Source organism: Eulemur rufifrons, chromosome 25 (assembly GCF_041146395.1).
Source record: "Eulemur rufifrons isolate Redbay chromosome 25, OSU_ERuf_1, whole genome shotgun sequence".
Lineage (NCBI taxonomy): Eukaryota > Metazoa > Chordata > Mammalia > Primates > Lemuridae > Eulemur > Eulemur rufifrons.
Genome location: NC_091007.1, coordinates 5,521,826 through 5,666,004, shown reverse-complemented (window position 1 = coordinate 5,666,004; position 144,179 = coordinate 5,521,826). Strand labels below are relative to the sequence as shown.

The 144,179-nt window shown below is 41.5% G+C and overlaps 3 protein-coding genes across 3 annotated transcripts; 2 read left to right on the top strand and 1 right to left on the bottom strand.

The window, feature by feature from the left end:
• Positions 1-56,994: 56,994 nt before the first annotated feature.
• On the top strand, positions 56,995-99,526 carry ITGB1 (integrin subunit beta 1). The gene is made up of 16 exons (XM_069458650.1): positions 56,995-57,117; positions 73,187-73,253; positions 73,753-73,838; positions 76,646-76,868; positions 78,484-78,654; positions 79,922-80,160; positions 82,560-82,715; positions 83,849-83,944; positions 84,254-84,343; positions 85,827-85,967; positions 86,144-86,343; positions 87,913-88,151; positions 88,373-88,595; positions 89,262-89,494; positions 91,575-91,741; positions 98,196-99,526. Exons 2-16 carry the CDS (start codon positions 73,187-73,189, stop codon positions 98,259-98,261), a joined length of 2,397 nt encoding a protein of 798 aa, XP_069314751.1. The 5' UTR covers positions 56,995-57,117; the 3' UTR covers positions 98,262-99,526.
• A 7,442-nt stretch (positions 99,527-106,968) lies between these two features.
• On the bottom strand, positions 106,969-143,907 carry DHTKD1 (dehydrogenase E1 and transketolase domain containing 1). The gene is made up of 17 exons (XM_069458893.1): positions 143,635-143,907; positions 137,664-137,819; positions 134,165-134,376; positions 132,496-132,690; positions 131,389-131,658; positions 127,787-127,958; positions 123,618-123,816; positions 120,955-121,267; positions 119,670-119,754; positions 118,683-118,822; positions 116,738-116,888; positions 115,741-115,847; positions 113,344-113,508; positions 111,400-111,482; positions 110,886-111,055; positions 109,357-109,442; positions 106,969-108,542 (listed from the first exon to the last, which is right to left on the bottom strand). Exons 1-17 carry the CDS (start codon positions 143,789-143,791, stop codon positions 108,441-108,443), a joined length of 2,763 nt encoding a protein of 920 aa, XP_069314994.1. The 5' UTR covers positions 143,792-143,907; the 3' UTR covers positions 106,969-108,440.
• Positions 124,599-125,240, top strand: LOC138375340 (acyl-protein thioesterase 1-like). Its single transcript, XM_069458840.1, has one exon. The coding sequence runs from the start codon at positions 124,610-124,612 to the stop codon at positions 125,237-125,239; it is 630 nt and encodes a 209-aa protein (XP_069314941.1). The 5' UTR covers positions 124,599-124,609; the 3' UTR covers position 125,240.
• Positions 143,908-144,179: the final 272 nt, after the last annotated feature.

Below are 144,179 nucleotides of genomic sequence, written 5' to 3'. Positions count from 1 at the left end.
GTGGAAAGTACTGGCTTGAACATGGCACAGACCAAATTAGGCTGGAGCATCAACTCTGATAAATGATATCATTAATGAATAAATGACCTAGAAGGTACTGACATCAAACCATGATGTTCCATGATGTGATTCTCCTGCTGGGAACATAGAGCAAAGTCACACACCCTGTGTGTAGGAGTGGGTTCCCCCTTGGAAGTGGGCACTTCTCTTGTTAATTACTGAGGGAAGAGGTAATTTCTGGGAGGAACCGAGGACTCGGCTGTGGGACTTAGACTAGGCTACTGGCAAAACATATCTTCTCTCCCTTCCCCTGGCATGCGGCACACAGGACATGATAGCCTGGCATCAACTGTCCTATGGATCACAGAAGAGGATCTCTTCTGAAGCCACAGTGGAGGTAGCATAGATAGAAGCAGTGAAGAATCGCTCTACCCAGAGCGATGGTCAGTAGTAACAGCCAGCAGTACAACGGCTCAGAAAAAAAGTGCTGCCTAAGAACACGAGGATCCATTTGAGAGCACACATCAGACAGCACCAGGGCAATGTCGTGGGAGGGTTAAACATCCTTCATGAATAAGGGGAGGTTCAAGCCAACATTGAGTATTAAAGAAAATCTAACCACCCAAATCATATAGTCATGGACTGCTTAGGCCTTAATATTTTTGTTTACACATGAATCATTTCCCTAACTGTGCTTATCTCAATTGATCTAATGAAAATAGTTTCCAAACCAATAATTCTAAAGTGCAAAAGCTGAACAGAGTGGAACCCTTCTGTACCTGATCACCAAAACCAGGTATCCCGTATCAGCATACCCTGATACAGGTGAGCTGAGCACAACCTGGAGTTTTCGAACTTGCTTTCAAAAGATTATCTTCTCTGCATTCTGCCTTTTAGCACAAAGAAAGAAAGAAAGAAAAAAGACGTGTAGAGACTAGTCTAGCCATCCTATTTATCCACCAGATATGAATTATTTCTTCATTATAAATTCAGTCCTGAATGATCCTTCAGTAGTAACACTGGCTTTGTGTTTTACGCACAGAGGAAGACGGTGCAAGCTTCCAACATCAGCTCAGTTGGAAAGGACACTTTTGTGAGGCTCTTTGACGTTTGCCTGATCACATTTCCAGACACCGCCGCAGCAAATTAAGTGGAGGATAAAATCACTTAGAAGCGTGTCTAATACACAGGACAAACATGAGCTACTGGAAAGAAGTATAGGATCAGTAACAAGGAGGGGGGACGGGAAAAGGAAGAAAGCACAGCCCAGTGGAACAGAGGAAAGGAATCACACACCACTCAACAGGGGAAATCGCGGCGTTTCACCCAGGCAGGTGCACTGGGCATGCTTGTGTATTAAATCATTACCGCGATTGAAAGAGCCTATGTAAGAAGGCAATGTTACAGATTGATTCGCATGCTATTTATAATTCCTTAACAGTGTTTGATGTTCTGCAGTCAGAAAAATTAGATCATGGGAATAGTTCGCTGAAAAAAAAAATTAAGCATCCGGCGTTTATTCCTCCCTGCTGAATGAAGTGGCGCAACCACCATTTATATTTTTTCCAATGCCGTAAAAATGTCTTTGCTGTTAAGCGTAACACTATATAAAACATGGCGCAAAGAAGATGCTTGCTTACCCAGACACAGGAAAGACGACACAGCCCGAGAGAGGGTAATCAAGACTCCTACAAACCAAGTTCTGAGGTCCTGTCCAAGCATCTGAGAGGAAGACCAGGATAATGAGCCTAAAAGCCTTTGGTCCCACCCTTAGCAGAGACTGCGAAGGAGAGAGATGCTCCACGTGCCCTGAGACTTTGTTTCTGGAGAGCTGGGAAGGGCAGCAGGGTGGAAAGGATGGGGTGCCCTTCCTGTGTGCCCTTGAACCCCCACTCAGGAGACCAGAACCACTGGCTCTGGCTCTAGTCCCCTTTGGCAGGAGTTTCTGTCCTTTCATGGGAGTTCACCTGGGACAGGACCCTCTATGATTTCATAGACAAAGTGCTTTCATTTTCTTGCCACAGCTTTGGAGGGTTTGTTGGAGCTCTGCACCATTGAGGCAATAGCTAAGTTTTCCCGTAACTTCTGAAGAGAGTTAAAGAGGCCCTGCAGGGCTAAATAACCCTCAGCTTGAGGAGAGGAAAGGATGCTGAAAGAATCCAAAAAACTGTACTTCTTTGACTTATTTCAAGATGGCTGTTCAGAAGGGCTGGAAATAGAAGGATGGCTAAGAAGCTGTCTTTTGCAGGGGGGAAGATTTGCATCTGTAAAGAAAATCTGCATAGATGCAACCATGCTTTCTCAGAGGGCCTTCCTTGTCCAGATCTAGGAAAGATTCACTGAGAGTCTGACATCTTGAAAGTCTGAAAAAACATTTACCACATATTCTCTGGGAGGGCTGCTACCTGTGAGATTTCGTTTACATAAATAACAAGACTACATTTGCTAGCCAAGCCTCTTCTTCTCTCCTTCCCGTAGCCTGTCTTGCCACCATAACCTGATTTACCACCATAATCTTTTAGGGTCATGCTCTGAGCCCACCTTCTTTCTCTAACCTCAAGACAGTATATAACTTTCTGAATCTCATTAGGGGTTTGGGCAACCACTTTGTGGTTCTCCCTCGTGCATGTTAATAACTTTATATGCCGTTTCTCTTATTAAGCTACCTTTGGTCAGTTGATTTTTTCAGCAAACCTTCAGAGAGCAAAGGAGAAGTTGTCCCTTGGTCTCTACACCGCCTGCCATCCAGAAGTAGGCCTTGGGGAAAGGGTGTGCTCCGAGTCACCAAGAACCATCATGGACACCTTCAGTCCCCTTACCGAGGCCTCGCTGCTGCATTTGACACTGGGGACCCACCATAGCAGAACAATTTCCTCAACACTGGGTAAACCTAAGGGAAGAAGACTTAACCTATGTCCTCATTGCACAGATTATAAAATAAATAGTAAGCATTGTGATATTAAATAATTCAAACTTAAAGCTGTTGGAACTTTAAATTATTCTGAGCCTTGAGAGGAATGTGGCTATGTGGCCTGGGTCACGTGATATGCAGTTGTAACTTCTGCTCTTTATTTCCTGTAAGTAATTAGGAAGACCCAGCAGCAACAAAGACCCCCTCAGAAGCCCCTCACAGAGCAGTAATCTTCCTTGGAATGTAGTGTTACCAGTAACCTAATTCAGAAATATATTTGGAAATAGCTGGGGGTTTACCTTTATGTAGCTAATCACTGTTGGCTGAATTTTTCATAGAATGCCTTCAAATATTTCATCTCCTCCATTTGCTTTTCCATTATTTTTTGGTCTCTTTTTACATGGATGTTGATACTTCTGTTGCTACTTCCCTACAGTTTAGCTTGTCTCTCAATCTTTTTATCCCTTCCTGATGCTTCTAGAATTTTTCAATCCAATCTTTCATCTTATTTATTCTTCAGCTTTATCAATTCTGCTATGCCGTCATCCATGAAATCCCTTATTTCAACAATTATCTTTCCAAAGTCAATATTTCACATTACTTCTTCTTTATACCTGTTTGTTCTTATGGTATTTTTTTTCCAATAGTTTCCCTTATTTCTCTAGTGATGTTAATTATACTTATTTTATCTTCTCGATCTGTTTTAGTTTTGATTCTGCTTCCTCTCGTGGAGTTCTGCCTTTCTTTCATTATGCTTGAACTCCTCAGATGCCTGGCAATCTCCCTCACGTCTTAGGACTAACAATTGCTTTCGCTAGTAACGTCTGAGAAGGGGATGACAACCTAGGATTGAGTTTCCATCCTGTAGAGAATAGACTCAGGCCACAGAGCTCCTAGAATTGTAATCTGGGCTCAAACATTCCCTGTTCTTCCAGGCATCCCCCTCCCCAGGGAACCTCACAGTTAATCAAGGCTGCTCCATGCAGCACTGATTTGCAGGTGCAATCTTCTGACTTTGCATGATGACTTTGCCCCTGGGGAAGTTCTCAGGCCTGCCAATCCCTTCTTCTCATCTATTGACTTCCCATCCCAGCTGGGCTTCTGAGCTGCACTGAGTTTGCCTAACCTTGCAGCTTTAGGCTGGCTTTCTTGCCACGTGGTAGCAATGAGGGTGACAATGGTCCCTCCAAAGGGAAGAGGCCACTACCAGGAAGTTCTTCCCAGCCTCTCTCCCACTCCTAGCCCATAGCCCTCTCCTACTCCAGGCAACATTCACCCAACTGCTGTTCTTCTCATGCTAGGACTCTACCACCATTTGTCTCTCCGGGTTTCAGGAGAGTTTGGTCACTTTCCAATTTGCACTGTCTGGTAGTTGTGTCCATTTAATTCACTCTTTCCTTTCTTTCCTGTGGCATCTCCAGGATTAAGTTCAGAGGCAGGGATGAGCAATTTGTGCCAACTCTCCATCCTATCCTTGAAGCAGAGAACGCAGATAGTCCACTGGCCCACAGCATAACTTGTGTTGCGAGACCTTGGATACATATTAAGTCTCCAGCTCCATGAATGAGAACTATGCAAAAAACAAGTCTTGAATTGTTGCTGCACCTCCTGGTGGAGTTCCTTGTCCCCAGGTGCAAGCTCCTGTCACCTTTTCACACCTGAGATGACCAGCTCAGCCACTCTGATGCATCACCTTCAGCTGAGTATCTGCCCCTCAAAAATTGCTGGTGAGAAAAAAAACTGCTGGTGGCACTTTGTCATGAACTGCAGATTTTTCAGCCTGTCATTTCAATCCCTCTGCAAATGAGTTTATCCTTATATCCCAGGTTTTTATTTCTCTGTATGAACCTTCTCTCTAATCCCCCAACACAAACTCACGTAATTTCTCTTCTATTGTAGATTTCCTCTTCAGGACTATTTCTTATTTCTACCTCTTATGTGCATGCCAACCAGCCTAGTTCAATGCTGTCCATAAATGGTTACCTGAATCTCCTCAGCTGGGATTCCTCTTTTCCGCACTTGAGGTCCTAAAGATTTGAACACCATTGATTTGGGACATATCATTGACTTCTCTCTAATATTTTGAAATGTCTTCAATTAGCTTATGGATTCCTTAAGGGTACAAGTTTTTTCTTATTATCATGTTTACCTCCCATAGCCTTGAATGTGATGTTATGCACACCCAAAGAATCAACACTTATTTATTGTTTATTTTGATTGATGCCTTCAACTAATTCCACAAGTCACATTGTTTGGAAGCCCCTGAGCCAGATGGAGATCAGTTTACTGATTTTCTTTCTACTCTCTCAGCACTGTGCCTGGCACCAAGATATGTGAAACACTAAATAGTTCTTTTTTTTTCTTTTTTCTTTTTTTTTTTTTTTTTCTTTTTCTTGGACAGGCTCTCACTCTGTCACCCAGGCTAGAGTGCTGTGGCATCATCATAGCTCACTGCAACCTCAAAGTCCTGGGCTCAAAGGACCCTCCTATCTCAGCCTCCTGAGTAGCCAGGACTACAGACTCGTCCCAGCTAATTTTTGTACTTTTCTTGTAGAGATGGCGTCTCACTTGTGCTCAGGATGATCTCATTCACTTGTGCCCCATGCAAAAGAAAGCAATGCCCTTCTGGAAGGTCTATGTGTCTTTCAAAAAAACTAGGCTGAACATAGTGACCTTGACTTATCCAAATTACTGGCCAGAAAGCAAACAGGATTCATCCCAGATGGGACTAAGTTTGTCATTGTTGCTCAGGACTAGATAAACTCATGAACAAATCTAATCACTTGCTATCGAAACTGCCAGCTTCAATAGGTCACCCTCCATTCCTTGGAAGCATCTTAAATTTACAAGACAATTGGAAGTGCTGAAGTCCTGAACATCATGATTACTCACAAAATACTTCATTACAGGAAGTTTACTCCTGAGTAACTTGAACTTTTTCTATACTCGGTTCTGAACACTGCAGTTGCAAAGCAGAAATAGAACATTTGTAACAATATAGCCCTCAAAGGCCAGTACTTTGAACCACAGATTTGACCTTAAAATTACACACATGAAAGTCAAAAATATTGTTTACTTAAAAAAATCATAAACACTACAACACAGCTGCATCAGCCCTTTCTCAGACCTCTGTTATATTAAGCTTTCTCAAATACAAAAGAGACAAAGTTGGGGAAATTTTCATCAGTGGTATGTGATGGAAAAGAATATGGGCCCATGTTAAAATCTTGTTATGACGGTTTTCTAGCTGTTTAATGTGGGCCACATGCTTGAACTCTCATAGACCCATTTTCCTCATCTGTAAAATGTGGATAATAATACCTATCTCACAGGATAGCTGTGAGAGGTGAATAGTTAATAGAGGTTGAAATGATTAAATAGACCACTTCATACACCAGAAATTATTGCACGTACATTGGTCATCGTCATCACTTTTCTTCATTTAAAAAATCATAGTGCCAACGTATACATGGTCCTAAATTAGTTACCCTAAGAGATCAGGAAAGAATCCTATTAAAAAACATTGTACTTTAATTAACATATTTTATAATTCACTGGAGCACTATCTCTAATACTCAAGGGCACTAGTTTTACATTGACTAATATACTTCAAACATTCAAAGCACTTAGCTCCCAAGGATACTGTCTAGAAATCTTGACATGATCACCTAAGAATAATTAAATGAGTGTGCAACAGTAGCTGCAACAAGAGTTTTGCTAATGTTGCCAGCGGCAGGCAGTTTGATGTGTAAATTTACCCTGGGCTTTCCTTGTTTGTTTCATTTATACTTAGAGAAAGACCTCCTACTCTATGCAGAAACCACTTTTAAATCATCTAAGAGGCCGGGCGCGGTGGCTCACGCCTGTAATTCTAGCGCTCTGGGAGGCCGAGGCAGGCGGATCGTTTGAGCTTAGGAGTTCGAGACCAGCCTGAGCAAGAGCAAGACCCCGTGTCTACTAAAAATAGAAAGAAATTAGCTGGCCAACTAAAAATATATATAGAAAAAATTAGCTGGGCATGGTGGCGCATGCCTGTAGTCCCAGCTACTCAGGAGGCTGAGGCAGGAGGATCGCTTGAGCCCAGGAGTTTGAGGTTGCTGTGAGCTAGGCTCACGCCACAGCACTCTAGCCAGGGCAACAGAGTGAGACTGTCTCAAAAAAAATAAATAAATAAAATCATCTCAGATGAGAATGGCATATATTTTTTCAAGAAAATAAATTTTACGCCGGGCGCGGTGGCTCACGCCTGTAATCCTAGCACTCTGGGAGGCCGAGGTGGGCGGATCGTTTGAGCTCAGGAGTTCGAGACCAGCCTGAGCAAGAGCGAGACCCCACCTCTACTAAAAATAGAAAGAAATTATATGGACAGCTAAAAATATATATAGAAAAAATTAGCCGGGCATGGTGGCGTATGCCTGTAGTCCCAGCTACTCGGGAGGCTGAGACAGGAGGATCGCTTGAGCTCAGGAGTTTGAGGTTGCTGTGAGCTAGGCTGACGCCACGGCACTCACTCTAGCCTGGGCAACAGAGTGAGACTCTGTCTCAAAAAAATAAAAATAAAAAAAAAATAAAAATAATAAAAAAAAAAAAAAAAGAAAATAAATTTTACATCTTCATTTATTGTGCATATCAAGACTAAGCAACCCAAACGTTTTTAAGGAATCTACTTTGTAAAACTTCTTTAAGAAAGAGGGTCCTATGGTGGAAGAAAAACAAACTGTATCTCAAAGAAGATGGATAAAGGGATAAAACCTACGTATTCAGTGTTTTGAGTAATTTTAAAAGCAGAAACCTCGGAATAATTTTTATTACCTTTATGTATTTTTAGTTATTTGGACTGCTCTCATGAGCTAAATGATGTCTTTCTAAAGTTATATAAGCAGAATTTTTTTAAAAAGTGTATTTTCCCCTATCTCGCTTGATGGAAAAAGAGAAAGAAAGCAAATCATAGACACACGGTAAAATTATGGATTAAGGTTAAATATCTCTAATGGTCTGATGGGTTATTCCAATGCATATTTTATTTAATTCTATTGGTTATTATTGGGTTGTGAAAAATCAGTATTTTGTGTTAAATTGTGTTTATGTGTTCACCATCACAGTTCAAGTAATAGTAATTAATAGTAAGAGTTACCATGTATCATTTACAATGGGTCAGGCACTATATTAACATCTTTACATATATTATATTCTTAAATCCTCAAAACAGCCTTTGAAGTGGACACCATTCCTATTTGTACTTTGTAGTATGGAAAATTAGCTGATTTCAAGGTCACACATCCAATAAGTAGAAGGTTCCAGATCATGTTGGTAGTAATACAAATGACCTGCCAACATGTATGGCTGCTGCTATGCATGTAGAAAGTGCTTATCAGATATTAGTTGATTATAGTTTTGATAGAATATGAAAATATATTTATAAAAAGCCATCTGCCACATGACTGTATTTTTGTAGACTTTGTTTGAAAACCTGCCAAAGTTTACACTACATTGCATGTATTTTATTTGATTACATAGTTTCAGATAGCCGAAGTAAACCTAGAATAGGAAAATTGTCCCTCGATCTATCTCTCATAAGTAATCTGTTTTCCAAGATCATTTTACTTTTGAATGGCTCAATTACACAGAAGACTGGCATCTGAGACAAGGTACTAAAGAGAATCTCCCCAATGTTTAACACCCAATGATTAAATGGTGAAATGGCCCTAACCTTGCATTCTCCCACAGGTTTAGGTTATGCTCTGAACATTACGTTTATGCTATAATTTTGTTTCATTTTGGTTTAAAGAAAGAAACTCTTATGGGCAATGCCTTATTGAGCAGCTGTGGTCAAATATTTATTAAAAAGAACATATTGATTTGCAGATTAAAACTTGACCACATATGAACTCTTCCTCCCAGTGACATTCTTATTTAAGGTATTGATTAAAGACTTTTTATGCAGAAAGCATTTTTCTTGTCAGTTCAGTTATGCTGGCTTTTGTAATAAGCTAATTTGATTTCCTTTTTTAACCTTTGTTTGATTAGGGTAACAGACATTTGCATTAAAATTCAAGGGAGATGAAGTCTATCATCGATCTTGACTTCCTCATGGACCTCTTGTACTCAGCGAAAGATGATTTACAGGAATGTCAAGAGTCTTGGAACAACCATAATGAGAGAGGGAAAAAAAATCACTTCAGACTTATAAACCAGGAAGGGCTTATTTGACAGAAAGGGCAATTGCGTTTGCTGGATATGTTTTAGAGAAATCAAACCCAGGAAGTTTAATTTTGTCCTTAGGCCAAGTCATTAAAAGATCTATAAGATAAACTGCCATTAATACAGTACTTGCAGTTAAACCAAAACATTTCAAAACATCCAAAGAGGTTAAACAAAACACATACATTATTACTTGTCACAAAGGGAGACCAAAAGTAAATTCTAATATTTCTCTTTTTTTTAATTCTATTTTTATTTTTAGAGATAGGGTCTTACTATGTTGCCCAGGCTGGTCTCAAAACTCCTGGCTTCCAGTGATCCTCCTGCCTTAGCCTCCCAAAGTGCTGGGATTACAGGCATAAACCACCACACTCTAATATTTGTAAACATGTTCCTGGGTCAAACACTAACCTCAGACAAGTTTGTGATTTAATCCTCTGTTGTTTTCTCTGGTAATTCTGGGGCTAAATCCCATATTAGTCCAACTCTTCCATGAGTGTACCCCAGCATTAATCCTCTTTTACAATAGGACTCAAAGCTACTTGCAAATTCCAATAGTTGCCCTGGCCTCTGTATTGTTTTCCTAGACAGAGACCAATGTATTTTGTGGTTTCAATAGCTTAGATCCATTGCTCATTCCTGTAATCTTCATTTGGGCCTTTTCTGGAAATGGAGGCTCCTTCCATTTTTCTGAGCTGTTCCATTGGAACTGGGATTTTTTTTTTTTTTTTTTTTTTTTTCCGAGACAGAGTGTCGCTTTGTTGCCCAGGCTAGAGTGAGTGCCGTGGCGTCAGCCTAGCTCACAGCAACCTCAAACTCCTGGGCTTAAGCAATCCTCCTGCCTCAGCCTCCCGAGTAGCTGGGACTACAGGCATGCGCCACCATGCCCGGCTAATTTTTTCTATATATATATTTTCGTTGGCCAGATAATTTCTATTTTTAGTAGAGACAGGGTCTCGCTCTTGCTCAGGCTGGTCTCGAACTCCTGACCTTGAGCGATCCACCCGCCTCGGCCTCCCAGAGTGCTAGGATTACAGGCGTGAGCCACCATGCCCGGCTGGAACTGGGATTTTTAATCCAAGAGCAATTGAGCACCTGCAATGAACTTCATGACGTATTAAATATTTGGGGGGATGCATAAAAAGTACAGCAGATGGGTCCACCCATTCTTTTTGCTGTAGCTGCTCAAAACATTTCTCAGGTGACACGATGTGGCAGTTCGAAAAACCGAAACACAGGAAAAGGGAACAACTTGGTTAAATTCTCTCAAATAATTGGTTGCAAAATTTCTGGTTCCCAGGATCACTGGGCTATTTCTCCCAAATCAAATGAATGAATTCTCATAATTCTAGGTTACTTGGAAGAATTTCTAAAGCAGCAGGCCATGGCTAATTTCTTTCTTTCTCTGGAAAAGTTGTTGAATATATTTACTGAAAGTAACTTTCCATTATCCATTGTTCCGACAGACATGGCTCCTCTTCAGTCTCGAGTTTCTAGGTTTCACAAGTTATAGTTGTGGTTTGATCATCTTTTATATTAACTATTTTAGTTTATGAAAATTATTGCACGTTTCCCTTAAGTTGACAGAAGATAAGATTCTAGGAAACTAACTTTCTAAAAACACAATTAAATCTGAAAGAAGATATTTATCATGTGACATTAGGTAAATCTGGTGTTTCTTTGCTTCTGTGGTTAATACTATAAAATTACATATATATTTTAAGGACAGCAGATAAAATGAGATTGTGCATACGTGAAAATATTTTTAAATTACAAAAAATAACGCAGCTGAAAATACTTTGAAATGACACGAAGTTAGGCTCTTTCACAGTAAAGATGGGACTCTTTCATGTCTAACAAATAATTGAAAAAAATATTCCATTTATAGTAGTAACAAGTCTCCCTACTGTTAGTGGTATGGAAGTAGAATATCCATAAAACATGGTTGAAGAATTTAAGAGAAGTATTTTCATGTGTCCCATATGGACAAAACATTATCTGTTCATTTATGTCATGAATCCAAAAGTACCTATATTATGTTTTATATTGTGTTAAAATCTATATAATGCAATATAAAATTCATCCAGAGGGTAACATATTTATGTATTCCTAAGGCAATTTTAGTTGAGACATTTATTTGGACTTTAATTTTGAAAAAATAATGTTGCTAAGCTTCTACCCACATTGTTCCTCCAGTTTCACGGCAGAGGAAGCAGCCCTAGCACCTGGGAAATCCATCAGTTCCTTCCACCAGAGCTTTCCAGGGCAGACACACCGTTTTGTCAGGCTTCCCTTGCCCTTCAAATCCAGTAAACAGAATTCCTTATCTCATCACACCGAGATTTTACTAGAGTATTTTGTGTGTCATTTATCAGAACAGCTGCCAAGATGTTCAAATTTGTTTTAGAAAGACAGGAGCTTTGTAGCAGACAGGCTGGAGGTTTACAAACCTGATTTTGCATGCTCTTCATTTTTCCCCGTGGTCTCTGAACTTTAGTTTATTGGGAACTGCCACGTTGCTGCTCCTGTCTCAACTGGCTCCTCGTTACTCAAAGCCGGTAATAATTGCTAAATATGACTAATATCACATGGAAGGTCGCCGAGTTCACTGCTAACCTTCATTCCAGCTCAAAATGTTTTCAAGGTTAATAGATTGATTTTGAGCAGAGATATGATGCACTTATAAAATGGAAGAAAATGAAAAATTTGGCATCACCCGTATGCAGATAGTTTTAAATGATTCATTTGTTACATTTGGATTGTAGCCATGAAATTCATTTGATATATATCACACAGTTATATTCTAACCTAGACACTGGCAAATAAATTAATGATACCTTTTAACATTAGACAATTTTACACACACACACACACACACACACACACACTCCAGGATGAGAATTAAGGCATTGTGATTTTATTGAACATTCTAGCTCAAGGATACCACATATGTAAAATAGAGCTTAGCTGTTTTCAAAGACTGAAATGATGTAAAACACAGGTAAGTTAAAACTGTAATTCCAAGAGGATGATTGTTGATTTTGTCCCTTGATGTCCTTGTCTAAAGTGCGGACAAATAAAATCCCTGACTCGTCTCGGTTCTGTGCTCCCTAGACTTTTGGGGTCCTTCGTGCCATTCTACAGAGCTCTCTCCTGTTTTGCCCACACCCTTGATTGGACTTGAGGAGGACTTTAGGATCCCAGAGAGATCTCTACCACCATACTTCCTGATCCTGCCCAATGTCTGCTTCTGGGCTCATTTCTGCAACCAGTTTCTCAGCTGGACTTTCGATTCCAGTCTAGTGAACTGGGAATCCCTGGACCGTGGTGCTGGCCTGGACATACTGCGTGGCCCAGCTATGCCAGAACCTGCCTAACAGACAGCAGGCAGCATTTCCTTGGAGAGTTTTCCAAGTCCTATCAGGCTTGTGGTCCTGACTAAACACACATTACCAAGGCCTGTAGTTTCTTCCTGTCCGATGTTGTTCCGTTCACCCTTCCTCCACATCCCATAATGCCTGGATTACTAATTTTACCCTCTGGCTAGATTTCCTTTATATTTAGGCTCTTCCTTTCTCACTTCCTAATTAATTAGCCTTACCACAATGGATATTGTTAGTCTTCTCCCAAAAATATCTCCAGTGACTTCTCTGGAACTTTACACAAACCCTTGGGCGCAGCTTTTGAGGTGTCTGCCTATCCTACCACATCCCTGTTCCTTCTCTTGCCCTGTCCCCGCTGTTCTCAGGGGACAGATCTGCCATCTGCCCTTAACTCAGCTCTCCCATCCCTAACTGCATGAACTTGGGCAGGTCACTTACTATGAATCTCCAATTTTCACCTCTGTACAATGGTGAAAAAATAAACTCTTCCCCTTACAAGTTATTGTGAGGATTAGCCACACAGGGTGGAAAATTCCTTGCATGGTCCCTGGCATGTGGCAAGGGGCCCACAGCTCCTACCACTTCCAGAAGACTCTGCACCTACCCAAATCCCACGCACTCACTATCTCAGGCCATGTCAGAGACCACCTCCATCTCAAAGACCACTGTGATTAGGCTGAATACAATCCAAAAAGCAGTTTAGTGCTTGATCACATCCTAGATTTTTATCATTGCCAAGTTTTTCAGGGGGGATAGTCTTGCCTTCCCAACTAGGGTATAAGATCCAAGAGGCCAAAGTAAAATGTTCTCCTGTCTCTAAAATGTTGGTTCTCCCTGCCCTCACCTGTTCCCTGCACTCGGTCCCTCCTTGCCCTGAGCATGCCTAGGGGTCTTCAGGATGTGTCTACAAGGTTCATTACCATTTCCCTTTGGCCGGGTCCAACCTCTACAGAGCACTGTAACACCACTGAGGATGCCTCGTTGACAGGTTCCCATACTGCCTCCACGAAGCATCTCCCCGGAAGGGGCTGCCTCCACCCCAGAAAGCACACTTGTCACTCTCCCTGAAGGCTGTCGCGTGCACTGACTGTCATCTCACTGGATGGAGCCTCTCAGTTCTATTGCTTGTGCTCCCAATGTCTTATGAGAGTTTTTAGGAAAACAGTTCTTATTTACAGAAACATTTTTCCTGGGATATGACTTCATTGGAAAGGCAGCCAGCAAAAAAAAATCAGAGCGACAGATTCAACTTGCAAGGAAGGCTTCATCACTGGGGTAAGTCTGTGGACCCGGCTGCCTCTCTCTTCAGGCTGGGTTTGCTGCCAGGAGCCCTCAGGACCCCAAGCAAGCAGGTATCTAACACGAGCCCTACCCACCTCGCCAGCCTCATCTCATTTCCAGTGCTAGCACCGGCCTTGTAGCAGGCTGGATCTCTCTTCGCATTCTTTAACCCCGCTGGACACACAAAGAAACCAGCCAAAGAGCAGCAGACCAATGATCCCAGTCCAGTAGCACAAATGAAGGTCATTCAGGGCATTAGGTTCAACTTGTACCAGGGAATTTTATTTTTTTTTAATTCCTGTTCTGAAACTGTTTCTCTGATATTTGTCTCTGCTATAGAAGTAGAACTAAAAGGAAAATAATGCCTGTTACTTGAACCACACATAGAGGGGAATTTATAGCACCTCTAAGTTCAAACAACCAGGTTGGGGAAGAGTTAGCTTTGGAAAAGAACTGATTTTGCATATGACACTTGAGATGGCAAACTCCGAAATGCTTCAAAACTCGAGGAGGAGGCGGCAGAATCAAAGAACCTTGTTCAGGGTAACTTCTGAAGGCCTCAAGTAGTCTACTGGCCTGAAAACGCAAAACTGTTCACTGGCCACATCTTGGTGTCCTACCCTGCTGCCCCTGGGTCTGGCGCACGCCCGTTCCCGTGTGACTGCACCAAACCCTCCCCGAGAGGACCAAGGCAACCCCCCCAGCATCCGCAGGGCTGGCCTTCCAGGTTTCGGTCTCCTAAACACATGGCTTTACTTGGTTGCTTTACGGTTTTGAAATCTGAATATAACACCCTAGACAGACACGTGCCCCACACAAAGGCACACACACATCCTCGCAGACTCTTTCAAAATTGAAAACACGGAGAAAAGCCAGCCAGGGACGCATGTCACCGTTGTCGCCATATTCCAGCGATGTAAGTTGGGGACAGTAACTCTACAGAATTGATTTTCCAGATGACATGATATACGGACTACAAAACGGCATGCACAGATCATTAGAACTAGACGTGCTCTTGGAGGTCATCTAATTCAATTTCCTCACTTTGCAGATGAAGGAACTGAGATCTCAAGAAATGATCATTTGTTCAAAGTCAGCCAGATGGTCAAGGTTAGAGCTGACATTAGGACCCGGGTCTCTTTAAAATACCAGTCTGTCCACTAGAACAGCTGTCCTCATTTGCCCAGGTTGGGGCTTGAAACTGAAGTTGTCCCCTTACCCTCATGTCTGTACCAGGGTGTTTGCAAACCACGAGCTCGCTCAGGTGTAAACATGCTTTGTGGTTTCCACACCTCCTGTGCTAAACATGTTGCCCAGTGGCCGGAAGATTTAAAAGGAATTTAATTAATACCTTCCTTAGTTCTAGTACTCGGTATTTTTACTTTAGGATGCTTTCTGTTTCTTGCCTTGCTCCACGTTTTGTTAAAAGGTCATTTCTGAAGCTCGAAGTTTCAGTAATTTTAAGCTATTGTCAGAAAGCACATGAAAAGGCGAGGGAGGAACCCCATCTCCAAAATTCAAATGAAACTACAGATTGATGTCACTGCCTGCTAGTCCTGTTAAATTACAGGCCTGTTGCTTTCTGCTGTTTAATTTTACATGACCATCCTTCTATCACTCACCTTGAGCAGAAACTTACGGAGACAATAGACAATCTTGGCAGAAACTGAAGAGAAACCGTTGCCAGGGGGTGGAAAAAATGGATGTAGCCGACAAATTACAGGGTTGCCTATTCAATCATGAGGATGGAAACAAGTCTGTGAATCAGTGTATGAAAAGGATGTTTAATAGGATGGGAGAAGTCACTTTAACACCTGTTTCCTCTGCAATCGAATGCCCTAATGCCAATCACTCACAGTCCCGATCCACTCTCCAAGCAGAAAACGATCTCGTCTCTTATTCTTTAAGAACCGAAGCAGCAGAACACAGTCTATTTTTAACAGTACTGGGAGCAATAACCATGGCACTGACTGCTAGGAAAGCTTGTCTTAGAAGATCTGGCCCGAGGCAGTGGGGATATCAAAGCCAGGACAGAGGAAACCAGAGAAATTGTGAGGCTCATTTCAACCACGTGAAATGAGCAGTGCAGAAAGTACAAAAGTCTGCATAAAAGGTGAGCTCATTTTACTCTCAGGGTTACTAAGCCTAAAGTCATAAATGCCAACACGACAAGGGAGAGGCTCGGCCAGTGGTTTTTATTGCAATCCATTATGGGAATGGAAAAATTTCTTTTGAACTGTAGCTGTCTGTGTTGACTTTGGTTAAGGTGGAAATTCAGGCTCATTTATTGGGAAAGAAGGATTTGGGGTAAGCCTCAGCTCAGAGCTGCTCACGTTCCTCCATGGGAGAGCATCCTTTGCACAGCTCAGGCAATGACATGTTAATCTAAGCTTATATCTCTCTTGTGTTTCTCCAAAACTTGGGGCTTCCTCCACGTACGTGGCGTGGGGATTACATTTTATCAGAGACTCTCCCTGACCTCAGCTTTATTCTTTTCTGTGTGTTTGAACCGTCACTGCAGAGAGCAGTGCAAAGCACACAGTATCATGATTCTCTTGGCCTCCGAAATGTATTACTTGTGCTTTCTTTTAGCTTTTATATTTCCCCAGGGACGAATGACGCATCTAGAATACATTTCCAAACAGCTTACAACTTTTCTAAAATACAACTCAGGCTTTTTACTGTATTCAAGAATTTCTGACTGCTTCTTGACTTATACTTGCTAAGAGGTCCTTCAATTAGACACCGATATTCTTATGGCCCCATAAGTATCCATCTCACTTAATTGTTTCTCCCAGCATTTTACACTAAAGGCAGAGAGACACTGAAGTAAGCAAATAAAAAAGATGCAACATAGTAAGTTATCATGAAATAACATGGCGAATGTTGTGGGTGCATGAAGAAGGCAGTAATCCATTCTTCCTGGGGAAGGAAGTTCAAGAAGGGCCACCTAGCAAAGAGATAGTCTGAGCTGGCTCTGGTGGTTTTCAAACAGGAAATGACATTTGTGAAGGCCCAAAGTGTGAACATTAGTGACACATTCAAAGGATAGCCAGTAGCCTGATCTGGCCAAAGTGTGAAGTGCATGGGGCAGGGAAGGCAGGAGCTGGGTGCTGAGCAGCAAGAGATGAAACCAGAAACACAGGTGAGGGCTGGATTGCGAAGGGCTCAGATCTTCTTTTGCTAAGAGAAGCTGCTTAACTTGGCTGCATTCCCCTTCCCAGCATGTGGACATCACTTGGTTCTTACCTGTAGGGGATTTCGCCCCCATAGGCTTTCTCAACATGTTCTTCAAACCCATTCATTTTCTTCTTGAGCACCCAAGACGACTACATGGCACAGCTTCCCATACAGTTACACGAAGCTATACGATGGAGTTCTGGCTAAATGAACTATGAGCAATACAATGGGCACTGCTTCCGGCATCTTCCAGTGGAGAACCCTGAGGCTCCAAAAGATGGCAGAGCCACTAGGCGGAAGGCTCTTGGGGTCCCAGAATTGCTGCACGGGAGGCTGTCCATCAGATATCCAGACTATGACCTGAGTGAGAAATAAACTTTTTGTGCCATGAAGCTACTAAAAAATGGGGATTGTCCATGACAGGAGTTAACATATCAACTAATTCCATAGGCGAGGAAGTTCTCAGGGCGGGGCTTGGGGGGAGGGAAGCAGCTTTGCTTGCACAGGTAGTCTACCCCGGCATATGGGTAAATACCAACGGCGTCTGTTCACTTTTCTCCAGGAGGACTCCCAGGGCATGTGCCAATGGGACCAGATTCCCCCTGACTCATTGGCAGTAAGTGCATGTGGTTCCCTTATTCTCCCAGCCCTGACTGACTCCCTCCATAAGGCAGCACAGAACCAGCTCCATAAATCAAGTCCCCAGGGAGGGTTCCCAAGGGTCACAGAAGGCTCAGTTCCTACTTGCATCAAAAGCAGATGCTGTCCCCATAAATGTCCCTAGGGAGTTCCTTCCAATTTTTCAGTACCCTGGAGCTACAATGCCTGGAAAGTAAATGCACCTATGTTCAAGGCATCATCAAGGCTGACTTTGGATTTCAAACACTGGAGTGAGGGAGCCTGGACTGGCCCTGGAGGGAAGATGGCTCATCTAGGCTACTCCTCCCCTTGCTCTTCCGTTCTGTATGTGTCAATTAGTGTCAGTCATCTGTATGACTCTTTCTTCAAGGCCACTCTTCACTTTAACTTGATTTAATATGTATCTAAATATATTTTATTTAGGGAGTGTCTGGGAGCTGCAATGTAAAATAAGTCTAAGCTCTGAGCCTCGCCTGGTGACAGGCTGGAATGCAATTTACAAAAAACTCTTGTAGCAAGCAAATCAGAGCTGGTTCTGAAGAAATGAGAGTAGAACAAGAATGAAAAGTCAAGAATGAGGAGGAGACCGCATTTGGAATTTTAACACTTGCCAGTGATGGGACAGTAACATGTGGCTTTAATAGCTGCTTTCCCCAGCTGTGGTATTTAACAAGGCCTGGATTCCTTTGGAATCCAGAGACTTAGGCTGATCATGACAAATCTTTTAGGATTTGTACTAAAAGATTTCCTCATCTGGGTGTAAGATTCAGGAATTTGAATCCCTTCTACAATATGATGCTTTAGGTTTTTATAGTCTCAGGTTCTGGGTGAAAGTGTAGCATAGCAATTCAGAGGCAGCCCAGAGCTCCTTTGAAGGCACTCAGTTATTGAACACGCTGCGACTGGATCACCTTTATATTTGCAAAATTCCTGCACGCGGCTTTATGATCTCACAACTGGCATCAATTTAATGAATTCTTTCTTGAAGAAACCCACAACTTCATTTCACAAAGCTTTATTTATTACTTGGCATATTTGAGTCTTCTATTAAAGTTGTTTTCCTTTGCAGCCTGTTGAAAATGTAGACAAGATGATGTGGGTAATTCCCAAACACATAAGACCTCTGGAGGAAAAATCTGGAAAATGATTCAATGAAGCAGTTGTAGGACCTTGGAGAGGGCATTCAACTTCCCTGTGCCTCGATTTCCTTCTTTATCGAGAGAGTCTATCTCGTGAGGTGTGGAGGTTGTCTAATTTGTTCACGAGTATTCAATTTCCTTTTCCAGATTTCCCTGTAAATATCCTCATCCTACTGATCTGGGCTTGGCCACGTGGCTTGCCAATGGGGCATGAGCAGGGAGGATTTGCCTCAGCTGAGCGGAGGTTTTGAGAGGCGCTGCACGTTCATCCCTGAGTCCTCACGGGCCGATCCGCGTCCTGAGGGTGACAACTGGATTCTGAGTCCAGCAAAGCTGCAGAATGTGCAGAAATTCCAGGACTTTTAAAATTGAAAATTGAAACTCCTTTCTCATCTCTCACAGATAAAAGAGTCTCAAATGAAGACAAAGATTGGGCAACAGATCCAAACATACCCATGGTTAAGCTTTATGATTAGATGAATAGGGCCCTCAGTAAATTGCCCAGTTGGACAGAAGGGCTCAGGAAAAAGAAACCAAGGGTACATTCCATCTGAAGCTCCATAGGATCAAAGGACGTATAATAAAATCTATGAATGGAGGATTTCTCAAGAAATTATGGCTGTGGCTATTGACGTACATGCAACTGACTGGGCTTAAATTTTCTAAAAACAAAAACAGTTGTGTAGAGAGATGTATTGCCAAAAGCACCACCAACCTGGCTTAGAAAACGGAGTAACTGTTCAGGTCATAAAATAATCCTTGGGTGCCCAGTCTTCTACAAATGGGAAGCAGTCCAAGACAGCACCTTAGCCACAAATGGCGGGTTTCTTTTTTTCCTTTCCCAACATTCTCTTCAGAAAAGGCCAAGGAGGACAATAAAAACAGAAGCTGTCCAGAAGGTGGAGTCAAGAACCACGAAGAACTGAGAAATCACTCCCAGAAAATGCAACTGGGACGAACCAAGGAGCACTTCCTGCCACCAGGGTCAGGTAGCTTGCAATGTTTGCTCAGTGGAGTATCAGAATTTCTAGGAACAGTGACTAGTAGGCGTTCCCATTCTTTCTATTGCTTTTTAATAAGGTGTCCCTCTTCCACTCTTATGTTAGGTTTTCTAGTATGAGAGGGTGCTACAACTATAAGAAACTCTTCATTTGGTGGTTTTTGGCACAGTAGATACTCAATTAAATGGAATCAGATTTAAATTCTACTCAAAGGGGCTCTATGAGAATTCTATCCCAGAACAAGGACATAGCAGTCTTTCCTAGATTTTTAGAGCGTTCCCTCAGTCTGACTTTTGGGCTGCTGCTGATGAATTCTGATATAATTTATTTTTGGCCCTTAAAATGTTTCTACAAATAATGGAGAGCTTATTTTAAAGCTGCAGCTACGCGGAAGGAAGGGTGATAAAAGTGGATAATAAAAATCGTGGAGGATTTATTTGGGCTCTTTAAAAACGAAGATGACTCCTTGGAAGGGCAGATGCTTTTAATATTTGAAATGTCGCCTTGGAAAACAATGGTGTCCCAGAGTGAGCAAAATGCTTTTACGAATCTCCCTCATACTGGGACCTGTAAATTCTAAGCCGGCACTGAGATGGGCATCAAGAGTCGATGGTTTTTACTTTTAAAAAAAAAATTATTGTTAATAATAATTTTAAGGTTTTTCTCACATTTACGTAGTGAATTTAATTTAAAGTACTGTCACATGCACTTTGCCATTATTCCCCATGGCTTGAGTCAGGCTACACCGGCTTTATTATCGTCTCAGATAACAAAGCCTAGGTAGGCTCAGAGAGGTTAAGAGACTTGCCCAAAGTTGCATAGCTAGTAGGGGTGGCTTATTTTGCCTCATGACTGTTGCTCTTTTATCCATGTTATCAAACCTCAGTAAAAACTTATCAATTGAGCCAGGCGTGGTGGCGGAGGCCTGTACTCCGGGCTACTCTGGAGGCTGAGACAGGAGGATCACTCAAGTCCAAGAGTTTGAAGCCAGCCTAGGCAACATAGTGAGACCCCCAACTCCAAAAAAAAAAAAATTACTATTGACTTCCAATATTTAAATGGCAGAATAAAGCTTTAATTGACCCCTTTCCTCTGTCCTCCAGAAATGCAAGAGGCAGAGCTGAATGATGAGTCACAGTTCACCCATCTGCCCGTGCGGCAGGGACTGTGTATGACCAACAGCAGGGCAGCTGCCGATCTCTCCTGGGCCAGAAGGAAGGTGGGGAGTGGGGAGTGGAGAGCTCCCTCGCGTGCACCACTCCGCAAGGAGGAACTTTACAAGAGAAGGCAGGTGGCTCTGTCCCCTGCCTCACAGTCACCACCACAACTGCTGGTCCAAGAAGCCTCTCCTGATAAAGGTGAGCGACAGTCACATGAGGTGATCACAGGGTCTATAGGAAGACTCAACAAGAAGAAAAGCAGAAAGAAGTAGAGGAGCCTAGGCGGGGAGAGGGGTGGGACAACCAAGTAAAAAGCATCGCCAGAAAAGCTACTCCACGGACCAGATAAAGGGTGACATCGAAGACTCACCATGCACTCACTCACAGGAGTTTAAAGTCAGAGGATATGGGCATAGAAGGTGAAATAATAGGAGAAATGGGAAGGAAACGTTGGCGGCAACATGAAAGGGACGAGACACTGCAGGAGACACGGAGGACAAGAATGAGGAAGTGAAACGTGAATAGATGAGAGTGGGAAAGGGGTAGAGAAAAACGATAAATACAGACAACAGGTGAATGAGATACAGAATTAATAGCAGGCTTGAATTTAAATTTTAAATGACACCTCTTATTCCAGGAAAAGTACTACCTCTAATTATCGACACTGAGACCTACCCTAGTAATAACTACCAGATACCAAAGATAAAGAAAGATTTCCTGATAATGGAAAAATTATATAAATAACAAAATTCAGAGCAAAAGGTGACATCAAAAGGCTTTGTAGATTTAGAGATGTCCTCATGTTTTATAACCAAGTGTGAATGCTGATAAACCAACTAATTGAAGTCTATTTAAATATATAAATATTAATGCTAAGAAAAATAATGAAAATCAAGCAACATCAAGCAGTAGAGGGTAAGCTAGGCAGAATAAGTGGGAATTACTGATTTCAACATTAGTTATAGTAAGGAATCAAAGAATGACGATCAGAGCAATAGAGGCATTACGTAAAGTATACTGTATTTTTATAAAAACAAACCAGTAGAGAAAGAATTAACTTTTTCACATGATCAGAAAAAAAGAAAAATAAAACACAGACCTCATAGTGAAAGACAGAAATGAATGCATCAATAAAAACAGGTAGTAGGCCGGGCGCGGTGGCTCACGCCTGTAATCCTAGCACTCTGGGAGGCCGAGGTGGGCGGATCGTTTGAGCTCAGGAGTTCGAGACCAGCCTGAGCAAGAGCGAGACCCCACCTCTACTAAAAATAGAAAGAAATTATATGGACAGCTAAAAATATATAGAAAAAATTAGCCGGGCATGGTGGCGCATGCCTGTAGTCCCAGCTACTCGGGAGGCTGAGACAGGAGGATCGCTTGAGCTCAGGAGTTTGAGGTTGCTGTGAGCTAGGCTGACGCCACGGCACTCACTCTAGCCTGGGCAACAGAGTGAGACTCTGTCTCAAAAAAAAAAAAAAAAAAAAAAAACAGGTAGTATATCAGTAATTATAATTAAAAATAAGATGTCGGGTCCACTTCTAGAAATTGATACTACAAATATACTCATATCCATGTGAAATTATGTGTGTACAAAGATGCGGGCTGTGGCATTGTTTGTAGTATCAAAATACTGAGGACAATTTAAAAGTCCACTGACACGCTTGAAGCTCTGACTCGGGTAGAGCAAAAGCAACATACGTAACCTAAACATTTGTACCCCCATAATATGCTGAAATGAAAAAAATAAATAAAAGTCCATCAGTAGAAGACTGATTGAATCAGTCATGGCACATTCATGAAACACAATACTATATAGCAGCCAAAAAGAATGAGACAGCTTCAAGATAATATTGCTAGGCTGAAAAATAAGGTGCACAGCTATTTTTCTAGTGTACAACCACTTGATGAAAACCGTATGCACCTATAGCATGTGTGTCTGTGTATGTGTAGTGTGCATGTAGGCATAGACCATCTTTGGAGGAGAGTAACTCTTCACTACATACTCCTCTTGCTCCCTAAATTCTCAACATGTGCATATTTTATCTAGTCAAAACCATATCAATTAAATAATTTATAAAAGGCAAACCAACCTCCCCAATTGGTTGACCCTGTTATGCAAGTGCCAGTTTATAACAGGTTGGGAAAGAAGGAGCTGGACTCAGAATAATTCCCTGCCTAGAACACCTCTGAGTATACAGTTTACTTTTATTATTATTTGTACAGATTTATGGGGTACAAGTGCAATTTTGTTGTATACATAGATTTCATAGTGAAGTCAGGCCTTTAAGGGTATCTATCACCCAAATACTGTACATTACACCCATTAAGTAACTTCTCATCATCCGCCCCCTCCAGTTAACTTTTGCGTCCCATTGGGACATAAGGTTTCAATTTGGCCTGGAGCCACTTAGAGCTTGACTTGACTTAGAAGGGACTGGGACACAGAGATCACTGTCCGAATGAGAAATTGTCCAGACCAGCAGCCGAAAGCCTGCTTCAAGAGAAGAGTCGAGGCCGGGCGTGGTGGCTCATGCCTGTCATCCTAGCACTCTGGGAGGCCGAGGCGGGCGGATCACTCAACGTCAGGAAGTTCAAGACCAGCCTGAGCAAGAATGAGAGCCCGTCTCTACTAAAAATAGAAAGAAATTAGCTGGACAACTAAAAAGGTAGAACAAGTTACCGAGGCATGGTGGCACATGCCTGTAGTCCCAGCCACTCAGGAGGCTGAGGCAGAAGGATTGTTTGAGCCCAGGAGTTTGAGATTGCTGTGAGCTAGCCTGACACCACGGCACTCTAGCCTGGGCAACAGAGCAAGACTCTGTGTCAAAAAAAAAAAAAAAAAAAACCACCACCAACCACCACAAAAGAGCAAAGTCGAGAATGTACTCCATTGTGGCCTGTGCCAATAAGGACACTGAAGTCACAGTTGTGCTTAGACAGAGGTGTGCGTCCTCGCAGGCTGTTTACTAAGTGCTCTTCAGTTTTTAACTTTTCTAACTGAATGTCCACTCCCACCGAGACACCACTCCTGCAGACATCGTGTGAAGTAAGAAAAGATTTCTTGTTTTGCCTATAGTTCGTGGATCTTTCAGCTTTTCCTTTTCTGTTAATAGATGGTAATCGTCAGATCTAGGCCTGAGGGACAGTCTACAGGAGACTGTTCACACAGTCTGATCTTCCACAACATGTTATTTCAAGGCATGAGAAAAGAGTCACAATCGCCCAGGGAGGAGAAAGAATTAGAAGGGCAGCATCCCCCTCGAGAGTTGAATTTGGTCCTTTACGGCCAGCAATTCAATCTTATAAAAGGCACAGCTCAGCTGTAACCGATCGGGCTTTCATTTCCAATGGCAATACCTTCCCCAGGCTCAGAAGAAATCAGAAACTAGAGCCTTGCACATGAAAAGTCAATAGAGTGTTTTCTACTAAGTTGACTTGTAGAAACCTACCCAGAATTTTGACAGCAGGAAATCGGATGTTCTGCCATTTTATGAAGTGGCAACGCCATCTACCCGTCCAAATCTGTCACATTAAATGGGGAAGATTGATTTGCATCGAGGACTCAAGGAATAGAGTTTCTGATAAACTTGTGAAGAATCAAAAATTAGCAATAATGTCCCATGTGTTTTCCAACCTCTCCTCTCTGGTTTGTTTTGCAACATCTGCGTCCAAGGTTTACTGACTAGATAGACATTTCAGGCCATAGAGGTTCTGATCCTTGTTCCTTAGAACAGCAAGTGGCTTTACAGATGTTGTTTGCCAATAAAAGGGTCAAAAAGGGTCAGTAGCCACGGATGTGATCCTAGTCTTTTGTCTTTGTCATTAACTAAGCTTCATGTCAAGTGATGGGTTCATTAAAATCTAAGTAATCCATATGCAATAAGATTTATAGTACAAAACATCTTTAATAGATTTTTTTCCCCCAAGGTGTCATTTGGAAATTTGTTGAGACCACCTTCAGATTTCTGTAAGACTAAAAAAACAATATTTTATGCCCACATAGTTCAACGGCTGAATAGTTGACTTTATTATAACATGATGGAGTTTTTATCCTAACACACTGGTATAAGGATAGTCAGTGGATAGCAAAGTCACAAGGCCTGGCTTCAGAACTGCAACCCATGCCTAACCCTGCCATCAACTCAGCTATGGGCATGGAAAGGGTGGAAGCCATCTGAATTTCTAACCCTACAAAGCCAGGATCGGAATAGCTGGTCTGGTTTCCCATGTACCTCCTGGGAGAACAGAAGGAAATGCGGTTTGTGGTTGTGCTTTGTGATGTCATTCCCATCCGGGCAGGTCCCAGTGGTAATAATTCCAGGCTCTTCAAGAGCACTCTGCGTCTGTTACGTTGTATGGCAAGTTCCTAGTTGGTTCTGCTTCTTATTTTAAAATTTCCTGCCAGTACTCATCATGAAACTTTGTTATAACTTGGTTGGAAACCAATCTTCTTTATATGTGAAGAGGCTTGTCATAAGATAAAAGTAATGATATTGCATTTCATGACACTTTTAGATTCGTTCTGATCATTTCCTTAGAGGTGCAAGCATAAAAGTCATTTGTTACAACTGTGCATTTATATTTTCTTTAAGCAATCAATCTAAGACTCACTCTACTGCTCTTTGTTCAACTAACACACGTAATTATTTTAAATAGGATGCGCGCCAGGCATGGGAGAACAACCGTATCTGTGGAGGGCTTCCCAGTATAATTCTGTGCAAATGAATGAGGCAAAAGACACAGGATGGAGAATGAATCCATCCTGTGGCCAGAGGAGGAACTACCTAGGAGTTCTCCCTGACTGGTCATTCCCTGAGGACTCTGGTTTAAAAAACCTGGTAGTACAGTAGTCGATTTTCATTGCTCCCCAGGCGTGGGAGCTTCAGCTCTCAAGGAAACCTTCCAGCAGGCTGGGAGGGCAGAAGACAGTCTGAGCCATGGTTGTTTAAAGAAGTAAACAACCCAGTGCAGTCATTTAATCAGAGGGCTGTGCTAAAGAATGTCAGATCTGCCAGAGCACCAGTTTGTGGTTTTCAAAAAGGACAAATGGGTGTGGGCTGACAATGTGGCATAACCACCCAGAAAGAACTGAAATTGCCAAGGAAGAGGCATAAACCCACGCCCTGATTATCACCTGGTGCCTGGCCACTCCCTACATGCCAAGCTCACATGAATTATCTACAACTCTGTCTGAAAATAAAGAAGGGCTTACTGCATTCCTCCATCTGTGCCATTCTGATGGTGGCACACGCAGGGTGTCCCGGGAAAAAAATAGACAAGGAAGAGATGCCCAGAGCTCTGGTCCTGCAACTGACATTGGCAAGAACAAATCTCACAAATGCCCTGTTTGTTATTAATAAAATGGGAATTACAACACCAGCTCCATCTTCCCTGCAGAATTATGAGCTGAGGATAAAGAAAACCCATCAGGAGGTATATTATTGAGCTTGGAGTACTCCCAGAACTGTAGACCCTGAAGGCGGCTTGAAAGGGGATAAGAAATATTTGGCCTGGAGTATTTCACAATAGATTTTGGATAAGATGACACTAACGCCTATGTAATGAGAGTAAACCATTTGACAGCACTTGCACAAGCATACGGTTACAGAGCCTAACCTAGAATTCGTTTAAGATTTCACAGGCAAGGGAGGGTGACATGGAGGCGCAACAGCCAGGCTGGATCCTGAAATGCAGAAAGGTTTTGGCAATGGAGGGAAGGACAGGTGCTCATCAATGAGGACTCCAAGGGAGCAGTGAGCAGTGCTTATTCAAGGGGCCACAAACGACTAGCACAAAGTTCAAAAAGAGTAGGAAAATAAAATTTAGAGATAGGATGAGACTGGATTAAAGCAACAGTGAGATCAGATGGAGGAGGTATTTCGAAAGGAAGAAGAATAGGGTTCTGGGGAATTTTCAAACAACAGTGATGACAGCTTAAGGAAGATGCATCGAGAACAGTATATAGTCTGATTGGAGCTAAGAGGATGGAAAGTGGTATGGGAAAGTATCTATTTCCCACTCTTCGTAGTGGTAAGAGAAAAAAAAAAAATGAAGAGATCGAGGAAACATTATAAAGGAAAAAACTGAAAAGACTAGAACCCTTTTACTAGATACCAGGGAGAGAGATGTGTTAAAGTTTGTTCAAGTTTTTGAGCCCAGGTGACTGCCGACTTCAAGAACTTCGGCTCTGTTTGGAAGTCAGCACACACTGACACTTTTTTGCTTTGCTTTGCTTTATTAGGGGGTCATTTCAAGTCCTTGCTCCACAAAGTATTCTGAATGCAACTGACTCACATTTCCTCACTTCGCACAGCTATTCATTATGTGGTTCTGTAAGTGTGGTTTTGCTCTTCCTGTCTTGATTTAGCATCGACTCCTGGGCTCTTCAGTTCTGCCATAAATGTTCAGCATGATGTCTTCTTGGTTGTTTTTATTTTTGTTTCTTGCCTGTGGAGTTCTGAAGCTCAGAAAGTAGAATCGTTTTGTAGAAACCTCATCAATCCTTATTGGAATCAGTACACTATTTTCCTTAATTTTAGCTACCGGATCAGAGTGGCAAGTCGCAACTCCAACTTAGTACACTAGATGGCAGACAATAACTACTTTCTCTCATTCAAATAAGTAAAGCCCCAGTAAGGAAAAACTAAGCACTATGGCTCATGCATGTCCGTTTGTCCTCTAATCTCATATAGTTAGCAGTACATGTACTTTTACATTTTTGGAGGGTTTTTTTGGTAGTAACGAGGTCTCATTACGTTGCCAGGTTGGTTTTGAACTCCCGGACTTAAGCGATCTTCCAGTCTAGGTTTCCTAATGTGCTAGGATTACAGGAGAAAGCCACTGTGCCCATGCACTTTTACTTTTTGTATGGGGTTTAGGGGGAAGGGAGTTTTTTGTTTATTTGATTGACTTTATATTTTGTGTTTTTCCCAGGTAGGAAATGGTGGAAGGATCATATAAGGAAAGTGGTGATGAAGTTGTGAAGTGAGACTATATTGATTATAATGAATTAATTTTTCAATTTATCATTTATTTTTGTAGGTCAGGGTTAAGGGAAGTTCGGGTGGGAAAGGCAGTGGGAATACACAGCTGGAAGGTATGATCGGAATGAATACCAATGACACTATTCCCAAAAGCCATACTGCCTTTGCCACCCTGTCAGAAATGCCCTGGGGCCCCCGGCAGGGCTGAGAAACATAACTAAATGTTACTCTAAGGAGACATGTAATTTATTCTACTGCTTCTGGATAGGACTCTACTTAAATCAACTTGGTAGAAAGAAGCTGACAATGGACTTCAAACCCCACTCTCACACTGACTTGCTTTGCAAAGTCGAGTAAGAATGGTTTTAATTCACACCCCTTGAGTGCGTCTTTTGTGTAACACACTCTACAGTGAGCACCCTCGAATCGATGTAATAACCACCACATCCACCCCCAAAGGAACTTTAAACCTACTGAAGCTTGTGGGACTTCTGCGTATTTTGCATATTTTAAATATTCTAACAACATTCAATTTCCTCCTACCCATTCTCTGACTATATCTAGAAAGTAAAATATTATTTTACTTGAAAATGAGATTTGGGTAAAAACTCTATTTATGATACCTTTGGTGAAGTCTTTACTATTTTTAGATAACTACTCCAAAGATAAGTTGTTTTATTCCACCAAAAAAAAAAAAAAAAGAGGAAGATACAGCTATTTAAAGCTAATGAGATCATATTTAAAAAGACTTCTTATTTCTACACATTTCCTTAAGTCTCTGGTCATTCTGAATATCCTGGGCTATTTTAATGATCAACTATCACTAGGAAAAAAACTTATAACTTATTTGGAGTTTTGTTTCCACACATAGGATTCATATATTTTACATATATATATATATATATATATATATACACACACACACACACTCACTCTTTCCCTCCCTTAAACTTCCTCTTTGTCGCTCTCTACATATTTGAGGTGTAACGATTGTTTATTATGTGAAAGCAGACGGTGGCTGACCCTTCTAAAGGAACCCTAAAATGTAGCATGGAGAGGTACAGCACACTGCCCCAGGAGTTCGATGTTTACATCCAAGCTGCACGACTGGCTGACGCTGGGCAAGCCATTCATCTGAGCCTCCCTTTCCCCACGTGTTAACGGCGGGGACGAGGGCCCTACCCACCCGGTAGGTTTCGGTGCCAGTCTCGGGGGTAAGGAACAGGGCTCTGATCAAGGCACGGCAGCATGGAACGGGAAGGACGGTCAACGCCGACACGGAGCGGGCTTCCAGAGGGCGCAGCCGGGGCGCCTGCATTCCCGCACGCTGTGTCCCCGCGGTCCCCTCCTTCCCATCGAGTCCCGGGACAGCGCAGCGAGGCCTGCGGGGGTGCCAGCCACCCCCCCCCCCCCACCCCAGCCGCGAACCCCCCAAAGTCAGGGCCGTCTTGAGTCAAATCGCTCAAGGAAGACGTACCTCCCTCAAATGACTGACTTTCACCATGACTGGCAGAGAAACTTCTGTGGCCAACAGGGTTGCACAGTTTTTGTTAATGTGATTTCACTTTCCAGTATTCCTGGGGAAGCGAGCAGCTTCTGTGTGTGAGCATTATTACCATATATAGAGAGAAAACGGCCTGCCTGGTGAAAAGGAAAAAAAAAAAAAAAAAAAAAAAAAAGAGCCCGAGAGAAGCCTGAGTCAGTTGCCTTAGGTAGGAGTGACTGTTGCGAGGGTCAGGGCGAAATCTGCCCTTCGGCAGACTTTATTACTAAGGGCGTTAAGTCTCCGATGATTCAAAAGGCTGATCAGAAAAGGGAAGTGTTGCAAATGCCCGGGCACTCACGGAAATCGAACCCGCCCGAGACGTGGTTAAACAGTTATGAAAATTCTGGAGAATTTCAGAGAGACTTTTCTCAACCTTAAAAAAATAAATACATGTTACTACACCTTTATTTCTAGATTTGCTTATTTTTTTAAGAAAACAAAAAAAAAATATTGTAAAAGAGAGTCTAACTTAGGATCTAGGACAAAAATATCTGTGACATTGAAGCATTGCTGTAGGTTAAAAAATACAAATATAAGGTCATAGACATGAGAACCAACCTTGTTGACAAGTCAAAGGAATTAGTAATGTACAGTAATTTCTGTAATGCCTGTGACTTAACAATTACTGACAAACCAGAAACTAGAACTATCAAGAATTTTGACCAGACATGTTTCAGGAGGAAGAAGAGACTTGGATGAATGTTTGGAAAACAGTCAAAAGTTTTTACATCTATTCCTGGCCCTTCCATTTTGCTAGCTTGCACATAGCTCATACTACCTCACTTTTCCACTCATAAATGGGCATAGCATCTGTCTCTCTTAGTTTTTAGTACTGTATTAAAATGTTATGTGATTATTCCTGTAAGGACTTTTGAACCTCTTGTAAGAAAGATTCTCATGTTTTAAACTTTGCTATCACATCGTATTATGATCTGATAATCAGTATATAATTTTATATACATAACATTATTATTAGACAATAATAAATAAGTTTGGCATCATGGGGAATTTAAATGTAAACATCACAAAATAACCACAATGGGCTTAGTCTTACATTCCATAAACATGCCAGAAAAGGATTATCTATCCTATACAAATCGACTAGGAAAATTGGTCTATGACATTGCTGAAACTAAATGACAACAGTGATAGAAGAAACCAAGTAATTACACAGTGAGTTCTTCTTTGCTCAAAGCTTGCTGTGTACAAAAAGAAAATAGTACAGTCCTCACTTTATGTCATCAATAGGTTCTTGGAAACTTCAAGTTAAGGAAACCAATTTGACAATAGACTAATTGATATAAACAAGAGTTAAGTGCCTACGGCATATTTCTGGCCACAAAAACATCACCAAACTTCCAAATAAAGACCAAAACATTTCTATTAATAATAGAAGTGAGCTATACATACATTTAAGACAGATTAATAAAAACAAGTAAGATAATTATATACCCAATTATTCCAGTTCGGGGTACAAGGCAGGAACCCTCCCGGGATAGGATGCCACCCCATCACAGGATGTGCTCAGACACTCACACTCACTCATACCGGGACCATGTAGACACACCAATTAACTAACCTAACATGCACATTTCGAGAATATAGGAGGGATCTGGAGAAAATTCACACAGACATGGGGAGAACATATCAATTCCACAAACATTGGCCCTGGCCAGGAACCGATTTTTTTCTTTATCAATGTTATAATAAAACAATGTTGAATGAAATGATGTTGCTCAAGGACCTGTTGCACTTTACCACTAAACTGGACTCTCTTTAATGTTTTTTAAGAGAAGTTAACATCCTCATCATGAAAAATTCAAACACAGGAATGCAAAAAGAAAAAGTTGTTTCCCCCTTAAAGAAAGCATTGCAATGAGTATCATTGAGATTTTTGCATAGACATGAGTATTTCCCCAAAGGTAAATTATATAAGAGGAATTTCTGGGTCAAAGCCTATACCACATTGTATGAGTGTGTTTCCTGCTGTTGTACTTGTTTGTGCTGCTGAAGCTGTTCTTAAGACATGTTTGAAGTTTTAAGAGTTTAAAATGGTTATGTTACTATGATCAGAGACCCCTCCCCAGATATATCATGTGATCTGGCCCACCAGTTCTCTTTCCCACAGGTTTCCCACAGCAGGCAAATGAAAAACAGTGTCTACTTTACGATTAGCTACAGAAGCACCCAAATCCACAGGTCGAGAAAAGCTGTATCCAGAATATGGTTTAGCCACAAGGTATGGGGGTGCCTCCTCCCCCTCTCATGCCTAAATCTGAATGTCGGGACTCACCCACTTTCTCACTGGGTCCTAAGCAATGATTAGCATGTTCAGTAGCACATGCAGACAGAGTAGGCACGACCTCATTAAGCCCTGCTTTGGTTTGAATGTGTCCCCTCCAAACTTAAGGGCCAGTGTGGTGGTATTAAGACACAGAGACTTTAAAAGGTGTTGGGATCACAAGGGCTCCTCCTTTGTGAGTGGGATTAAAGCCCTTATCAAAGAGGCTTGGCCAAGGCAGGAGGATTGTTGAGATCAGGAGTTACAGACCAGCTTGAGCAAGAGTGAGTCTCCATCTCTATAAAAAATAGAATTAGCCAAGTGTGGTGGCCCACGCCTGTAGTCCCAACTACTTGGGAGGCTGAAGGAAGAGGATCACTTGAGCCCAGGATTTGGAGGTTGCAGTGAACTCTGATGATGCCACTGCACTCTAGCCCAGGCAACAGAGCAAGACTCTGTCTGAAAAAAAGGGCTCGGCCGGGCACGGTGGCTCATGCCTGTAATCCTAGCACTCTGGGAGGCCGAGGCGGGTGGATTGCTTGAGCTCAGGAGTTCGAGACCAGCCTGAGCAAGAGCGAGATCCCGTCTCTACTAAAAATAGAAAGAAATTATCTGGCCAACTAAAAATATATATAGAAAACATTAGCCGGGCATGGTGGCACATGCCTATAGTCCCAGCTACTCGGGAGGCTGAGGCAGTAGAATCGCTTAAGTCCAGGAGTTTGAGGTTGCTGTGAGCTAGGCTGACGCCACAGTACTCACTCTAGCCCAGGCAACAGAGCGAGACACTGTCTAAAAAAAAAAAAAAAAAAAAAAAAGGGCTCCACAAATTCACATTGATACATTCTTATTACTAAAGTCCATAATTTATATTGAGGTTCACTTTTTGTGTATACATTCTATGGATGTTGCCAAATGCATAATTATATGTATGCATCATTATAGTATCATAAAGTATAGTTTCAGAACTATATTTTTTAATCAAGAAGGTTTTTTTTAATCGTATCTTTTTCCTGTCATGGGTCAGGACAAATGTGGGGCATCTACACAACCATAACATGAGGTTACGGTGTAACAGAGCCTTCTGTGACTGAATAGAAGTTGACCTGAAATCTCTGATATTCAAAATTGGTTATTAGGGAGGATGTGTTTCAATCTGCTGAAGAAGAACATGGTGTCTGGGGAGGGAATTTTAAGACAGTAATTTTGACCTAGACCAAAGCTCAGTGGTATAGAAGAAAAATGAGTTTCCAGAAATAAAATTACCTTGGGATGCTCTGTAAAAGACAGAATAAGAATAACAGAGAATAAGACAAGCCACAGACTGGGAGAAAATATTTGCAAAAGACAACTCTGATAAAGGACTGTTACTAAAATATATACGCAAAGAACTCTTAACAAGAAAACAACTCAATTAAAAATGAGCAATAGACCCAAGCAGATATCTCACCAAGAGGATATACAAAAGGCAAATAAGCATACTAAACATACTCAACATCAAATGTTATTAGGCAATTGCAAATTCAAACAACAATGAGATATGGCTACACACTTATTAGAATGATCCAAATCCAAAATACAGGTCGCACCAAATGCTGGTGAGGTGGAAGGATCTCTTGAGAGCCGGAGTTTGAGACCAGTCTGAGGAAGAGGGAGACCCACCTCTACTAGCTGGGTGTGATGGTGAGTGCGTAGTCCCAGCTTTTTGGGAGGCTGAGGCAGGAGGATTGCTTGAGCCCAGGAATATGAGCTTGCTGTGAGCTGGGCTGATGCCATGGCACTCTAGCCCGGGCAACAGAGCAAGACTGTCTCAAAAAAAAAAAAAAAAGATATAAATTTGATTCAGAGTGTCACAAAATAGGAAATATGAAAGCTGAAAGAAATATGATCTAGTAAATCATGTAGCAAAGTAATATAATTCAGAGATATTAAAACTGGTACATAGCCTTCTTAAACAGTCTAAATTTTCATTATTGGGCCAAAAACATGAATTGCCTATGGAACATGCAAGCACATTCAAGGTTCACCTAACCTTTAGAAGTCCACAGAGCACAGATGAAAACCCATGTCTATTTCTATCCCTCATTCAACAGATTCAACTGATATTTCTGAAACATATGTAATTTTTTAATCATGATTTAAACAATAGTTATAAGTTCCAACTGAAAATTGAAATAGTTTATTCTTTTATTCGTAATTTTTTCAATCTAAAAGTAATTGCAAATTGAAAAGTCTACATGACAACAAAGGCAGTTTGGTAACTACAGTATAGTGTAAGAATAGAGTCCCAAAATCCACAGGGCACTAGATATGTGACTTGGAAAAAATCAGGTAACCTCTTTGATCTCTCTATGTTGTGTTATATCTGAAAGTAAGGGTAATAACGCCCAACACACCTTGTTTCCAAGGTTACCATGTACATGTGAGTTAAACAGACGTTTTTGAGGGTGTTTTAGCCATGGTGTATGAGATGATAATAGCTATCACCAAAACTGAGTTCTTTTTAAGTTTAAATAAGATAGTTGCACATTTAATACAGTATATTAGTAAACGTTAAAATGTTATGTAAGTCCAGATTTTTTAAATATATAAAAATAAATTGTTGTTAATCCAAAAAGAAAAAGAAAATTAGTCAGGTACAAACTATAAACAGGTTTTTAATTCTACATCTGTCATTGGGTAAAAATTCCTAGAGTCTTAAAATAGCAGTTACCCTATTGTTTCACCAATCAATTTCTCCTCCAAAGTAAGAAAAATATGATTTATTGGTCCCTCAAATTTATTATCCTTCTACCTACTCACAGTTCAGTTTGCATCACTCTTTTTCTTAAGCAAATTCACTTCTTTTTTTTTTTTTTAGAGACAAGATTTTGCTCTATCACCCAGGCTGGAGTGCAGTAGCACAATCATAGCTCACTGCATCCTCGAACTCTTAGGATCAAGTGATCCTCCCACTGCAGCCTTCTGAATAGCTGGGACTACAGGCATGCACCCCCACACTCGGCTAATTTTTTTTATTTTGTGTAGAGACGGGGTCTTTCTATGTTGCCCTGGCTGACCTCAAACTTCTGGCCTCAAGCAATGCTCTCGCCTCAGCCTTCCAAAGTGCTGGGATTATAGGCATGAGCCACCGTGCCTGGCCCCATTAGTATTCTTTTTGTTGGAACTAAGAGAAAATCTGAACTCAATATACAATTGGCTTAAACTATGAGAAATAATTAGCTCACATAATAAGATGTCCAGAAATAAGGTAACTTCCTGAGTCTGACAGTTCATCAAAAGTCAGTCTTCAATTATATAATATCAACAAGGTACTGGGACAGAGACAATTTTAATATTCCTTAAATGCTGTTAGGAAGACAAAATGAATGTCAATCAATAATCTTGTCAACTGAAAAGAAGCCAAACTCTGTAAAATAATTTAAAGAGGTTTATTCTGAGCCAAATTTGAGGACCATGGCCCAGAGACACGCCCAAGAAGCCTTGAGCAAGTGGATTCCCGGTGGCTGGGTTACAGTTCAGTTTTATACATTTTCAGGAGACAGGAATTACAGGTAAAGTCATAAATCAATACATGGAAGGCATACATTAGTTTGGCCCAAAAAGGTGGGACATCTCAAAGCAGGGGCTTACAAGTCACAGGTGGATTTAGGGATTCATTAGTTGACCATTGGCTGAAAGAGTCAGGCTGTGTCTAAAAGACCAAGAGTCAGCAGAAAGAAGTTAAGATAAGGGTCTTCTTTCATTTGATTCATACTGAAATCAAGTTGGGAAGTAAATCACATTGTATTGGGTTAACAAAACCTGTTTAGTGAGATTTAATCATTTGTAGGCGTGACTCACCAGGCCCCCTTAGAAAGGAATTTGGGCAAAAGAAAAAGATCAGAGTTTAGTCCTTAATATCCAAATAGTTAAAAATCAGTAACTAAATCCATCAAATCAGCCATAAAAGGAACAGACTTGCAGTGGGCGGGTGTTTGGTCAATTAACTCTCGGCCAATGGCGGCAAGGCTGACTGATGAGCAAAACATCCACCTGGGGCCTTTCCATTCTCCAACATGTCAGCTCAGCCCAGGCCTGGCCAAAACTGGCCGAATGGTGGCTGCCTTGGTTCTAAGCATCACATGTAGATTCGCCAACGCTTAATAGAAGCAGGACCTTTCCTGTGGCTCTTTTAAGGACGAAGGAAAACTTTCAGAAGCCTCTCCACTCTCACGCCTCAATTGACCACTAGCAAGAGGAATTCCCATCTACCACTGATGATTTAACTCTCTGGGGCAGGGCTGGTGCCTGCCTCCCCTGGAGCACACAGCTATGCAGAGGAGGGTGACAATCTCAACAAAACTGGGAGGTGTTAGGAAGAAGGGAAACGGTACGGGTAGAAAATCAACAGTTTCTGCTACCGTATCTTTAGACTTAGTATATATAAAATTTCCCCATGTCAATAAATATTTTTTTGAAAACATGATTTTAATGGAAACACATCATTACATGAAAGCATCATAGTTTATTTAACAAATTCCCTATTGTTAGATGTTTAGGGCAATTCAGTTTTTCACTGTTATAAATCACTCACTATTTTGTCCTAAAACTGTCAAATCAAATGTCCGTAACCCATTGCCTTGGGTTACGCTGTTTCTCTTCTTGAAGTATTATCATTTACAGTTAAAGATGACTTCATCTTTGCTTGCATGTCATCGAAGAATCAAAACATGATTTTTTGAGAAATGCTAGATTTGTAAAATACACACACACACACACACACACACTTTTTTAACCTTTATTGCCAGCTTGCATGTTGCCTGACGTTTTCCCCCCTAACCGGACAAGCTCTTTCTTGGCAGATTCATTTAAACAAATATTTACTGATAATTTTGCTAGGCTCTGTGAAGACCCAGTCTCTGCCTTTATGCATTTGTAATTTATTAGAGTTTTTCCTGAATTCGCTCTCAACAAATAATGATCTTTGGATTACCAGAACTGTCTGATTCATACATTTGTTTAATGTTTATTGAACATCTATTATGTGCCAGATTCTCTTCTAGAATCCAGGGGTGCAATGTCCTTGGGGAACTTAGTCTCAGGTACCAAGAAATAAGTCCAAGTGGATCTTTCAAAGTGGTTCTTCCTACCTTTTGTTCCCAAGCCCTTTGTCACTTAGAAAGGAAACATCTGGTCTCCCTGCCTTTATCTGAATACTTTTGAGAGACTAATTCATGTCTATTTTCTCACCTTTGGCCTTATCGCTGATGTCATAGCTAATGTGGCTATTTTAACAAAGGGTTAGGCTTGGCCAGAATATACAATTTTACAAACTTTATTTCCTGATGCAGTCTGCAGCTCACAAGCAGGGCAGGAAGTGTTGCTCACAACGAACTTGGTGGGCTGTGGCTGTGAATAAAATAGAAGCACTCAAATATTGCTGACCTGGCAACCACCTTCTCCCCCGAGGCCTCAGAGCACTGGGCTCCGAGTTAGGACTTTTGTTCAGTTTGGAATTTTAATCCTTACAAACGGGAGTTTAAATGTAAATAGTTCTGTACTTTCCCAGGTGATCTTGGTTTAAAAACAAAAATATAAACATTTCATTTTTACTAAAATAAAATTATAAGACTCTGTCTACCTTTTTATAGTCTAAATGAATGTAATGAATAAGTTCCTTTCTTGGCTCAAAGGGACTAGGTTGGATAAAAGACCATTGTTAGAAGTTTAGAGTTAGAAAGGGCCTTGGAAATTAGCTAGTGCGATGACAGGCAAACCCAGCTGCCAGCCAAATGCCATGCAGAGCTTCCAAGAATCTATAGATTTCCAGGCCCTGCCTGGACCAACTGGATCAGATTCTCAGGGCGTTGGGTCCTGGTGCCAGAACTACTCGTCTAAACTTCTCATTTCACAGATGAGAAAATTTGGAGCCAAAGAATTAAAAGATTTGTCTAGAGTCACACAGATTATGTCAAAGGGGATAACAAATTTTATTTACTCAAGCATCCACTGGTTTCTCTAGTTTTTTTTTTTTTACCAAAAAAAAAAAAAAAAAAAAAAGGAGGAAGCAGTCAGTGCAGACAGAGAAAAAGCACTGGTGAGAATGTTTTGAATCCTTGTAAGGAGCTAAGGAGAGGTCAGTAAAGGAGTAACAGAGGCTGACCAAGGCAGGAGAGCTGAACAGCTGTGCAGAGGAGCTCCCGGCAAGGAAGCCAGCAGCAGAGAGCCAGGGTTTATCTGAGCAGCAACATCATTTCCTGCGTTTTCTGAGAGTCCTGCTCCCGGAGCGAGGCCCTGTCCCCTGCAAGCCCGCATTCCTCCGCTCCTGCACAGCATTGCGGAACCAGGAAAGCACTGCAGACCCGGGCAGGCGCTGCTCACACAATAGCACCGACAGGCCGTGATGCAGCAGCGGGATCTGGCAAAGCCGCCTAGTCACTAGTGCAAAGAGGACCTGACTCATCGTGATGCCTGGGTGACTCACTGGCTGGACGCTGTTCCAGGCAGAGCTCCCAGCCCCATCCCTCCCTGGAGGCGGTAACAGATGTGCAAGCTGCAGCAGGAAGACCTACAGCTGAAGCCAGTAGTAGCCTGGGGCTGCACTTTGCTACCTAAGGCAGGTGTGAACACAGAATGACCTTGGATCCTTCCCAAAACCCCACCTCCAGTATAGTACGAACTTATTTTCTTAGCAGAGAAACAGCATAAGTTAAAATTTTTTAAATGACATATTTTTTTTTAAAGGCAAACTTAAATACAATTGGGAGGAGCATAAGTTGCTGTGGCTGAATTACCCAGTAAGATGTATTTATTGGCTGGATATCAGTGACTACCTAGTAAGCACGAGGCACTGTTCTGGGTATTGGGGAACAAAACGGGCAGACATTCTTGCTTTCTGGAACTTACATTCTTAGAATGAAAATCATAAATATCTTGGCAATTAATGAAAAGGTGCATAAAATATAGTTTCCTCTTCCTGAAGGAAGAGCTTCCTACTGTTTATTGATGTCTTTGTGTTTTAGTATTTGAAAGAGCAGCAATTTATCAAGTGCAAATATCTGAAATGAAGATTGTGGTATCATGGCAAACACGAAGGATGAAGTAGGTTAACATCACTCTGTATGGTATAATAGACAAAACCCCTTAAAGCTACACATCACAGTGAAGAGCAAAATTTAGTAAAGTCCATGACCGAGAATCAAAATCCACGAACTATCATACTCTACTTGTTTTTTACTCTAATATTAACCTAAAAACTACTGATTCATGATTTTAATATTACCAACAGCTAAAATTTATTGAATACTGTGTGCCAAGCACTGTGCAAATCTGCATTTTTTTTTTAATTTAATCCTCATCATAAGCCTTTGAGGCAGGTCTTGTTATCCTCATTTTATAGATGTAATAATCGAAGCGCAGAGAGGTTAAGTAATGTGTCCAAGATCACACAGCTCTAGAACCAAATTCAGGCCCAGGTTGTCTAATCCCCAAACCTCTGTTATTAACTAGTAAGTTCTAGTGTCTCCCACCTCAACACCCTTGGGAATCTGCAGTGGATTAGAGATGGGGAAGAATAGCACAGTGGTTAAGGCTTTGCTGTCAAGCACACCTGACTTGCATCCTGGTCCTGCAGTTGCATAGCCAGAGAGCAGCCTCACCGAGTTGTCCTGGGGATTATAGGACAATCCGTGTTAAATACAGGGGACGATTCCTGGCTCCTAGCTCCCGATTAACGTTAACCATGATCATGATCATGATCAAAAAGATGATGATGACGGTGGTGAACCAGAATCTTGGCTTTGGTATGAGTTCTCGTATTTCAATCCTTCAAGGGCTAAAGTTTGAATTCCCGAATCTCCTAAGAATGATGACAAATTGTCATCAGATTGCTGTTTTCTTTCTTTCTTGATTCATCATCACTGTTATCAAACAGGTAATAGAGTGGCATGCGGAAGAGTGAGGCTTTGGAGCCAGGACAGGGTGTCAACCTTGGTTCTGACTCTACCTGATGTGCAACGTCGGACTCATCATTCCATCTCTAAGCCCCTGTCTCAAGCTGTCTACGGTGAAGCATCAGGGTTTTTTCCTCCCTCTTCCCTCCCTCCCTTGTTATTTCCCACCTATTATGGACCAAAACTTTTTCAAAATACAGTAACTATATCTTAACAATGTTAACTTACTACACATGTTCCTAAATGCTAACACTCAATTTCTGTTCTAACTTCACTGAGGCCTGTTAACAGTTTGTAGGTCACGCTTTGAATGTCACCACTCTAAGCTTTTGTTTCCTAATCTATAAAGCTGGGACGCTAATAATTATCTCATTTGGTGGCTGTGAAAAATCAAGTGAAATAATGTAGCTCGAGTGCTTAGCACATTTTGCACCCTGTATATTGTGAACATTGAGGAATTAGGGGCCCCTAAGTGGGCCTGTGCCAGATGCAGGGGCAGAAAGACGTAGGCAGAGCTGTAGGAGGAAGCAGACCCCTCAAGTATCCATAGATGAGTTCCATCTGGGTTAATTTTCTCCACCTCCCCCAACTTCTCCTTTGGGCAGCTCAGTTGCTCCCTTGGGAGACATATCCCAGAACTCCCGTTTTTCTCAGTGCTGTTTTAAAAGGGGCGAGTGACTAGCCTAGGCGAAGCAGTGAGTCATGCCAAAGGCCTGTACATTCTGAACTCTCAGCCTGCTGTTCTATTTTGCTCAGTATAAGCATGACCCGAGAACATCACTAAAAATAAGCAGTATAGACCTTAATATGCCTGTCTAAAAGAAGTGAGTACATTATGATCAGGATTTTAAATGTGGCTCAGAATTGTAACTCCCTGTAAAGCTCAAACTGAGACAGTACTGCTTTAGGAACCTATTTAATAACTGTGTTGTTACATCGTGGGCATCACCCATTTGTCTTCAGGAGAAGGATGCATGGAGGTTCCAAAGGGGCTGGAAGAGGGGCAGCGAGGCCCCGCGATGGCCCAGCAGGGCGGTTCAGTAATAGACAGTGAAGGAGCCGTCAGAAAGTGCAGCTGAGTCACAACGATCATTGTCAGCACCCTTCAGGCAACATCCAAAGTCTCTGTGAGCATCTCAGCGTCTAAATCATGGTGCTGACATGAAACAGGAAGTTTCCCTGCTCCTGATATTTTTTTATTACAGTCGATGTAGGGGCAACAAGTGTTTTGTTACATGCATGAATTGTATAATGCTGAAGTTAGAACTTTTAGTGTGCCTGTAACCAGAGTAGTGTGCGTTGTACCCCATAGGTAGATTTTTATCTCCCATCCTTCTCCCCCCTAAACTCTATGGAAAACAGTAGTTCCTCCAAGAACTAAAAGTAGACCAGCCATTTGATCCAGCAATCCCACTCCTGAGTACCTATCTACCCAAAGGAAAAGAAGTCATTTTATCAAAAACACCTGCACCCGAATGTTTATTGCAGCACAATTCACAACTGCAAAGATACGGAATCAACCTAAGTGCCCATCAACTGATATGTAATTGCCCCTGGCACGAGCTGCAACTGAAACACCAACAAAACATACAAAAGGAAGTTGGCAAATATCTCTAAGACTTGTCTGATGACTCTAGCCCTGAGTAATAGCCTCAAAGTTATGATGAAAAGTGACCTCATGAAAACAGCACCTGAGGCAAGCCCAAAATATCAGAGTAAAAGCTCTCAGAATCCAGACTTAGAACAAATTTAAGTTTATATCAAACCATATCCAATAATAAGTATTTAAAACATTTTCTATAGATGATTTATAACAGATAACAACAAATCATGATGTAAATAGCATTTAACCCTTCAGCTGTGGCATGGAAAGCTAAAACACTAAAACGTATGGGATAGATAATCTCTCTCTCAAATATGAAGCACCTGAAAATGCTTCTATATGAAGTCTCAAACGGAAATAAACTGGTGGAGGAAAAAGATGTGAAAGTCAAATAAAAAGCCGAAACCAGTCAATTCAGTGAGAAGCAAAATCAATCCATGGACACGCTGTGTGGGCTAAAACAATGAGAAGTATCCTAGACTCTATCGTGTTCCACTAGTTGAACTAGCATTGTTTAAAGGAGTGGTCCCCAACCTTCCTGGCACCAGGGACAGGTTTCATGGAAGACAATTTTCCACGGATGGTGGGGTGGGGGGAAAGGGGTGAGAAGGCAGAACTCAGGCGGTGATGCTAGGGATGGGGAGCAGCTGTAAATACAGATGAAGCTTCACACCCCTCTCCTGCCCTTCACCTCCTGCTGTGCAACCCGCTTCCCAAGCTTCACGGAAGACAATTTTTCCACGGATGTCGGGGTGGGAGGGGATGTAGAGCTCAGGCGGTGATGGGAGGCCCAGTTCCTAACAGGCCATGAACTACCAGGCCAATGCCCTGGGGTTGGGGACCGCAGCTTTAGGGGACTCTTGGAAATGGTTTCTTTTATGGACTATTACGAACATTGGAAGGGCAGAGTTGTCCCAAAATAAAGCTGGAAAGGGGGAAACAAGTATGTGAGTGTTCCAAAGGAGAGGAAATGAAAGTGACAGGCAGAAAAGCCATTTAGGAGCTCGCAAAAGCTAAACAACTGAAAAGTAAAAGGAGGTAATTCTATGTGAAAGCCCTGAGCTTTTAAAGAGCCACTTAGACTTCAGGTCTGTGGTTACAACTTCAGAACTGCCTGAGTACATGTTAGGAACTTTCTAAGCACTTTTCATAGATTAGCTCATTAAATCTCCAGGGTGGACATTGCCAACCCCATTTTATAGAAGGATTTCAACCCAGATTTGTGCCGCTGAAAGCTCATACCCATAACCAGCTCAGAAAGCCACTTACCTGCATGCTGCTTTATATGTTGTTCCTTTTCCCCAATCCCGGTTGTTTTAGAAGCCAGAACAATTTTCTTTTTTCAGCTCCTCACCACTACACTTCTGTACTCCCTGGTAATGGAACTGACAATGAGATCCTTTAAACCTGTGGTTCCCAACCCCCAGTCCGTGGCCCGTTAAGGATCACCACCTGAGCTCTGCCGCCCTTCCCCCTTCCCCATTCCCTCATCCATGGAAAAATTCCCTTCCAGGAAACCGGTCCCTGGTGCCAAAAAGGTTGGGGGGCGACTGCTCTAAAGGAAAAAAAAACTAGAATGATACTGAATTTTGCACTTTCCAAGTGAATCCACAATAATATCCATAAAAATTTTTCATAATTTTATAAATAACTAGAAATGTTGTGGACTAACAAACTGAAACAGCTTGAAATTGTATATTAATGTTCACTAGGAAAACATCACCCACAATAAAAGATTTTATAATGAAATTTGGAGTTGAAAATTCTTTTAATACTACACTGCCCATGTAGCAAGCTCACAACCAATCTGCAAGTCTGCCTGCAAATAGCAGCAATATTGTCCTATTGTATACATGACACTAAGGTTTAGATTTACAGGAAAAAAAAGAGAAAAATGAATTTACTTTCCATGAGCTAAAGAACATTCAGAATTTCAAAACAGAAAGGCAAGCATTCAACCTGACACTGGTAACGTTAAAATCTCATCAAAATGGAATGGCAGCAAAAGCTATTTCCTTCCTACCCATTTTTGCATAACATCCTGATTAACCATCTGCAAGACTTTTAATATGCTTCAGATGGTGATACTCATTTACATTGCAGGCCTGTCTTGGATTAGTCATCCTGTTAAAGAAGCTATGGTTTCAAATATATGTCATCTTTTATGCCAAATAATATCATTAAGTATTTCTTGTAACATCTGACAAAAGCTACATTCTGTTTGGTCAGTCTGGGGCTAGCCAAAATATTTCTCTTTAATAACCCAAGGGAAACCTAGCACTCTGGGAGGCCGAGGTGGGAGGATTGCTTGAGCTCAAGAGTTCGAGACCAGCCCGAGCAAGAGTGAGACACCCCGTTTCTACTAAAAATAGAAAGAAATTAGCCAAACAATTAAAAATAGAAAAAATTTAGCCGGGCATAGTGGTGCATGCCCGTAGTCCCAGCTACCCGGGAGGCTGAGGCAAGAGAATCGCTTGAGCCCAGGAGTTTGAGGTTGCAGTGAGCTAGGCTGACGCCACAGCACTCTAGCCTAGGCGAGAGAGTGAAACTCTATCTCCAGAAAAATAAATAAATACATAACCCAAGGGAAAGAGAATTATCCACCATTCTGAAAAATCACAAAGTCTAGGAAGGAATGAGAACTCATTTAGCATGTTTCTCAGGCTTAAAGTTTGAATTAACGAAACTATTTCGTGGCAATTAACAATATAGCCTATTTGTAAAGATCTCTAGAGATGATGAGCCCACAACTTCAGGGATTAATTCCTATTCAACAATTCTTTATCTTCTTCAACCAGAATCCCAGGGCTGGGGTTACCCTGATTTTCTCCACCAGGAGACAGAAGAGCTAGACGCCTGCCCCGGCGTCACTGCAGTGGGACTTCACATTCACGAGGCGCATGTCCTGAGGCGGTCTGGAGGTTTCAGTACTGCTAAACCATTTAATTCTCTGCAAGCGCCAGGTGTTTTCTGTGCAGACACACAAAACCACCACCAGTTCAACCACCCCTAAAGCTTTGTCTCTCACTTGGGCAATGGCTGGAGTGCCCACTTTTCCTTTCTTCCCTACACAACTACCTCCCCTCATCATGCACACACCTCCCAGCAATTTTACATTCTGATATGTAATTTGTTGCAAACTTCCATTTTCTGTCTCAGAGCTGTGGCTTTTGAGAGCTCTTCATTCTCAATCACGGGCACCAAAATTCAACTTTTTTCTCTAGAGGTGGGAGATTTTTCACATGAAAATGACTCTTCTCGCCTTTTATTCATGTTACTGTTTACAATGATAAAAGGGCATTCAGGCCTTTCTGAGGTGTGTCTGTGCACAGTAACTCAGTCCTGACCGCCTGTCTGCAGGAATCCTAATCACGCCTCAGCAAAGATACCAGTGACTCCAGTTCTTACTGCAGTTGCTTAAGACTAGTGAAAACAGTGACTGTTAAACTGCAAATGCCAACCAGTGATTTCTAAATACCTCTAAAAATCAAATTTCCCTCACAAAGTAGGCTGGCTCTAAACAGCAAAGACTACTGTTTGGCCCCTAATCTATTTTTCTCTTCTTTTTCTCCCCTCTCTCCTATTTTTAGCTTCTTGATTATATTCAAGTAAAATTTCTTTACAGATGTGCTCCTCCCATGCCAGTTTTGGTCAGTAGGGTGTGGGGCCACAGGTGCACCATGGCATACTTAACGTTTTTCAGAGTGCCCAAGTGAAAACGGTTGGGTGGCTCTACTTTACATAATGGCCCAGTGGCAATTTGAAGGCTATTATCAGCAACCAGCCTTCACTCCTCCTGGCTCAATAATTCCACTTGCTTCAGGTTTTTCTCTTAGCTTTTACTCTTTCGTCCTTTCATCTCTGTGGTTCTTCTCTGAACTCTCACCAAGTTAAACAGGTCCCATTACTTTGAAGCAATCGGTGCTATTCACGACATTTTTAGAAGGGTCTAACCAGCCCATTCATGTAATTACATGACAGAGAGAATAAAAACCTCTTGAGTGTTGAGAATACTGAGCAAAACCCCAGAGTGGCTGCCACTGCCCAACCAAGCCGTGAGACCCGACCCAAGGCGCTCAAGTTCGTGGTTTCCTAAGCTGTTTTAAAGGTAAGGAGTTAAAATACGGACCAACACTATCTTTTTCATAACATATAGCATTTCAGCTAATTTTTACATTACATATATTGTCTCACTGAATTTACTATCCATAAGAACCCTGAGAAAGATTTTTCACTATCTCAATTTAACAGATGAAAAAGCCAAGGCCCAGAAAGGAGGTATTAAAACTTGGAAAGAAATTCCAGGCTTCTCTGACTCCAGGGTGCAAGCTTTTACACTAAATCATGCTGTTTTGCAAAATACAGTGGCCAAGGAAAGGCTCCTCGGCCCAACATGCAGCCCACCAGGGTGCTTTGCGGTGCTATTCAAATCATCAACAGTAAGTCTCATAACTTTGCAGAAACAAGTAGCTTTTATTTTACTTTTCCTTTCCCAGTTTAATACTGCTTGGGAGGGTGGGAGAGGTGGGTGGAAATATAAGAAAAAGAAGAGGAAATTGATATGGTACCAAAGATATAATGTAAGAATTAGTTTCCTAAAATAGACTTTGGAATGCAAATTAATGGTAACTTGTCCCTGCAGTTTTAGGAATAGTCTGGATTATTATAGAAAGCTTTGCCTGCAATTTCTATATTAATGGGGTCTGCAGGCATGCCATTTTCAGACTGACATTTGTTGATGGCCCTACACTGTCATTGTTCACCCTTTTCTGTCAAATCTGTAGACAAATGGTCCCTGTCTTGAGTTTATGTACATTATCTTATGTTAATGCCATCATTTATCGTTTCTGGGGCTTTTATTCTTGCTTTTTGGTTTTCTTCCTGACCAATACGCCAACACAATTTGATACTAATTCACTTTTCCACAATGTTAACCTAACTATCCATGCAGATTACCTATAAGGTAGTAAGTTTCTCAGTACCGCCTAGAACTGACTCCTGTAAAATATTTACATCTCTCTAGTTGACTCAGAACTACTCATTAAAAAAGGAAACTCAACATTTATACAAGACAATTTTCTAGTAAGTTGTGAACACACTTCATAGTCTGTACACGACACTATATCTTATCTTTTTTTCCAAAAAGTATATTTTATAAAGATGTATTCATAATCACCAAGCATTATTTAACGTCCACAAGAGTACAGTTGGTGCTGTGCTAACTTGGTTTCATGCTAAAAGCTAGAGTACTTGAGAGAACACATCTTTTCCCCTGAAACCCAGAAATTGCTACATAGGAGAATGAATATATTGGCATATAAATGTCTAATGATAATTTCAGAGTTTACTTGTTTCAAAAAAGGGATTTATTTTCAGGTAGGTATTTTTTAAAGATATAGCTCCCAATGTATTTTCAGGTATTAAAAGGTTTTGTTTTTGCAGGGGGAAAATGAAGTGATGAATTTATGTTTCCATAAACGTGTAATTTTTATAGCTAAATTTAAAGCATATGAATTGCCTTTCATATTATTTGCATCAATATTTTTCTACTCCAATTATAATTCAATTATAATTAAAACTCTGTAGTGTTTCCATCTATTTAAAGAAAAACAATAGAAATGATTAAGTACAGTAGAAAAATCTAGTTAAGGCATAAAGATAGAGTAGGATTAGAAGGAAATCCAGGAATACGAAGGGAATTTTGTTTGTTGAAATGTGACATTGTATAGTTTGTTTTAATTTCTATTCATTTTAAAAAATACAGCATTTGTAATACATAATTTTAACTCTATATTATCAAAATTTATAAATGCACACAAAAGGAGAGACAAATATAATAAACCATGACATGTCTGTCACCCAAGAGCAACAATTTTTTTTTTTTTTTTTTTTGAGACAGAGTCTCACTCTGTTGCCCAGGCTAAAGTGAGTGCCGTGGCGTCAGCCTAGCTCACAGCAACCTCAAACTCCTGAGCTCAAGCGATCCTCCTGTCTCAGCCTCCCGAGTAGCTGGGACTACAGGCATGCGCCACCATGCCCGGCTAATTTTTTCTATATATATTTTTAGCTGTCCATATAATTTCTTTCTATTTTTAGTAGAGGTGGGGTCTCGCTCTTGCTCAGGCTGGTCTTGAACTCCTGAGCTCAAAGGATCCGCCCACCTCGGCCTCCCAGAGTGCTAGGATTACAGGCGTGAGCCACCGCGCCCGGCCGCAACAATTTTTAATGTTTTGTCAAGTTCACTTCACCTATCTTTTTCTTTTTATCTATTGTAGTATTTTAAAACAAATCTCTGAGATTTCTGGTTATTTCATCATTTTTCATGTCATTTTACCCCTAAGTATTTCTCTAAAAAATTATGACACTTCTGTAATACTCATAATGCCAGCAAAAGAATTAACAATTCCTTAATATAATCTAAAACCCAGTCCATATTCAAAATTCCCCCATTATCTCGTAAATGTCTTTTTTATACTTGGTTTGTTCAAATCAGGCTCCAAATAATTTCCACTTAGTGCATTTAATAGCTGTCTCTTACATCCTTTCTGTTTTTCTTTTCAAGGCTCTTATTTGCTGTAAAATACAGGTCAGTTGCTCTGTGGAGTGTCCCGCGTGCTGGATTTTTCTGATGCTTTCTTGTGGTAGCATTTAAATTGTTCCTCTGTTCCATTTCCTATTAACTTAAAATAAGATCTAAACGCTTGGTTAGATTCTGATTCAATTTCTTTTTGCATAAATATTTCACAGGCAGTGGTTTATACCTCACCATGTATCATGTCAAGAAGCATACATCTGGCTGGTAGACTTTTAGTGACACTAAGATTGACCTGTGACTTCAGATGGTGGCAGCTCCATCCTGCTATGTGAGGCTCTTCATCAAACTGTACCCTGATGGTGTTTAGAAGAATCAATGATCTCAATAGAGACCACCAAATGCTAATTTTCTACTTTTATCATTTCTTCTGCTTTTATGAGCTTAATTCTTATGTAAAGAAGACTTTTGCTTAGTCAAATATGGCTATGTAGATATTTGCCCTACAATTTGTACAGGAAAGGCAAGATTAATGCTTAGTTCTTTCCCTCTAATTACCAGTTTCCGGAGTAAGAAGTTAGTGTTCCGGCTATATCCTAAAGTGACCAAAGATGATTTTTTTGTTTGTTTTCCTTTTTAAAATATTACTGTTTGCTCATTTAGGTAATATAGAAAGGTTTTTTTTTTTCTATATGTTTTTCCTTTTTTAGAAATAATGAACTCATGAATTTTTTAAAAACTATGAACAGGGATGTCTTTCCATTTATTTATGTCTTCTTTAATTTCTTTCAGCAATGTTTTACAGTTTTCAGTATACAAATCTTTTGCCTCCTTGGCCTAAATATTTTTTATGCTATTGTAAATGGAATTGATTTCTTAATTTCCTTATGGGATTATTCATTATTAGTGTATAAAAACACAATTGATTTTTTTGTGTGTTGATTATGTATCCTGCAGCTTTGCTGAATTCACTTATTAGTTCTAACAGTTTGTGTATCTGTGTATGTGTAATGTTTAGGGTTTTCTACATATAAGTCATGTGAGCGGACCTAATTTTACTTCTTCCTCTCCAGTTTGGATGCCTTTTCTTTTTCTTGCCTGAATAGAATTGGAAGAGTAGGCATTCTTGTCTTGCTCCTGATCTTAGAGGAAAAGTTTTTAGTCTTTCACCATTGAGTATGAGATTAGCTGTGGGTTTTTCACATACAGCTTTTATCATGTTGAGGTAGTTTCCTTCTGTCCCTAGTTTTTGAGTATTTTTAAATCATGAATTAAATGGAATTTTATTCTCTTTTCTTTCTTTTTTTTTTTTTTTTTTGAGACAGGGACTTGCTCTGTTGCCTTGGCTAGAGTGCAGCGGCATCACCATAGCTCACTGCAACATCAAACTCCTGGGCTCAAGTGATCCTCCTGCCTCAGCCCTTCAAGTAGCTGGGACTACAGGCACACATCACTATGTCTGGCTAATATTTTTACTTTTTGTAGAGATGGAATCTTGCTCTTGCTCATGCTGGTCTCAAACTCCTGGCCTCAAATGATCTTCCCACCTTGGCCTCCCAAAGTGTTGGTATTACAGGTGTGAGCTACCACGCCAGGCCTAAATGCAATGTTTTTAAAAGCAAGATTAAGGACAAAAGCTACACTAAACAATTACTTTCTAAGATGTTATTTTATAATGTTACTTTGTAATCTTCATAAGGTATTGAAATAACTTTCATACTTGTTGTTAAATAAATAATGGACAAGTACTTATTCATTCCATAACTATTTCTTTGCGGCCTGTATGTGCCAGTCACTTCTGGGAGCTGGGCTAGGCACATGAGGTAGCTGCTCTTGTGGATTTTGTATTTTAGTAGAGGAAGACAGAAAGTAAAGAGAAAAAAATCAGATAGTGACTGGTGATATGCAACATTAAAATATGGCAACATGGGTCTGGGGAACTGTTTTAGGTTAGGAGGTAAGTCCTTCTAAAGAGGTAACAGTTAAGCTGAGATCTGATTGACAAGAAGGAGACAATTAAAAAGCATTTCAGGCAGAGACAATGGCAAGGACAGAAACCCCAAGATAGGAATAAGTTTAATTAGGTCATAGACTAGAAAGAAGGGCAGTGTGATTAAAATATAGTGGACAAGGGGAAGATGTTTTGAGATGAGGCCAAAGAAGAAGAGGGGTGGTGATTTTACTTTAAATGTAAAGAGAAGCAATATAATCAATACATATAAGGCACTGCATTAGACATATACACATAAGATATGGTCACTGCCCTTAAGAAAGATAGAATCCTTTTTTTAATTTTATTTTTTTAAGATAGAATCTTTAAATTCCCTAGTAATAAAAAATATAAAACGGACAAACTTTGGAATGACTTGGTTGAACAATCTTAGCCATGCCTGTGTGCCTGTTTACACTGATACATAACAATTATACTGCTGATGTTGAAGAGCTTAAAAAAAAAGCCCAATTATAATCTCATGTCCTTTCCACATATATGTAGTTATTGAAGGTTCAAGCGGGTTGTCCTAGTCCATTTGTGTTGCTGTAAAGGAATACCTGAGGATGGATAATTTATAAAGAAAAGAGGTTTGCTTGGCTCACGGTTCTGCAGGCTGTACAAGAAGCATGGCGCTGCAGGCATCTGCTTCTGTGGGCGTCAGGCTGCTTCTGCTCGTGGCGGAAGGCCAAGGGCAGCCGGCATGTGCAGACATCACATGGGGAGAGAGCAGGCAAGGCAGAGAGCCTCCCTGGTCCCAGGCTCTTTGCAACAACTAGTTCTTGTGGGAACTCACAGAGTGAGAATTCACTCATTACCTCAACGAGGGCACCAAGCCATTCATGATGGATCTGCCAGCAAGACCCAGACACCTCCTATTAGGCCCCACCTCCAACACTGGGGATCTGATTTCAACATGAGGTTTGGAGGGTCAAATATTCCAAACAATAGCAGCGGCCTCATAGCACTCTAATGCCCACCTAGTTCTACATCAGTTACAAGATAGACAAACTGTAACACAGACAGAGATGAAAATGACATCTTATTATTATTGAAAATGCTGACATTGGAGAGCATAGCTTACATCTGCAGAGAGATTGACTTCCTGTTCCTGAACACCAGAATTGTAGACTTGGCTGCCTAGTCACAGTGGAGCTGGAACAGGGCAGACACTGTTTCTGCAAAATTACACAAGAGATCGGAGACAGTAAAGTGCAGTGAATAAACGTCTGGACTCTGGAGTCAGATTGACTGGGTTCCAATCTCAATTCTGCAATTTACCAGTTATGCAATTTAACCTCTCTTGCCTCAGCTTCCTTGCCTATAAAATGTGGATGATACTAATACCCACTTCACATAAGGGATTATATACCACAATGTGTTCTGCATCTTGTTTGACTTGTCTAACTCATTTTTATTTAAAACTGCTGATTATTGTATTCCATAGATGTATTTGAATATATTTAATCAACAGATAATTTCTTAAATATAAGAATTCAGTTCTCTCTATCCTATGAACTAGATATCACATATCGGTAAATTTTTCATTTACTAATGAAATTTTGATTGAAGAGTTTCATTTCCAAAGCCAATGTTCTGAGGGTAAGAGAAAAACCGTTTAGTTGACATTTTAGGCATGTGGGAGCTACTGGACAATTATAGATAATGAAGGATTTATTTTATCATAAAAGGAGAATGATAATTGAGGACTTCAGTATAAACTTAGTTAAATGAAGAAAAGAATCAGGAATACAAAAATATGAAAGTACTAGACCATCAAAACTTTCCAGACTAAGATTATTTCATTCTAGTACAATAAAATAATACAAAACACAAAATTCTTTCAACTTAAAATGTTACCCAACTGGCAACCATGAGCAGTTCTAAATAGGGAATTCTTATAATCATAGAGGGAACAGCCTATGACATCAGCCAACAACAATTCAGAAATCTTAAAGTAGAAGTGTCACAGGACTTGTTCTTCCAAACACTGCAGGGAAAATATTATTAGGAGATATAATTAAAATTTATTTAGAATTGCTTACAATCTAACTGAAAATTTACAACAGTTTTACAACAGGCTGATTTTTAGATATAATCGAAGTCGTTTAAGTCCTAGTACGGAAATTGGAAATTTAAAATTTAATGTTCTACTTTCTCTTTGAAGTGTATTTTACCTTTAAAAGTAAACACAAACATACTCTTTCATTGTGCAGTTTGATCACGGAAGATTCTACTTTTTCTGTTCTACCTTTTGCGGGTTAAATAACATACAGTGAAAATCTTATTATAACAAAATATTTGGAAGAACTATCTGACATTTTAAAAATTGTTCTAGATAAGACTAATCAATATGTGACTCAAAATTCTAGGGCAACAACAAAGACATTTGTTTAGGCACTTATTCGATGAAAGGAACTGATTGTATCTGTGCTTAAAATAGTGATTCTTAATGTTTTGGGGGTAAGATCCAATTAAAACCAGAACAATGCAGATATATATGCATAAATGAAATTCTGCCTACAATTTTCGGGGGTTCGTGGTCTCCCATTCATAGGCACGAGGCAAGAACTCTGTTGGGCAAAACCTCTGCCTTAGATAACATGTTGTGGGGATCAATTTGTGTGTCTGTTGGGGGGGTGTTCAGGAGAGAGGTTTTACTTATCACATATACCTTTTTTAGGGAAACCTATTTTTCCTACTCCCTAATGAATCTGGCCTAAAATCAAGCTATTCCTAATTCTAGGTTGTGACTGCTAACTTTTCTCAAGATACGCAAAAGCAGTTAAATGAGGAAAGATATAATGTTATTTTATAGTCACTAGCTATAACCCATTGGTAACACCATCATTTCCTGTACAGAGTGATCCCGGTTCCTAAAAATAACTCGAGCGCTATTCAACTGCTTATATTTGGCGTATTCTTCATTCTTATTTGGGAAGGCACATTCCCTTCTACAGCTGAAGAAACTCAGTGTTTGCAAAGAGCTGCCTGAAAACACTGTTCCCTGCAGGCTGTTAAAAATGTTCAGTATCTGCAGGCTGGCAAGGAATGCTCACACCCAGTGGAGGCAAAGCTCTATGGGCTAGGGGGAGAAAAAGCCGGGACGCTATATATGGAAAACAGGAAGCAGAACTAGTTGAGGCGGCCTGACTCATCTGTGACCCATATTCACAGCCATAAGCCAGCCACGGCTAACCATCTAGTAAAGGAAAAGATTTAGGGGCTAGCCTAAGCTATAAGGGACACAGACTGCAAATCAGGTCAGACTCTTCTGCCATTTTTGACCTTACTTTTAAATAAGCAAATAAATGAAGCACTAACTAAAACCGCAGGCTAGGCAAGCACACTGACACATACCATTCATACTCAGTCGGCAGTTGTCTCATAGCAAACTTCATTTTTCATGGTTCCTCTGGCAATTATAAAAGAGTACTGAAGTGTGTTCAGGACATTGAAGCCCCCATGCAAAAAAAAAAAAAAAAGTTGCAAAATAAATAAACTTCCAGTTTCTCTGAATTTTATGACTATTTGCATGTTATTTATATATTTGGAGACAGAAAAAGGAGGAACTGGAAGAACCGTCTTGCCCTTTCTTGTTTTTCAAAATGTGGATCATTCCCATGGCTGCGTTATACAAAGGCACGAGCATATTCACATTTTCAAAGAGGAATTTTAGTTTCTTGGGAAAAGAAGCACTTCTCTATTAATATTGTAGGATGTTATCAGAGATCTATCTTTCTTCCATCCCGATCCTTTCATCTTTTTATTTTTTTCATGTTTCAAGAAGGAGTTACATTCAAAGTAGCTGGAGGTGACAGATGAGAAAAATATATTGAGGTCTGTAGAAACAGTTCTTAGAAAAGTAGCTGAAGGCTGAGCATGATGGCTCACACTTGTAATCCCAGCACTTTGGGAAGCCGAGGCAGGAGGATCCTTTGAGCTCAGAAGTTCAAGGCTGCAGTGAACTATGATCACAACACTGCACTCCAGCCTGGGCAACAGGGTGAGACTCTGTCACAAAAAAAAAAAAAAAAAAAAAGACGGTGACTTACCTAGTGATTGTCAATCAATGTGCTCTAGAAGCCACCACATGCATTTACCATCTATTTAAAACTCAAGTCCCATTGATCAGCTGTCAAGATTTTTTCCTTAATTAAATCGTCTAGTAGGGCATGTTCATCACACAGGAACTGCCTAATTCTGCATACTCACCCCCCCGACACACACTTTTTTCCATTACTATCATCAATGTTGGGTTTGGTCTTCACCTATAAACCCGGAACCTGATTTGCAATGTGTCCCTATGAATCCCCTTTGACTTTCTAAAACTACTCTTCTTATTCCTCATTATCTGGACACCCTTATTTATAGGGTGACCATAAAATTTATCATCCATACCAGGACATGCTTTTGAGAGTAAAAAGGGGTACTGTTAAATATGCTTTGACCACAGATAAGCTGGAGCTATTTTGGGCATACCAGGACCACAAGGTCACCTGCTTATTTAAAAATGATCTGGTATAGATTGTGCCAGTCAATGGCCAACCCTAGGAAAAAATTGGTCTTGGTCTTCAGTATACTTTCTATACTATACTATTCTCACATTGTAGGTATTCATGTTCCAACCCATGGGGTCTTGTCTTCTGATGGTTATTGTACTTGGAAAATGATTTATAAATGAACAAGGAACTTAACTATTTGCACATAAAAGTTTATACTGTTTAGGGTTGTTTCCATTCTCAAACATTGAAAAGTCTTCAAGTTATCATGGGGTGATCTGTGGCTTCCTGGAGCGGGTAAGCCACAAAGATTCGAGAGGCTAAGTCCCAAGAGTGCTCAAACTCTGAGAGAGAGAGCTATCCATTCCTGAAGCCAACATTGACTCACTCTCACTCCCTATCTTGCATTTCATAATCATGTGATTAAATATAACCCGCTAGATACAAAGGTCAGTAATCAAACTGGGATCCGTTTGAAGGTTCCTTTCATTTCTGTAAGCCTTCCTATAATTACAGACAGAAATAGGAATTAAGGGCTAATTGAACAAACCTGGGCATCTGGTATTTTTGCTGGTGAGCAACTTTGAAACTCTACTTTGGAAAACCGTAGGTGAATAAAGAAGACATTTTGAAGTGCAAGTAGTAGTGTGGTGACAAAACTAAAGGAAAGGCCAACTGTAGTTGACATAATAATGACTTAACAGATGGTAGAAGAGAATGTATAATAATTGGGAGATAGTGTAAAGTAGCGATTGAACTAGAATTCAAGATACTAATAGATGTTCTATCACATGATCTAGCAGTGTGACTTCCACTATTTCTTGACTTTTCTGTTTAGCATGGTAAGGCTGACCAACCCTTGCTTCGAGTATTCATAAATTTTATAGCCAGTTAACTGTCCACCTATTAATATTTGTATATAATCATAGTCATACTCCTGACCAATCACTGCTTTTCTGAAATATGATTCTTTAATTTCTCTTTTCCCCAAAACTCGTGACTTCTGTACATAAATTGCTACATGCACTTCAGTTTAGTCAAGTGCTCTACCCTATTCCAGGGGAGCAAAAAGACCCATGTATTCATGTATCAAATATTAGCTGAGCCCCTATTATGTGTCTTGGAGCAGTGAGTGACACTAGCGTTAAAAATATGATTAAATTGCCCTTGAGGAACTAATTTAGTGTAGAGTTGTGCACCTGTAAACCTCATTATGTTCTTCCGGCAAAGATTGCTAGTAACTCCTCAAATCACACACAGAGAAAAAAATTTGGGGAAATGTAGTGCAAATCAAGCATGGATCAATTATCTTTTGAACTATACAGTTTCCTCTACTGAGACTGGGCCAATTCAAATTAATTTAGAATAGTGGTAAAACTAATACCTTTAAGTCCAAGAATGGTGAGTTCTAATGGCAGCTTTACCATTGGGAATATTAATATAGGAACATCATTTAGCCTAGGCTTGGTCATCCATTAAGTGGAAAAAATAATGCTGATTTCCCACTGGTCTTCTGAGAATGGCTAACCAATAGGTTTTATTTTGCTAGTGAGCAAAATGTGCAAATTTTCTATACATGAGATGACTTCGATTTCTCTTATATTTAAGAACGGTGGCAGCCAAATGGCATCCCGGCCTCTAATCTCTCACAAGAGAAATACTACTTCTTTTTTCATAAATCTCATAATTTGAGCTCTATTGCCGACAGGGTGCTGTAGCTCACCAGGTGTCAACCTGCAACATTTTCTGCTAACAGGATGGCAGCTTGCCAGTAGCATATTCTGAATTACTGGGTTTCAGTATGATGTTGGTTGGTACAGGCTTGAATGGTGTAATCAAAATGTGCCCAGACACCATCATGATGAATGTTTGTTTCCTTCCCTTTTAAATGTTCTTCCAGCCCCGATCTCTACATAATAAAAAAAAAAAGAGGAGAAACAGAAACTGTACTCCTTAGGATGAAATTTTTGCCTTCCCACGCCTGTTCCCCATAAACAGACCTCTAAATAAATCTATCAAAAGCAGCCCCTCAACTCGCCAGTTTTTCTAAAACGTTCCCCACCCCCATCTTTCAGGCACTCGGCTCCCTCCTTCACCTTTCCCACAGACACGTGTCAAGCGCACACCATCACTCCAGAAAACCACCACCAGTTTGCTAATTCCCTTCCAAAAGGACAACGTTGGTTTGGCCCCACGAAGCCCCTCAGGGTGGGTGACTAACCATCCCGATTTGCCTGGGGACTTCAGGGCTCAACACGGGACAGCACTGGGCAAACGGGACGGTCGCTCAGCCGCGCGGCTTTGGGGAGGCAGAGCTTAAGGGGAGTCCAGGGCCGTGTGGGGCACCGGTGAGCAGCCCGACACCTCCGTCCCTTAGCAGAAGGGGAAACTGAGGCCCCGCGAAGGCCCTGGGGAAGTCCCTTTCCCCGCCCTCCGCGGTTTCCCGAAGGCCCGCTCCCGCCCAGGCCGGCTCCTTTGTCCCGGGCCGCGCTCTTCCTGCCGCCGCCGCCTCCTCCTCCTCCTCCTCCCTCTCCTCCTCCTCCTCCTCCTCCTCGCCTCGGGCCGGGCTGACGCGGCCGGGAGGAATGCGTTTCCGGAGGGAGAGGGCGGCGGCGGCAGCCTCAGGAGCAGGGTCGGCCGCGCGGAGGAGGCGGCGCCGCGGGGTCGTTTCCTGCCGGGAGGTGGCTCAGGGCGGCCGAGTCTCCTCCTCCCGCCCCTGAGGAGGAGGAGCCGCCGCCGCCCGCCGCGCCCGAGACCCGGGAGGCCGCGCCAGCCCGCGGGAGAGGCCGAGCGGGAGCCGCGGAGCAGCAGGCCCGAGCCGAGCGCCGGGGCCGGACGCCGCCCGGAGAAGGTAGGAGCTGGCGGGCCTCCGGCGGGGGGCGGGCCGCGGCCTCCGGGCTCCGGTGCGCGGCCGGGCCGGTCCCTTTGTGCCGGGCGTTGCGGCGGGGCTGGGCCGCCCGGCGGGTGGGGGTGGGGCAGGATTCCAGCCCTCGGGCACCGGGGAAGTCGCGCTGGCGCCCGCCCGCCCCTCTTCTCCCTCAGAGCTTCTCCGGCCCCCGCTGCCCCCTCCTCCGGCGCGGGCGGCCCCGGGAGAGTCGCCGCCTGGGCGCTGTCACGTCGGGGCAGTGGAGGGGGGAGGGCGTATGGAGAACCAGGGTCCCCGACCGGCCACCCAGACACCTGCCATTTCTAGCGACCGTGACCTGTCTTGTGGCCTGAGCGCTGAGGTAACGTGTCAGCCCCGCGCCCGCAAGTCCACGCCGGGTCTGGGGTGTGCAGCTGGAGGGAGCGGCTCCGGGCCTCCGGAGGACCCGACGTTTTAGGATTTTAAACGCTCCAGGACGGTTTCTGGCCCTTTGTCTCTCTTTCCATCGCTGGCTGCCTTTTTTTTTTTTTTGAGCAGCGCCGAGCCTGGCCGGCAGCGCCCGCGGGCGCACGGTCGCCCGTCCTTCGATGTCCAGAAGGCGAGCGCGGCCGTCGGCGCCCGCAGGGGCTGCTGGGCCGGGCCGAGCAAGTTGGCCTCGCAGAGCCGCCGGCGGAGGAGGCGCAGCGTGGCCCGTGCTTTCCCCCCGCAGTGCTCGTAGGCCCAGGCTGCTCGCGGTCACAGCCGCGGCCCCTGCACGGGCGCCCCGGGACGGGGACGAAGGTCGTGGCCGGCCCAGCGTCAGGCGGCCCCGCGAGGGTTAGAGCCTGGCCTGGGCCCGACATCGCTTTACTGCGTGCCATTTCTTATGCTTCTTACTAGGTTGGATTTATGAGAATCCTCATACCTGATGCCTAAGCAATTTTTATTTCATCCAGTTCATGCTTTGGAGTCAAAACCTAGCTAGCACTCATTGGTCTGATCATTAGTAAATTGTATTCTCTAATCCTCCCTTTCCTCATCTAGAAGATAGGAACAAGAATACCTACACTAATAAAAAATATTATTGTTATTATAATGATAGGGAGGGTCATGCTTAGCTCTAGGCATTTTATCTAGGCATATATTATCTCATTTAATTCTGGAGCCCATCTAATGAAGTAGGTACTGTTTTTATCCTCAGTTTACAAATGAAGGAACAGAGAGAGGTACAGGGGCCGTAAGGAATTCGCCTGTGGTCATCATCTAGAAAGCCCTGGAGAACCCGTGGGGTCTGGCTCCAGAGCCTGTGTTTGGGCCGCAAGTCACCTTCCTAGGTGTGGTCTAGTTGTGAAAATCAAATGTAAAATGTAAAACTCCTGGCTTAGAGTAGATGCTCAATAAATATTGACTCCTTTTCCTCCCTCCTTGGTACGGTAAAAAGATTTTTAAGATAGCTCAGAATGTAGTTGATAACGTTATTAGTAAGGTTTCTTAGAGCCAGCATTCCATGTAGATATTTAGGTGGGTAGTTATTTAGGTTGTTAGTTATTTTTTATTGTTTTGATGATACAAAACTAACTCATGTGAGATGAGTTTTGATGAGACATCTTTCTTCTACTGCATACACCCTTTACAGTACCTTGTATAATAGACTAGTTTTGGAAATGATTAAGGAGTTTTAGTCCGAAGTGACATATTCTACATTTGTGGACATCAAAGCCCAGAGGGTACAGGCCTTACGTAAGAGTCCCATTATAATTTTCATAGTTTTAAATAATTTGGGTTCATTGATCAATATTATACTGAAGATGATGAAGTGATAAGTAGAAAACAGATTGGTATTCTGATTACATGCATTTGGGGAGAAAGCTGTTTTATCCAAAAATTGAGTATGAAATGGAGGTTTTCTATTAGAATGCTACTTAAAAAGACCCGGAATATGGTTAATGCTTCTATGACAGCTGGCAAATAAACTCCAATTTAACTTATCTATGTTGGCTTCACAGACCTACAATTTTAAGTATTTATGATATTAGTCTTTTTTTAAAGAATGTGAAGTCTATGTTAAGGGTATTTTTTGATCAACATTCTGTACATGAAAAATATGGAATTAATAATTTTGAAGACCAGTGGATTTAGTAACTTTATCGGGCAGTTTTCTTAACTTTCTGGCCAGTATAAGTTAAATCTGCCCTAAATTATCATCACTGAATGAAAATGTAGTTCTACATTGATAAATTCCTAAGTCTAGGAGTGACACTGGGGACATCTGGTTACTTTGTAATAATGAAAAGTAATCAAACAGTTGAATGTTGTGCTAGTTTTCATAACAGTTTTCCCCACTCTACATGGAGAGTTAGTATGTGTATGGTTGTATGTGGAATCCTAGAGCATGATATTGTGTAAATATGTAAACATCTCAATTACTGTTGCAGTGTTTATTCCGACTCAGGTTATATGTTGTGAGAGTTTTGTTTCGGTCACAGTAAGGACGATGAGAGTAGGGGAGAATACATTAGTCTTCTGGATCCTAAAATAGTAGCTGTACCAATAGCTGTAGAAAACCAAAAGAATATTACCATATGTTCTTAGGTTAAAGGAGGTGCAGGCCATAGAACTCATAATATTGCAGCCTTAGAATATTTTAGTAGGTAGATGAAAAAAGTATCTTTTTCAGGAACTGTGTGTAAAAAGGAGTCAAACTATACTTTGTAAATGGATATTTATAAGACAGTGAACTTTTATTTATAAAATAATGTGGGTATTTAGAAGTCAGCTAACTTTAAATTTTATTTTTGGTTTGTGGCTTTAGAAGATAGGGTTGACTACATTTAGCAATATGCTTAAGCATGTGTATGTTACCTCATCATGAAATGTGTGTGTGTGTGTGTGTGTGTGTGAGAAAAGAAACTATGTCAGATACATACATAAACACACATATTACAATATGCATGCATGTATATATTTCTTATAGAACCAATCTCATTATACAAATTCTCCAAAGCACATGTTCTTGGCCCCCAGTGATGTATAAAATGACTTACTGGAGTGTAAGAAGAAATTTTAGGCTTACTGTTTTTTACACATATATATATATATATTTACATCTTATCACTCTAAAGTTTAAACTTTTCATTATGTTTTAAAATATCTTACTATGTTGCCATAGAAGCATACCTGTATTTTAATTTATAAGTAAACATGCACATATTTTGGGTACGTGCATGCCAAAAACTCTTTTGTGATGAAGGTGAATGATCAAAAAACTTTGGAGATCCATAGTATAGAGGATGATTTGAGTGGAGGTACAAGAACCTAGTGTATTTAGGAGAGAGAATTGATAAGACTTGGTGTCTGAGGTGAGAGAAATGAAAGAAACCCCAGTTGGCACAGGTTTATGGCCAGGCTGCATGATTCGCCAAGGTAGGCGGTGTGACCACAAGGGGGTGGTGCTGGTTGGCTGGAGAGACGGGACAAGATGACTTTGTCATGTCGAGGTTTTTTTTAAGGTGACTATGGGGCATTGTAGAGATGTCTAGAGTGCACTTGAATACACAGAGTGGGAGCTAGAATGAAGTCTGGTTGGGAGATTTAGATTTGGGAATTCTTAGTCTATGAGTGCTAGCTGAAGAAGCTGTAGGCTGCAGATGAAAATACCAAAGGAGAATTTTGAGTGGAAAAGGAGCTAGAGAGCGAAGCTGGGAATACTTAAGAGTCAAAGGTGGGTGGAGGAAGAGGAATCTAGAAAAGCGTTTTCCTTTGCCAGTTTCTTCTCTGAACTTCTAATTCTTTTCAGTGAGATTTTAGTGAGTGACTTGGGTATTTGAGGGTTTTTCCAGTGATTGATACGTTTGAGGTAAAGTCAGAAAGACTTAATAGTTCACATCCTTCTGTGGCAATTTATTTTCAGGTACATTATTGCAGGAGCAGTTTGTAGTAGTGGCTTCTTGATTGGCAGGCGGTAACCTGGGTTCGGTGCAGGCTCTGCCACCGAAGTTCTGTGTGACTTTTGTCGGAATACTGCCCCTTCCAGGGCTTTGGTTTCCTAGGTGTATCTGCACTATAAAGTCGTCTCCATGTTTCCCCTCGATGCATCATTCTGAGTTGACAGGCAGCTGCTGCCTGGTCTGTGCACTGTACAGTGCAGTTCTCCTCTTTCTGCCACGAGCAGCCACTTTTTTGTACAACCACATTTAGCACTGTCAGCCCTTCATCAGGGCGTAGCTCAGCTGTACGTTGCGTCTTAGTCTATCTGTATGTAGAGTATCAATTACCTGAAAAATGCTGAGCTCGGTGGGTATAAGCCAAGAAATTGGTATGGTCCTTGATGTTGAGTGTATTGTCTAGTAGGGACAAGTTGTGTTCAGTTCAGGAAAATGTAACAAAAACCAAAGGATATTTTATACTATATACTGTACCAGATAATATTCTCTAATAGTAAAAAGATCAGCATTGGCTTAGGTGGTTTTGGAAGATTTTGTAGAGGAGATGGGGCCTGAGCTTGGAATGGTATGAGCAAAGATTGGATGACAGATGGCTGACATACTCAAAGGACAGTGTAGTTAGAGGGCAGAATCCAGTCTAATTTTGCAAATAGTACTTGACCACTTTGTTACCTTTTAAGATATATATATATTATATATATATATATATTTATGAAGCATATATACGAAGGCTTGGATTCTTGCCCTCTCTCCCTAGTCTAGTGAGGGACACAGACGTGAAAGCAATTAGTTATAATAGAATTTTGGGTAAAAATAACACTGTATCATTAAGCATCACTGAAAGTTTGTCATCTGCTCTGCTAGGCACTATCAAGAATATGTTTTGAGACCACAAAGAAAGGAGTAGTTTATTGTGGTTGCTGAAGAGATGAGGACCAATCAGAGCCAAAAAAAGTCAGAAAGGTACAAGAAAAGTTAGCATTCTTTTTTTGTTTAGGCAGCATAGTTTCAGTTGGAGTGATGAGGAAAATATTTACATACAAAATTGGGTATGTACCATTTGAAGTATGGAAGTCACATTTCAATGAATATATGTTTATAGAATGAATATGTCAATAACTTAAGCTTTCATATTCTTTATGATATTGGGAATAGTAATTTATTCTTTCTTCTACATCCAGTAATATTTTATGGTTTATGTATGATTTATTTCATCTTATGATTTTAGTGTTTAGTAAAGGGATGGTAGTGGGGTCATATTTGATTGTTGGAGGAGGAGGTTGTAGTTTGAAAAAAGCACTCTTCGTATTATAATACTATATTAGGAAAATGTTACAAGAAGTACAATAAGGAGTAAGATTTATGCTTATTAAAGAAACATGGGTTGAGAAACACTCATTAGTTGCCCAGGGTCTTATTTTAGATGGCCTGATCAGTGAATGAGTTGGAGAGCAAGAATAAGATCAAATGAATTATTAATATGAGCTGTAGGTCACTATAAAGATATTTGCTGATAAGAGCTTTCGCATTCATGGTAATATTTTATCCTTCCAACAATTCTATGATAGACATCATTTCCAGCTTACTAACGAGTAAGGAGAAATTGAGTGATTTCTCGCTATGTTTGGTTTGGTCTTAAAACATTTATTATATGTTTAAAATGCTGTGTTCACAGCATTGTGCTTCTTCTACTCCGCCACAGGCTGGAGAGAAGGTATGACAGGGGATGTGGCCAAAATTAGTTTGATCGAGGAAGCATTTTGGAATGATCTACTTAAAAAGTGGATAGAATTATGCAATTTGGGAACATAGTGCACAGTGCTCCTTAATTGGAATTATGTGGAACAAGTCTTGCTTTCAAGTGCTTGTCGATACCATTAATCAGGATGGTTAACTGTAAACTTGCCCCAAAGTAAACTTTCTCAACCAAAACAGTTGCTAACTTACTCTTCTTTCACCTTCATGGGGAAAGGCAAAAAAAAAAAAAAATATATATATATATACATATATATATATATATATACGTATATATATATATATATATATATACACACACACACACAAACATAGAAAGTATAAAGAAGGAACCATTTAGTAGGCTGGTTTGAAAAAAAAAAATCAGTTACTAGGTAACGTCTTACCTTGTGAGTGGAAGAAGCTGGGAAGAATTAAGTTCAGGCAGTTCTTTGTGCTCATGTTGCATCAGCCCGTCCTTCTGCACTCTTTGAGTTTATTTTGTGCCCCAACCCCTCCATTTGAATTTGATTTTAATTCATTCCCCCTACCCCCACCCCCGTTCTCACATAAGGCCATCCTTTTTTGGGCGGGGCGGGTGGTATACCGGTTGTCTGTTTATTGGGTCATCATTGGCTATCATTACATTCCTAATTGGCTTGAATTATTACTTTGAATTCTGTGTGATTTTTCTCGAGTCTGCTCTTCCTGTTTTGTTGGTTCTGTTCCTTGAGTTCATGAGTTCTGTCGAGGGTTCCAACCTGAATTTCCTTCCTTCGCTCTGTGTACTTTTCCTCTAGTTTTGTGGTCTTACTGTTTTTTGGTCACTATAAAATAACATCTAATTTGAGATTTTTCCAAATTCCTTGAAGAGCATATGAGTCCATTTAGATGTTCTCTTATTTTCAAAGATTCTTCACTTCCTTTCACTTTTCATCCTATAGACATCTTTCCTAGGTGTTAAGTTCCCAGCCTTTGCCTCCCCCACCCCCAAAATGTTTATCTTTTAGGCTATTTGTCCACACGCAGTGTAGCCATTCCCTGTCTTTCCCTGCACTTGTGGACTGGGTAGTGGTGAGGATTGATCTTCCATATGCTCATTTTCCTGGAGAAGGTGGGTAGAGCAGTCTCTAGTGATGAATTTTATCTTCAGTCTGTTACTCTGTCTAACGTATCTAGCCCTGTTGTGAGCTATTCTCAGATTCAAATTGTTTTGTGAGCCTATAGCTTTGGAGCAGCCAGACCTCTGTTGTTGGAGCTTATTAGCCTCAGGCTAATATTATCATTGGGTGAGAAGGGGTTAATGCTTCTCAAAAAGTCTTTTTTCTTCTGGGTGGGCGTAGTGAATTTTTAGAAGGTTTTCTAGTTCAGACTTCTCATCTATTTACCATAGTAGGGGAGAGATGTTCCATCTCTCCTAGCCTCTTCTCTTTCCTGTCCCCTCTTATTTATTTTTATCCCTCTCCATCCTTTCTGCTAAGTTTTGTTAATCATTAATTCTAGCTTACTATTTGGGCCATAAACACCTCCATAGTCACCACCACACCTCTTCCTGCCAGATAGAAGGGGGAAAAAATGTTCAGTTTTAATTTTTTCCTGTAAGGGGAAAGGTGCTCTTGCCAGGGGAAGAATTCATCCCCATATCTCACCCTCAGATAGTGTAGAGTTTGGTAAGATTTCTGTTTCTTCATTCATGTTCTTCCCATATTTATTACATTCTACGTGGGGTAAAGGGAGGAACCTCATGTTAATTCCCAGTCTTTCAGTTTGGCTCTGTGATGTTGTTTTTCTGGAATATGTTGATTTTTAAATATTAAAATCTATTTTGGGCCAATTTTTCCCTTTTAAAAGCAGATACAGAAAATAGTGATAGTAGAACAGACTTGGGGTGAATTCAACTTTATTACGTTTTGAAGAGAGATTTATGATGTCTCTCAGTATAGGTATCAGAGTCTTTTACACGATCAAGGTGAAAGATTTTAAAAGGCTATGGCATAGATAAGGAAGCATTTGAACAATTTAGTTAATTGCACTGAATCAAACTGTGCCCTTCTACAGAGATTTTTTTTATAGGAGGAAATCTCTGGTGAATTACTTCTTTTTGTATGAGCTGGCGTTTGGGCACTTTATTTTAAAAGTCTGAAATGAATGTAACTTGCCACATTTTTTTTAAAAGTAATTGTTTTCTAAGGTGTAATTATTTAAATTTCTACAAATTTTAGTACATATACGTTTTCTAAAGATTGTATCTGTACATATAAAAGGAAATGCCAAATGAATTATTTGTAACATTGTTAGAAACATTAATAAATAATGAGTGTATTTAAGAGTTTGAATGGGATATAAAATCACACTTAACCTTTATCAATAAGTATGAATTTACAGTGAAGATTAAAGTAATTATACACAATTGGAAACAATTACACATATTTGGATTTGTTAAGCACTAAAATGAGATCATTTGTGGGAGTTGAAGATTATTTATTGTTCAAGGAATGCATGATGACCCCTTACATAAAATTGAATATGGCAAAAAAAAAATTATCTTAGGGTGAAATGCTTTTATAGGAACAAGACACAAAACCGGCCGGGCGCGGTGGCTCACGCCTGTAATCCTAGCACTCTGGGAGGCCGAGGCGGGTGGATTGCTCAAGGTCAGGAGTTCGAGACCAGCCTGAGCGAGACCCCGTCTCTACTAAAAATAGAAAGACATTATATGGACACCTAAAAATCTATATAGAAAAAGTTAGCCGGGCATAGTGGCGCATGCCTGTAGTCCCAGCTACTCGGGAGGCTGAGGCAGTAGGATCGCTTAAGCCCAGGAGTTTGAGGTTGCTGTGAGCTAAGCTGACGCCACGGCACTCACTCTAGCCTGGGCAACAAAGTGAGACTCTGTCTCAACAAAAAAAAAAAAAAAAAAAAGACACAAAACCTGCGGCTATACTTATGAGATATGACAATTAAAATAACTTCTTTTGGCCTCCATTAAGTTTGAATACCCAAGAGGTAAACTCACACAACATTATAAGCTCTTTCATTTCTATGCTCTGAGTCAGTTCTAACAGTGGAAGGGTATTCGTTCTTTTAAAATAGCAATTAAGTAGGCTTTCAAAAAATTATGGTTTAATGAAACACAAAGTCAGGTCATAGCCGCTGGATTCACATGGTCTGGTTTCCGTCCTACCTGTGCACCTTTGGCTTCCGTGTGCGCAAGTTATATAACTTCTCAGTGGTTTCCTGCTATGTTTAATAATTATAACAAGAAACAGGTAGTATTTACAATATGCCAGACATTGTTTTAAATGTTTTATATGTGTCTACTTAAATATCACAAAACCCCTAAATGGTAAATACTGCCATCTTCATTTTAAAGATGAGGAAACTGAGACAGATTAATTTGCCAATATCGTCCCCCTAGTTAGTGTGACTCAGGCATTCTGGCTCCGTAGTCCCCGCTCAGGTGTACAGTGGTGGACACAAGTTGCCTGCCCTCATGAAGCTTGCTTTCTTGTTTTTTGATATTTTAGAATATCTCCAGTTATCTTTATCATCAGTTTCTTCATTTATTAAATATTAAGACATTGCGCTAGGTACAGAGGACACGATGAAGTGACTTCTAGAAGCTGATGATTCGTAAGGCAAGTCGACCACACACATTGTAGTAGGTAAGAGCTGCATATGCCTTAAACACAAAACCTTTTAAACAACGATTATATTTGTTTTATTACATACGTGAGGCTGTGTGTGAATCTCCTGGCTTTGTCTCTCCTTCCTCCCCAGTTCTTGCCATCATTAGGGGCATCAGGCGTTCCTGCAGGGGATGCTTTTCACACCCTGATCTAGCAGTTTTCTCGACTCTTTCAGCTCCAGTGGCCTTGGAGGGCTGTATTCAAAACCTGCTGTGTCCTCACATCCTCTGGCTTCCCCTTGATTCCAGCCGTTGCTGCTGGGGACATTTCTGTGACTCACAGCTGGCTGACTGTATCTTGCCTCAAGTGCCTCAGACTTTAACTTCCCTAGGGAAGCAGCATCCTCTGGGTACCCGCACTGCAGTTCCGGGAAGCCTGGGAAGCGTGTGGGTGTTAGGAGGAGGCAGCCTTTCATCTGTAGGGGGCTGGCGTTGATGAAGATACTTCTCCCTGTTGACCCCTGCTGGACAGGCTTTCTACATACTTCTCAGAAGTTTTCAGCAAGATCAAGCCCCCAGCCACCCAATATGGGAAATAAAATACCCTTGTATTGGCTTTTTCTCTTTTTCTTGGCTCACTCTCTTCAAAGTACCTCTCTTTTCCTGGGGTCACCTTCCAAATAAACTGCCTGCACACCAGTTCTTGTCCCGGGCTCTGCTTTAGGACAGAGCTCTGGCTAACACAGTGACCTAGTACTGTGTCTTCAGTTCTGCTTTTCTCCTAAGATTGCCTGTCTCTGAAATTTTAAACTCCCAGCTGTCTCACTTTCCAGTTCTTCTCACTTCCTCGTTTATGCGGTCCCCTCTCCTCTCACCTGTCTCTTGTGATCTCTGGTCCTTTGACTTTTTCCTCTTCTTTGTTGGTAACTTTGTGTCAGCACTGCGATTTCTTTGCACCCCTGTTCTTCCTGTACCTGCCTTGCAAACCAGTGGGTCAATTCAGTGACCTCAAATTGCAGTCGGAGGACACGTGGGAGGTTTTCTCAGAGATTTGAGCATTTCTACAACAATTTTTTAAAATTTATGCTTTCACGTTAATAATAATAACCAACATCTGGATTATCTGGTTGACCACTTCGTAATCCAGTAATACTATCTCAGTATATCTGTTTGGGTTTGTAAATTAATTTTGGTGTCATAATATATGCAAGCCATGCACATGAGGCATTTTATATGTCTTTAAGTTGGCTTAAATACACTTAAAAGAATTGAAAATTAAGTTATCCCTAGGGTATCTACAGGAACTATTTAGAGAGGGCAAGCACATTAACTAATTCTGAGAAACTCTTCTTTCCTGAGTTTCTGAGTAATGTCAGAGAAAAATGTCATACACTTTAATGTAGTTCAGCAAAAATGTTTGAGCATTGAATTTGTGCCAAGCACTTCTAGCGCTATAGCCATGAGTAAGACACACCAAGGACCTGCTTTCTTGGAGCCTAGAGTCCTTTAGGGAAGACAACTATTAACAAGTAGTTACAATTTAAGTGAATGTTACACATGTGCCTTTATAAATTAGAGTACCTGCTGGCTCTCAGCATTGCTTTATGATGCTGTTGCGTCTTCCTGGTTTTCTGCAATCCCGAGCCCTTCCTCCTCTTCTCTCAGCAGTTGTCTTTGCTTCCTATATCATTTTCCTTCCTGTGTCTTGTTTATTTAAAAGTGATGGTTATTCTGTATTCCTCTCTTCCCCTACCCTTCCTTATCCAAGCAAACTACAGATCCCTCCTGGCTACCTCCTCATCCTTCGTTTGTCTTCTTGCCCGTTGCTGTGCCCTGAATTTAGATGTTTGTCACCTTTTACTTGAATCTTTGCACTAAAGTCTGTATTTGTCCTCTAGTTTCGATCTTGCCACCCATCCTCTTCCCCACATACACCGATTTGCCTCCTTGTGTATGTAGTCATGTTACTATCCTAACCAAATTTTTTCAGTTTCCCTCATATTTATAGAATGGAATCTCAACCCTTTTAGCACAGATGGCATTTAAGGCTCTCTGGAACCCAGCTCCTCCTGCCAGCCTGGTCTTGGTTCCTGTTATTTCCATCTCAAAACTTAAGTCGCAGAAACACTTAAGTACTTCAGTGTTCTTCTTGGCCTTTATAATGTTTTAAGATTTTAAAATATTATAATTTATACTTACAATTGGAAATTACAAGGATAAAATAGTCACTCATTATCCCACTAAGATAGAACAACAAAAACATATAAATATATTTTTGTAATCTTTTGTCTGTAAAGAGAGAAAACGTGAGACAATTCTGATTTGGGGTTGGGGTAGGGAGGGGCACCCAAATGTGTATGTTTAGAAATAAGATTTAGGAAGAAGTTATTCTAATTCTTCTCAGGACTCCATGGCTATGCACGTGCAGACTTTTGCCTGGAAAATCTCCCCACTTGTCTTCAATTCTAGCTAAAACATCACCGTCTCATGAAGCCTCTGAACTTGTGCGGGCAGATTTCAGTGTTCTTAGCGTACTGTGTCCTTCCTTGTTCCTTGCAGAAATCATCACATCATGTTTTCATTATTTGTGTTTTTGCCTTTGAACTGAACTGAAAGTTCCCTGAGATAGATAGTGACCTTTGTATTTCCAGATATGGTACAAAACCTAATGTAGGGGGGCAAGGGCAATTTATATAACCTAAACATTTGTACCACCATAATATGCTGAAATAATAATAATAATAATAAAAAAAACCTAATGTAGTTGCCTGAGGAAGAACCTCTAGAAAGGTAGAGGGGAAACGAGTAGAGGCCAAGGCCAAGGGAATAGAGTGTGTTGAGAAAGCACGATGAATAGTATTAAATGTTGCTTTGTGTAAATTCTTTGGGACTAAACTGATGTATTCCTTCAAGTACATATTGTAGGCAGTCAAGAAACTTAGGAATGAATGCATGTGGAGGGTAAGGTAAGACCTGGAAAGAGTCTTCTGCCAGGCAAGTGTCACATGCACAGTAGGGAGTGGACACCAGTTATACAGTCATGTGCCGCGTAATGATGGTTTTGGTCAACAGTGGCCTGCATATACGAAGGTGGTCCCATAAGATTATATTGGAGCTGAAAAATTCGTCTTTCCTGGTGACTTTGTAACATTGTAACATAGCATTATTAGTGTGTTTTGATGTCAGGGTAAACAGACCTACTGTACTGCAGGTCCTATAAAAGTCTAGCACATGCAGTTATGTGCAATACATAATAATAAATGACTGTTACTGGCTTATGTATTTACTTTTAATTATTTTAGAGTGTACTCCTACTTATTTAAAAAAAAGTTAACTGTAAAACAGTCTCAGGCAGGTCCCTCTGGAGATATTCCAGAAGAAGATGTTATAATCATAGGTAACAGCCCCATGCATGTTATTGCCCCTGGAGACCTTCCAGTGGGACAAGATGTACAGGTGGAAGACAGTGATATTGGCCAGGCGCGGTGGCTCACGCCTGTAATCCTAGCGCTCTGGGAGGCTGAGGTGGGTGGACTGGTTTGAGCTCAGGAGTTCGAGACCAGCCTGAACAAGAGGGAGACCCCATCTCTACTAAAAATAGAAAGAAATTATGTGGACAGCTAAAAATATATATACAAAAAATTAGCCGGGCATGGTGGTGCATGCCTCTAGTCCCTGCTACTCAGGAGGCTGAGGCAGTAGGATCGCCTAAGCCCAGGAGTTTGAGGTTGCTGTGAGCTAGGCTGACGCCACGGCACTCACTCTAGCCTGGGCAACAGAGTGAGACTCTGTCTCAAAAAAAAAAAAAAAAAAAGACAGTGATATTGATGATCCTGACCCTGTGCAGGCTAGGGTCAGGCTAGACCCAGGCCTAGGCTGATGTGTGTGTGTGTGTGTGTGTGTGTGTGTCTGTGTCTTAGTTTTTAACAAAAAAGTTTAAAAAGAAAGAAAATAATAAAAATTTTAAAAATAGAATAAGGTAAAAGGAAAAAAAAATTTTTGTACAGCCTTTGAATGTGCTTGTGTTTTAAGCTAAGTGTTATTATAAAAGAGTCAAAAAGTTAAAAAAAAATAAAGCTTATAGTTAAAAAGTTGCAGTAAGCTAAGGTTAATTATTGAAGAAAGAATTTTTTTAATGAACTTAGTGTAGCTCAGGTGTACAGTATGGTGTTTATCAAGCACACAGTGGTGTAGGGAACGACCCAGGCCTCCGCACTCACCCTCCACTCACCCACCCACCCAGAGCAGCTTCCACTCCTGCAAGTCCATTCATAGTAAGTGTCCTATACAGGGGTTCCACTTTTAAATCTTTTATACTAGGTACTTTTTACTGTACCTTTGTATGTTAGATACACAGATACTTACCGTTGTGTTCCAGCTGCCTACAGTATTCAGTACAGTAACGGACTGTGCAGGTTTGCAGCCTCGGAGCAGGGGGCTGTATCCTACAGCCTAGGTGTGCAGTAGGTCTGTGCACACAAACGTAGCTTTGTGCAAGTTACACTTTAGGGTGTTCACACAAGAACGAAATCCCTTAAAGACTCATTTCTCGGAAGGTATCCCTGTTGTTAAGCCCTGCCTGACTTTACTAGGTTGAGGAGAGAGGAGGTGGTTAGGAAATGGAGACCAATGTAGACAACTACTTCGAGATCTTTATGAGGTGGAAATGAGGATCAGGATTAAGATGGTATCTGAAAGGCACCTTTTCCTGTTGTCGCTCATAATGAGCTGTCTTATGTGGAACCCAGGGGTGGGAATCTCCCTAGGGTACCTTTTCTCAGCTGCAGAGAAGAGTCACCTGGAGTGTAGGCCCCGCCCCAGAGATTATGGTTTCTAGGCCTGGGCTGGGCATCCGGGTCAGCCTGCTGGTGCCTCAGAGAAGTGCTGCCCTGGGGGTGTTTCCGAAGTGTAGGGCTCTGGCTGCCTCTTCCACTTTCCCACACACATGCATGAGGGTTTCCAGTACCTTCCAGGACCATCAGGACTGATGAGGGAGGCCGTCGAGTCTTCCCTGTCACTTCTTCCCTCTCCAGCTCTCTGTGGCCTGCTTCCCTCACAGCCACTTCTCGCAGGGGTCTCTTCTAAGCCTCCTTGTCCTTGTAGCTCTTCGTCATTCTTAGTTGTTGTCGTCTGCTGTTGCCTTCCCTTTCCCTGAGAGAAAGTCAGGCCTCACGGACATCATCAGCCAGTGACAGGGCCTCTCTGTCTCTTGCCAGTGCCCTGCTGGTCACAGGGGAGTTGACATCTGTCCCTAAGTTGTTTCCAGCTGTTGTCCTCCTCCTCTCAGCTGTTCCTCCACACTGAAGCCTTGTTTTGCCTGCGTCTGCGTTTGGAGCTCTTCCAGAGGGTTTGGGAAGGTTGATCTTTGGCTTGTCCGAGTTTATAGAAGGAGAAGGACAGTGGTGTTTAAAGTAATATTTTAAAGCTATATAGCCTCAGAATATTAGGAAACATTTTCTGTTACCTGGTAACCATCTTAGTGGTGATTCTCTGGATTATATGATATTTTGGAAGATTCCAAAGGCATGCTAGTGGTCATTACAGCAGCCTGAGTGGTCGCCCAAAGAAACACGTACGAGTCCATATATGGAACAGATACTCCGCTCACTGGCGTGGAAGCTGCCAGATGCTTCATTCATCACGGCGATGCACTTCCTCAGAAGCCCTAACGTTCCAGGTCTTTTTAGTCAGAACTTTGGAATTGATAACATTATTTGACTTGCTTAGAATATGGTCTGTATGGATTTATTACACATTAAACCTTTTAGGCAGGCCTTAAAAGGTGAATTGTTAGGCATTTCGTACTGGCGTGACACTCAGCTTTTGTTGGTCTCTAGGACACAGTCACAGTGATGCATAAGCAAAACCGTAAGCTCAGACACAACAGAACTTGCTGGTCTGAGCACGATTGCAAAGTGGGTGGTTATACACATCCTGCTTGTCTCTTTTCTCTGGGAAGCCATCGCTGAGCAGAGGACTTCAAATATCGCAGGGGTGCTTCAAACACAACTTGGAGCACCCTGCCTGAGGTAGGGGAGTAGCAGCCCGAATGTACGCCCTTGAAGGTGGAGGTCTTTAAAAGAAATACTCAGTGTTAACATGCAATTCAGTGAACTTTTTTCTTTTTAAAGGAAATTTACCAAGAAAAAAAAAATTACACAGAGTTAAACTGTGCTGTAGTTGTTTTCATTAAGAAAACAACTTAATGTTTGTTTAAGACCTCACTTAAGAGGTGAGGTAACCAGCTAGGGAGGAGAGGTAGGCAAGATAGGTGTGGAGAGAAATGGTTTGAGAGGCATCATATTTATAAAATCAACAGAAGGTAAGGTGGGGGAAACATTTTCTGTGGAATGCATTTTCTCATTTTGTATCTTTATTATTTTCTTTTCTTTTTTTTTTTTTTTGAGACAGAGTCTCACTCTGTTGCCCAGGCTAGAGTGAGTGCCGTGGCGTCAGCCTAGCTCACAGCAACCTCAAACTCCTGAGCTCAAGGGATCCTCCTGTCTCAGCCTCCCGAGTAGTTGGGACTACAGGCATGCACCACCATGCCCGGCTAATTTTTTCTATATATATTTTTAGCTGTCCCTATAATTTCTTTCTATTTTTAGTAGAGATGGGGTCTCGCTCTTGCTCAGGCTGGTCTCGAACTCCTGAGCTCAAACGATCCGCCCACCTCGGCCTCCCAGAGTGCTAGGATTACAGGCGTGAGCCACCGCGCCCGGCCTCTTTATTACTTTCTTAATATAATGATGCGTATTTTATATTTCAGATGAATTTACAACTAATTTTCTGGATTGGACTGATCAGTTCAATTTGCTATGTGTTCGGCCAAACAGGTAAAAAATAAAAAAAGTTTTCCTAGTTGTCTTCTCATTTCAGTATTTTGTATCGCTCTTTGACCAGTTAGATTGCTGGGAAAACCTAAGTGAGATCATGCTGCTCCTTCTGAAAGCTCTGCTGAAGATTCTTGTGGGTGTGGTAGTATATGTCGAATATAAAGAAATAATTCTTTGCCCACTTATAAGAAAACTCATGACATCTATGACTATCCAAAATGATGGAATTTGAAATTATATCTTTAAAGAAAAGGATCTAGTCTTTGATATAGAAGGCAAGAAGCATAACTATTAATGTGTCCCTCTGTGAACTTCAGAGCCAGGGTGATCCAACGCCATGGCATCTTTGGGCTAGGTCTAGTTCAGTTGGTAACTAAGTCATAGTGTTTATATTTAATATTTATATATATTGCATTATTTGTCATTATGATCCTGATTTTTTATTATTTTCTCTCTGAAATGTCAAGTAAATTGTTCTATTCTTTCTTTTTCCTGACAGATGAAAATAGATGTTTAAAAGCAAATGCCAAATCATGTGGAGAATGTATACAAGCAGGGCCAAATTGTGGGTGGTGCACGAATTCAGTAAGTAAGATTGCTCTGGTCCTTTCCACCTTATAGTCATTTCGTGTTGCTCAGTGCTGTACCCTTGGGAAGTAATAGATGTGAGCTTTCACATAAATCGTTGTTTATTGAGTAATATGTGATGGTCTAGAACTGTGGTTTAACACAATAGCCACCAGGCACATGTGGCTGTTCAGCACTTGAAATATGGGTGCTACGAATTGAGAATTGCTCTAAGTCTCAAATATATACCAGATTTCTAAGACTTAGTATTTGAAAAATTATTAATAACGTTGCAATGATAATACTTTGTACAAAAGTGTGCGTAAGTGTTAAAATTAATTTCCTCTGTTTCTTGTTTTTAGTGTGGCTACTAGGCAGTTTTAAAATACATATGTATATGTAGCTCATCTTTGTGGCACATCTTATATTTTTATTAGATAATTTTCCAAAACCTAGCCATTTATCTGACCGTTTTAGATTTTTCCGCTTTTTTGATGGGGGTGATATAAACTTACCCTCCTAATTATAATTGAGTTAATCTGATATAGAATTGATTTGTATCCTAAGCTAGTCGAGGTTAGGATTTGGATTTTATTCACTTTTGTCATCTCTGTACATTGCCCAAAATGGTGCCTTCCACAGAGCTTACTAAGTGTTTAATGAGTAAGTGAATGAATGAATGTTGACTAAGTCAAAACAGGAGGTAAGGAGTCATTTTGAGTTATATAATTTATTCACAGAATGAATAATATCAGAAGGTCAGAGGTTTATTGATTATATTTTAACCCAGGCATTCGTACCCAAATTTCAAGTGCCTAGCTTTTTGTAGACATACTGGTCAAGTATCAGATATGAAAGAAAAAAATAAGAGTTTTTCTTTTTATTATTTCAAAATTTTTCAAGTGGTTCTTTCTGTTCTCCAAAAGTGGTACGCTGGGACTAAGTTGGAAACTGGAGGAAATAAGGAGTGTTGTGTTTTAGACAAGGCTTATTTAACTGATACTCTTGGTTTTCTTATCTGGAAAATGAGGATGATAATGCCCGCTTTATCTCTTGTTACAAGAGTTAGAATAAATGAACTTAAATGGGGCAGTTCGCTTAAAAAGTTCTCAGTAAGTGGCAGCTTCTATTGTTATTAACAACATCCATTTTATGGGGGCTCTAATTTATCTGCGGTTGAGGATTATTTTAGCCAAACTATTCTTTAAATAATGTAAGCCTTTGAATTTTGGGGCATGATTCTTAAATTATTAAATGCTCTTTTGGAATATGTGTAGTGAAATTTTATTTGACTGTTATGATCTTAACATTTCCTGGATTGGCTGATATTTGGAGATGGAGGATCTTGTGCTTTGGTAGTATTTTAGGTTCAATAATAAATAAAAGTGCAGCTTTGAACCATCTGGTCCTTTCCACTTATTTCTCTAATTACATAAATGCTCCCATTACTCTCTTAAAAAATAATTTATAAAAACCATTGTGTACTATTTAAATTTAAATATCCTCACTTTCTGTAGTGCCATGAAACTGCTACATCATAAACAAATACCATATATAATGTCACTGGTTTTTTTCCCCCACTTTCACATTTCATGAAACACTTTGTGCAAAATCTTTACATTTTTTTTTTTTTTTTTTTTTTTTTTTGAGACAGAGTCTCACTCTGTTGCCCAGGCTAGAGTGAGTGCCATGACGTCAGCCTAGCTCACAGCATCCTCAAACTCCTGGGCTCAAGCGATCCTACTGCATCAGCCTCCTGAGTAGCTGGGACTACAGGCATGCACCACCATGCCCAGCTAACTTTATATATATATATTTTTTTTAGTTGTCCATATAATTTCTTTCTATTTTTTAGTAGAGACAGGGGTCTCGCTTTTGCTCAGGCTTGTCTCGAACTCCTGAGCTCAAGCAATCCTCCCACCTCAGCCTCCCAGAGTGCTAGGATTACAGGCATGAGCCACCGCGTCCGGCCTTTGCATACATTTTTAATAGCAGTCTTTTGTCTTCACTAAGGTACTTTTCAGTTATCTGATAAAATTTTTATTTCCATCTAAGTTGTTCAAGGGATAGCACATTTTGAATTTATGTCATTACTGGAAATTTTACTCCAAGCCACAAATATCCATTCACATACCATTAGGACTTTTTTTCTTTTTTTTTTAAATTTACCATGTGGAAATATATTCATGACTCTTGTTATACAATTACCTACTATATTGCTTTTTAAAAATTTAAAAAGCTTGTTTATGATAATACTTGAGATTCTTTTCAAACTTTCAGGAATACTTATTTAATCTGTGCTAAATTTCCTGGTCTCCTTTTTAAAATCACCATCATTAATTGAGATGTTTTTAGGCTAGTCTGTTTTCCCTAAACATTGAGTTATTCAAAATATTGTGATGAAGCAAGTGCTACATAGTACGAGAGGGTTTATTAGGACTTTTCTAAGGTAAATTTTGGGAAAAAATACTGTCTGATGTTTGGATATATACATTATTATTAGTAGCTATTAACCATGCTAAATAAGAAATTTCACTGAAGAAATTTCTTTTGATTAGATACTCTGAATTAGAAGGTGGGACATTTAACATGTACACTTAGGTCAGTCCTGGGAAAGTTATTACTTTCTTGGAAATGATTTTGTTTGTTTTTAAACAAGAGCACTTAATGGTTTGGATGAAGGGAGCATTTTATTTAAAAGTCAGAAATGAGGTACATTAGATGTCATTTGATTTTTATAATTTAATCACATATTGCAACTGCAATTATGTAAAAGAGTTGATCATTTCACTTTTATTAATACCTACATTTTATGTGTCATTTAGACATTTTTACAAGAAGGAATGCCAACTTCTGCACGATGTGATGATTTAGAAGCCTTGAAAAAGAAGGGTTGCCATCCAGATGACATAGAAAATCCCAGAGGCTCCAAAGTTATAAAGAAAAATAAAAATGTAACCAACCGTAGCAAAGGAACAGCAGAGAAGCTTCAGCCTGAAGATATTACTCAGATCCAGCCGCAGCAGTTGGTTTTGCAGTTACGGTCAGGTAAAGAAGGCCAGCACTCTGAGTGCTTTCCTTTCTACTTGAGATTGCTGACACCCGCTGTATGCAAGCCTCTTACCAGATTCTGGAGAGGGCTCATTTTCACATACAGACTGACAAAAACTTGGGATAGTTTAAATTTTAGAAATTTTTTTTGCAGATATAACAATTTATAAAACACACAGACTTGGAATAATATTAAATGTTGTCTCATGTCCAAAGTAAATTCTGTCAAAGATTCTGAAAGTATTAATTGGATTTACTGAGTTTTAAAAATAAAAGTGTTCATCCTCTGGTACAATTACATAATATTCGTGTAAAAGCAACCTTTTAACCTATTCTTTTCCTTTGTATTTGTTTAGTATTGTTAAAATATTAAGGTTTTTCTAAGTACACATGTCAGTACCACATTTAAAAAGAAAAACAGAAAGAAGCCCTCTTCCTCCCCTTTCTCTCAGAAGAGTGGGGAGAGAATGGCCTTCTCCCATGACTCCTTCTTGTCCACTCTTCAGCCGGGTCAGTCAGGCCTGTCCTTCTGGCCCTGCTCCAGCAAAGCTCCACTGTCACCTTGAACCACCAGACCCAGTGGATCCTCGTCAGAGCCTTTTTAAAAAAAACTTTCTGTACCAAGTGAGGTGTTGCACTTCTTAGAATGCTCTCCCCTTGGTGTGTGTCTCAGCCTCCCTAGTAGCTGGGACTCCTGGCACGTGCCCCTACGCCTGGCTGATTTTTCTATTTTTTTTGTAGTGATAGGGTCTCGCTCTCACTTAGGCTGGTCTCAAACTCCTGGCCTCCCAGAGTTGTAGGATTCCAAGTGTGAGCCACCACGCCGGGCCCTCCGCGCTCCTTTTCGTGTCTGTTTTTCTTCCTTTCTGCTGTCCACCTAAATGTAGGTTCTCCTCCCTTGGCTTTAAGTCCAGCTGTACACTGCAGCAACACAGACTTTTCTCTTGAGCTCCAAACCCATTTCTCTAACGGCCTACTAGAAATCTAAAAGGAGAAAATCTACAAGTTAAAAATTTAATGATTTTTCATCCTAAATGAATCTCTCTCTCTTCCCTTCTCCTTCCTTGTTTCAATTCAGATCGTCTTCTCCCTCTCGGATTTTTTTCTGTAGCTTCTTAACTAGTCTCTTTGTCTCTATAATTCATTTTTAAAACTTTCGGCCACGTTTTCTAAACTAAAAATCAAAGTATGTTAATTCCCTTGCATACAGTGGCACCCCTTCACACACAAAACAGTTCTCACAACTTCAGTGTCTGAGAAGTCAGTTGCACCCTGTAATGTGCCCTGCCTTGCCCTCCCCACACTAATGTATGGTGTTCTATTTGTTTTCCTCTCTTATAGTTATAAATGGATTTTTTGTCTGTCTTGCCCTCAGTGGATTGGGGATGCCATCTTTTTCCTCTTTACATCCCCAAGGCCTGGTGTTTTAGGTGTTTGTTGAATGAAATTGAGCACATACCCATGCAGTTACTTACAGAATTTCCAGGTGTTTGTAAAAATTATGACTATGCGTTTCATTTTATAGCATTACCATGTAAATCAGATTTATTTGGTTTTTCTCATTGGCTTTTGATTGCCGGCAAGCAAATCTCGTTTTCTGATCTGTGTCCAGGGGAGCCGCAGACGTTTACGCTAAAGTTCAAGCGAGCGGAAGATTATCCCATAGATCTCTACTACCTCATGGACCTCTCCTACTCGATGAAGGACGATCTGGAGAATGTCAAAAGTCTCGGGACCGACCTGATGAATGAAATGAGGAGGATTACTTCAGACTTCAGAATCGGTGGGAATGTTGGGAATATTAACAATTTTCGTTTGTATAAGTCTTGGCAGTTCTCAAAGCCCTTTTGTGTTTTCTTCCTTTTTTTCTTCACAACGTGCTTGCGAGACAAATAGGCCAGTTTTTAGCCTTTTCTTTCTGAGGGGAAACGGATTCCAGTCACACATTTAATAATCTTTCTGCCTCCTCGTTCCTCTGTCACCGTATCCTACTATGTTATTAATATTTGACACAGGTTATACCTCACAGATAATGAAACACATGCTTGTTTTCACAGGCATTTATCCATTCAACGTTGATTTATTTTATAAATAATGTGTTGAGGACCCAGATTCTGTTTCATTACGAATTAATGTGACTACACCTGCCGGTGCAGCCTAATTTTACCTCAGACCTGGATTTTTCATGTTATGATGATCTCCTTTCCAGACCTTATTTTCCCAATTTCATGCATCTCCAACTTAACCTCTTTTGTGCCTGCTGCTCTCCACGGCTGCTGCAGCAGAGGTTTAGCAATGGAATATGGAAAGACTTGTCACCCTTCTCGAGGCCTCAGAACTGCCTTTCAAAGATTAGCTCTGTTTTAGTGGAAACATTAAAAACAGCACTTGCTTAAAATGCTCTTTTATTCAGTAAGCATAATTGAAGGACCACGGAGATAGGAAGCTCTTACCAAGTTAGTCTTTTTTGAAGTGGCCATGATTCCAGAATATTCATTTATGCATTCATTCAACATGCCATTATCGAGAGCTGATATACTAAGAAAATTAATATGGGTTATTTTTAAAGTGAATAGACAAAAAGATTAACTTATATCTTAGGCCATTTGGATGCTATAACAAAATACCATAAGCTGGATAGCTTATAAACAACGGAAGTTTATTTCTCCCAGAGCTGGAGGCTGAGAAGTCCAAGACACAGGGAGATTGAGTGTCTGCTGAGGGCTCTCTTCCAGGCTCACAGGTGGTGTCTTGCCGTGTGCTCACATGATGGAAGGGGGAAAGCACATCTCTGGGGCCTCTTTGGTAAGGCTCCACCCTCATGATCTGATTACCTCCCAAAGGCCTCACCTCCTAATACCATCACATCGGGGATTAGGTTTTCAATATATGAATTTCAGGGATGACACAGACATTCAGTCTTTAGTAACTTATGTATGGTAACATAACTGATTTTTTCCTAAATACAAGTCTGTCTGTCACCTGTCTGCCTAATCATCCATCTTTCCATCAATGCATCCATCTGTTCATGTGCATTTTTTTCCTCATAGGATTTGGCTCATTCGTGGAAAAAACTGTGATGCCTTACATTAGCACAACACCAGCTAAGCTCAGGAACCCTTGCACAAGTGAGCAGAATTGCACCAGCCCATTTAGCTACAAAAATGTGCTTAGTCTTACTGATAAAGGAGAAGTATTTAACGAACTTGTTGGTAAACAGCGCATATCTGGAAATTTGGATTCTCCAGAAGGTGGTTTTGATGCAATCATGCAAGTTGCAGTTTGTGGAGTAAGTGCATTCATTTCCTACATTCGTATTATTGAGTGAATTTTAAGTGTGATTATACTACCAATTTAAAAAAACAAAGACCTTAATTTCCATGTCATTTGAATATCTCAGAGAAATACAGATATTAATCCTTTAAATTCCTTCCAACTATAAGTGCTTTATAAAAGCATATTTAATCATTATATCCTTATTTGAACCAGACAGTTAGTTTATTCATACAGGCTTTTAAAAGCCAAAATGCTAATAACCATTTTAAATAGTAAGCACCTTGGCTGCACTTCAGCTGGTGGTCTGGATTTTTAGAAGAGGCCCAGGTATCCTAACTTTCTGGCTTCGTACCAGAGATGAAATTGATGTTATCTGAGGCATCACCAGGAACCTTGAATGTGTTCAAAGGAATAGCGTCTCATATCATTTACCTTTGGTCAGTTTTCCTTTGCCCGTCATCTTTGATAGACACATCTTTTTCCTGTGTCTTAATTCAAAAAGAAAGAACTTTTTAAGCCCTGGTTTGTAAGCTATATGAGAACATGTATTTTGAGAAGTAGTATAATATTTGTAGTTTTAATTGCAAGATTTTTGATAGTAGCAAGCTCACCTCTATTGGACCAGTGATCGGCATTTTATGACCCATGTACCAGCTGAGTATTTTGAGATGACATTTTAATAATATAGCTGAAGCTGAAACTAGAAGACATTGTGAGATAAAGTTTGTCCTGAGTACCTGCTTTGTCTCATTTTGTCCCACACAGTACCGCTATTCTGTGGAAGACGTTCCGTGATTCCAGATGCCTCTCAGTGGTTATTTTTCACCCAGTTGTTGCTAAGGTGCTAACTGATACCCAAAATGATAAGTGAAGCATATGGCGCGTAGTAGTTAAGAATTTTCCTATCACCACTGATCCTGGGCAATTCGCTTAGCCTCTCTAGCCTTCTCTTTAAGAAGGGATAATAATAGTATGTACCTCACAGGGCTCTTGTGAAGTTTAAATGCAGTAATCTTTATAAAGTACCAGTAAACATCCAGCAAATACTAACTACTATATCGTCCTTACTTTTGACTTCTCACCAGAGTGGTTACAACTTAAGATTAGTTCCTGCTTTTATAGCTGACGAAAGTAGTATTCCAGCTAATCCCTAGCCCGATAAGTCCTTTCTTTCTATCCATCTATTTGTGATCTTGTTAGCACTCGCTGTAGGAAGAGCATTTTCCAGGCTGCCTCTAACTAGGCCTTAACCTGTGGGATCCAACGAGCCGTGGCACCCTTGGTCACAGTTACCTTCCTGTGTTTACCATGCGGGTACATTTCTGTAGATGCAAAAGTGGCAGACATTCCACTCTTAAAAGATTGCCAGTGTTAACAAACTTAATTCCTGCCTTATGAAGGTATAAACAGATATATTAAGTAAATTTAGATAAATATAATTATAAAATTACTATAGAAAGAATTTTACTGTTACTTTAAATTCTTTGTTGGAAAAGGGAGAGAATAAAATAAATAAGTGAAAAATCAACAGTATCAATTATTGAGTTAGAATGGGTGGAATTAAGCAGGCCAAGTCCTTGGTCAGATAATTTTTTCTATAATAAAAAAAGGCAGCCTGATGCGGAGGGCTGATAAAGGAGGGATGTGGTGTAAAAGCTAGAGCAGGGGTGGATGGAAGGATGGACGGGACAAGACAGTGGCAGGAGGGTCACATAAGGACAGGCTGAGCAGGTGGTCATGGAGCACTGTTACATGCCAGGCAGTGTGCTCGCTGCTGGAGGTAGGATGGTGAGCAAGACGGAAAAACGGTTTTGTTTTTTTTTTTAATTTTTTTTTTTTTTTTTTTTTTGAGACAGAGTCTCACTCTGTTGCCCAGGCTAGAGTGAGTGCCGTGGCGTCAGCCTAGCTCACAGCAACCTCAAACTCCTGAGCTCAAGGGATCCTCCTGTCTCAGCCTCCCGAGTAGCTGGGACTACAGGCATGTGCCACCATGCCCGGCTAATTTTTTCTATATATATTTTTAGCTGTCCATATAATTTCTTTCTATTTTTAGTAGAGATGGGGTCTCGCTCTTGCTCAGGCTGGTCTGGAACTCCTGAGCTCAAAGGATCCGCCCACCTCGGCCTCCCAGAGTGCTAGGATTACAGGCATGAGCCACCTCGCCCGGCCGGAAAAACGGTTTTTAAAAAGAGCTGAGCGCTGTGGACGAGCAGGCAAGATACTGTTGTACAATGACCTGGAGGAATCTCACTCAGTGGGCTCTGCACGTTGGTCATCAAGACTATTAGCATTGTGTAAAGAGAAGATAAAGAATTAGGTTCCGAGTACAGCGGTAGCCTATATGAAAATTAAAAGATTTATGTTGTATCACTGTGATTAGTGTTTTAAAATGGAAATCCTTTTCTTTTCAAGTCACTGATTGGCTGGAGGAATGTGACCCGGCTGCTGGTGTTTTCCACGGATGCTGGGTTTCACTTTGCTGGAGACGGGAAACTTGGTGGCATTGTTTTACCAAATGATGGGCAGTGCCACCTGGAAAACGATGTGTACACAATGAGCCATTATTATGTAAGTGCTTAGTTCCTTGTGCAGTGAATGTGCTTACGTTGAATTTTAGTGTTTGATACTAGGAGTCTTGTGGGTGGCTGGCTTGTGGGTTTTTCAGAGGTTGGGGTTTCGTTGTTTTGGTAGTATGGGCCCTAACCCAGTGTACAGGAAAACTAGTATTGCTGTTTGTGAAGTTGCAGCGTAGTGTGTGCTTCTTCCTGCTTAGACAAAGGCCTCCTGGGGTGGAAAAGGGATGCTCAGACACCACTTTAACTCTTTGCCTCAACCGGTAGCTCTGTCTCCTCTCACTTGCACACATCCTTTGGTAGCAAAGTTGACATTATTTCTAAACAAATAATTTATCTGCTCTTACACTCTTTATCTTATATGATTTTTAAAAGCAGGCACTCTGCCTTTATTAAAAATAACGATTGGCAAATTATTGAAGTTCTAGAAGAAATTCAAACACTGGTGAATCTTGATCTTTTTCTTAAGTGGTACATAATAGAAACTTTAACTACTGGCTATTCTTTAATTTCATTGTTCTTACATTTAATATACATAACTAATCTTACTATTTAAAGCCTTTTTAATATGGAAATTTTTATACATACATGGAAGTAGGAGTAGAAACTCACATATACACACTACCCACTTCAGCAGTTATTTGTATTTGATACTGTTATTTGAAAGCAGTCTTGTGTAAGTAATCCAGTTATTTATGCAAGTCATTATGTATTGAAAAAATGGGAATAGGCCGGGCGCGGTGGCTCACGCCTGTAATCCTAGCACTCTGGGAGGCCGAGGCGGGTGGATCGCTCAAGGTCAGGAGTTCGAGACCAGCCTGAGCAAGAGCGAGACCCCGTCTCTACTAAAAATAGAAAGACATTATATGGACAACCAAAAATATATATATAGAAAAAAATTAGCCGGGCATAGTGGCGCATGCCTGTAGTCCCAGCTACTCGGGAGGCTGAGGCAGGAGGATCGCTTGAGCCCAGGAGTTTGAGGTTGCTGTGAGCTAGGCTGACGCCACGGCACTCACTCTAGCCTGGGCAACAAAGTGAGACTCTGTCTCAAAAAAAAAAAAGAAAAAATGGGAATAGATTGGAAGGATGTATTTACATACTAAATTATATTACTTAATTTCTTAGGATTATCCTTCTATTGCTCACCTTGTCCAGAAACTCAGTGAAAATAACATTCAGACGATTTTTGCAGTTACTGAAGAATTTCAGCCTGTTTACAAGGTAAGTATGTTTGCGATGAGAACAAAGTCCTGGACATTTTTTTTTTTTAGTAATTAGTGGCAAATCATACATGAATTGAACTGTGGGAAAGTGCCACGAGGTAGGCAAACTGAATTTTACCGAAGTGGTTTATATTAATTTTTAATCACATATTATAAAACTGCTTGTGTTTTTCAGGTTTGACTCCTAAAGTTATTTATGAAATGTCTAGGGAACTGGTATTTAAAGACAAATGTTAGTTGCTCAGTAGATGCTAACTAGTTAAATGAATAGTATTTGTATTTTACATATTTTATTTTTTAATTGCAGGAACTGAAAAATTTGATCCCTAAGTCAGCAGTAGGAACATTATCTGCAAATTCTAGCAATGTAATTCAGTTGATCATTGATGCATACAATGTGAGTACATTTTAAATAAGATCAGTTTTGGACAATACTCTGTTGAGAATACTTTGCTCCAAGAAAGTAAAACTTCTTTCATATACAATTTAGCTAGCCCAAAGAACAACAAAAAAACTTAAATTCTATATCGGAAGGAAAAACTATGCATGTAATCTTACAAAAGCACAATTATTTGCATAGCCTAAACAAAGCAAAAGTATGATAAAAGCATATGGGGAAAATTTCTAAATACCTGTATGTCGTTAAGCAATAGATCTCCTTGTTGGAAAGCATTTGTAAAGCATAATTTATATTTAGATTTATAGGATTCCCCCAATCTTCTTCTTCCTCCCCAAAGTATCCTTTATATTAATAGATTCATCTATTTTGATGAATTGTGCTGGAAAAGCTTTTTTGCTAATTCTCATCTTCCCATGTATTCAGAGGATATCGTTTTCCACTTTCAAGAGGTATGCACACTCATATATGTATATACACACACACACCATAAAATAAATAAAAATGTAAATATATGTCTTGCCTATTTAAAAGAGGTTTATAGGATTTTTTCCCCCCACATGGAAGGAAGTTGAATTGAAATTAAAGAGGAATTGGCTTCTCCTTTAGAGCTTAATTCACAGTACCTTTAATGGTACCCATTTAGCGTTGGTAATAATCATTGTAAATCATCTGAGGCATCTGTAATATGGTAATCCTTGTGTGCTGCATCTGCCACTTTTAGCCCCCATGTCCCAACCTTTTGGCAGATTGAATGTTAGGTATTTTTACCTCATGCCATGGGGGTCCCAAAATTTTTAGGAAAGACCTTACTCAGGGAGGAGTTTTTACAAAGGTTTACAAGATTCCAGTTGTTCCATGTCTTCCCCATAGCTCTCTGTCTTAATCTATTTTCCTCACTCCCGTCCTTTGGGGGGCGCGGGGGGCAGGGAACAAGAGCTAGCTTGCTGCTGCAGCCTTCTCCATTTGTCCTGAGAGGTCTGATACTTTAATAAGCACTGGCTTAAGTCCTTCCTCCTTGGGGGTTTTTGGTTTTATTTTCTGGCCAGGCTGTAATGGCTCCTGAGCACCTCTGTTCCCAGACTGCATAGCTGATTGTTTACCTTAGCCCGTAGTTAGCTGGAAGCGGTCGGGCCACGGGAGAGCCATTCAGCCAATGGAGTAAGAAAACATTTCTTCTGCATTCTTAGGATTCCTCATAATTAATAACAGGCCTGTGAACTGTATGTTCATTAATATTTTAACTCAGTAATTAAAACAAATACTCTTTTCGATTGTGCACTTTATTTTGAAGATTGGATCTTTATTAATTAGAGCCTGTTACTCTGGGTTCTGTGTTTTCTAGTCACTCAATTAGATTTGGCTTCAAAATATTTTACTGAAATGATATTTGTTTTTGAATAGTTTATTTTACCCCTTGGTCTTATGCATTTCAAGTAGCATTTTGCTTGACTTTCTGATATATAATTAGGCTTTCTTTTAGTCCCTTTCCTCAGAAGTCATTTTGGAAAACGGCAAATTGTCAGAAGAAGTAACGATAAGTTACAAATCTTTCTGCAAGAACGGGGTGAATGGAACAGGGGAAAATGGAAGAAAATGTTCCAATATTTCCATTGGAGATGAGGTATGTTGTATAAAAGCTTTTTTTTTTTTTGTAGAAAAGAAAAAATTGCGTATTTATAAGAAAATTTAGTTTGTAACTTGAGAAACATTGAAAGAAATGAGTAACTTTGAAGTATTTTGTAGTAGAATGAAATTGCTTAGTTATTTATTAACTTAATCTTGTTTTTTTCCTTCAAGGTTCAATTTGAAATTAGCATAACTTCAAATAAATGTCCAAATAAGGATTCTGAAGTCATTAAAATTAAGCCTCTGGGCTTCACTGAAGAAGTAGAGGTTATTCTTCAGTTCATCTGTGAGTGTGATTGCCAAAGTGAAGGCATCCCTGCAAGTCCAAAGTGTCATGAGGGAAATGGGACTTTTGAGTGCGGAGCGTGCAGGTAAGCTGGGAGTTGACAGACGGTGACAGAAAGAGCCACCTTAGTTTAGAAAGTCATAGGCCAGGCTGTGTTTTGAGACATCCAGAGAAAATCTGTTTGGAGCAAATAAATTATTTGTTCCAACCACTATTGCTCACCCCAAGATCAATTGATGACCTTGTGTGTAATATTTATAGAAAGTTCTTTCCTTTTTTGTCTTAAGATGACTACTTTTTTACTCAGAAGTGAAAGCTTTTATAGCCATGCAAGAAGTGTATTCAGCAAACTGTTAAGGTAGCATTTCTCTCATGTGATAGCAGTCTGAATTTCTAGAGCAAATAAGCCAATATAAAATGTGTTTGTAAGAAAATGTTTCAGAAAAAACATCACACCGGTTATGGTGATTTCATCTGGGAAATGGAATTATGATGCAATAAAGGATGTTCACCTTGCAGTACATGTACTTCTGCATTGTTGGAATAGTTTTTTTAAAAAATCTGTATTGTTAGATTAAAAAGAGAAAGTGGTATTTTCAGAATATAGAATCTAATACTAACAAAACTTCAATCAATTATATTAAATTTTATTTTCACACGGTGGTTACTTTTTTAATTAAAAATTAAAACTGAGTATACTCTGAATATTATAGCTTTCTCCTTAAAGGAGTAGGAAGAGGAGGGGAGTATTTTGATCTAAACGTCTGCTCCAAATGACTAGGCTTAGAAGGGTTATTAACCTGAGAAAAATACATGGGTATAGTTCACCATCAGTTATTAATTGTTCAGAAAAACAATTCAAATGTTAATAGTTTTTATTTTCTCTGTTGTACATATCCTGTTGAGTCATGGAGATCCATTTTTAGTAAAACGTCATTTACCAAAAAATCATCTTGAAAATGCTTTGCCTTTCTTCCCTTTATATTTTTACAAGATTCAGAATCAGTGTGTTCAGTGTCCATGAACATTAAATGTTCTAAAAATGCATAGGGAATCCAAAAAGCATGGACTTGTAGGCTAAATTTATTTTAAAATAACATGTTAATTATATTTTCAAAGTATGTGCACAGTATATTTTTGTTCAACTTTCATACACTTTTTTGGATGTGTTTATTGTGCTTTTTTAGGTTAACAATGGTACCATTGCTTTAAATTTAGAGGTGGTTCACCATTAATAGCAAATGTAATAATATGCCACTTGAATATATAACGTACTCTTTAAAAATAAGTTTATTCTCTCTTTGCAGATGTTTTGTTCACGTATTAATTGTTAGATTATATTTTCATCTCGATCAAAATTGTTAATTTCCTGAAGAAATTTTTTTCCTAGGCGCTTGCATATATTTGATATGAACTTGAATGGCTGGGGCGGGCGTGTGCCTGTGTGTGCGCGTATGTGCATGCGTATGCATGCACACGTAACCCTTGATACACATCTGTGACGTGTGTGGCATGAACACTCCCACCTAATGTATTTGTAGGTTGAAGAGATTGTTCATAGCTTTGTTTCCTCTCCCAGTCTTTTTGACAGCGTGACTTGTTATTTTACATTATTTTTATTTTATGTGATTGCACTTTTGGAATCTTTCTTTAGATGCAACGAGGGACGTGTTGGTAGACATTGTGAATGTAGCACAGATGAGGTTAACAGTGAAGACATGGACGCTTACTGCAGGAAAGAAAACAGTTCGGAAATCTGCAGTAACAACGGGGAGTGCGTCTGTGGACAGTGTGTTTGTAGGAAGAGGGACAATACCAATGAAATTTACTCTGGCAAATTCTGCGAATGTGATAATTTCAACTGCGATAGATCCAATGGCTTAATTTGTGGAGGTAAGAAAAGGGTCTGACGTGGTTGTAACATGTGATCCCATCTAATATGATAAAAAAATTAAGAGTTTACTTGGTGAGTGAGTAGAAAAGTGGCAGTGTTACGGGTCAGTCCGTCCCTTAGGGACACTTTCTCCCATGTTGTTGCTTGTTTTTACTTTTAAATGAGTACTGCGGTTTTATATTTTTCTCATTGTTTTGAGAAATGATATATTGAATTGCAGGAAATGGTGTTTGCAAGTGTCGCGTGTGTGAATGCAACCCCAACTACACCGGCAGTGCCTGCGACTGTTCTTTGGACACCTCTACCTGTGAGGCCTCAAACGGCCAGATCTGCAACGGCCGCGGCATCTGTGAGTGCGGCGTCTGCAAGTGTACAGACCCCAAGTTTCAGGGGCAGACGTGTGAGATGTGTCAGACTTGCCTCGGAGTCTGTGCTGAGCATAAGTAAGTGTTTCCTAATTGCCTGAAATAGTTGGTCTTTACTCTCTGCTGATCTAAGTGTGTATTAGCACCAGAACCAGAACGGTGCCAATATTAGGTTATACTATAAATAAAATACCTGCCACTTGGAAGCCTACTCTTTAATTCCTAAAAATTCTCTCCCAACAGCTAGTAGGTATTCCGTGATGATGAAATGTGTCATATGAGAGTTCTGCTATTATTTTGGTCTGAAATTGCTGTATAATTGAATCTACGTGGTAACCTTTGTTAAGATTACCAATTGCTTAATTACTGTGTCTTGACTAAGCAAAAGTGAGAGTTTTTCCCCTTTAAGAATTGTATTGTACCAGTAACACATTGTTTAAATTATTATGGTTTTATGTCATATATTTAATATGGGATAGGGCTTATTTATTTTACTACCTTTTATTTCTTTACTGGGATTTTAATTTGGACTGTGATAAATCTATAATTTCATTTGGGAAACTAGCATCTTTTTACGCAGTTTTTCCATCCAGAAATGTAGTATGCCTCTCCATTTATTTAAATCGTCCTTCATAGCTCTTGGTTCAGTTTGGTCACATGAGTTTATTAGCACATGAAATAATATTTAAGCAAATATTTATGATAAATAATAAAATTTAAACATAATAATTTGTATTTCGACAGAGAATGTGTTCAGTGCAGAGCGTTCAATAAAGGAGAAAAGAAAGACACATGTGCACAGGATTGCTCGTATTTCAACATCACCAAGGTAGAAAATCGGGACAAATTGCCCCAGCCAGGCCAAGTAGACCCCCTGTCCCATTGTAAGGAGAAGGATGTTGACGACTGCTGGTTCTATTTCACATACTCAGTGAGTGGGAACGGAGAGATCACTGTTCACGTTGTGGAGACTCCAGGTAGAACTCTGATCATTTCAGAAATCCTTTTCATTTCCTTTGTATCTTGTTTTTTTATGATTTAGGCCTATGGTCAGGTTCCCTAATGTCCTGGAACAGCCTCCAGCTGGATTATTTTAGCTTCAAGTGGGGGAGTTTTTCATCTCTCAAAAGCTTAATATAGTATTTAATTTATTGTATAAAAAATAAGGAAAAGAGAGATCAGGTTTTAAGTTTTCTTAGTGGAAAGTTTGAAGATAAAATGCAATAATTCATACAAGGCACTTAGCATAATACCTGGCACTTGGAGGTGCTCAGTAAGAGTTATATCATTACTGGCCAGGCGCAGTGGCTCACACCTGTAATCCTAGCACTCTACGAGGCCGAGGCGGGAGGATTGCTCCAGGTCAGAAGTTCGAGACCAGCCTGAGCAAGAGTGAGACCCCATCTCTACTAAAAACAGAAAGAAATGATCTGGACAGCTAAAAATATATATAGAAAAAAATTAGCCAGGCATGGTGGCACATTCCTGTAGTCCCAGCTACTCGGGAGGCTGAGGCAGAAGGATTGCTTGAGCCCAGGAGTTTGAGGTTGCTGTGAGCTAGGCTGACACCATGGCACTCTAGCCTGGGCAACAGAGCGGAGACTTTGTCTCAAAAAAAAAAAAAAAAGTTATATCATTACTGATGACATTTCAATTTGAGCTTGATTTGGGCTTGGATACTGGAAAGATAATTTGTTAAAGGATGTTACGTTGCTGAATTTGTCCATCGTCTCAAAAGATAAAACATTTTTTATCTTGGCTTTTCTAGTAACTTTTTTGTATATTCTTTGGAATTTTCTACTTTAGTGTACACGTTTTTGTGCAAACATAAGTTTTCATTTCTTTCTGGCAAATACTAAGAGTGAAATTTTGGAGCATATGGTAAGCATATGTTTAACTTTTTAAGAAACTGCCACACTATTTTTTAAAGTCTCCGTACTGTTTTACATTATCACATAAGTGTTTTACAAATATAATCGCCTAGTCAGTTTTTCCTTTTCATTTTTTTCGAACAGTGTCTTGAACACCAGAGGTTTTAATTTGATGAAGTACAGTTTACCAAGTTTCTCCTTTGGATCTTGCTTTTATTATTGTATCTAAGAACTCTTTGCTTAACCCAAGATTGTATGGTTTTTCTCCTGTTTTCTTCTAGAAGTTTTATAGTTTCCAGTTTTATATTTAGGTCTCTAACCCATTTTGAGTTAATATATGGTGAGAGGTTCAAATTTTTGTATATGAATGTCCAGTAGTTCCAGCACCATTTGTTGAAAAGAGTGTCCTTTCTCCACCTTTGCTGAAAATCAGGTGACCTTACATGTGTACACCTATTTCTGACTCTATATTGTGTCCCGTTAATCTGTGTGTCTGTCCTCTAGCTTTACCACACTGTCTTGGAGCTTTATAGGTAGACTCGAAAGCAGGTAATGTGAGTCTTCCAACTTTGTTCTTTACCAAAAGTGTTTTTGAAATACTTATCTAGTTCTCTGCCTTCCGTGTAAACCTTAGTATCAGCTTGCTGATTTCTATAAAAGTTCTGCCAGGGATAGCATTGAGTTTGTAGATCAAATTGAGGGGAATTGACATCTTCTAATTCATGGACATGGAATATCCCTCCATTTATTCAGGTCTTAAAGATTTCTTTTTATCAGTGTTTAGTACTTTTTAACATGCAAATTTTGTACATGTCTTGTTAGATTTACATATAAGGTTTTCATGATTTTTGATGCTATTATAAATGATAGTTTTAATATTTCTAATCTGTAGAAATAAACTCATATATATAGAAAAATATCTAAGATTTTTGTTGACTGATCATGTATCCTGTAACCTTGTAAATTCACTTCTTCTAATGGCTGTTTTATAGATTGTTTGGGATAATGTGCATTCCTTTATGTGGGGGTTTTTTATACCTATATTATTTTATTCCTATCTTTCTTATAAGATACTGCCCAGTAAAAGCAAGATCCGTAAAATAAAGATACTCTTCGTGGTCATGGCTGGACTTTGCACGTACTAGTCCCTTGTGTGCTCATCATTCATTACCTCCTCCTTTTCCAGAGTGTCCCACTGGTCCAGACATCATCCCAATTGTGGCTGGTGTGGTTGCAGGAATTGTTCTTATTGGCCTCGCATTACTGCTGATATGGAAGCTTCTAATGATAATTCATGACAGAAGGGAATTTGCTAAATTTGAAAAGGAGAAAATGAATGCCAAGTGGGACACGGTAAGTGACAAATCATCCAAAAAGTGAGGTGGCTCATAAAAGTAAATACAGCACTTCTAAGACTTGTTTATTAACTGTAAGACTGATTATTAAAGTCTTCTTTAAATTTTTTATTCCCCCCAAAAGTGTATTCTTCAAAAAGTTTGCATTTAGTGAAAAACAGAAAGCATCCTAAATATATCCCATTGAAATAAAACATTATAAGAATATATGTATGTTCTGGGTACTGTGGCCAATATTTTTATTTCTTTAATAGTTTTGATCCTAAATCTGCTCTTCTGCCTTTTTGTCTAACGTAAAACAGAACCCTAAATAACGTTACCTGTGTAGCAAGCTATTCAGTGGAAAGCTGCTCTCACTTTTAAAAAAAACAGCATAGAACCAACATGGAAGGTAGCCAGACTCAAAAGGCTACATACTCTGTGATGCCATTTCTATGAGATTCTGGAAAAAGGCAAAACTAAGGGGCAGAAATCATATCAGTGATTGCTAGGGGCAGAAATCATATCAGTGATTGCTAGGGGCTGGAACAGGGAAAAGGGTTGACCACAAAAGGGCATAAAGAATCTTTTTGGGATAACTTGATGATGGGTGTGTTCATGCATTTGAAATCTAATGGAACTCTATACTTAACAAAGGTATATGTTACTCTATGGAAATTATGTCTCCATAAACCTTGCTTTATAAAAACATTTTGAAAGCCCTGAATGGCTGAAAGTTTACATCAGCATTTAGTGTTTTGAAATACAGAGTCAGAGGTTGAGGTGGCTAAATGTCAGCCCTGTGTATTCATCTTTTGACACAAGAAGGCAGTGACTATCTTCAGTATCTTTAAATTATAAATGAGTTTTAGTCAATTCCATTTTACTACAATTTGCTTGGGTTTTTAAAAAAGTTACTAATTTCAAAAGTATAGAAATAGTAAAAATTCCCTTTATAGTGTTGAAACACTATAAATGTCAATTTTCTTTCTGATGAAATCATTAGACACTGTTTCTTTTACTTTAGCAAGAAAATCCGATTTACAAGAGTCCTATTAATAATTTCAAGAACCCAAACTATGGACGTAAAGCTGGTCTCTAAGTTGCCGTTCGTATCTTCTTTCACTTTCTGCCTTTGCATGTGAACTTTTATCCTTTCTTACTGCACTGTGTGTCCTTTATCACTATTGCTGGTTTTTTAAAAGTCTGGCTTTATTTATATGGCTATATTGTGGCTTTTCTTTTTGTGTGTTAACTTAGCGTTTAGAAGGCCTTTAAAATAAGTTATGTAGTATGGAAACAACAGCCGTGTTGTAGTGAAAAGAGAATGTGCTTTGTGTGCTTTGCAATTGGACAGACCTAGGGTCAGATCCCAGCTTTTCCACTTAGTAGAACAGTGTTGAGACATTTCACCTCCTAGAGATTTAGTTTCTCTCATCTGTAACAGAGTTAGTGCTATCTATTGTATGGAGTGGTTGTTTTTAGCAAAAGCAGGACAGTATATGAAATCAGTGAGCTGTAACCCTCACAGTAGTCCTATGCCTCAGGTGGTATTATCCTTAAATAACAAATTGTGTATCAATTTTAGGGTTGAATGGTGAAAATTGAACACGAAATCCAAATTGTAAAATAGAAAAATAATTGTAACCTGCTATAATGTTTGTATAGTATACAACTGCAATCTCATTATTGGTTCTAGAAAGATTTGAGATTCTTTAGTTCTTTTTTTGTTCTCTTTTTTTTTTTTTTTTTTTTGAGACAGAGTCTCACTCTGTTGCCCAGGCTAGAGTGAGTGCCGTGGCGTCAGCCTAGCTCACAGCAACCTCAAATTCCTGAGCTCAAGCGATCCTCCTGTCTCAGCCTCCCGAGTAGCTGGGACTACAGGCATGCAACACCATGCCCGGCTAATTTTTTCTATATATATTTTTAGCTGTCCATATAATTTCTTTCTATTTTTTTAGTAGAGATGGGGTCTCGCTCTTGCTCAGGCTGGTCTCGAACTCCTGAGCTCAAAGGATCCGCCCACCTCGGCCTCCCAGAGTGCTAGGATTACAGGCGTGAGCCACCACGCCTGGCCTAGTTCTTGACTATAATTTGAAATTTCATTAAAAGCCAGAGGACCATATGTGTGTGCGTGTGTGTGTGTGTGTGTGAATGATCTTAATTTTCAAATCTGAGATTGAAATTCTTTTATATAACAAAGACTTTAAAGAGAAAGTCTTATTACAGTTTTAAATTAAAACTTAATTGAAATTTAATGGTTGTAGTAAGGCTTGCTTATCCTGTTCTCCAAGCTTGGGTGAGTTACATTGGTGAATGTGTTTCACCTATATGACAAACTTACCATTTTCTCTTGTATCAATAGTGGACAGAATTCTTGTTTAGATAGTTTCAAACTGTTAATATCTGATTTTTCATGAAATGCTTCCAGCATATTTTAATATAATCACACAAGCCCCTAAAACTCTTGGATAAAAAAAGGTTAATTGTGATAAGAACTGAATTCTCCTGACTGGTGATCTAGAACTCTCCTTTCCCAGCTGACTGATTGTAATAGCTCCTGGAAGGATTCAGTTTTTCTCACTTCCTACCTTACTGTGCAGTTAATGATGTTGGTAATAGTTATAATAATAGCTAAGACCTATATAATACTCATGTCTCAGGCATGGCTCTAAACACTTAATCTATATTTAATCTTCATAGTGAAAGTTGTAGGAGCTATTTTTATTCCTATTTCACATATGAGGAAACTGAGGCACATAAGGGCTATAAGTAATTTGAACACGTTCACATCGCAGTTAGTCAGAGGGCTGAGATTCAACCCCAGGCAGTTGGGCTCCAGCGTCCACGGTCTTATCCACTGCATCCTACTGGTGTCAATCACGTATCTTCAGGAGACTCTGTTACCTGGTTAGGAAGCGGGAGATCACTCGTTATCATAGAGAATTGTAGCATTTTGACAATTTGTTGTAACTCAGTCAGAATAGTACTGCTGCTGTGGGCAAACATTGTAACAGGGAAGTCACTTCACATAGAAGCCAACACTGCAGTGATGTTTATTTCATCGGTTGGAAGTGCATTTATAAACTGATAATGAATAAGAGCCTAAAATGCAAGAATGTTTAATATCTTTAAGTGATATAGGAAGTACTGAGAATATTGGAAGTCGTTAACTTGTCAGATTTTTATTTCTAAGTAGATTTTAAGATTTTTTTAAAGTTTGATTTGCAGGCCAGAAAATTATAGTCAAATTTGTATGTGGGCAGGTTGGTACGTATTTATTTGTATTAGTCTGAGACTTGACACATTTTTCTCTTTCTCGCCTAATACTTTACAGAAAGTCATCTTAAGAGAAAACTGATTAGCCCATGAAATTGCTGGCATTTTTTTTCTTTTTTCTTTGTAGGTTAAAAATAGTCAAATATTGACAGTTTCATGTGGTTATTATTTCTCAAGAGACAAAATTTGTCCTACTGAATGGTGAAATTTTTGCTTTTGCTATATGTTTAATTATACTTTGAAGGAAATTATCTACAAATAATTATAATTTAAACGTAATATTTGTATTGTTAATTTAATTTTTGTCTAAAATGTTACTACTTGAGCGAAAATAAGTATTTTATGTAATTCAAGAAGCAAAAGTTCAGTAAAAATTTCTTCATGCATTAGTGCGTTCCAGGCAAATTAATGAGTACAGATTATTCTAAGAGATGTTTTCTCAAGAAAAATTAAAGGAGAAATTAATAATAGAAATTAATGAGTAAGTATCAGTAAATTAAATTATGGATTGTAAAGCACTTTTCTGATATAGGACTAAGGTTTCCCAGTCAATTACATCATTAACATATTTACATATTTTGGATAACAGTCACTGTAATTATTTCGGCACATAAGACTACCATGTAGGTACATTAAAAAGAACATATCACATTATCAATTTATAACTGTTCAGGTGGATTGAAAAATGATCTTTCCCCATCTGCTGTTATGTAAATTTAAATGTGGATTCCAAATCTCCCGCAGTTATGTTATTCTATATGTCAGTATATAATGGAAATGTTTCTGTGGCTACCACTGTCAGCCACTCCAGAGTGAGCACAAAGATGACATTTCACCAAGTACAAAGGGCTTCGTTTCAGAATATAACCCTGTTCTCTTGATTCAAATAGGCTTTGTTTTTTGCTGGGGTAGGGCTGGGGTTGCACTCTGAACGATGGAACTAATCTGGATTATTTTAGCTTACCTCATTTAAAATGATGCCTAATGCAGATAGTGAGATTAATTTTACCTCTAACCTTGCATGTTAAACTTTTGTTTGTATGGACTTTGAAGTAATAAATGTAAATGTTTGTGTACATGACAAGAAAAACTTTTCTCCAAAGGTAAGTTCTTCCATATAAATTATACTTTGGTTCATCAGTAATGTAAAGCTTTTAAAAATTTTTTTATCCTTCCTTTACAATTCTTAAGTATTAAATATTAGCTTTGAAGAAACTTAATTAAATGGCAGTTTATTTTCCCAACATACTTGAAAGAATGAGCAGTACTGGCCTTATATGCAGATAGGAGGATGGAAAGGACAAGTCTAATTTATTTGTACTCTGTGACTTTTTAAGAGGTAGTTGCTAGGGTCCAGTCTCCTGACCCTCAGTTTGAAAGTCTGCTGTAATGACTGCACATGCATTAGCTCCAGTTGGGATTTGAGCTCAGAATCTGATACTCTATATGATTTTGCCCTGAGCATATGATTTTGTCTCTGAGGGATCCCAGGTTCCTCCACGTTTCTGAAACAACCAGTCAGGTTGTGTTTTGAGCAGTGGGGGATATGGCTAAGGTGTATTGCCACGTGTTCTGATTGGTACTCAGTCTAGGGGCTGAGACGAAATCACAGTGGTTTACTTGGTGTCTTGCAGGGCTAGCATTTATATGCCACAATTTCCTTCAATGGTTTCCCATCTACAGGATGAAGTTCTGATTTCTAAGCGTGGCACACAGTGTCTTTTGTGACCGGCACTGCCTTTCTTTCTTGTCTCCTTCCCCTTCCCCACACCTCAAATCATATGCCACCACACACACACTCTTAAAAACGTCTGAACTACATAATATTTTTACATAAATGTGTCATTTTTTTCCTTACACCTTGACTTTGCACAGATTTCTATTTACATTTCAATAATTTATCCATAGTCAATTTCACTGTGAAAATCTCCCTTATCTTCTCAGATAAAATTCATCACTTTTTTCTTACACTATTCTCAGATTATTAGAATACCTTATTTTCATGTCTGTCATCCATGAAACTGTACTGTCCTTGAGGGCAGAAATTGTGGCACCAAAAGCCAGATCCAGACATAATCTGCAGTGAAGTATGAATAAAATTTAAAAAACAAAAATTACTTTTAGATGCTTTCTATAAATATCTTTTAAAAAATCACCTGCACTTGGTTCTATAGTGAGATGTAAAGCTAAACATTCTAAAATCTTAATTTTTGCCTAAAATATTATTGCTCTGGTAGTTAAAAATTTTTTTTTTTTTTTTTGTACTCACTATAATTTCCTCTGAAAAGGGGTTATTTGGCCACATTTCTCATTTGGCTTTCAATTCTGCTTTTCAATTTATAAGAACAAGGGAAAGAAGAATGGTATAGCAGATATTTAAACACAGGATTTAACATAAGAGAATTTTTTAAAGACAATGGCGGTATGGGATTATATGTTATTTTCTGCTGAAAACATCACTGTCAGTATATTTTTGGATCTTAAAAGATCTCTCGTGTTTATGGCTCGGAGTCACTTGCTAGGCTTCCTTTCAGTACTCTTTAGTAAAATATAGTATTGCAATAAAACATCTTACCCAATATGATACTGAAGAATGACAGTTATTTCATGAAGAATGGTTATTTTAGTTAGCATTCTCAGCAAATTTGACAGTGTGACTTGGTGAATGTCACCACCTGTGCCCTCGGTGACACTATGCCAGCCTTTACCTGAGAGCTCTAATGCAGTCACTTTTGTGGATGAGCCCGAGGAACACACCTCCCTCACTGCAGTGAAAGCCAGCAGTTCCTGTCCGGTTGTCAGGCGCCTGCTGTGCACAGTAAAGGGATAAGAATCAGGCAGTTGGTGGCCGCAGAGGTAACACTTCCGTAAGATGCGTGTGTATTACAGACACGTTGCAAACGAGTTCGAAGGCAATCCAAGTACATTCCCTGCCATGAAGGACATTCTTAAATCAGCCTCCCAGTGGAGTAAGGACAAGGATGAAATAGCACCAGATAACAGGGACATCATTAGACTTGGAGAATAAAGCTTTCATTTTTCATTTTTATGTAAGCCATTATTCGTGTCTTTAAAACAATTATTGATAACTGGACAGATAAAATAGAAATAACTTCTTAAAATAACTGTAACTCTCAATCTTGATTATGATTTTCGTAGAGTAACTGATAATTTTTCTCACTTTTTTTTTTTAGGGTGAAAATCCTATTTACAAGAGTGCCGTGACAACTGTGGTCAATCCGAAGTATGAGGGAAAATAAGTACTACCTGTGCAAACTTCACAGCACTGAATGCAAAAGTAGCAATTTCCATAGTCACAGTAAAATAGCTTTAGGGCAACATTGCCATGGTTTTACTCAAGTGCAGGTTTTGAAAATGTACAATATGTATAATTAAAAAAGTTTTTTATTATTTTGAAAATAATGTTATAATCCATGCCAGGGACTGACAAAAGACTTGAGACAGGATGGTTATCCTCGTCAGCTAAGGTCACATTGTGCCTTTTTGACCTTTTCTTCCTGGACTATTGAAATCAAGCTCTTATTGGATTAAGCGCTACTTCTACAGCGATTGAAAGGGCGGTAGTTAAAGTACTGAACACAAGGAGGGTTTCTATTAATCATGTATTGAAACTGATTTTTAGCTTTACAAATATGTCAGTTTTTAGTTATACAGAATCCAAAGTAAATGTCCTGCTAGCTAGTTTAGGATTGTTTTAAATCTGTTATTTTGCTATTTGCCTATTAGACATGACTGAAGATATATATGAAAAGACAAGGATGTCGAGAGATACTGGTGTAAAATAGTTTTAAAACAGTTGCTCTATAAAGGCCATGGGAAAAAGTTACAGAGTTAGGAAGGAAAAACAAATAGCTTTAAAACCTGTGTGCCATTCTAAGAGTTACTTAATCTTTGGTAACTTTTATGCCTTCTCTTTATAAATACAAGCCTTAGATGAAAGTGCTGGGAAATTTTCTGCTAAAGAGTCCTTGATTTTAGCACTATTTACATAAAGGCCATAATTTACAAAGTGTTTGCTAAATGGGGACCTTTTAAGTTGAATTTATTTTATTATTTTTATTTTGTTTAATGCCTGGTGCTTTTTATCACCTCTCCTAATCCTTCAATGTATTTGTTTGCAATTTGGGGGTAAGACATTTTTATCAGGACTTTTTCTTTGAAGTTTTAGCTGTAAATTTGCCTTTTTAATGACCGTGTGAAGTTGTACTGTGGCCTAAGTAACAGCTATCACTTACGCAAGTCTCACTTCCAGTTAGTGCCGTAACAAACCACTGTATATTTACTTTTCACTATTTGAGTTGCCCATCTTGTTTCATACTAGCCACATTCTTGTTTTAAGTGCCTTTTAATTTTAACAGTTCACTTTTTACAATGCTATTTACTGAAGTTATTTATTAAATAAAAATGCCTAAAATACTTCAATTGGATGTTTTGACCGTATATTGACATATTTTGTCGGTTTGTGTGTATGAAATTTTTATAGGTTAAAAAAAATTGAGGGAAAACATTTCTGGCTGGTGGGTATTTTACTTAAGATGCTAAAACATAATTAAAAAAAAAAAGATGTGCTAGGGACAGAAGGAGAATGGTATGATAAAATACAGACTTTAAGACTATCTTTGGGCTTGCTAAATAATATTGGATAGATCCTTACTCGTCTGTGCTGGAAGATACGTTTTATTCCCACATTAAGCGGAATTAACTTTTTATGAACATCGTTGTAGAGCTGTTATTAGAAGTTGGAAATTATGTCATTTTATTTAAGATCTAGAGAGGCAGTTGTTACTTTTCTGATAAGAAAAATTTTATTTTCATTTCGCTTTGGTTTATTTATGTTTAAAAGTACATATGCATTAAAAATACTTATGTAAAGCTTATTAAAAGAAATATATATTCCTTCCTTGATCATATAACAAATGTCAGAAAGGTTTGGGGGGGGTACGATTGTGTTAAAAATTTCAACCTTTCAGCCTCTCATGGGTACAGTATCCCTCACACTGTGAACTGACGCTTTTCTTACTCCAGTGAGATGTGCTTCCTAGCCTAGGCTAAAGCGTCTTTGAGGTGAGAATTACATATTTCTACTAGTTTGTAAGATCCAGGAGAAAAGTCGTCCTCTTCTCATGTATTGCTTCGTATCTCCCTGTTTTATCCTGTTACCACCATGCACACTCCCATTTACCTTATTTCCATATGACTGAGGCATAATTAGTGGTCAGCTAATTGTTGGACAGAGATTTTCTTAAATGTCTTGAAGCAACACATCTCTCAGCCTTTGCCAAAGGCTCTGTGTGTGTATTGTGGAGTAACTTCAATATTCCATCACTTTACAACTCCGCCTCACGCTACCACAACCAGCTAATTTTCTTTCTGTTTTTAGTAGAGACTGGGTCTCACTCTTGCTCAGGCTGATCTTGAACTCCTGACCTCAAGCGATCCTCCGGCCTCAGCCTCCCAGAGTGCTAGGTTACAGGTGTGAGCCACTGCACCCAGCCACAAATGATGTTCTTGATCCCCAGGAATACGACATTGCTCATCAAAACCACCTACAGACTTCTCACACCCCAGTTTCACCTTTTAAGTTTTTTGGCCAGCCTTTTCTGTTTACTGCATCTTATATCACTGTCTCAGGCACTTTCAGTATTAATTAATTGCTATGATTGTTTTGATGTACCTATTCAGGATAGGTTATACCAAGCAAGCTCTGCGTCAGTTCAAATAAGTGCTGATAATTAAATGGCTTTTCCATGAGCTTCCAGAGAGCTCAAGTGATGACAGGTATACGGGCAAGGGACTTGTTGGGGACATCCGAACCTATCATTTGGCTGCTTTAGCAAATGCTATTCTGCTATCCACAGCTAGAGGTTTTGAGGCTGTTGGCTTTCAAGGGTATGGTGGATCTGGGGTGAGAGCAATGAAGACATTCAGCAAAACCAAAACTAAACCAAACAAAACAAAAACCACCACAAAGTTTCCCATTCTCATGGAGATTCCACTTTATTATCATTTTTATTTTTTTTATTTTTTTTATTTTTTTATTTTTATTTATTTTTTTTTTTTTGAGACAGAGTCTCACTCTGTTGCCCAGGCTAGAGTGAGTGCCGTGGAGTCAGCCTAGCTCACAGCAACCTCAAACTCCTGAGCTCAAGCGATCCTCCTGTCTCAGCCTCCCGAGTAGCTGGGACTACAGGCATGCGCCACCATGCCCAGCTAATTTTTTCTATATATATTTTTAGCTGTCCATATAATTTCTTTCTATTTTTAGTAGAGGTGGGGTCTCGCTCTTGCTCAGGCTGGTCTCGAACTCCTGAGCTCAAACGATCCGCCCACCTCGGCCTCCCAGAGTGCTAGGATTACAGGCGTGAGCCACCGCGCCCGGCCTATTATCATTTTTAATGCTCCTTAGATTGTTGTAATCTTTTGGTAACTGTCCAGAGTTCTGAAAAAGTTAAGTTAAACAATTTTACAAGTCTTCTCTTTACTTACATGGTGGATCAGGTTTGCTGATGTCCTCACTGCACAATTTGAGAAGTGTTTCTAGAGCTACCTGTTTTGAAAAACATCACGTTCAGTCAAATAGACTTTGAGACTCAGGGCTGTCAGGGTGACTGACCTCAGGGTCATTATTTTTCCTCCCTCTTTAGTAGATTACTGTATGTCAGTTGCCATCAGCGCTGTGGTGGGGACAATTCCTCCTCCTTGTCCCACACTCACAAAACCTGGACACCTGACACCTGAGAACATTTTGGGGGCAACCAAAGGGTTTAAAACCTTCCCTCCCATTATGTACAAATTTTCATTAGTTGTAGCTCTATTTGTCTAGAGTGAGCTTTCTAGTATGTTGATAGAATACCAAAAATTCTTAAGTCACAAGTAGATTTACCTTCTAGGATGGTCATTAAAATGAACCTCGTGAGACAGGAGTGAGGCGTATGTCTGGAGTCCCAGTGTTTGAATCCGGAAAGTGTCTTTTAATCCCTCTTGCAGTGACAAGTAAATACCAGCAGGGGGTGACATGGTCATTACTTCAGACCTGTGTGTCCTATAGAAGCTTGACCTAGCAACCTGGTGCCCAGGGAATTCTTCACAGGAATCAGAATGCTTCTGGCTTTTCTTTGCAAAATTAAAAAAAAAAAAAAAAACCGGCATTTTTGAGGATTGTGAACCAGACACTGTCCTGGAGTCATGTGGCAGCATTGGAGCAGAGTAGAAAACTCTTTGTCTCATTTCCCCCTGCATCTCAATCACTGTGCTTCACCCAGGTGACACACCAGTGCTATGAGACACAGCACAGATACAGTCTATTTGTCCTCAGACTGGATGCTGGAGATGGGTAAGTAGTGCTCAGCCCCAGAGCTGGAGCCCGAGAAGCGATTGGAGATCCTGTCCCCCTTGCCATTGGCTTCCATCACCGCTAACACACATCATACACCGAGGGGCCTTCCCTGGCTGCTGCTGCCGCCACGCAATGGTGCGGCCGCTGTGCCCGCTGCTCACGGCGCAGGTGAACTTGGCCGAGGCTCCTGTGAAGGCAGATGGAGAGGGCAGCGAAGTCAGCACAGGCTGGGAGAGGGAGCCTGCAAACACAGACACCCGTTACATCCTGGAGGAGGGACAAGAGGGAAGGAGAGTCTTGGCGGGAGTTGGGGAGGTGGTGTCAGTGAGCTGGGGGTCAGGATGCTGAGGACCATCCTGACCTGTGCAGTGAAAGAGGAGGAGGATGTGGAGGAGTGGAGCCCAGGCCCTGGTGCAGACACCCCAGGGCTCTGCTGAGGCAGGTAGGCTGCAGGTCTCTCTTATCCACCCTCCAGCTCCAGAGGAGAGAGAGGGGCCCTGCATGCAAATGTGCTGCTCTCCCCCTGCCCAACCACACCCTCCCAGGGCCTGTGTGCTGCCCCAGTGGGCCTGGGCTGGGCCCATGACGTGATATGATAGCTGATGAATCCATGTAATCATTCCATTTCTGGCTATAATTATTTCTGAAAATTGCAAGTACTCTTTATTAAAATAAAAAGATTTTGTACCTAGGCAATTTTGGAAGCCTACTTTCAATAAACTATCCATTTTTCTAAAGAAATCACCATCTATTCAACTGTTTATTCACTCATTCAAATATTGAGCACACAATACATGTCAATGACACTGTTGATGCAGGGAAAAAACGGTTTTTATACTTTAGAATTTTATAATCCAAAAGTAATAATCTGCAATACATTATAAATAGTTTGCTTTTCTTTCTTTCTTTCTTTTTTTTTTTTTTTGAGACAGAGTCTCACTCTGTTGCCCAGGCTACAGTGAGTGCCGTGGCGTCAGCCTAGCTCACAGCAACCTCAAACTCCTGAGCTCAAGCGATCCTCCTGCCTCAGCCTCCCGAGTAGCTGGGACTACAGGCATGCACCACCATGCCCGGCTAATTTTTTCTATATATATTTTTAGCTGTCCATATAATTTCTATTTTTAGTAGAGATGGGGTCTCGCTCTTTCTCAGGCGGGTCTCGAACTCCTGAGCTCAAACGATCCGCCCACCTGGGCCTCCCAGAGTGCTAGGATTACAGGCGTGAGCCACCGCGCCCGGCCCAGTTTGCTTTTCTATTGGACATAAGTGAAATCCTTCACTTCTCTCAGAATCTAACCAACTATAAAGTTGATACACCTAATATTTCAGAGTACCTTACAAAATCATAGCTCTCCATAATGCTACTGTGGTTGGATCGTGGATGATCTAATCTTGTTTAGCTGTGTTTTTCAATCTATATAATATTTATGTAGTGTATATTAATGCTTTTTAAGGATTTTTAAATTACATTCACATGGCATCATTAATCACCACATCAATGTATTTTTCTTCATCCTTGCCTTCTCATATTGGCAGCACCTGCAGAGCCTGCAGGAGGGTGTTCAAGGAGTCGTTCTCGGCATTTACCTCTCCATGCTCCCGGTGGCGCCAACCCTCCCAGCCGCCCGAGCCCCGGGCAGCGCAGATCCGTGGGTCAGATGCAGGTGGAGGCCAAGGCTGGCAGTCCGCCGATGGGAGTGGCGGCACAGATCCCAGGTGTTCGCGGGATGCTCAGCCCCATCCCAGGTGTCCATCCGCCGGATGCTCTGTCGGACCCCGCGTGTCCGTCCGCGAGGCGCTCGGCGCCGTCTCAGGAGTCCGTCCGCGGGCGCTCGGCGCTTTCCCACGTGTCCGTCCGCGAGGCGCTCGGGCCCCGTTCCGGATGTCCGTCCCCGAGGTGCTTAGCGCTAGTGGTCCGCTCCGCGCGGCTCAGGTGGGACTGTCAGGCGGGCCGGGCAGGCGGGGCAGGCGGCGCACTGGGTACCACTGAGGCAGCCTGGAGAGCCCCACCAGCGTCAGGCGTGCGTAGAGTTTCTTCCAGTAGGGTCCCTGGGCCTTCGCGCATGCGCAGCAGGACGCCGAGTTCTGGCCGCCCCGCCCCGCACTGTGTTCACCGGAGTTGCCTGGCCGCCGTTACTGGTCCGACAGGCGGGAAACCGATGTGCCCTCGTCGGAGGCTTTGGTCAGACCCTGTTGTCTTACTAGCGTTGGGATCCAGCAGATGTAACAAGCCAGGGGAAGCCCAGGCGTCTCCGAAGCCCCACGGCCTCTACCATAAAGACTTTGGCTTCGAGAGCACCGAGGAGTCGCCCTACGGCTCCTGCGCCGCCAGCGGAGGATGGGCCCGGCTCCGGGCGAGAATGGTGACAGCGTCCACTCACAGCCCTGGCACCACGTCTGGGACAGAGATCTTGGGAAGGGCCACAGAGCTGCCAGCAGCGGGGAAAGCAGAGAAAATGAAGTGGATCTTCTTACTCAGGAAAAACGTCTTGGATGACAGCGACGAGCTGAGCAGGTAATGGGAGCCTTGAGCCTGGCGGGGGTGGCCAGGAGGAGGGGAGAGAGCGTGGGGGAGCATGATCTTCCCAGGCCGGAGAGGGGGAGCCCGAGCATCCAGGGTGCTGGGACTTCTTCCCTGCTGCAGGCTCCTCGGCAGTTTTGGTACCAGTGGTTTGTGGTCATGCAATGCTGTAGCTTGGTGTTAGCTCATTGGCCAGGGCTCAACACATAAAAGAATCAGCAGTATGCCCCTTTTTAGGCAAATAATACGTTAAAAAACCACCTTTTTCATTAGTATCAAGTCCATACAATTCAATAGAAATCTTTATTTCACTGCTGAAAGCATTGACATATTTATATTTCCAAAAATTAAGCAATTTGGTGGGTTCCCAAACTGGTAATAAAGGTAATAACCTTATGTTTTAGATGATTCTTCTGAACATCTGTTTCAAACTGATTTTTAAACCTCCGTGAAAACTAAATTCTCCATTTTCATATTCATTTAACATCTTTTTCTCATTTTTAAGAGGTTCTTAAATCTGCAGGAATAGACACAATAAGTCAAGTTTTTTTAGAGTTAATAATTGTTTAAACAGATAACCATATTCTAATATATAAATGAAACAGATCTATAAATTATGATCGTCTCTCATATGTTTCAACCTAACATTGTTTGAAAACATTCTAATAAAATTAGAATCTCAGATAAATAATATGAAAAAAAAATTTATGTCTCTCTGTACTGCCCATTTCTGGGATAGTGCCGTATCTCAGTAATGGCCTGGGAATGAGCTTTGACACTCTGGATAACTTTTGTGAATTACTCTTCGACCATTCTACTACTGCGATGCGGGACTTTTCCTTGTCTAATCACAATATGCCACCTAACAGCTATCAGGAATATCACCATACCTTGACCTTTCACGTTGTTTTAGCATAAACAAGAACATTTCTGTACCTGTAAAATGCTTTGTCTTCTCAAATAGATTGTTTACACCATTGAGGACAGAGGGCAGCTTATTTCATCTTTTACTTCTGTATATTTCTGAGGTCCACGACAGTGCCATATATGGAAGAGGGAGGTGTCCAGTAAAATATTGGTTGATGAAATACCATTCCACTCTTTCAAAGGGACATTTCTTGTTTGGGTTCAACTATGGCTGGTTCTCCATATGCGTCAGAGAAGATACAGGGAAACAACACTAAAGTAATACAAGTTTGATCAAAGTTTCCTAAAATTAACTGATTTTGCAATCAGCAGTGAGGAAATGAGTCTGCTTTAGACTTTGCTGTATCAGATGTAAGTAAAACATGACAAAGGATTACTATTTCTATACAGTAAAATTTAGGAGTTGTTTATTTGTATAACAGTGTGTAATAAATATTGCAGATTTAAATATTTTGTCCAAATTTCCCCCAAATATGATAGTTTAAGCCTGGACCCTATGAGAAGCTGAAGATGAAAACCAAATACTCAGGTACATCCAAGAAAAATGTCGGTGAAGCTTTTGGAAACTCAAGATGCAAAAGTCTTAATCTGTGAATGCCTTCCGTATTTCCTCAATTTTGAAAAAGGGTTACTGTTTCTATTGTCAGTCAAGGAATTTTTAAAAGCAATAAAGCTTCAAAGGTAATACAGTCAGACTAAAAAAGTATGCACGTCAGAATATTTTTCCCAAATAACATGTATATGGAAAACTGAGCAAAATAGTTCTTACAAGGACAATTTTATTTTACTAAAGATAATGTGTCCTTTTAGACAAAATTAAAATTTTTCCATAGCTGCTAATATTTCCACTCATTGATACCCAATTGTAGTTCTGTTCTTTATTGAACATGAAATTGGCATAAATGCATATAGATAATAGATATAAACGGGATACACATCACATTGCTAAATTTTTAAGAGGATAAAGTAAAATAAAGTAATGAGTATTTGACTTGGAATTCTTCAAATGGTCCCTTCCTGCAAGGTAATTAAAAATGCTGACAAGTTGCAGTAGTGATTGAGAATAAGAGAGTTAAGATAACGGAAGACACATTTCATGGTTCACATTGGAGAATATGTAACAAGAAATCATAGACTTGTGGGGTGTAAATGTAGAGAGAAATTTGGGGAGATCTAAACTTAAAAAAAAAAAAAGACCTATTCTTCTGTCTCATTTTGTGCTTAGACTTTTGATTCAAGAAACCAAGAGACCTGAGGAAAAAAATAATAGTGTGCTTTTATTTTTTTCTAGTTAAATATACAACATTGATAACTTTTCTCATTAAATAGACCTTTGTAATTGTCCTGATTTACATGAGTGGTGCTAAGTTACATGATTTATACGGTTCGACACAGGAAGGACGCATTGAGGTATATAGGAAGAAAAGGGATGTGAGTGGTACGGAAATGTTAAATCAATACACTGAAGCACACATTTAAGATGTGAGTCATAAATCTGCTGTGACCAGAACAACCCATATGAACAGGGATTCTGAAGGACTGGATCAGTTGCTGGTACAACTGGAGAGGGCGTGGGCTTGTTCCAGTTCACTCCCCCGGCACTTCTGGGAGAAGTGGTTTAATGGCACGAGAAAGGTAGATGGTAGAGGCTCCGTTCCGCAGCACTGAGTACAGTGGGGCTGCATAGTTAGCTGTTTAGTGATGCTTCCAGTACTGGGTTTAATTTCAGACTGAGGAAGTTGGTTGGTGACCTCTAAGAAATCCCCAAGCACCTGGCATTGGGAAGGACCTTCTGTTAAAGTGCTCTTTAATTACTGTAAACAAACATCATACTGTAGCAGGGACAAGGACAATCTTGTAGAGGCAAGATTGATTAACCAGAGGCTGAAATCCCCATATCAGACACCCAAATGGGTTAAACACAGTTAAGATATCACACTGCAAGAACAATTTGGAAAAGAGAGAGAGAGAGATACTATGGCAAAATAGATCACAAATCAATTTCATTACAGCTAAATACAGTTCTAGAAGATTGTACACCCAGAGATTTGTATTTAATAGCACCTAGATTTCAGGGTAAAACTACTACTTTGAAGAACACAAATCAGGAATAATCATAATCTAGTTTTGCTAGTGTTTGGTGAAACATTTTGTACAGTGTCTGGAAAGCAGCACCAGAGATGACATGGGATAAAATATTATTAATCACAGGACTTTGAAAGAAGGGAAAAATTAATGAAAGTGACATGCATCAAACCAATCAAGAGGCAGCGTTGAGGTCATCTACATGTAGCTGTAAATTCAGGCTAAAGAACTTTTCCTGGTCACATATGGTTAGTTAGAGTCTGAAATCATCTAGATAATGACCTAGTTCTCCAACTCACTCAGATTTCATCGAACCATAACACTACCAAGATTTCAAGTACAAATTTACTGGTTGCATTCATGTATTTATAACCTATTCCCCTGATTATTTCAACTAATCCAGATTAAATTCTTCGCATTCACCCTATATCTTAGAAGCAGCCAGTCTCTTCATGTCACCCAATGGCAAGGAAGGGAATAGAGGAAGCGGGCCTTTCCTTTTATAATAGTTTTCTTAAAAGGAAGTAGTTATTTCTCCAAAAGTTGTCATCAAGCAAAGGTCTTGGTGAGGACATCTTCATGCTGCTGCAGGTGAACTGTGCCAATTCCCACTGCAGGTACCGGCAAAGGGGGACGGCTCACGAGGCGGAGCTGTCATTGCAGCAGAGAAGAAACAAAATGACATTTTGACTAGATCAGAGCTTAGTTTGATCAAGAAGGGGCATGCGCTTCTCTTAGCTTAACCATAAATCCTCTCTGGAAAAAGAAGTTACACGGAATAGGTTGGAGGGAAATCTACATCACTGCTAACAACTAACTAAATTCCAGGCATGATAAGGTGAGACAAGTTCTTGAATTTGTCCTATTCATAAGTAACTATCAGTTGGTTTTAGCTATAGAGTTTACTTAATTAGAACTATTTACATGTAAAAATGATTTGAGCCTAGCAAACTAGTATCAAATAAGTGAACTGTGTTTTAATCAAAGCAGAACAGGAAGACAAACACAAGTGCAACTGCGCTTCTCATTGATTTTCCCTTTTTTTTTTTTTTTTGTTTAGAGGTTCTCAGTCTGTCACCCAAGTTTGAGTGCTATGGTATGATCGTAGCTCACTGTAACCTCAAACTTCTGGGCTCAAGCAATATGCCTGCCTCAGCCTCCCGAGTAGTTTAGACTATAGGCACATACCACTACACCCAGGTAATTATTTTATTTTATTTTTTATAGAGACAGGATCTCGCCCTTGCTCAGGCTGGTCTTGAACTCCTGATCTCCAGCAATCCTCCCTCCTCACCCTCTCAAAATGCTGGGATTACAGGCGTAAGCCACCTTGCCCAGCCAGCTTTTACTTGTTTTGAGTATAAACCCTTTTTTTAAATGTGATATTGATATGTACATATACACAGCTCCATAAACACACGCGCGCACACACACACAAACACCACAAGAGAGAAAGAGCTGTTACCTTGCAGGCCAGTTGCTTTTCAAACCTTGGAGAAACAAAAGACCATGGACCCATGTTCTGAGGTTCCTCCTGACTCCAAATAATATCTATAGAAGAAGACATTCATTTCGGTTTATATATTCAATAAATATATACAGACTGTCCCCAATCTCTGGTGGTTCACCCTACAATTTTTTGACTTTTCGGTGGTGTGGAAGCAATACTCGTTCAGTAGAAACCATACTTTGAGTACCCATACAACCATTTTGTTTTTCACTTTCAGTACAGTAATCAGTAAGTTCTCTGAGATATTCAACACTTTATTATAAAATGGGTTTTGTGTTGAGAGTTCCTTCCAGTTGCTCTGCATCCTCACCAGCATGTTGATGTCATCAGTTTGTTGTTTTGTTTTTTAGAGGCAGGGTCTCGCTCTGTAGCCCCGGCTGGAGTGCGGTGGTGTGATTGTAGCCTTAGACTCCTGGGCTCAAGCGATCCTCTCGCCTCAGCCTCTCGAGTAGCTGGGACTACATTCGTGCCACCATGCCCAGCCTTGCTGTTGAGTTTTGAGAGTCCTTTAAATATTCTAGATAGTCCTTTGTCAGATATGTGTTTGCAAATATTTTCTCCCAGTTTGTGGCTTTTTTATTTTCTTTATGATGCCTTTCATGATGTGAAAGATTTTTTCATTTTGATAAAGTCCACCTTTTCTTTTATGGAATGTGCTTTTGGTGTCATATCTAAGAACTCTTTGCCTAGGGTCACAAAGATTTTTCTCCTATTTTCTTCTAGAAGTTTTTTTTTTTTTTTTTTTTTTTTTTTTTTGAGACAGAGTCTCACTTTGTTGCCCAGGCTAGAGTGAGTGCCGTGGCGTCAGCCTAGCTCACAGCAACCTCAAACTCCTGGGCTCAAGCGATCCTCCTGCCTCAGCCTCCCGAGTAGCTGGGACTACAGGCATGCGCCACTATGCCCGGCTAATTTTTCTATATATATATTTTTAGTTGTCCATATAATTTTTTTCTATTTTTAGTAGAGACGGGGTCTCGCTCTTGCTCAGGCTGGTCTCGAACTCCTGACTTTGAGTGATCCACCCGCCTCGGCCTCCCAGAGTGCTAGGATTACAGGCGTGAGCCACCGCGCCCGGCCTAGAAGTCTTATAGTTTTACATTTTACATTCAGGTTTACGACCAATTTTGAGTTAATTTCTATATAAGGTGCATATAGACATCCAGTATTCTAGCCTCCAGCCGCATTTGTTGAAAGGCTTGTCTTTTAGAATTATACTGTATTTCTCATAAACAATGGTATAGCATTAAAACCCCCCAAACTCTCAAGACATCAGTGGTTTTAGATGAAAGAATATCAGACTGGGGACACCAAGAGAGGCTGTGGCGACACTGGCTCTAGTTGTACTTTTTTTCGTACCCTCGGTTTCCAAGAGATTTAATTTTTTAGTAACTCCCGTGGCCCCACCAGGTCTTTTCATCTGAAAGAGTCTGAGTGGGTTTCGGGTGTCTGGAAACCAGAGGACCCTAACAAGGACAAGGCCTTACCTTTAATGTGTTTGTACTTGCTCATCTCTTGCTGTAAAGAATCCAGTGGGAAAGGGCAGAGTTCCTCTATTCGGATGATGGCAAAGTCGTGCTTCTTGGCCCCCAGAGATTCCCTCTGCTTTGCCAGGGCGTAGAAATGTTTGCCAGAGCAGAACACGAGGGTCTTAACACTGTCGGGGAGAACGCGGGCAGTGGAGTAGGGGAGAAATCATTAAAGGAAGAATTGTGTCAGAAGAAAGAGGAGACGATCAGCTTGAAATGCCTCGCTAAGGAAGCAGTGGGGGGCTCTGGGGCTGGGTTCGGTCACACGCTATGCCCTGGCGACCCTTCTTTAGCGACACACGCCTCTGACATTCACTCTTCCGTGCACCCCCTAACTCCCGCGCCACCGACTTAAAGGACTTCTGTCCGGAGAAAGATTTCGGTCACTTTGGATTCCTGAACGTGAACTAATTTTCCCACTGATTAAATGTCTACCACAGAGTGTGAGGGCAGAAGATTCACATCACGTTACTTTTTTGGATCCACAGATGAATCGCCGATGACCGGCTTGAATGTCGTTCCCGGTGCCATTTCCTGAAGCGCTGACACAGCTGCCTAGAGGGAGAAGGGGCCGCACATCTAGCAACAGTGGGAAGAGCTGAGGCTTCCACTGCTAAGGGGTCTTCACCAAACGAGTGGCAAAATTCTAGCCTCACACTGCACATAAACATGTGTGCTAATAAACACAGCGTCTCTCCAAAAAATACAGTTCTGTATGCTTCAGAGTGAAATTATGTTTCTTAGGTTACATAAGATTGCCTTCTGTCCAGTGCCACAAAACTTTAAGAATCATAAAATTTCAGTTTGATGACACAACTTTATTGTCAATAAAAAATAGGCTTCAATTTCTTGGAATTAGAAACATTTTATAGAATTTATACTATATATCAAAACAGCTAAGCTAGTGCCATTATTTCTGTTTCATACTTTTTTTTACTATCATTTGTAAGTGAAACCCATTCAGTCAGTACAACTAGGAACGATACGGGTTTATTTCTATGATGAAAAGAAATTCGAGGCCGGGCGCGGTGGCTCACGCCTGTAATCCTAGCACTCTGGGAGGCCAAGGCGGGTGGATCGTTCAAGGTCAGGAGTTCGAGACCAGCCTGAGCAAGAGCGAGACCCCGTCTCTACTAAAAATAGAAAGAAATTATATGGACAACTAAAAATATATATATAGAAAAATTAGCCGGGCGTAGTGGCGCATGCCTGTAGTCCCAGCTACTTGGGAGGCTGAGGCAGGAGGATCGCTTGAGCCCAGGAGCTTGAGGTTGCTGTGAGCTAGGCTGACGCCACAGCACTCACTCTAGCCTGGGCAACAAAGTGAGACTCTGTCTCAAAAAAAAAAAAAAAAGAAAAAGAAAAGAAATTTGATTAACTAGCTCAATTTAAATAAATACTTGTTGCAAAGACTCATGAGGCCACCTCCAAATGCTTAAGGTTGTTCACAGGACATTGCATGAGAGGGAATCGGGAGACCACCACAAAGGGACCACTGCCACTGCCCAGACCATGGGAAGTCCTGGATATTGACTACGGCCAGGATAGGATGAGTCGAGTAAGGCTCCAATACAAGTCTAAGGAGGTGCTCGCTGACTCCAGGGCCATGAAAGTGCTGGCCCTGAGAATGGGTCCTTCCCTACACCCCTCCAAATGCTAGGAACGGCTGAAAACAACAACAGGTGGCAGCAAAATCACCTGCATCTTTCTTCAGCGCCCCTCAGTCCCGAAGGTAGACTCTGAAACCTCTGGGAGCAGCACAAGATATTCTTGAACAGCCAAATTCTAAGTGTCTTACTTCATCTCAGCAGTTGCAGCCAAATACATTAAATTTTTTAATGCGAGTCCTAATTAAAACTCTCATATGAATCTGAACTAGCGTATTTTTGTGATTTGAAAATACATTGTGCACTTAAAACTTAAGTAAATGAAGAGGAAATGTACCCTTAGTACAAACTGTAGCAATAAGCTGTATTGTTACAATATTTATGTTTATTGAAACAGGAACCTACTGTGACAGATCATTTAATGGAAAAAATCTTAATAAATGATCATAAATAATACCATTTCTTTTCATGAAAATATTTTAAATTCCCCAACTTGCTACTACCAACATAGTAGCATTTAGACTATTTGGACCTTAAAACTTTTTCTAAAATGTTATTTCTGCTCAGGCTGGGATACCGGTGTGATAATATCTGCTATCCCTGTCTTTGGTTCCAATGGCAACAAAAAGATACCTACATTTCCAGGTAGTATTAAAAGGTTAAAGAAAAAATGGAAGCGGCAAAGTCAATTAAAACTCTAAAGATGTTTCTGAAATTTAGAAATACAATTAGAGATAGAAAGCAGAGAAAAACGGAGTGCAGAGAATGACAGGCGGAGAAAGGCTGACGAGCCAGGTCTTTCCACTTACGGGGAGCCTGAGTAACATCTTCGGAGAAGCGACAATGAGGGGCTTCCTGAAGTTCCGGACCATCTGTCTCCTGAGCAAGTGGAAATACTGCGCAGGAGTCGTGGGGTGAACCACGAACATGTTCACGGTGTCTCCGTCCACCCCCTCCTCTCTGCTGTCACACGTCTGGGAGGGAAACGGGAAGATCGTCTAGCTCAGTCACAATGACAACGGGCCAGCCAAAGGGAAACTCGAGTGTCCTCAAAGAGTAAAAGACATTTCTCTCCATCATAGAAAAATACCAGAAGGCAAATTCATGAACTGTGAAGGGTTAACCAAAGGGGTTCGCCATTGACCCATCTGTGTCACCTAACACAGCTGACTGCAAGAATGATCTGGAAAGGGACTCCTAAAAATACAGATTCTCATTCTCGTGGGGTTAAGATGGTGGGAGGAGGCACTGTCAGAATCTCACTCTCCTAATGAAATAAAAAAAAATTATAGTTTGTATGTGTATGTGTTTTAAGACAAAAACAAAATCGAAAGCAGCTAACAAACAAGGCTGAAAAATTGAGAGCAAGGAAACTAAATCTCAGTCCCACGGAGTCTAGCGGTTAGGATTTAAAAAAGAAAGAAGCAAAATCTCAGAAGGTCCCAGTCGAACAGAAAGCTGAGGCATGGCTCCTAATCCTCCTCCAGAAGCAACGGAGGGAAAATGAGTTGACAGAATCCTGACAATTCTTACTCATGCCCCCAACTCGGAGAGGAAGGGTGAACAGGGACCCCTGGTGAAAACCACAGGCAAAATCTCCTAGAGTAGAAGCCCCTACACACCTCAGGGCACCAACAGAAGCCCCTGGGAGTGACACACACCCTGACCGAGGGGAGTGGGCCCTTGGACGGGATTAATTACCGAATCTCACAAGAGAGAGAGCAGGATTTGGCAAGAAGACCCCTCAGCCCAGAAGTTCTCCCTCCCACTGCCAGCCTCAGGCTCCAAAAACTGCAGCCCATACCCAACTGCTGCTCCAACCCCTAATTCATCTCTGTATATCTTGAAATTTCATATATCAGACTTTTTTTTTTTTTTTTTGAGACAGGGTCTCACTCTGTCGCCCAGGCTGGAGTGCAGTGGTGTCATCATAGCTCACAGCAACCTCAAACTCCTGGGCTCAAGAGATGCTCCTGCCTTGGCTTCCCAAGTAGCTGGGACTACAGGCACGTTCCACCACACCTGCCTAATTTTTTTTATTTTTTGTAGAGATAGGGTCTCACTATGTTGCCCAGGCTGGTCTCAAATTCTTGGCCTCAAGCGATCCTCCCACCTAGGCCTCCCAAAGTGGTGGGATTACAGGCGTGAGCCACCTCACCCAGCCCCCATAATCTCATTTTTATAAATTAACTTTTGTGTCATATTTACCAATATAACTATCGATATATCTATTGTTCTATCTACCTACTAATCTATCATCTATTTATATATTTTATCTGCCTGTATGCCAAAATCATTAATGAAATGCATGTTGAAGTATTATACTTAGGGTGATGTGTACTGGTATCTCCATTTACTTTGAAATGGATCAAAAAATAGGATGGATTGCTGGATAAAGGAATGGTAGGTGAATAGATATGTGATAAAACAAATATAACAAAATATTAATAGTGGATTCTATGGGGTCAGTAAATGAACGTTCACTGCAAATTTTTTTGAACTTTTCTGTACATTTGAAAGTTTTCATGATAAACTATAAGGGAATAATATTAAGAGACATTTGTAATGATTCTTTCCAAATGATAACAATGGCTGTGTCTGGGAGGATATTTACAATGCTTTGATGACCACGAATCATTTAATAAAAATACTACCGTTACTTGAAAAATATAGTTTTTTAAAGTAAAATACAGGCCGGGTACGGTGGTTCACGCCTGTAATCCTAGCACTCTGGGAGGCTGAGGCGGGAGGATCACTTGAGCTCAGGAGTTCAAGACCATCCAGAGCAAGAGTGAGACCCCGTCTACTAAAAATAGAAAAAATAAGCCAGGCATGGTGGTGTGTGCCTATAGTGCCAGCTACTCACTCAGGAGGCTGAGGGAGGAGGATCACTTGAGCCTAAAAGTTTGAGGCTGCAGTGAGCTAGGCTGACGCAACAGAGCGAGACTCTGCCTCAGAAAAACAAAACAAAACAAAAATAAATAAAAAATAAAGTTCCCTCGGGGATTATGATGCGCAGCCTGGTATGAGAACCAAAGAGCCTGTCCACGCAGGAACCCAAAGCATCATGTTTCCGAGGAATGCTGACATTGCATCGAATCTGTCTCATTCAAGCCCTCCAACGCCTGACAGTTTAAGGTGGGCACGAAGCTATTGCCTGGGAAGCAGGACAGTGTTTCTCGGACTCTAGAAGGCATTCAACATACCTGCAAGAAACGCTCTATGCGACAAGACGAGTGGTCCGGTCCCGCCCCGTCGTAGCCGTGTGGGAGGAGAATGACGATGCCACTCTGTAGGAGCCACTTGGCCTCCCCTGGAAAAGCAGGATGTGGGGAGTGAGAACTCTGAGGCAGGAACAAAACAGTTGATGTGGGTCGGATGGTGAAACCAACGTCCGTCTGCTGCCGGCCCCCCAAAACCGTTTTCCCTACATGTACTTTCTAGCACTCTTACACCATACTTAGGGGGAAATATCCATTCGGCTGGGTGAAAACCTACAATGGCACATGTCCTGGGCTTCAGCAAGTGGAAGACAAACTCAAAGGTGAATGCCCGGCTTCCTGGCCAGCACGTGCCGCTCTGATTTCATGGCAGGCACAGCTCTGAGAAGAATGGGCAGCTCCCACCTTCCTCATAGCCCAGCCGACGAGACGGGCCACTGTCCTCGAACAGAGGGCAGTGGATGCTCTAGAACGTCTCTGGACATGTCAAAAGTCCAGTCTCCTCTGGGACTTCACTTCCTCACAACTAAAATGTTACAGAAAATCACAACTACAGGAAAGATTTGAGGCATATATATTCAAAACCTAATAGTGGGCACCTCCAGAAAATGGGATTGAGAGTCTGGGGAGAGACTTTGACTTTGACTTTATAGATTCCAAGTTTTTACAGGAAGCAGGTACTGCTTTGTAACACTTGAACGTGCCTGGATCAAGGGGGACAGGTTTTCAAGGCGCCCCACTGACTCTGGGCCATAGTCGCTGAGAGGCACCCACCCTCCTGCTCACAAGCACTGAGATGCTCTTCCCAGGAGCTCGTTACACTGACAGCTGCCAGCCTCGGTGGATAACAGGGTGACCCCCAACTGCCTGGAGGGGCCACGGCACACAGGAGCATCATAAGCAGCAGTGGCCCTTTTTCATTCCTGTGTCCCCGTGAGGCTGGGGCCGTGCGTCCATTACTCACCCACGTGCGAACACCAACCTCCAGAGATGAACGTGTCAAAGATGATCTGGGCGCCATTGAAGAAATCACCAAACTGAGCCTCCCAGAGGGGCAGCAGCTTTGGGCTTTCAATGCTCATTCCGTATTCAAATCCCAGCACGGCCTCTTCCGACAGGGGGCTGTTGCTGACCTAATCCCAAGGAAGAGGACCAAACGCTGTCATGCAAGGGGACATCTGACCCGAGCCAGCAAAGGCAGAGCATCAACATCTGTACAAAGCTCTCCAAGGGAGGAGGGGTGCTCCCTGGAGGTGGGTGGTGGGGTGAGTGAGTTCTTGCTCTGTTAGTTCCCATGAGAGCTGGTTGCTTAAAAAGAGTCCTTCCAGCACCTGCCCCCCCCCCCGCCCCCCGCTTCCTCTCTCGCCATGTGATCTGCACACCCTGGTTGCTTAAACTCCAGTCCAGTGAAGCTATTTGTAGTTCCCTGAGCATGTTGGGTTCTCTCACTTCACAGCTTTTACATGTACCCTGAGTCCACCGTCCACCTAGCATGTTCACCCCACATTTATCAGACTACACAACCCCTAACATCCTTCAAGTCCAAGCTCGGATTGGGCTTCTCCCAAGCACTCCCTGCCTTCCCCAGGCGGATATAGCTGCGCCTTCTCCTTTGTGCCTATTGTACTTTGTGTACACTTATTTTATAAATACCTTATTTTCTTGAATCTTTCAATGTTTTTATTCATTCAAAAAAGCATGCAAAAAGTAAGTTACAAATGTATATAATGTACAACATTATAGTGTACATTTTAAGTGGAGGGAAAGAAGACAAAGATAGAGACATAGAACAGTTTGGGGAAAGACACAGCCTCACTTATCATGGAGGCGGCCTCAGCCTCCGCCCCTCCCCCTCCTAAAAGCCATCACTGACAAGGGAAGGCTGGTCAGTGACACAGTTCAGTGCAGACAATGAAAGCAAACCGCTGCTCAGGAGGCTGCCGCTCCTCTCAACACCAGGATCAGGCAGGAGCTTCTCCCAGGGCCTTTGTATAAAGGACATGGTGTTAGATAAGTGGAATCTTGGACAGCGTCCTCATAACAGGCACAAGGCATTTAATCGGGGCTTTTAAAATAGCAGCATTCAAAACTGATAGTAAGTCTCAAATCGCAATTTCGTGAAAGCATCCTTTGAGGTAGGGGGAATAGTAAACATTTTCATAGATCTGGTTCATCCCTCTGACTGGATCCAGAGGAGGATGTTAGACTCACTGAAAGGAAAGATGAGCTCCATGTCCGTTAAATAACTTCCCTGGAATCTGACCTTTGTCAAGGGAATCTCCTATCGGGTCATCAGTGAACTCAAGATCATATTCTCCAGCAGATGGCCAGAGCAGGAAGATGATGTGCCTGTCAGCTTACCTTCAAGAGTAAGTTATTTTCATAAACATCATGTCCGAGGCTCTACAGTAACTGCTGAGAGACAGAAAGGAAAAGGCCCTGGCCCTGAAGACACTAAAGAGAGGAGCACAGAGACCGGCACCCGGGATGCACGGCTGTGCGTGCCTACGCATCAAGCCGCTCAGCTTCGGGAACAAGGGAACCTGAAGGAAGCAAGTGGGTTTTTTGTTTTTTGTTTTTTTTAAGTAGGCAAGAAATGTTGGCCTGTTATCCACATCTTTGACTAATTTTAACGAATCACAGCAATTTGCAGATTATCACGTCCACTTTGACCTGACAAAATGCGCATCCATTTGACATTTACACGGTTACACACAAGTCGCCAGAGTCAGAAAGCTCCAGGCTACTCTCGAGTCTGTTACTTCCATTCCAGATTTACAGACCTACATCGTCTGCCCGCTCAGCACCCTTTTATTTCAAAAAGTATCAAACCAAAAGTTGCCGACATCTGTTTCTAGTTGTTTTAAGAATCCTGGAGCCGTCACCATCAGCACCTGGGTTTTCCGATCGCTGCTGTAACATCCTACCTCTAGAAACCCCTTCTGATCAGGGTCCATGTGGTTCAGAGGAAGGTAGGTGTCATCGGTCTCCTGGCAAACCAGCATTGCATGCCTTTGGCTAAAAGTTCCACGGCCAACATCTTGGCCACTCAGACGGACATTAAAACCTTGAGCAAGCAAGAAAGAAAAAAAAAAATCCAGATTCCCATGAATAACCTAATAATAAGACATTATGACTCTGAATTCTTATACATCACATTAATCCTGAGAATTCTCCTTAGGATAACATAGTCTCCTTATTAAAATACACTGTCCTAGATTCAGAAGTCTATAGTCAAGGTGAGATAGTGTAAGACTGGAGAGTCATCACTTGCCCTACAATTTTTAGAGAAAAATCTCTCTCGGCCGGGCGCAGTGGCTCACGCCTGTAATCCTAGCACTCTGGGAGGCCGAGGTGGGCGGATCGTTTGAGCTCAGGAGTTCGAGACCAGCCTGAGCAAGAGCAAGACCCCATCTCTACTAAAAATAGAAAGAAATTATATGGACAGCTAAAAATATATAGAGAAAAAATTAGCGGGGCATGGTGGTGCATGCCTGTAGTCCCAGCTACTCGGGAGGCTGAGACAGAAGGATCACTTGAGCCCAGGAGTTTGAGGTTGCTGTGAGCTAGGCTGACGTCACGGCACTCACTTTAGCCTGGGCAACAGAGTGAGACTCTGTCTCAAAAGAAAAGAAAAGAAAAATCTCTCTCCAGTACATCCAGAACTGAGCCCTTTCCTTGCCAGGTATAAGTGTCCTATAGTCTATACCCTGATGAAGGTTGTCAACATGACTTGTACTGTGATTAAGTAATACTGTCAGGTAAGAAAAGCTAATTTAACATGTTCCAGAACCTCTCTAGCCAATGCAAACGCCAGGAGGTAGTTGTAATTCAAAAAACCGCAGAGGTCACAGGTAGCAAACATCATTTAAAGCATTCTCCGCCCGCTGCGCAGCTAGATAGAAAGTTCTCACCTTGAGCAAGTAAGGAGCCCAAGGCAAGAGCTTCGGCTGTGGCCCAGTCCAACTTTGTCCCCTCCATCATTTTCTCCACCCTAGACTGTAAAATTTAGGGGAAGGAAAAAAGAAACTTTGAGAGTCCCTATCACACTGAATTGAAAAAATTTAATGCAACAAACATAAGTATCAAAAACATAATGTTGAATAAAAATGAAGAGCACAGACAGCTACATTGGAGTATGATGGCAATTACAGACAGTTTTAAAACAGGCAAAACCAACACGCACTTCAGGTTAGTGGATACCTCCACGGAGGCTTGAGGAGACGGAATTAGGGAGTGTATGTGGGAACGGGATTTATAACATCCTATTTCTTAGGCTGGGTGATCAGTACGTAGCTTGTTGTATAATAGTCTCTATACCTATTGCAAAAACTTAAAAACAAACTTAGCATTTTAAAATAATGCCAAGGGGGCTGGGCAGGGTGGCTTATACCTGTAATCCTGGCACTCTGGGAGGCCGAGGCAGGAGGATTGTTTGAGCTAAGGAGTTCAAGACCAGCCTGAGCAAGAGCGAGCTACTCTAGAGGCTGAGGCAGAAAGATGTGTTGAGCCCAGGAGTTTGAGGCTCCAGTGAGCTATGATGACACCACTGCACTCTAGCCAGGGCAACAGAGTGAGACTCTATCATTCAATAAGTAAAATTAAAAAATAAATAAAAATAAAATGCAGAAGACCAAGTTCCTTCATCCAAGCTTAAGGAAGACAAAGACCTTTAACTCTTCGCTCTCCTGGTGTTAGCACTAAAAGTCTCATGTTCTAGAAAACCCCTAAGACCTAGGCAAGCCAGCATGGTTTGTCATCGTATATCCAACATAAAACAATATGTAAAACTTTAGCATGTTTAAGGGTCTACGCGGTTACTTTTGGGGTATGTGTGTTGCATTTTGTTTCTTTTATTTAAGCCGCCTGAAAGAATTAAAGTGTTTTCTGCTCACTGGTTGGAAAAATCCAAACAGACTTTCCTGTATTTCTGTATTTTTAATAACGTGCATGTATTCCGTGTACGTGTAATGTATTAAACATATATAAATACATGGAGGAGAAATAAAATTTGAGAAAATCTGATTGACTATTAATGGACTCTCAGTACCAAACAACACTAGGCTCAGTCCCTAGAACCTAATGAGACACAATAAATATGTGTCAAATAAATCAGCCAACCAAAAAGACCAGACCAACATGGGTTCCTTCGTCGAGCAAGGAGGAAACGCAGTAACAGGTGATGTCAGCGGTCCCCACCTGAACATACATCTTTAGGAGGTGACTGTGCACCTGGAGCTCCTCCGGCACCGCCACAGACTTTGCCCCAATAAACCGCAGGAGGTCGAGGGGCACACCGGTGTTCCAGGTGGTGACTCGCGCTTCCGGCTGAGCCAGGCCCCGCCAGTGGGCCTGCAGGTTGGTGGCAGGGGGGCTGTAGTGGGCCACGTTGGTTAAGTGGTCATTTAACTTGGCGTAGTAGGAGGATTTTATTTCAGACACCTCCTCCTGGGCCATGAGTCCGCTGGCAATAAGGTGCTCTGCGTATGTGTCTGGGATGCTCTTTCGGGCTCTGTCCAGGCAAGATGGGGAAAAAAAAAAAAATCAATCTGATCTGTAAAAATCCAAGAGACAGTCATTGTCAAAGAGATTATGGAGTGTCATCACCATAAAAAGGCATTCTGGAAATGTTTTGGAACTAGGTAGAGACGGTGGTTGCACAACATTGTGAATGTAATAAATGCTGCTGAATTGTGCATTTTAAAATAGTCGATTTTACATTATGTGACTGGTACCTCAATAAGTTAATAAAACAAAAGAAACATTTTTTGAAGTGATAGGCATTAAAAATGAATAAATAAAAATAACAATGGATTAAATAAATTAATAAAGGCACTCACGAGTAACAGCCTCTTCCAGGCAAGCAAGGGAAAACACATTTATATTTATAAGCAGTTGTCTACATCCAGGTGGAAATAGTTAGTAGCATTTTCCTATGAATTGGGAAATCGTGACAGTTATTTCCGAGACTGACCCACACTGTCTACCCAATCAGCACCTTCTTCATTTCAGAAAAGATGGAACCCAAGGTTGTTGGCATCAGGTTCAGGTTGCTCTAACCATCCTTGAACTACAACAGCCAGTACTTGGGTATTACAACAACACTAGTACCACTCTACATTCGCATAATACTTTAAACTGTAAAGCCTGTTCCCCTATATTATCATATTTAATCCTGACAAAAGTGAGAGGTGAGCAGGATAGATTTTTTTTTTTTAATGAGGCCCTGAGCCTCGTTTACTCATTCAGCTGCTAAATTCAGAGCTAAGCAGAAAACACAAATTACTTCTTCGTAGGGCAGCCTGTAAAATGTCCTGAAGGTTATTCCTCTGCTTTAGTTTATATCTCTGAGAAAATAAAGGGCGGCATCTATTTTACCTTCTAGTATCTAGAAAAGAAATTGCAAAGTAATGTGTTCCCACTCTGTCACATTAATCTTCTGAATCAGCACTGTCCAACAAAAATGAAATGTAATACACATGTGTAATTAAAACATTTTTGGCAGTCACATTAGAAAAGGTAAAAAGAACTGGGCATAGTGGCTCACGCCTGTAATCCTAGCACTCTGGGAGGCCGAGGCAGGCAGATCGCTTGAGGTCAGGAGTTTGAGATCAACCTGAGCAAGAACAAGACCCCATCTCTACTAAAAATAGAAAACTTAACCGGCTGTCATGGTGGTGCCTGTAGTCCCAGCTACTCAGGAGGCTGAGGCAGGAGGATCGCTTGAGCCCAGGAGTTTCAGGTTGCTGTGAGCTGTGATGATGCCACTGCACTCTACCAGGGGCAACAGAGTGAGACTCTGTCTCAAAAAATAAAAAAAAATAAAAGGAAACAGGTGGAATTAATTTCAATAATATATTTGATTATGTCAATACATCAAAAATATTGTCATTTCAATACCTACCTAATCAATATAAAAATTACTGGGATATCTCGTATGTGTGTTTATATTTTACACACTAAGTTTTGGAAATCCGGTGTGCTCATCACCCTTACAGCACATCCGTCAGGACCAGCCGCATTTCAAGTGCTCAACAGCCACTTATAGCTAGTGGCTTCCACACTGGACAGTGTAATTCTTTTTTTTTTTTTTTTTTTTTTTGAGACAGAGTCTCACTTTGTTGCCCAGGCTAGAGTGAGTGCCGTGGCGTCAGCCTAGCTCACAGCAACCTCAAACTCCTGGGCTCAAGCGATCCTCCTGCCTCAGCCTCCCGAGTAGCTGGGACTACAGGCATGCGCCACTATGCCTGGCTAATTTTTCTATATATATATTTTTAGTTGTCCATATAATTTCTTTCTATTTTTAGTAGAGACGGGGTCTCGCTCTTGCTCAGGCTGGTCTCGAACTCCTGACCTCGAGCGATCCACCCGCCTCGGCCTCCCAGAGTGCTAGGATTACAGGCGTGAGCCACCGCGCCCGGCCTGGACAGTGTAATTCTGAACATTTGTTAAAATCCCTTGTGTTACCTCTAGCACAGGCAAAAAGCAGGTTACATCTGTGGTTTGTGGAAGTGAATCACAGAGGTTCTATTTCTGATCCTGCCAACACCACACTAAAAAACTTTGGGCAAGGCTCTGCCCAAGTCCTCCTCTGCAGCCTTCCCATCTGCTGAGTTGTCAGGTTGCCCTTTCTCTGTGCAACGAGGAAATATGTAGAGTGTGAAGAATATGGGGTCCTCTCCTGGGACCCATGGGGTGACCATCCCAGTTTGCCCAGGGCTGTCCCAGTTTTAGCACTGAAAGTTTCACGTCCTAGGGAAACCGGGGAAGTTGGTCGTCCTACCTGGGAGTGTCCATTAAAATTAATAATCTGGGCACTCCGGGGTAGAGCGGGTATGTCAAAGTAAGGTTTGCAATTGTACCTGATGATTTTGTACATGAGCGGGTTGGTGAAGAAAGGCTCGTCCAGCTCATTGTGGCCCCACTGCCTGTAGCAGAACAAATCAACAATCACATCCTTCCGGAATCGGCGCTGGTATTCGAAAGCCAGTCGTGTTGCACGGACCACTTCCTCTGGGCTGTCTCCATTCACATGGATGATGGCACAGCCCACGAGCTTGCCTGAAGTAGGGAAGACCACGGTGAAGCAGGACAGTTAACCCAGAATGATACTGGCCCTCCCCAAGTCTTGCTGCCCAGTCCTCGCAGGGAGATCGGTGTGGTCGATAAGAACCCAAGCTTTGGAGTCCAGCCGGCAAGTTCCAGCTCTATGACTTACTGTGTGATTTGGGTAAGGTTATGATCTCCGTCTGCTTATCTATAAAACTGGAATAACTTTACTTCTTAGTGACGCTGTAGAGGTTAAATGAATTAATGCATATAAAGTGTTCATGCTTGGCCGGGCGCGGTGGCTCACGCCTGTAATCCTAGCACTCTGGGAGGCCGAGGTAGGCGGATCGTTTGAGCTCAGGAGTTCGAGACCAGCCTGAGCAAGAGCGAGACCCCATCTCTACTAAAAATAGAAAGAAATTATACGGACAGCTAAAAATATATATAGAAAAAATTAGCCGGGCATGGTGGTGCATGCCTGTAGTCCCAGCTACTCGGGAGGCTGAGACAGGAGGATCGCTTGAGCTCAGGAGTTTGAGGTTGCTGTGAGCTAGGCTGACGCCACGGCACTCACTCTAGCCTGGGCAACAGAGTGAGACTCTGTCTCCAAAAAAAAAAATAAAATAAAAAAATAAAGTGTTCATGCTTAACGGTGCCTGTACATAATAGTTAATATTTATTTTGTTACTGTTATTATTACTACTATCTTTCTTCCTGAGATAAAAGGGTCATTAAAGGACGTATCCTAGAAAAAGATAAATTTTCTCTAAAGTCCCTCCGCTTGCGCTATCGGCCGAGCTGACATATGTGCTGCAATATCACGTCTGCTCTGCTGCCCGCCGTCCTGCCTGCCACCCGGAAGGCCACTGCTGCAGGGATTTCCCTGCATGGATTGGGGGATACCGGACATGGGTGGGTAGAAGCCTCTGCAGGTATCAGAAGTTCACATATCAAATCTTTCTGCCCACGTGCACCAGTTATGCCTGTTACATTAAACATGAACGTGGCTGTGCCTTCTTGGTTTGATATCACTGGGCTTTCACCAGATGCACAGGAGGATGAACTTGGAATTAAACATGCAGCAGAAAGCATAAAGGCTTATCGAGATCAAGAGGTGAAGCATGGCATTCCTTCTCACAGAATTATTTTGGGAGGATTTTCTCAGGGAGGAACTTTATCTTTCTACATTGCTCTTGTCACTGAGCAGAAACTGGTGGGTGTCACTGCACTCGGTCACTGGCTTCCACTGCTGGCTTCGTGTCACGGTCCTATCAGCGGCGCTAACAGAGATATTTCTATTCTCCAGCGCCGTGGAGATCGTGACCCTTTAATTCCCCTGAGGTTTGATTCTCTAACTGCTGAAAAACTAAAAACGGTGGTAAATCCAACCAACGTAACCTTTAAAACCTACGAAGGCATGATGCACCTTCATTGATAAACTCCCACCTCCAACTGACTGGCGTCACTAAGAGGCCTTGGTAGAAATACCCCAGCATCACCGCAGTAAACCTTTTCCCCTGCCCAGTCTTCACACTTCTCACGTTTGCAGTGTTAAAATGTTTTGCAAAGACACAGACTAATATCTCCTCATGGGAAATTTATATGATCTTTTAAATTTCGATACCTGTGTTGTTATAATATGATCTGGAATATTAGTAGTATTAAAACAGGTAAAGCAGTTAGCTTCTTTGTTCTCAAATGTAATTTAGCAAGACAATAAAATACTGCAACCAGATTTTTTATTACATCACTTGAAAAATTACTAGTATGCTTAATGAAAATTTGTTCCGGTATATAAATGGGCAGTTAAGATATAAATGATTTCTGCATGCTGTGACTTAGCCTGTGGATGTATTCCAAAATTGCTTAGTCATCAGGCAGGGTCTGCACATAATGATTATAATACATAGTAAGAATGAGGTGGTGTTACATTAGCCCTAATGATAGGGGGTAATGCTTTTAAGTGTCAATAAAGAGTAATATTAATGGCTCTTTTACTTTGGGACCAGGCTGTTCTTTTCCCTGGTATTATTTCTATTTAATATTATTTTCTCCTCTCAAGAAAATAATATGTTCTTTCTTTCTTTATTGTCCTTCATAGCAGACCAAATACTGCCTCCCTGCCATACACACCTACTGTCAATACATGCTATAACGTCACATTCTGAATCACAGGCATAAGGTATTAGTATCTATCCTTTATAAAGAAACCAGACATTACTTTACACTTTCTGCACCACTTATGTCAAATAGCTATACTTTGGCCCAAATTTAAACCTATTTAGTTAATAGACAATTCAATCCACATAACTGGAATAATTCTGTGGTTTTATTTTTTCTGTAAACAACTGAAAGAATAATTAGATCACATTCTAGTATGTTGTGCATTATTTAAGACTGATCTTCAAAACTAATTTCTAAGATGATTTGGTCTCCTTGTAGCACAGAGTTTAAGTTTACTTATTTTGTACATATGTTTGAAACCAACTACTGTAGAAAATGAGCACTCTATTAAAAAATTTTGCTTTATTTTTATCGGCCATTGGACTTATTTGACATTTTCACTTTAGTCAATGGTATTTCTTCTAAATTTAGTTTTTTTATGAATATAAAAATAGTAATCATTTTATTTTAAATAGTCCAAATTTCTAGGTCACTGGTAAAAATTATTTCAAAATAAATTTGTAGGTAAATAAAGGTTAGTCAGAACCCTATACATATGATGTTATTACCATATAGTTTAATATGTAGCAAAAATGTGTGCTCCATATTTCTGAACTGTTAATTTTTCTGCTGTATTCTAATTGACCAAAACAATGTTAAGAATGCACCTTTGGCCGGGCGCGGTGGCTCACGCCTGTAATCCTAGCACTCTGGGAGGCCGAGGTGGGCGGATCGTTTGAGCTCAGGAGTTCGAGACCAGCCTGAGCAAGAGCGAGACCCCACCTCTACTAAAAATAGAAAGAAATTATATGGACAGCTAAAAATATATATAGAAAAAATTAGCCGGGCATGGTGGTGCATGCCTGTAGTCCCAGCTACTCGGGAGGCTGAGACAGGAGGATCCCTTGAGCTCAGGAGTTTGAGGTTGCTGTGAGCTAGGCTGACGCCACGGCACTCACTCTAGCCTGGGCAACAGAGTGAGACTCTGTCTCAAAAAAAAAAAAAAAAAAAAGAATGCATCTTTATAAATGGGTGCTACTTGATAATGGAAATAATTTAGTAATGCACTATATAGGATATTAATAATGAAGCCATATGTTTATTTCTGGATTTAAAAATTTTAAATAATCATTTACTAAAGTCATTTGGAGTAAGACCTTGAGTACCCCAAATTTGAACATCCTAAATGTAATTACTCTAGTGTTGTACTAATCGTGTTGATCTCTGACTTCTGCCAGATCGCTCATCTGGTTACTTAAGTAATTTGAGGTGGTTCACTCTCAGCTCCATCCTTGTCTACTTCCTGGATTTAAAGATCACATTGAAGAGGAATGTTAACTTGGTAACACTGTTGGTGACTATTGGCCACATCTGATCCAAAATTAAAAATATGGCTGGGTGCCGTGGCTCATGCCTGTAATCCTAGCACTTTGGGAGGCCAAGCTGGGAGGATTGCTTGAGGTCAGGAGTTCAAGACCAGCCTAAGCAAGAGCAAGACCCTGTCTCTACTAAAAATAGAAAAATTAGCTGGGCATGGTGGCGTGCACCTGTAGTCCCAGCTACTCGGGAGGCTGAGGCAGGAGGATCGCTTGAGCCCAGGAGTTTGAGGTGGCTGTGAGCTATGATGATGGAACTACACTTTAGCCTGGGCCACAGAGCAAGATACTGTCAAAAAAAAAAAAAGGGCATAAACAGTGAGGCTCATTGCTCGGCATGAACTAGAGGTTTCTCTAGGAATTCCCTGTTTGACCAAGCAGCATCAACTCCTCCCCGTGTGACATGCCAACCCCATGTGACATACCAACCCCGTGTGACATACCAATATCACTGCAGTACAAAGAAGACCTTCCTCTTTCTGCCGGGGTGGTGTAACCCAGCTGGTTATTGACGATCAAGTGGACACTCCCACCAATTCTGAAATGTGGGAGATTAGACAGCGTGAATGTTTCTGGAACAATCCCTTGACCGCAGAAAGAAGCATCTCCATGAACCTGAATCATGGGGGCAGAAAAGAGAACATAAGGGATTAAGAAATTCAGGTTTTCTTTCAGATCGGAATAAATCGTTTCCGACACTAACAGGAATATAAACCACCCTCGCACTCCTCCCCTGCCTTCCTAAAAACGTGCGGGTTACAGGATTTCCTGGAATGGTTAGGCTGATCGCAAAAGCAGCTTTCAAAGATGCTAAACAGGTCCTTCTCCTCTTGCATTCACCGTCAGTTAACCCACTCCTTCTGCACCACATCATCACCGATACTCATCACGTTAGCAAGCATTCTGGTAGCACCATAGAAGAACGGGCTGTTGGATGCAAAGAGAAAATCAGCTCTAGGACATCTTGGCAGAAAACAGCCTGTGAGACACAAAGAACAGGGCACAGCTTTGAACTCTTCTTTTCACCTCATCTCCTGAAAAGAGACTACGTGGCTCATGTCCCCTAATCCTCAGTGTCACTGTGAACATAAAGGAAAGTGACATGATGGCAAAGATGAGAAGGTATGGGAGAAAGGTATCTCATATATAAGTGGAAAGAGGGTTTGAGGAAAAGCAAAATATTATTACGAGACAATATCTCAAATCTGCTATCCTTCTAGGACATTTGAAGTCACTGTATTACAATACTATCACAAAACCTGGTAGACTAGGTGGTAGAGAAAGGAAAAATTTTTTTTGTTAGAGATGGGGTCTCACTATGTTGCCCAGGCTCGCCTCAAACTCCTGGGCTCAAGCAAGTGTCCCACCTCAGCCTCCCAAGTAGCTGAGATTATAGGCAAGAGACACTGCACCCAGAGGAAAATTGTTTTTACATTTAAAGCAAATAATAAAGGAACTGTGATCTTAGAAGATCTAGACCAGGTGCAATGGCTCATGTCTGTAATCCTAGCACCCTGGGAGGCTGAGGTGGGGAGGATCACTTGAGCTCAGGAGTTTGAGACCAGCCTGAGCAAGAGCGAGACCCCGTCTCTACTAAAAAAAAAAATATAGAAAACTTAGCCAGGCATCATGGCACGCACCTTGGGAGGCTAAGGCAGGAGGATAATTTGAGCCCAGGATTTTGAAGTTGCAGTGAGCTATGACGCCATTGTACTCTACCTGGGGTTATAGAGCGAGACTCTGTCTGGGAAAAAAAAAGATCTTGGAAGAAAGAATGAGCTCTACTGGCTTCATGCTGAAAAGCTATTATCATCAACAGCCAAAACACTGAACTAAATAAAATGATCTGACATGCCCTTCCTTAAGGTAACCACTGTGGCTCAGTGAACAAGAAGTAAAAGACCTAAATATGAATGAAGAAAGAACACTTGGAAGTAGATTTTTTTTAAATGCCACTGAAAATGTCCTGAAAGGTGTCATTTTTATATAAGTAGAATACTCTGGCTTAAGAAATGAAGCACTCCTTTACCTAAGGGAAATTTCCAGTCTACACCTTCCCAACCTACAGGTACAACTGACATTTTGGAGGACCGACACCTACGAATAGTGTACCTTGCATAATTTCCACAGCATTGTGCGTTATTTCCATTAATCCACCCAACAATCACGTAAGAGAGTCAGGTTAAGGAAAACACTACAGTTCTTTTCACAGATGAGGAAACCCAGGTTCAGAAAGAGTATACAGTTCACATGGCTTAGGCTAGACTTTCTACGATGCATCTATTTTTCCTACTAATTTCCCCATTCCTCCAAGTCTTTCACCTGGGTCAGGAAACTTACATCCACATGTTCTCATTAATCCTCAAAACATTGAGGAATCTCATATATCCCCATTTTACCTACAAGGCTCAGGGAACCTCTGTAACAGGACCAAACACGCCAAGCTAGAAGGCAGCAGAGCCAGGAATTGAACTTGGGTCTTCTGCATTCCAGAGCCCTGCAAAGTCCAGTGCTCAGCCTCCGCAGGGTCAGGGGGTTCCTGACAGCTGAATACTCCTCACCCTTTGGCGTCCTTGCTCTGAGATTTCTTGCAGGGCAATGATGTAAGGGAGATCAGTACGGCAAGAAAGAGAGATGTCTGCCTCTTCCGCAGTTTTTTCAAAAGTGCTATAGCAAAGGCAGCACTGTTTGTGGTCTGATAAGAACATAACATCTGTTTGCAACTTGCATCATTGTATAATAGTCTTAGGACTCTTGACACTAAAGCATGGGTGTATCATGTGCTACTTTGTTTTCCTTCTTGGGTCAAAAGAGACCACTGTGTTGGTAAAGCTTTGTGGGAGGAAAGGTCCTTAAACACAACGAATACTGGGGGAGGCGGAACGAGTCAGCCAGACGGAGCAGGGAGGTCTTGACACACGCAGAAGATGCAGCTGAGATGAACAGAAGACAGGCAGAAAACGTAGCGTCGGAAATCTCGCCCACTGTGATTTTATAGGCTCCGAATTTAGAGTCCCCACAAGAAATCCAAACTGTGTACTCGAGCAAGGCAAGACATGTCCAGACATAGCAGGACAGAATATTTTGGGGAAACAAAGTAGACAAAGGAGGGCAGTTTCTCATCATTTTAAAGAAAATGTCATTGTTACCTTTTAACCTCAGAAGTCCATCTTAAGACCAGCGCAGTGTACTGGGCAAATGTGAATGACTGAAATAGTTTAGAGTATCACCACGAATTAAGTGATAGGGAAAGAGAATGGCCAATGAGCTGAAGATTTCTATTTAGAAATACCATATCATAATCAAATCCAAGTCTGCCCTACCCCTACTTTATTTGCTATAAGTTTCTGGCCCATGAAAAATTAACATGAATAGGATAATGTGGCCATCCGTATATTTAGCAGAATATTCTATTGCTCTGTGTGTATGTGTGTGTGTGTGTGTGTGTATGTATTTCTGTGAGGTTTGAAGACTCTATCCTATCAGACTCTAACCTGTTATCTGGATTAATTATCTCCCCAGTAAAGGTTCATGTTTAAATAAATGCTCATAGAAGAAAATGTGACCCAGTGCTCAAACCTCTTGTTGGGTTACCAAAAATTGGGGGGCAGGGGTAGGTGAGGAAAGAGCCACACTGATAATTCATATTGTTTGCCTGAATGCCAAAGGCGGACAAAGAAAACCACACTCTTGCAGCCTTGTTAGATAGACGGATACCGTGGAGTTCTCCTAGAGGCCTGCACTTTCAGAGAAGTAATGACGTCTGTCCTCTCAGAAGTCGCAGGTATGCCAGCCGGTACCCCTCAATTAATTCACAACAAGGGAAAGGAAAAACGCAGTGGGAACCCCAGGCTAAAGCCAGTTGCCTTAAGACTAGATCTCGTCTCTGCCATTAATTTTAAAAATGAGCCCGGAATCCTCTTTTCCCAAAAGGTCATCTCCGTTTCACCTTGAACGCCTGCAATCTCCCGTGGGCCCTACCAACCTAGCCATTCTTTCTCCCGTTTTCCCAACCTCTGGCCTCACTTCCTAAAGCACCGAGTACCTGTAAGCAAATGACTTTGTCCCCAGGCCTCGCCGAGCTGTCGGGAGAGTAGTCCCCGTCCTGCCGAGACTGCTGCCTGCCTCGGGTCTTCCCCACGGCCACGGGGTTCACGGCCTCCAGGTGCGAGGGATTCGGCAGCATCGTCACGTGCAGCGGATGGTGCGCGCCGAAGTCCAGGTCCACGGAGGAGGTCAGGTGAGACAGGACGTCTCCGGTGGCCGAGAAATTCTCGGGAAATTCACTTAAGCCTCGCATTTTGCGGAACATCAGCTGTTACGAATGAACATGCAAGGAAAAAATACCTTTTATCACAACGGAGACTAGGGAAGAAGAGGTGGTTAGTTTAAATCATACAATAAAAGGCCGGGCGCAGTGGCTCACGCCTGTAATCCTAGCACTCTGGGAGGCCGAGGCGGGAGGATCGCTCAAGGTCAGGAGTTTGAGACCAGCCTGAGCAAGAGCGAGACCCCGTCTCTACTAAAAATAGAAAGAAATGATTTGGACAGCTAAAAAATATATATAGAAAAAATTAGCCAGGCATGCTAGCGCATGCCTGTAGTCCCAGCTATTTGGGAGACTGAGGCAGAAGGATTGCTTGAGCCCAGGAGTTTGAGGTTGCTGTGAGCTAGGCTGATGCCACGGCACTCTAGCCCGGGCAACAGAGCGAGACTCTGTCTCAAAAAAATAAAAATAAAAAATAAAGGTAGAGAGGAGGCCAGGCACAGGGGCCCTCGCCTGTCATCCCAGCACTCTGGGAGGCCGAGGCAGGAGGATCGCTTGAGGTCAGGAGTTCGAGACCAGCCTGAGCAAAAGTGAGACCCCCATCTCTACTAAAAATAGAAAAATTAGCTGGGCGTGGTGGTGTGCACCTGTAGTCCCAGCTACTTGGGAGGCTGAGGCAGGAGGATCGCTTGAGCAATGTATTAACATACTAAAAAAATCAGCCTGAATGCCAGTTCTCTCTGATTAAGTTCTATCAGTTAACTAAGCTATCTCCTGGACCAGCTGCTCGTATGCTTGGCTTTCTAAAAACAGTGACCGCCATTGGTTTTATTCTGTCACAGTCAGTTACACAGCGCTGGTGAGAAACACGGAGAGTCACCTTACCTCCGGAGGGAACTGCAGAAGGCCTGTCAGCAAATTCAGCCTCCCTCTGTGGGGCATCCCGATGACGACGTCGGTGATCCCGGCGTAGGCGGACATCTTCAGCAGCTCGTGGAAAAAGCCCATCATGCTTTCAGCCCCTTCGCCTCCATATCGCTTCACTGTGGCAAACTTGGTGGCCAAAAAGTGGTCAAACTCCTGCGGAGCATCACGTGAGACGTGTGAGCTGCTGGAAGGTACCCTGCTACTGGGGGGCGGGGGGAGGCAGACAAGTTTACATGCGTGTGAGAAGACCCCACACCACCACGTGGCCGCAACGGGGCCCCTTCACTGCACATCCCAGAGAGAGGCAAGTAACACAGGACGCGGTGGGAAAGCTCTGCTTAGGACCGCAGGCAGCAGGACGGGCTGCAGGGAGGACAGCCTAAGGGGTGGAATAACTTGCCCCAAGGGAAGCCCTTAGAGCCTGTGCTCTTCTGGACCAGGGGCCAGGCCCTAGGTGTCTGCTGCCTTTCCCAGTACGTCAGTTTTCGCCGTGGGCTCTACCGCACTGTGTGATCGGGACTGCAAGCTGTGCAGCTACCCAAACTACTGGGGAAAGGCTTCCTGTCCTCTGGACATGCCTGAGTCCTGCTCATGGCCCTGACGGAGATTCGGTTCCATTAATTTGTATCGAAGCCAGGTGCAGCAGCTCACACCTGTAATCCCAGCACTCTGGGAAGCCAAGGACGGAGGACTGCTTGAAGTCAGGAGTTCAAGACCAGCCTGAGCAAGAGCAAGACCCCGTCTCTACTAAAAATAGAAAAAATTAGGCCGGGCGCGGTGGCTCACGCCTGTAATCCTAGCACTCTGGGAGGCCAAGGTGGGCGGATCGTTTGAGCTCAGGAGTTCGAGACCAGCCTGAGCAAGAGCGAGACCCCATCTCTACTAAAAAAAATAGAAAGAAATTATATGGACAGCTAAAAATATATAGAGAAAAAATTAGCCGGGCATGGTGGTGCATGCCTGTAGTCCCAGCTACTCGGGAGGCTGAGACAGGAGGATCGCTTGAGCTCAGGAGTTTGAGGTTGCTGTGAGCTAGGCTAACGCCACGGCACTCACTCTAGCCTGGGCAACAGAGTGAGACTCTGTCTCAAAAAAAAAAAAATAAATAAAATAAAATAAAAAAAATAGAAAAAATTAGCTGGGTGTGGTAGTGCACACCTATAGTCCCAGCTGCTCGGGAGGCTGAGGTAGGAGGACCACTTGAGCCCAGGAGTTTGAGGTTGCTGTGAGCTGTGATGATGCCATGGCACTCTACCCAGGGCGACAGAAGGAGACTATGTCTCAAAACAAACAAAAAAATTGTATCGAGAGCCTCTTCTGTGCATAATCTTTTGATCACTTCATGTAAGTTCTTAAGAAATAGGATCTTAAGAAGTAAGAAGAGTGAGTAAACAAATACATAAGAATTATTTTGACTCTGAGGAGAACCAATAGCTGGACTGCTTGGCAATCTATGTTTTCTACTTAGAATAAAGTGTTGTGTGTTGTATCGTCTGCTGTGTTGAGGCAGTGGGGGGAAGGGGTAAGTTCAGAGAGTTAATGGCTTAATTCCCTCTCCTCAATACTTATATATCTTTGTAGGCAATAAGCCGACCTATGCCAGTGGTGTTAGATGCAGCTTTTATACCTGAGACTCTAGCATTAGCTTTGACAGATATTTTCGTTCCTCTGTGGTAAACGTCTCCTTTTTCAGTTCCTCGAACCGCTTGGCAAACCAGTCTTTCTCCTCCTGGCTCTGCAGTTGGGAGGTTTCAATAGAGATGTGCCCACAGTAGATGTCGTTGAGATAGGCCAACACTTCCTCAAGTGAGGCCTCTTCCTTCCCCATGTTCAATAATCCTAAGAAATGGAATCAAAGGGATCACTTTTTTTTTTTTTTTTTTTTTTTTTTTGAGACAGAGTCTCACTCTGTTGCCCAGGCTAGAGTGAGTGCCGTGGCGTCAGCCTAGCTCACAGCAACCTCAAACTCCTGAGCTCAAGGGATCCTCCTGTCTCAGCCTCCCGAGTAGCTGGGACTACAGGCATGCACCACCATGCCCGGCTAATTTTTTCTATATATATTTTTTAGCTGTCCATATAATTTCTTTCTATTTTTAGTAGAGATGGGGTCTCGCTCTTGCTCAGGCTGGTCTCGAACTCCTGAGCTCAAACGATCCGCCCACCTCGGCCTCCCAGAGTGCTAGGATTACAGGCGTGAGCCACCGCGCCCGGCCCAAAGGGATCACTTTTTAAAAATAATCAACCATGTAGCAAATTGATTGTGGAACATATCAAAATAATTACTTCAATTCAGAGCACTTTGTTCTTAATAACTCGGGTCATTATTAATGCTTACCTAGATTTTTCTAAAGATACCACTGAAAATATGGTCAAAGGCTATGAAGTAGTAAAACTAGGAGAAGAAAAAAAAAACTTTCTTCACAAGGACAGATCCCTGCTGCTTTATGCTAAGTTTTGATTCTACAGTAATTTCAATCTAAAAATTAAGACCTACCTTTCATCTGCTTTATAACTATAATATAAGCCTACTTCCTCTCTTTATCTGAAATATTTCCCCAAATCTTCAAGTCTTATCAGTAATGTCCATTATTAAACAGTTGGTCTCAATGTGAATTTAAGCACAGATTAATATTAATAGCAAAGAAACATTTTAAGGTGAAAGGAAATCTCCCTGAACCGCACCCAAAGAAAGGGAAGGTTTGCCCCTGTCATTAGCTCAGCACCAAATCAGTTATCAGTCATGTGCTGATCCTACAACAGGAATTAATTCCAATGTTTACTTTATAGTGCTTTTTATTTCTTATGATAGATCTTAGATCTTAGGTACTGGTCGACCAAACAACTTATAAAAATTGCTTTGCATATTGTATAACGTCTCTCTGCTTCACTTTTTAATCTATAAGCCAGGGGCAAACGATGTACCTGAGAGGTAGCTATGAAGATTAAATGAGGTAAGAAAGAACCCAAGTGTCCACCCGTGGATGAGGGAATAAACAATGAGGTACAGCCATGCAGTGGAATATTACTGAACCACATAAAGCAATGAAGTGCTGATTCATGCTACGACACGGATGAACCTTGAAAACATCATGCTAAAGTCAAAGAAGCCAGACACAAAAGACCAGCCATATAGCATGATCCCACTTACAGGAAGTGTCCACAAAAGGCAACACCATAGAGACAGAAAGTAGATTAGTGGTTGCCAGGGACTGGGGGGAGGGCAGAATCGGGAGGGACTGCCTAATGGGTACGGGGTTTCCTATGCAAAAGTCAGGAGAGACATAATGAAGAACTAGAAGCAATACCCGTAACGTTTGAGCAGGACAGAGATTCGAGAAACATTTAGGATGTGGAACTGCTGGGACCTGGTGGTGAACACCGCACAGAAGAGGAAGGAGCTAAGGAGAACGCCCCGGTCTCCACTCGGGCTGCTTAAGGAGCGATGGCTCTACAGGGAATATGGAATAGGGAACACAGGAGCAGACCAAGTCTGGGGGACGCAGGTAGCTTTGGGTTCAGGATGACAGTGAGGTAAGTGTCTGGAGAAATGTCCAGTATGCGGTTGTGTATGTGACTGAGGGTTCAAAAGAGAAACACGGTTGGCAAGCGGAGCGAGCATGTTCTCCTGGCATGACCGAAAGCACCGTCGCAGAAGTGGGAGGAAGGTGCTTCAGAGAAGGCAGTCTGTGAAGTCACTAAAAAAATCAAGTAAGGACTGAGAATGCGCATTTCCTTGGACCCGGCAGTTAAGGGGGCGCTGGAGAAGTCTGCAGGAGCAAGGACAGTAAGACAGCGGGGGCGAGGGCAGGCTGAAGCTGGTGTCACAGCAGCTGGGAGGGAAGGAAGCAGAAACAGTGACCACAGACTGTCCAAGATGGTCTGCTGGAAAAGCACGGGGAGACATGGGTGCTAGTTAAAAAGGAAAAAAACGGAGAAAGGATTTTAAAGATGTAAGAACTTTAAGGTTCTTTATGTGCTGAGAGGAAGGAGCCCATGGAGAAGAAGAAGAAATTGAAGACTTGGAAAGCGAAGAGACAATTCGTGGACTGAGAGCGCAGAGGAGGCAGGGAGTGGGGCTCGCAGACGGGCCAAGGGGTGAGCCAGGCTGAGCCGAGAGCCGCTTCCCCCCAAGGAAGGCAGGAGAGGGAGCAGGGTCACACCTGGGTCTAGACGTAGGTACACTTGTGAATGAGGGAATGGAAGTCGCTCCTACCTCACCTCCTCGGTGACAAAGGAAGGTAAGCATCGGTTGAGGGTGACGGTGGCAGGTTAGGAATTGTTCTACGATGAGTCAAAGGTATTGACTGAGTGGTATTAAGAGGACAGGACAGGCTGAAACCATGAGCCTCAAGTGGAACTGTGGTGAGATCGTGTCCCGCTAAGTTCAGGAGGCCTGGAAACGTCATACAGTTGTACTGATATTGCTGGGGGTTTGGAGAACAAGTGCAGTGGATAATAAGGACGCAAGCAAGTTGCAGGAGGCCGTGAAACTGGTTGCAATGAAGGAGTCTACACTGGGAAGTAAGGAAGAGAAAGCCAGAAGGGATTGATTAACAGACAAAAAAAAAAAAAAACCGAGAGGCGGAAGAATCCAGAGTCAGACTGGAGTCAGAGGTACGGCAGCCCAGCCGGCATGAGAAAGGAAAACGGCCCCAAGGACAGGTGCTGATGGCCAGGACGCTGGATATTGGAATTAAGATTTCAGAGGCGTGGCAGCAGCTAGCGCGGAGCGTAGGTGATGGTCTTAGACTAAAGAAAGCCACAAGTGGGGGGCCATGCTTCTAGCTGCCATTTAGCGGCAGGAGTTGCCATGGAGAAGATGGTGACCCAGACGCCAAATCTGCCCTTGGGGAATGCAGTGCAGGTCGGCTGTTGATTGCAGTGAGGTCCTCCAGTGGGCATGCGAGTTCTGGATGCAGTCCTAGCTACTCCGGAGGCTAAGGCGGGAGGATGGCTTGCGTCCAGCAGTTCGAGGCTGCAGTGAGCTGTAATCGTACTACTACGTTCCAGTACGTTCCAGCCTGGGCGACAGAGTGAGGCCCTGTCTCTAAAAAGCAAAGAACTAGAAAGGAGCCCAACCTCGTGTGGGCAGTTCTCCGCCCCGCCCTGGGGAGGATGGGCCGTACCTGCGGTGCTGAAGGGTCCCTGCAGGGTCTGCACCAGGGCTTGGATTTCAGGTACATTCTCCAGCAGGGCTTGTCCCGTGAAGAGCGGGTTGATTTTGGCGGCTTTGTGACCATGCTCACAATACGCTGTCACCAATCTGGCAAGGCCATGATCAACTACGTGGGAGGGAAACAACACAAACACTTTAGGAAATGCCCACAAACCACAAAACTCAGCTTTTCAAAGAAGCTGTTGTGGCCTGAAGCACTGTAAATGGCTCCTACCCACCATGTGGGCGGTTTTCAGGATAAAGACCATCAGAATCCAGGTAAATATGTTTATTTCCTTAAATTGATCTCATGATGGCTAAAGTTGGGAGGGGGAAAAAAGGAAATAGAACTATGAGTGTACATTTGTAAAAATAATTATTTTTTTCATCATCTGGTCATAAACAGCCTCCCCCCAAAAATAATCTAGACCATACCCACAGTTCTATTTTCATTCAAGGCAGCATATGCTTAAAGCAAGTGGGAGCACTGAGTATCTATAAAAACATTAGACTTCCAAGAAAGGGAATTTCATAATTCGAGTCCCTTAGGACTCCATTAAAATGAGATGGCTTCCTCTAACTTCACCTTAGGAACTTCATATATAACCACATTAAAAGCCAAATGAAGGAGTTTGAGGTTGCTGTGAGCTAGGCTGACGCCACGGCACTCACTCTAGCCTGGGCAACAGAGTGAGACTCTGTCTAAAAAAAAAAAAAAAAAAAAAGCCAAATGACTGTGTACCAGAATACAATATTCCATGCAGCTGGATTCAGTTTATATAATACCTTACATTCCCACCTCAAACATGACAGCTTTATAAAAGCAAATGTATTTTGCCACTTTTCTTGCAAAAAAAACCCCAAACGTTAAATAGGAAGTTTGTTGTGGTTCTTTCAGCTTTTTCCTAATCCTTTCTTAAATCACTGCCAAGATACATAAGGAAGGGTCACAGACTGAGAATAAATGATAGTGACCATTTATTGGGTACTAACTTTTGCTGCACACCATGCAGGATTTTTCCACACACATCATCTTACTTAATCCTGCAACAACTCTGAAACACGTGTCCTTATCTGCATAGGGATAAACTGAGACCCAAAAAGGTTAAGTGACTTGCAAAAGGTGACACAGCCCAGTAATGAAGAACCTGGAGTTTGAACTCGTGTCTTTGACTTCAATACAGTGTTTCACCTGTTACACCCAACAAAAGTTGAAAAGACCTGAGCCTATAGCAAAAGGGATGAGAGAACTAAACATCATCACGAAGACATTTTTTTTTAAAGTACAAGAGCTAATGTTTTTAGCCTTCTTTGGTCTGCATTTGTGTTTCAGAATTATCTACATTTTCAAAACTCTCTAATGCACTAAGATTTTCCCCAAACTGTTTTCCCGTGACTCCAGTAAAAGCTTCTGTTCTTCCCAATATGCCACATCCCACAACCGCGCTTCAACTACCAAAGCTCGGTGGCAAAGCTAGTAACTGCTAACGCTCTTTGGAATCCTGTGGCCCCCTCTCTTGATGGTCTCTAAACTCGGCCACTTTTTATAACGGAGGTCCCAAAACCTCCATGATAAAATTTATACCCTTGAATCACCACTTCTAAACCCATCTCCATTTTAAATTGGGATTATTGATAAATAAATTCAAGCTTCATTGGAAATTGAGGTTTACAGAGGTTAAAGTACAAGCTGCTACTAATAGCTAGCTACAAAAAACATTCATCACGGGTCAAATTTTAACTAGCGAAACCAATGCCATCTGAAAGGTTACCAGAAGCAAATTCAATATCTCTTTAAAGCCTTAATACAAGGGAAGTGTTAATGAATAATGTGGTCATTCTAAGTGGGCATTGATTTCAGCCAAGATAAACATATGCAGAAAGAAGTCCAGTGAGGGTGGAGGAGTGGGGCGGCTCCGTGACCTTAACTATTCCTCCTCCCATCTCACTGTCATCTCTGATGTGGGAGATGCCATGCCCTAGTAGGGTAGTCCTTTGATTTACTTTGCCAATACCAAAAAGTTATGGACATGATCCACCACACTAACGCAGTCATTCCTCTCCACCAAGATGGTACCGTGGGACAACTGGGAGACATCATGAAAAAGACTAAAGCCATTCAAACCACGTCCTTGGCCTCCTCAGCCTCCTGCTCTAGTTACTGGAACTGACCATAAGCGACACTTACACAGAAGTTAAGGAAAGACCCAGAGAGTCTCAACTGTCATCATTAGCAAAAAAAAAAAAAAAAAAGTTATTACTTTTTCTAAAACATAGTAATAATGTATTGCCCAATATATAAGGGCTTCCTTTCTTGACACTTGATGTTACAGCTGTACATGCAAAATTCAAATGCCCTAAATGTCACAAATAAATCATATATACAGGCCGGGTACAATGGCTCACGCCTGTAATCCTAGCACTCTGGGAGGCCGAGGTGGGAGGATCGCTTGAGCTCAGGAGTTTGAGACCAACCTGAGCAAAAGCAAGACCATCTCTACTAAAAAAAGAAAAAATTAGTCGGGTGTGGTGGTGCACACCTATAGTCCCAGCTACTCAGGAGGCTGAGGCACGAGGATTGCTTGTGCCAAGGAGTTTGAGGTTGCTGTGAGCTAGGCTGATGTCACGGCACTCTAGCCTGCGCAACAGAGTGAGACTCTGTCTCAAAATAAATAAATAAATAAAAGACCAGAGTTTTCAGGCTTAAAAACTTTTGTCTAGATAAGATTTTTGACTGTGTCAACTTGCTCATAGAATAGCCAGAAACGAAAAGACTGCAACTTAGGAATTTTCCAAGAGAATTGTACTGCCAAAGAATTCCCCCTAAAGTAACTCTCAAGCTCCAAATCTTATCAAAATAAAGTAGCCTGCTGAGCTGGGCATGGTGGCTCAGATCTGCTGTCCCAGCTACTCAGGAGGCCGAAGCAGGAGGATGGCCGGAGGCCAGGAGTTCAAGATAAGCCTGAGCAACCTAGGGAGCCCCTGTCTCTAAAAAAAATAAAAATAAGGGAGGGAGGCTGTGGAAGGGGTACAGCCCCAGGGGAGGCTATACTCTCCAGATACTGCCACAGAGATAACAGATAAGGAAGAACCCATAAGGCAAAGGACAGAAAGCAGAGTTGACAGGCCAAATAAACTACATATTCATATCAAGGAGCTTTTATCATTCCTCCTCAACAGGATTTGATAACTGTTTTAAACCAAGGACTGCTGCAGATTCCTCATTCTTCAGATAAGAATTCCCTTTGTCTATTGAAAGTGCACATACTGGGTGTATGGCAATTCAGAAAATTCCATACCAGGAGTAGCTACAGCCAGACCTGCTGGAGATGACTGCACATTCTCTAGAGGTAATGAACTTCAACTTTGATTCAGGAACTGAATAGAGTAGAAAGAATACATTGTACCTATGAAAAGAAAAGCTTAGGTTATTTGAGTGGCCAAAGGGGTAGAGTGTGATGGAGACTACGTTGTTTTCCAATTTCTATTTCCTCTTCTCTCTCAAATTAATTTTTAACTGGTACCTGGCCACCCTAAATAAAGACATGCTGTCTGTTTTCCCTTGCAGGTGTGTACAGACACGTGACCAAGTTCTGGCCAATGAGATGTGACTAAAAGTAATCTATGCAACTCTCTTTCCTCCTTTATCCCACACAGCCTAGTAGGAAGTAAGGATCTACAAGAAGAGTTAGTACAAAGTAATTTTCAGAAACAGGAAGAAAAAACTGTCACAGATCTACACGCAATGCTAATCTTGAAGAAAGTTACAAAATGGCCCACTTGTCTTTAAATTTTATTCAAAGTACTCTAAAAAATAAGGAAAATGAAAATAAAGTTATTACTCTTAGCAATAAAATTCTTTAAGCCAGATCTTCCAACTGTGCCACAAATGATTGTTTCCCAGCAGTGACGTTACTCTTCCCGATACCACACAAGATTGTACCCTTGCCCTGCAGTTCTGACTCCAGACTGAACTTTCAGATTTCACCAAGCACCTCACAACAGAATAAGTTCACTGCTAGTGACTGGGTGGGAAACGACTTGATGAGGGAAGAGGGAGGGGGGTGTATATAAAACCAGCTCCAGAGATATTCTTCAAACCAGCCCAAAGCTCCCAGGATGATTCTGATAGTCTTCCAGTCGAGAATCACGAGCCCCCAAGGCTTTTGGAAAGCAAGGCTTAGTTTTCAGCTACTAGGCTGTTGTCAGGATTCAAATTGAGACTGCATTGTGAGGAAAAATCTCAAACAAGATCATAATAGTTGTGCACTGAGCACACACTTGCATGATCAAGTGCAGAAAGGATTGTTTTTTTTTGTTTGTTTGTTTGTTTTTTTGAGACAGAGTCTCACTCTGTTGCCCAGGCTAGAGTGAGTGCCGTGGCGTCAGCCTAGCTCACAGCAACCTCAAACTCCTGAGCTCAAGCGATCCTCCTGTCTCAGCCTCCCGAGTAGCTGGGACTACAGGCATGCGCCACCATGCCCGGCTAATTTTTTCCATATATATATTTTTAGCTGTCCATATAATTTCTTTCTATTTTTAGTAGAGGTGGGGTCTCGCTCTTGCTCAGGCTGGTCTCGAACTCCTGAGCTCAAACGATCCGCCCACCTCGGCCTCCCAGAGTGCTAGGATTACAGGCGTGAGCCACCGCGCCCGGCCCAGAAAGGATTGTTAAACTTGTCCTGCACGTATACACATCCCTTATGGAATAGTGTTTGGCCAAGGGTGGCCATGGACCTCCTGCTAGCTAATGATGCATGTATGCCTGATACAATACATATTCCTGAACCTCATCTCAGATCACTGAACCTGTGGGGAAAGGAAGGGAGGGAGACCTGGGAACTGGCATTTTAAACATTTAAATCACTCTGCACATTTAAGTTTGAGAACAATTGCCATATAAAATTCTAGACCACTCAATCCGCAAAATGAAATAAGATATCTATAGTCTTACCTAACTTACCTAACTCAAGGAATTAACAATCTAGTTGGCCAAAATACCTTCCCTAAAAAACCCCATTGCATTCAAGAGAGAGAGAAATGAGGTTTGCTCTAAATGCCCCCTGGGGTGAAGAACAAGATAAGGAGGTTTCAGTGGGTAATGCAAGAGTCAAAGGTCAGATGCTTAGACGATGAAGGGATCTTCAACGTGAATCTAATAACTGGATGAAAGATGCCAAATGATTTTCCTCCAATAATCAAATCTGTATTCATCTACTCTATGAGGATAAAGACACAAAAACTTTAGAGTATAAACCACATGTCCCTTGTACATGAGCATGCAACAGAGGTTCCAAGAACTGATATTCATGACTGCTAACCCATTCAAACCACCAGAAATATGGTTCTAAGTTTAAAAAGAGTTTTAAACCCTAAAATTAAAAATAACAGGCTAGCTAGGTCGAGGAGACAAATACGTAATAAATATTAACACCAGGCTGCTGTCCAAGACCGCGAACTAACTGCCCTCTTCTCCCAGGCAGCACAGTCTTGGACCCCACGCCTGCTCACACTGAAGCCTCACAGATGGCCCTGGAAAAGTATCCTTGGGTTAACTCCAGGAACTGGGAGCTCTTGGAGTTTAACTTTTCCCACAGCCCCGCCTCCGCAAAGAGCTAGGTCCCCACGTGTCCACAACCGAAGAACAGAAAAGACAATTGCTTCCCAAACCAGGTCCGAGCTAGCAAGATGGGAGACCATCCAGGCGTGGAAATCAAGGGTCCCCAACTCCAGAGGCTGGAAGGGGGCTGACCCGATGCTGACAACACCCACGCCCGCCTGGCCGTCCCGGGCTCCCCTCCCCTTCCTCCCCACGGCCGCGCAAGCACAGGCCGGTCCCCGATCCCCTACCCGACGACCCCCCGGCAGCGCCCCACGGCACGCCGGGCAGGGAGGCTGCTGCGTCCCAGCCCCCATCCCACCGCCCCGGCCCAGTCCCCGACCTGGGGGGCGCGCCAGGCTGCCCCGGGGCTCCCGGCCCTCGGGCTTCCTTGGCCGGTAGCCGTAGACGCCGCGCTCGGTCTGGTAGCCGCGCCAGAGCAGGAGACGGAGAGCCCGGCCGAGCCCACGTCGTGCTGCTGTCACCGTGGCCGAGGCCATGTCCGATCTGGCCCTCGGGCCTGGAGACAACCGCGGGAGGACTGGGGGCAGCAGTCGCCGCGGAGAGCTCCGGGGCTCGGGCGGGGACAGTGCGATCCTCAGGGCGCCATGAGGGAGGCCGGAGCCCCGCCCCCGGACGACGCCCCCGCGCCTGATTGGCCGAGGGGCCTGTCCCTCGGAGCCAATGCGGGCAGCGGCCCTGCGGCGAAGCCACGCCCCACAATGGGGCGGGACTCGAGGGCGGTCTCAGGGGTCGAGCGGCCCTGGCTTTGGGCGACCTGGGACGTGAGGACCCCGCGGAGCGTTATCCGGTTTCTCATAAAAAACTGGATATAGCTGTGGAGCTCACGGTTTCCCGCCATGAGTGTTCGCCCATCCCCCCTCTCCT

Excerpts from the sequence above, each read along its gene's own strand:
- ITGB1 (XM_069458650.1), top strand. The coding sequence starts at position 73,187 with ATGAATTTACAACTAATTTTCTGGATTGGACTGATCAGTTCAATTTGC. Across the intron at positions 78,655-79,921 it reads TACTTCAGACTTCAGAATCG|GATTTGGCTCATTCGTGGAA; the intron begins GTGGGAATGTTG and ends TTTTCCTCATAG. Across the intron at positions 91,742-98,195 it reads TGAATGCCAAGTGGGACACG|GGTGAAAATCCTATTTACAA; the intron begins GTAAGTGACAAA and ends TTTTTTTTTTAG.
- LOC138375340 (XM_069458840.1), top strand. The coding sequence starts at position 124,610 with ATGTGCTGCAATATCACGTCTGCTCTGCTGCCCGCCGTCCTGCCTGCC.
- DHTKD1 (XM_069458893.1), bottom strand. The coding sequence starts at position 143,791 with ATGGCCTCGGCCACGGTGACAGCAGCACGACGTGGGCTCGGCCGGGCT. Across the intron at positions 132,691-134,164 it reads AGCTAATGCTAGAGTCTCAG|GAGTTTGACCACTTTTTGGC; the intron begins GTATAAAAGCTG and ends GATGCTCCGCAG. Across the intron at positions 121,268-123,617 it reads CTCATGTACAAAATCATCAG|AGCCCGAAAGAGCATCCCAG; the intron begins GTACAATTGCAA and ends TTGCCTGGACAG.